The sequence below is a fragment of the Eleutherodactylus coqui genome, chromosome 2, assembly GCF_035609145.1.
Source record: "Eleutherodactylus coqui strain aEleCoq1 chromosome 2, aEleCoq1.hap1, whole genome shotgun sequence".
Taxonomy (NCBI): domain Eukaryota; kingdom Metazoa; phylum Chordata; class Amphibia; order Anura; family Eleutherodactylidae; genus Eleutherodactylus; species Eleutherodactylus coqui.
Genome location: NC_089838.1, coordinates 122,898,389 through 123,038,942, shown reverse-complemented (window position 1 = coordinate 123,038,942; position 140,554 = coordinate 122,898,389). Strand labels below are relative to the sequence as shown.

At 44.6% G+C, this 140,554-nt stretch overlaps 1 protein-coding gene across 1 annotated transcript; it reads left to right on the top strand.

The window, feature by feature from the left end:
* Positions 1-58,425: 58,425 nt before the first annotated feature.
* LIN7A (lin-7 homolog A, crumbs cell polarity complex component) lies at positions 58,426-113,964 on the top strand. The gene is made up of 6 exons (XM_066589858.1): positions 58,426-58,467; positions 93,877-93,995; positions 98,738-98,809; positions 106,902-107,111; positions 109,197-109,415; positions 113,213-113,964. Exons 1-5 carry the CDS (start codon positions 58,431-58,433, stop codon positions 109,413-109,415), a joined length of 657 nt encoding a protein of 218 aa, XP_066445955.1. The 5' UTR covers positions 58,426-58,430; the 3' UTR covers positions 113,213-113,964.
* Positions 113,965-140,554: the final 26,590 nt, after the last annotated feature.

Below are 140,554 nucleotides of genomic sequence, written 5' to 3'. Positions count from 1 at the left end.
CTGTATATTGCCAGCCTCTCTGCTGTCGGAGCCTGTCCAACATGTCACCTCATGCAGTACTGGCTTTAGCCAACATATAGCGCCATTGTATAACAGCAGAAAAAGAGTAAGCCCCCTAGGAAAACCAGGATACAAATTGGATTGGAAAGGGTTAAGGGGGATAAGTGCAAAAACATCCTCCCGAGTAGATAGTCAAATATTACTGCTGATAGTGTATCTGTAGAAATGACGTAATGCAACCGAGTTTACTTAGGAAAGTGATGCAAGTGCTAATGTTTAGCGAAGAGAGTAATGTAAATGATAATGAAGACATATGTATGTTTACTGAAAGAAATACTATTAATTGTGCAAATACTAGTGTTCATTTAGAAGAGGTGTTGGTATCTGGCATGGGGAGTACTGTGCTGTTTATTGCATAGCTGTGTGGGGTGATATGGCTGTGCATATTGTTATGGAGTGAAGTTGTTGTTGATGCTTGTTGGACAGGTATGATGAATGATGACCGATGATGTGTAGTTTATAACCAGACAGTTAAAGGTTTTTTTTACGGGGAATCGGGATATGCCATCAATAGTTGAGCAGGGCAATTACAATGACGGCAGCACTCCAAATGGTATATTAAAAAACAAGGAATATTTTAAGTAATAGATGACAGAAGATAGAAAGTTCTCGCTCTCCGGGAGTACAGTGTAAGCCAATCAATTTATAAAGAGTGGTAACAAAAGAATGGGATTGTCACTTACATTTTGGGGGTTAAATGTCAAAGAACCCACCCAAAAATCCCAGTTGGGCCTTGAAATTATCACAGATGTTGTAGAGAGAAGAGGAAAGTGCAAAGCATTTCGAAGGTAGTATCCCTCTTATCAAGCATAATCTCAGCATAAGGAACATTCTATTTATGCTATACAGATAGTTTAGTGAACTGATTGAAGGGGGAGTGGTTTAATCTCAGAAATAGTGAGAAAATGCCCGTTTTTTTGCCAGAAGAATTAAACCACTCCCATTTCAATTATGGATCTATCCTGCTAGATATTTAAAGGAGCTGTGGTGTTCAGAACAGTACAGCAGGCTTTCATTGGCAAAGAGAGAAAGCAGGGACCTCAAATGTAGGTGTAGTCACTATGAATATTAGATCCACATAAAGTGTAGTTGCACATCACCATCTTAAGCTCTGTTCACATCTATCTTGGAGGCTCCAGTGCAGACCCGGCACAAAATCCTGGACGAAACAGTGAAGCATGCTGCATTACTTTGGTAGAATGCCAGGTACCATTAGGGAAATCTGACAGACACCATTATAGTCAGTAGGGCACTGTTCGTAGTTGTGCATGAATGAGTTATTTTGTTTCTTCTCTCCGGCCATTCAAACTCCGCACTATAGTTAATACTACGTGGGGAACAGATAGGACTTGCCCTATATTTTCTCGCTCATACAATCAATGGGTGAGAATTCTAAAAACGAAACCATTGAATTCAATGGTACTGTTTTGCCCCGTTATGCGGCTGTGATTTTCACGTCCGTATAACGGGAGGAAAACACGCCCATCTGTTTAAGTCCTTAGGCCTCCTTCCCACGAACGGATTTACGCCGCGTAAATCCGCGGCAAAAATCCGCTGCGTTGCACCCTGCTATTAGGTTCTATTGAACCTAATAGCACAATGCACACGATGCGTAATTCCACCGCGGAATTACGCACCGTGAAATCTCCAGTTCTCACCCGCAGCATGTTCTATTTGCCGTGGGTGTACGCGCTGACGGCTTCCATTGCAGTCAATGGAAGCCGTCCGTTCACGCTATCTCCCGCCGCAACCAGCGGAAGATAGCGTGAAAAAACGCTTCCCCGCCTACCGCCGCGCGTCATATGACGCGGCCAGCGCGTCACGTGACACGGCCGGCCGCGTCATGTGACGCGGTGGGCGTGTCACATGACGCGGCGGCGGTGGGCGGGGAAGCGTCTTCACGCTATCTTCCGCTGGTAAGTATGTGGTCTCTGGGGGGCGCCGTGACGGGCTTCACTGCGTAATATTACGCGGCGGAGCCCGTCACGCTCGTGGGAAGGAGGCCTTACAGTTATAGTTGGAAATGATGGGGAGATTTAGAGTATTTTTTTTATAAGGGTGCCCACCCACTAGCGTTTTTTTACTGCGAAATTCGCAGCATTTTTTTTTTCTGCTGGGGTCTTTAGGCTATGGGACATGCAAAGCTAAAATCGCGATCGAGCAAAATCGCGATATCGCGGTAAATCGCGATCGCGATTTTTACATTACAAGTCCCATAGACCCCCTGCAGAAAAAAAAAACCTGCGAATTTCGCAGTGAAAAAAAACGCCAGTGGGTGGGCGCCCTTAGGTTTCAAAAAATCTTGCTCTTCCTATTTGACATCAAGGTCCTGTTTAAACATTCTTAGCAAGAGAGAGTTAATTCTGTTAAAATGCAAATCGTTGTCTGCAGACTGTTTTAACTCAATGAAGAGGATGGTCTGAAAGCCCCCTAGGACCGAACTTAATACCAGTAATTAACACAGAACATAACTCATTAGATAATGCTAAGTCAATGCGTGACATAGTTTTGTGTGTCTTAGAATAGCAGTAGCGGGCCTCTCTCCTCTGATTCCTCTACTGTCACACATCCGCCGAGCCCATCTGATCTATAAATTTACTAAATTATGTTTTATGTAAAGGATTACTTAAAAGGGTTTTCCGGGACACTAAAAAAATTATAAGGGGTTAAAATGAAGTGAAAGTGAATACTCTCCTATCCCGGAGGCTCCCCATCCGCTGCTGCATCCTTGGTGCCTGCCACACAGAACCTGGAAGAAGCAATGGGCCATTACATGCCATTAATTGTGCATGGGACCACTCAGCCCCTCAAAGGCTGCTAAAGCTTGTGAGTAGCTAATTGGTCACATGTACTATGAACAGCATGTGACTGACAACTGCTTCTTCCAAGTTCCTTGCAGCGGGCACCAAGGATTCGACAGCGGACGGGGAGCCAACAGATAGGTGAGTATTGAATTTCTCTTCATTTTAATCTTTTATAATTTTTTGAATGTCCTGGAAAACCCCTTTAACTAATCCTACACCCCAAACAGAATTTTTGACTTGTGATCTTAACTCTTATTCACAACTTTTTTCTTTAAAGTTCCCAATAAAAACAGAGGGCTGGAAGGAAATTTTTAGATTTTTTTTTTTTTTTAATAGCCCAAATCGCTAACAAAGAAACAGGAGGTAGGCACAAACCTACCCAAATCACTTTTGTCGCCTCCAACTGAGGGGTAATATCATGTAACCCCTCTGTGGGTCCAACAAGCATTCCATTTTTTGAAATGCAATATTCTTATTTATCAATATGCTTACCCCCAGGGCATACTGTAGGCAGAATATGTGGCATAATGACATGCACCCACCCAGTGTCTTCACACATAATTTACTGTTGAGGGCTGTAGATGGGTCTCTTACAACAACCCTTCTTTTCAGTCAATCATCTAGGCCTTGGCAATGAAAAACCAAAACTTGACTAGTGGGGAAAAAAAAGACAAACCCAAAAACATTCTTATTCCTGCAACCTTGAGCCCCGACCTCACTGCTGACTGCTACAACAGGAACTTACATGTGAGCAGTTAATCAACAGTCAAATGGGCATATGCACATCACAGAGGGGTGTCTTCTATTCAGGACCTCTCCTATGCACCAGTGGGTAGAGCCAATGCAAGCAGTTCACCTGCTCTGGTGTTCTGTATGCTGCCATGTGTGACATAGTTGTCCCTTCATTCGAAATGGTCCTTTGTGATAGTATACTCACCCTGTACCAGCCTCTGCAGGTAAAATGAGCAGCTTTTTCCCTTTCTAGGAGATAACAACTGATTCCCAGGTGGTAATGGAGTTAAGCTGGCCATACACCTTAGATAGCTGTTCAACTGACAGCTGTTCTTCCCAACTCCATATGCTTGTGCACCCTTAGCGCAGCCAAGGAAGCATGCATTTTCAATGAGGAAAGCTGCTGCCTGACACCTCTAACACTGCTTATCTTCATACAGAACATACAGTTGGAACACCAACATATACATTCAATTGTTGGCTAGTCCCACCAAATTTGGTTGGTTTCGTTACCAATCATCCAATGTGCATGGCCACAGCCAGATGTGTGTTGTTCAGTTGATCAATGGAGCAGCTTTGGGTCAAAGGCATATAAGCTTATAAAGAGTTGTCCGTGTTGCATCTGCAAAAAATGAATATTTGATGTGTGCAGTTCCATATGCTATCCATGTACAGTTAGTTGGTGCCTCTTTCCTTCAGTGTGTCATCCATTTTTCACATCCACAAAAAAAAACTGAAACTGGCTCAATTCTTTGCTATCGGCATTAGTATACAGAGAGTACAGAGACAGCATTTAAGTGCCAAGGCTGCCAACCTTCCAGCAATTCTTGTAAAAATATGGCACTTTTTCCAGCATCTGTGAAAAAAAAATAGATGCATCCGTAGTTTTTTTGAGGCTGTTGTGACTTGAGCAGATAATTATAACTGCAATAATTGCCATTTTACAGCTCTCAGTAAATGCTGGTAATGACTTCATATCTGCCCTGTAGACATGTATCACTTATAATCTTTATCATACATCCTGGTTTTTCAATGTGTCAGTAAAAAAAATTTGGCTGTCCGTAATTTTTGGATAAGGCCTCATGCACACGGATGGATTTTTACTGCAGAATCTGGAGTGGCCGTTCCGCTCCGGGTTCCACAGCAATAACCCTCCATAGCAAGCTATAGAAGAATGATTCTTTATGCACACGAGTGGAAACTAATTGCGGTTTCCGCTCGTGGATGAAAAAATTGCAGCATGCTCCACTTTCCTGCGGTTCCCACACAGACGGCTTTCATTGAACTCAATGGAAGCCGTCCGACCCGTGGCCTGTCTGTAATTGATATTGCGGATGGGGTGCAGATTTCATGGGAAAAGCAGGAGCTTAAAAAAAAAAAAAAAATCTGTACTGCGCATGTCCGACACTAAGCCATGCGGACGATCAGCAGTACAGAGAAGCCGAAAGAAGACAGGTCCGCGCAGACACTGGCAAAGAAGGCTGCCTGCACACACAGGTACGCAGGGTCACCCACCGCAGTTAGGGACAGATTCTGTGCGTGATTCCGCAGGCGGAATCTGGACCTGCTGTGTGCATGAGGCCTAAGATGTTCAGAAAAAAGAACAATTTAGATTGACAACTCTGCCAACTGCTTTTTTTTTTTTTAAAAGCAATCCATGCGCCCATGTGTAAAAATTGCTGTGTGTTTTGGAATATTGACTACAATGGGTCTGTGTGCTGCCTGACATTAGTCCGTTGTAGACTCGGACAACACGAGGAGTGAAAATACACTCGTGTGCCGCCTTTGGCCTTATTCTAGCAAAGAGTTCTTCAGCTGGTATATCCTTTAAGGTCAGAGAAAACTAAAGTCCAATTTCACGTATTTCAGCTGCTGCCTACATGAATAAAATGTTCTAATAATATACAGTAGTTGGTAAACCAATGTAATTATCTCCGAAAATTCTACTTGTACCCTAAAATTAAATTATACAAGAAAAATGTGCTCTTGAACTTCATAAAAGATGAACTTTAATTGAAACCGGCTAAAATGTCAGCGCTGTTTTTATCTGCATTAATGTTTCTATATTAAGTAGGAGAAATAATGGTATTAGAACAGAACCCACAGAATACTAAATGAGGAAGAGTCACATCATTGCTCTGTTAATCTGATTAAAATATGTTTAATGAAATTAGTTGTAAATGCTATGTACATTCGCTTCAGAACTTCCATATACTAATTTATTTAATCTTCCTGTTTTTACTGACTTGATTTAAATGTTATTCTTAGTTAGAAAGGTAATGCCGCATGGACATCATATTAAATTACACTGCATGGAGATGAAATGGCCCTTCTTAGTCATCTTAGTAAATAAGATCTATATTTCAATAACTCTTCATACTGTGGGGTACAAGAGGGAGGGCAGATTAAAGCCTCAGGATGCAAGTGCCCTTAGGTAGATGAAAGCCAGGCTTCTGCTAAAAAAAATAAAGCCAGTAGTCAGCCAAGCCCCAGGACTGTGGAGAACATGTCACACCTGCTGGTCCCTCGGTGGTGAAGAGAATAAACACTATGTAATAATTTATGCATACTGAGTAAGAGCTACATAAGAGGGTCAGCGCATCAGAGCCATATTTGTAACAAGGCATTTGAGGGCATGTGCCTACGGCGTCCAGAAAAGGAGGGGCGGCAGCACTTTACAACTAAAATGAATAGTTCATTATGTTTGTGTAACCTTAGTGCTGCTGACCTGTTAATCAGCAATCCTGCTTTGAAAGCATTTCAACAGCAATACAAATCAGCAAGCAGACAGTGCTGATAAACATTCAGAACTGATGTACAGAGGTCCCGGCACAGAAGAGCTCATGTCCTCTGTACATGTCCTGCTCACTCTCTAGCTTTTCTGTACTTTAGGGGTTAAAGAATGTTCATGTGACACAGGCTTAACATTCGTGCATTTGAATGAGGTATGTAAAAATCCCATAGACATGCTTCAGAAACACGTCCATTGTGATATATAACTTATTTTTCAAAGAAAGTGCTGCAACAGGTCTGCAACGTTTGAACACCTGGTATTAGTGTATCTTGACGCCACCAGGAATTGCTGGTGGAGTCAAGATTGACAGGGGGGTGATGCCCCCTCAACGTGATTGGCTGCAGTGCCTTTTATTCCTCAGGTCCTGCAAGGGCACTAAACTTATTTACAGAATGCATAGAGGGGGTGCAGCCTGCTGCTTCTGCACAGCCCCAGCTCCAAGTGTGTTCCCTGGCGGCCGCCGTCTTCTGAGCTTTCTTCGCTCGAGCGGCCGTCAGGGGTGACAGAGGCGGCCACCCTCACCCACCAGACAACGCGGGGAGTGGTCGTCACCCAGCGAAGAGGCGGCCGCAGCAACAGAGCAGTCTGGCGGCCCCCGGCAGGGAGCACGCAGCCGCTGGCCCGTTAGGAGGCGAGGAGTGAGGGGACGGACGCCACGGAGCCGTGAGGTGCCCGCCGGGGGGGTTTAAGTATGGCTCAAATGACAGCCGGCCTGCAGCACTCACAGGCAGCAGCAGCACACAGTGAATTGATTTGTGTGCACCCTGCACGCAGAAATCAATCCACTGTGTGCTGCTAGGACCTTACAACGTTGACCCTATCAGGAGCTAGGGGTGTGATGGGGGCGCTCCTCCTGTCAAACCCCCAGCTTCTGGTGGCGTCAAGATACACTAATACCTGAACACCTTAGGGACTAAAACAGATGAACGCTTGCGCAAAACCATTTGCTGCCTCGGAGCGTATATGTGTATAAACAAGGTAAAATCTTCTTTTCTTACCATTTAAATTTCGCACTCTTGCATGCAGGTAAAAAAAAAAAGAAGGGGAAATTAGGTCCTGTCCTATCTTTCCCGAACAAAGTATTAATGCACGAGAATCCTGCTAGTCAAATCAAAACCATTGAAATCAATGGTTTCATTTTGTCATGTTTTGCGGCCGTGATTTTCATGCGTATTACTCAGGAACATAGCACAGATACTAATTTAACTTAATTGCCCATTGAAATCATTGGAGCATGCTTGCATGTTTTATTGTGCATGCAAAAGATGCAGTAAAACACGCACAGACGTGCACACAAACACAACGCCTACCGCGCAAATACACAGCACAAATGTGCATGTAAATGCGCCTACACCCATGTGAAGCTGGCCTAAGGCTGCCTTTAACCCTTTCCATTCCGCTATCTGACGTCTGAAGACTTTCTGATTGAAGGCCGTACAGCTCTGATGTCGTAAGACATCCGGCAGGGTATTCTTACTGTATATTACTGGCTGCTCTGTTGTCGGTGGCCTCTCCAGCATGTCACATACCACAGTACTGGCTCTAGCCAGCAGATGGCGCCATTGTATAATGACAGAAAGAGAAAGCCCCCTAGGAAACCGTGAATCTAAAATTGGATTGCAAAGGGTTAAATGGGACCGAATATTCTGCCGTCAAAATCCAAACCAAAATTTGCAGATCGAAATTGGTAATTTTGAGCAAGAATTGCCGGCAAAATTAAGCCAAATTTAATTTCACATCAAATCCTTACATTATGCATGCAGTTTTTCGTGCAGATTTTTCAACAATGTCCTACGGAATATTCCATCCCCTGTGAAAGTGCCCTAAGGGTGCTTTCAAACATACTGGAGTATTACGTGGGATGCTGTGAAATATTTTGCCATGTAGCAAAATGTGCATCAAAATCCTTATATTGAGGGCTTAAACACATGAGTATGTTCTAGACCTGTTATGCGGCAATGAAAATCACGGCTGCATAATGGGACAAAACGACTGATCATAGCCCTCTCCAAACCTCATTCATGCACAAACACACTGCGCTGCGGTGAGCATATTTGCGCAACTAAGGATTTACCCTAAGGATGGATAGTCAGAAACTTGTTGGCCTATCTACCAGTGTGAGCTTGTATGTTTGTACGCGATTTTAAATGCTCCTGAATAAAGGTTTACTTTCATATTGAAAACCTTCAATGCTGGATTTCCATGGATTTCTGCAAGTTACACCAGTTTTTGTAATCTGTTATAGTAAATGTGATGGGTTGTGGCTGGCTATGCACCCTGCTGCTATGCCACACTCACCGTATAAAGAAGTGTTGAGGCTGATGTAAAAATTGCGAACCTTTGCAACTTTTTTATGCCAGGTACCGTGTTTTCCCAGAAATAAGACCCTGTCTTATGTTAATCTTTGCCCCAAAAGAGGCACAGGGTCTTATTTTCAGGGGACGGCTTATTATACTCACCTAGCAGGCTTGGTCCAGGTCCCTTCCACTGCTCTTCGGAGCTCCGACGCACTTCTTGCAGTCTTCGACCACCTACAGAAGATTACTTCCTGGTTATGGGATTCATAAATCCCGCCTCCAGGAAGTGAGGGCTCTGATTGGTTCTCGAACGTTGCTCAGCCAACCAGTGCAGCGCTCAAAGAAGTGATATTCTGTGGACGGCCTAGGACTGCAAGAAGCACGTCGAAACTCCGAAGAGCAGTGTGAGGGACCTGGATCGAACCTGCTAAGTAATGTATTCCTTTTTATGTAATGATGCTAGGGCTTATTTTTGGTATATGGCTTATATTTCAAACCTCCCTAAAAATCCAGAAAAGTCAGGGTAGGGCTTTTTTCAGAATAGGTCTTATTTTCAGGGAAACAGGGTATCTGATGCAATCATATTAAATTACCCCAGTGCTTATTGAGCGATTCCCACAGAGGCGCATGGTACTTGGACCTTGCACACAATGGACAGAAGAACACAAGGTTAAACAGTCTCTTGTACAAGACCATTATTTACATGGTTAGCCATGGTAGCTTACCCTTTACGGTCTCCCTTTCTTAGTTTTACAAATGGCTCATCGGTACATCCAGTACAGACAGATGACCGTTGATGGAATTTTACAGCTTTCGCTCACTACTACTGTAGCTCTTTGGGCCTCTGCCTCTTTGGACTCTCTCTCTCACTTTCTCAGTGGTTTCCTCTCCATTCAGTAAATAGTCCTCAGTGGCTCCTACTTTCCAGGCTCAATATGAAACACATGAGGTCGTGCACCACAACTGTCTCTCCCAACTAAGCTGCATCACAGCTCTATCAACCTGAGGGACCTTCTCCAATCACGGGCCTAGGCTCAACCAACTTGGTGTGAAGGGCAGCTAGTTCTTATTGCCCCATAACTTCGCCCATGTAAGTGCCCAGTGTGCCATTTCCATGCCTCCATGTGTCTTGTACAGCTCTGTACTGCTATGCAGCCTTTGATCAAGCATAACATCTGGGGTCACACTTTCAAACAAGTAAGGTAAAAGAACCACCAATGAGGGAGAGCCATCCTCAGCTAGTACATAACAATCATAATTACAACAATATATGCGGACCAGTTATTGCTATACAAGGACTTAATTCAGCATAACTTACACGCAATAAAAAGGTATGTCCCGAGAAAAAGTTCCACCAAGTTACAACAACACCACGACAAATTATAATACAAAGTTCATATATTTTTTTAATTAGAAAATATAAAATCCACACAAAATATAATACAACGTAACAGTTCATAAACATTGTTGTAAAGTAAGTGCCAACATGACAATCACAATTGTGTGTGCCCATTTTATAAACATATTGCCGTGTGTAAGAAATTGGAGGCACGTGGAGGTGTAGCAGAGACCCCTATAATAGGAGCCTCACTGCGACTGTCTGCCTATGCAACTGTAAGTGACTATATATACAAAAAACAAACAAAAAGACCCAGAAAACAAAAGTATAAAAATGATCAAACAGCATCATAATAGAGTGAAGTCATAACCAGCTTTTTACTGCCAGTGCAATAAAAAAAAGTTAATATGTGATTCCTAGAAGAGTGAATTATCAGCGGATCTGCTGTGACGATGATACTTGAGCGAACAGCAGCACATTGTGGGCACCAAAGTATACAGGATACAAACATTCAATATGTGAATTGTATCCAATGGCATTATTGCTGTATTTACTATACTTATAAAAGGTTGTTAGAGCACATTTTGATTTCATCTGCCATGACAACGTGACCTTGTTTATTTTCAGGTTTTCAGGATTGTTTTTCAACAGTGCAGAAAAAAGTTAGTTTCTACCTATCATAAGTTTTGTACAGTAGGTCTAAGCATAAGGCTGCCTGTCCATGGGCGAGTTTGAATTGCGTTCCCCGCTGCGATAATCCAGCCGCGGGGAACGCAGTGAAAGCTCTCCATAGCAAGGCTATGGAGAGCACAGCCGCCCTGTCCACGAGTGGAGAATCATTGCGATTCTCTGCTCGCGGCCGGCAAATCGCTGCATGCTGTGATTTGCCGCAAATCTCCGTGGTCCTCCGCGGTCAGCCTATCTGTCAGATAGGCTGACGGCAGAGATCCGTCTGCCGGCTCCCGCAACGTCCGTGGACAGGCAGCCTAAGGCTGGTCTCACACGAGCAGTCCACGCACATGATTAACAGTAATACGCTGTCAATGACATGCATGGACTTTTGCCGCTTCGCTCACATGAGCAGATAGGAATTCTGGATTCTGTGAGTGGAAGAAAAATCGTAGCATGCTCTATTTTATTGTGGATTCCTCGAGAAAGAGTTCCATTGATCTCTAAGCATGCATTCGATTTGCAGTGCATACACAATTCCATTGCGGATTCGTACACACGTTGCTAGGGGACCAGATAAAAATGGTATAAAGAAAGCAGGAATTTGAGGGCAGACCATGCAGACAGTCTGGGAAGCAACACCCATCCAGACTGCTGTCTGCAACCTCCGCTTATTCTTCTAGGCTCTTCCTTCTCAGGGCGCCCACCCACTGGCGATTTTTTTTCCCTGCGAAATTCGCAGCATTTTTTTCTCTGCAGGGGTCTATGGGACTTGTAATGTTAAAATCGCGATCGCGCAAAATCGCAATTTACCGCGAAATCGCGATTTTGCGCGATCGCGATTTTAACATTACAAGTCCCATAGACCCCTGCAGAGAAAAAAATGCTGCGAATTTCGCAGGGAAAAAAATCGCCAGTGGGTGGGCGCCCTCAAGAAGAAGGTTTTTTTTTAAAGTGGTTTATACTACTTCTGAAAAAGTAGTATAAACCAGCTGAGCCTGGAGAGAAGTATCCTATTCTGAAGGCTCTCAGAACAGCTCTCACCATAAAAGTACAAGAGAACGTCACCTGAGTGATGGAAGGGTGTTTCTAGAGGGCTGGGCAACTTTCTAATGTCATTCCTTGCCTGTGTTTGTTCTTCTGCGCGAACAATACACTGTCAAACACTGTACATCTACGCAGAAAAATGCATGCGAATAGGCAATTCGCTTCTGTGGTCATACGCAAGTCTTCTGCTGTGGAAACTAGGCTTACATGACCGTGCGTGCCAGCATGCCGTGCACAAATCTCTCATATGTGGCAATCCAGCTAGTACGTAATGAAATCACATACTTGCTGCGTGACGGCAATCCCCATGCACTATCTTGGCATGTATGTGCATATAGTATGTGCCAAGATAGAGCATGCTGTAATTTTTTTGGGGGGTGTTGCGTGTCATGTGTGGAAGATTTGCGCATGTGACACGCAATGCCAATATGCTCGCCTGAGAGCTGCCTGAGTCTCTTGTTGTACAGGTACAACGTGTGGTGAAGGGAGCCATCGGAATGAGGTGGCCTTGTGGTAGGTATGCTCACATTATTTAAAGGGGCTTTTTGAGTAAATGGTGGCAGTGGGGGGATACAGTATACATAAAAAATAAACACATGACTCACCTGGTGTTGCTCCCTAACTGCCGCTCACCGCTGCTCCGGTCTTCTATTTACAGGCACTGCGGCAGTCGAGTGAGTTGTTTAATTGCTGCAGCCAATAGAAGGCCTGACAGGGATGTCGCTGATGACATCACATAAACCTGCTGGAGGCTTAGAAGTCCACTTGATAGTTTTAACCCTTTCCAATCCACTTTCTGATGCCTTAAGACATTATGATTTAAGGCTGTGCAGCTCTGATGTTGGAAGATGTCCTTTGGGGTTTTCTTACTGTATATTGCCAGCCTCTCTGCTGTCGGAGCCTATCCAACGTGTCACCTGATGCAGTACTGGCGTAGCCAGCATATAGCGCCGTTGTATAATGGCAGAAAAGAGTAAGCCCCCTAGGAAAACCAGGATCCAAATTGGATTGGAAAGGGTTAAGGGACGTCACTGGCTATTTCTGCCTGATGATGTCACTTGTCAGATGTGGTAGTGCCAGACTGTTGAAATGGTTGTCTCGCATCACAGTGACTATATGTTATATAGATTTAGGCATGGGGGGCCAAAACTATATAAAAAAAATCACATGCAAAACCCTTCTAGGGAAAATATATGTTAAAAACATCACATTTATAGTATAGAGAGAGAAGCAGCAATTCAACTTGAGGTCATTTAAAATACTCAGTCCTTGCATATTCCTTGACATCAGCATTTCACTGCCTTGTTTTACCATCCAAGTAGAGCATAACTAGTAAATACACATGTAGATTAGTCATTGTGACACACCGGAATCACCATAGTGTGAAGCCCATACACAAATATATACACTACTGTAAGGATATCATAATAGTGTGCAACCTATGGAACACAAATATTGTAACATCATCTCAACAGAATGCGCTGCATACACAGATCCTATTCTGTCATCATCATAAAAGAGTGCAGTTTAGAAATAAACATATATTATTATTATTATTATTGTGTTACATGTGTTAGGCTGGTTTCACATCTGCTTCAGAACCTCCAGCTGGAGGTTCTGTTACAGATGTGGATGGAAATACTGGAAGAAAACCCCGGGCTGCTGGGCGGAAAGCAGGCGGACCCCACTATAGTCAATGGTTCTGTCCAGAGACTGAACCATTCGGCTGCACAGAGCAGGAAAGCGGAATTCGCAGCGCAGGTGTGAAACCACCTTAACGTGGTTAATACGGGTACCAAGTGCAAAGCTGGCCAACTGTCAAGGCAGAGCGACCAAAGCAGTGCAAAAATGAAACCTGATGATGTGATATGTATTTAGTCCGGCTGCTTTCTGCAGCAAAATAAATGTTATTTTGTTTAGATGTCAAGTTTGCAGACTTTCGTATAGTGTATGTGGTCCAACAACGGTGGTAGAGAGGAGGAGAGGCATGTACCCATCCATACCCCCCAGCCTCCCACCTCCTGGGCGAGTTCAGTGTATTCAGTGATGTTCTCAGTGTATGTATTATGGATGTTGTGAGTGTTTGGGATGGAGATGTCTATGATGGATGAGTGTGGGTCTCTGTCGTACTACAATTTATGCGTGTTGTTTTTTATAACTGTCAGGGGAGTGTATTTGTAGTATGGGATATGAGTGTCTGATAGTTTGTGCTTTTCTACAAGCTCTTGGTCAATTATATTTGCTCTTTGATTATGGCTGTGTAGATGATCTGCCTGTACCAAGAGCAACTGGAGGTGATGTGTTGTATTGTTTCTGCCACCATGTAGCATTTTTTGCACGTGTCATCAGTAAGTGTGGTGTCTTATTATTACTTATTACGTATTACTTCATTTGTGCAGAGGTATAACAAGGAACTAGAGATGAGCGAACGTACTCGTCCAAGCTTGATACTCGTTCGAGTATTAGCGTGTTCGAGATGCTCGTTACTCGTAACGAGCACCACGCGATGTTCGGGTTACTTTCACTTTCATCTCTGAGACGTTAGCGCGCTTTTCTGGCCAATTGAAAGACAGGGAAGGCATTCCAACATCCCCCTGCGACGTTCAAGCCCTATACCACCCCCCTGCAGTGAGTGGCTGGAGAGATCAGGTGTCACCGGAGTATATAAATCGGCCCCTCCCGCGGCTCGCCACAGATGCATTCTGACATAGAGGAGGGAAAGTGCTATCTTGTTGGAGCTGCTATAGGGAGAGTGTTAGGAGTATTTTAGGCTTCAAGAACCCCAACGGTCCTTCTTAGGGCCACATCTAACCGTGTGCAGTACTGTGGAGGCTGCTTTTTGCAGTGTTGCACTTTTTTTTTTTTTGGTATATCGGCCGTGCAGAGCATTGCGCCCTGCAGTAATACTCCAGGGCCAGAAGCGCTTAGGCAGGGACAGAAGACATATTATTGATTGAATATAGGCAGTGGGCCTTTGCAAAAAAAATTTGTGGAAAAAAATCTATTTGGGCTGCCTGTGACTGTCCTCAGTGTTCTGGGTCTGTGCTGGGTGTAGTAGTTCTCCAAATTCATACGCAGCCAGCTAAGTGTTACAGCAGGCTTGCGCAAAATTATTTCCTGGCTCTGTCTGGGCTCTGAAATCACCGCTGTATTGCAGTTCACAGTGCAACACTCTGCAGTTCTGTGACATACCCTAGGGCCAGAAGTGCTTAGGCAGGGACAGAAGACATATTATTGATTGAATATAGGCAGTGGGCCTTTGCAAAAAAAATTTGTGGAAAAAAATCTATTTGGGCTGCCTGTGAGTGTCCTCAGTGTTCTGGGTCTGTGCTGGGTGTAGTAGTTCTCCAAATTCATACGCAGCCAGCTAAGTGTTACAGCAGGCTTGCGCAAAATTATTTCCTGGCGTTCCGTAAGCGAAGTCAGCCTCCAACCACAGGCCAATAAGCGGCACATTTAATTACAGCGTTCTCTTTCTGCACTACTGGTAATACACCATGCTGAGGGGTAGGGGTAGGCCTAGAGGACGTGGACGCGGGCGAGGACGCGGAGGCCCAAGTCAGGGTGTGGGCACAGGCCGAGCCAGTGCGGTGGCCAGGGGTAGAGGCAGGGCCAGACCGAATAATCCACCAACTGTTTCCCAAAGCGCCCCCTCGCGCCATGCCACCCTGCAGAGGTCAAGGTGCTCTACGGTGTGGCAGTTTTTCACAGAGACACCTGACGACCGACAAACAGTGGTGTGCAACCTTTGTCGCGCCAAGATCAGCTGGGGAGGCACCACCACCAGCATGCGCAGGCATATGATGGGCAAGCACCCCACAAGGTGGGACGAAGGCCGTTCACCGCCTCCGGTTTGCACCACAGCCTCTCCCCCTGTGCCCCAACCTGCCACTGAGATCCAACCCCCCTCTGAGGACACAGGCACTACCGTCTCCTGGCCTGCACCCACACCCTCACCTCCGCTGTCCTCGGCCCCATCCAGCAATGTCTCTCAGCGCAGCGTCCAGACGTCGCTAGCGCCACTGTTTGAGCGCGAGCGCAAGTACGCCGCCACGCACCCGCACGCTAAAGCGTTAAACGTGCACATTGCCAAATTGATCAGCCTGGAGATGCTGCCGTATAGGCTTGTGGAAACGGAGGCTTTCAAAAGCATGATGGCGGCGGCGGCCCCGCGCTACTCGGTTCCCAGTCGCCACTACTTTTCCCGATGTGCCGTCCCAGCCCTGCACGACCACGTCTCCCGCAACATTGTACGCGCCCTCACCAACGCGGTTACTGCCAAGGTCCACTTAACAACAGACACGTGGACAAGCACAGGCGGGCAGGGCCACTATATCTCCCTGACGGCACATTGGGTGAATTTAGTGCAGGCTGGGACAGAGTCAGAGCCTGGGACCGCTCACGTCCTACCCACCCCCCGAATTGCGTGCCCCAGCTCGGTGGTGGTATCTGCGGCGGTGTATGCTTCCTCCAGTAAACCACCCTCCTCCTCCTCCTCCTCCTCAACCTCTGTCTCACAATCAAGATGTGTCAGCAGCAGCACGTCGCCAGCAGTCGGTGTCGCGCGGCATGGCAGCACAGCGGTGGGCAAGCGTCAGCAGGCCATGCTGAAACTACTCAGCTTAGGAGAGAAGAGGCACACGGCCCACGAACTGCTGCAGGGTCTGACAGAGCAGACCGACCGCTGGCTTGCGCCGCTGAGCCTCCAACCGGGCATGGTCGTGTGTGACAACGGCCGTAACCTGGTGGCGGCTCTGCAGCTCGGCAGCCTCACGCACGTGCCATGCCTGGCCCATGTCTTTAATTTGGTGGTTCAGCGCTTTCGGAAAAGCTACCCACACTTGTCATACCTGCTCGGAAAGGTGCGCCAGCTCTGCGCACATTTCCGCAACTCCAAGACGGACGCTGCCACCCTGTGGACCCTGCAACATCGGTTTCATCTGCCAGTGCACCGATTGCTGTGCGACGTGCCCACACAGTGGAACTCTACGCTCCACATGTTGGCCAGGCTCTATGAGCAGCATACAGCTATTGCGGAATACCAACTCCAACATGGGCGGCGTAGTGGGAGTCAGCCTCCTCAATTATTTACAGAAGAGTGGGCCTGGTTGGCAGCCATCTGCCAGGTCCTTGGAAACTTTGAGGAGTCTACCCAGATGCTGAGCAGGGATGCTGCAATCATTAGCGTCACCATTCCTCTGCTATGCCTCTTGAGAAGTTCCCTGCAAAGCATAAAGGCAGACGCTTTGCAATCGGAAACGGAGGCGGGGGAAGACAGTATGTCGCTGGATAGTCAGAGCACCCTCATGTCTATATCTCAGCGCGTTGAGGAGGAGGGGGAGGAGCATGAGGAGAAGGGGGAAGAGACAGCTTGGCCCAGTGCTGAGGGTACAGATGCTGCTTGCCTGTCATCCTTTCAGCGTGTATGGCCAGAGGAGGAGGAGGAGGAGGAGGAGGGGGAGGAGCATGAGGAGGAGGGGGAAGAGACAGCTTGGCCCACTGCTGAGGGTACAGATGCTGCTTGCCTGTCATCCTTTCAGCGTGTATGGCCAGAGGAGGAGGAGGAGGAGGAGGATCCTGAAAGTGATCTTCCGAGTGAGGACAGCCATGTGTTGCGTACAGGTACCCTGGCACACATGGCTGACTTCATGTTAGGATGCCTTTCTCGTGACCCTCGCATTATACGCATTCTGGCCACTACGGATTACTGGGTGTACACACTGCTCGACCCACGGTATAAGGAGAGCCTTTCCACTCTCATTCCCGAAGAGGAAAGGGGTTCAAGAATGATGCTATACCACAGGGCGCTGGTGGACAAACTGATGGTAAACTTCCCATCCGACAGCGCTAGTGGCCGAAGGCGCATTTCAGAGGCCCAGGTAGCAGGGGAGGCGCAGAGATCAGGCAGCATGTACAGCGCAGGCAGGGGAACATTATCCAAGGCCTTTGCCAGCTTTATGGCTCCCCAGCAAGACTGTGTCACCGGTCCCCAGTCAAGGCTGAGTTGGCGGGAGCACTGTAAAAGGATGGTGAGGGGGGCGGAGCCTGGACGCCGAGCGCAATGGCTGCTTGAGAGCTGCGCTCCTACAAACGGGCACCCACAGCACCTTACAGCAGCGTCCAGCCGAGAGAAATATGGGCAAAACTAACAAGGAGAAAAGCACTGACCTGCAGGGCACCCCTCGCCCGATCAAAATGCAGGCAGACATGAGGGGTTTCTTCAAAGACCGTTCCTCTCGCTCCCCGCGGCCCCCGGCTAAGATGGCGCCGGCACGAGCGCTCGCTCCCGCTCTCAGCCATGGGGAAGATGAGGAACAGACCTCGGAGGAGGAGGATGGTGAGTCCGTATCCAGGGGCTTCATGAAGAACCTGATATCACAAGCCCTGCGCCCCATTAGTGCTGATTTAGCAGAGATAAAAGAAGAATTCAAACAAATGGGGCACAGGGTGGAAGATCTTGAGTCCTCCTCTGCAGCCATTACTTCTCACTCTCTGCAAATTGAGCAAGCCTTAAAGGAACAGCACCTGTATTTAAATAGATCGCTCCTGCTTCAAGAAGACTTAGAAAACAGGAACAGGCGCAATAACCTGCGCTTTAAAGGCATCCCTGAATCTTATGCAAACGAATGCCTTGATAAAGTCGCCAAAGTTATTTTTGCCGCCTTACTGGGGGAGGAGAGATCGTCCACTATTTGCGTTGAAAGGATACATCGTGCCCTCAGACCGCCGGCGGGCCCCTCTGAACAGCCAAGGGATGTTATATGTAAATTATTGTCCTTCCCTGACGCAGTCGCGGTCCTTAGAGCGGCCAGAACCTTTAAGGATCTGAAGTTCGAAGGAGCACCTATTTTGATCTTCCAGGACCTGGCGCCCTCTACCCTAGCAAAGCGCCGTGCCTTGCGTCCACTGCTGGAAGTCCTGAAAGCCCGTGACATCAGATACGCGTGGTTGTTCCCTTTTGGCATCAGTACGACCATCAAGGGCAAGAGGGTCAACATACGCACCCAAGAAGATATGCGGGAGCTGTGGACCCTCCTGGAAATAGATCCGATCGAACTTCCCAATTGGCAACCTCTCCCGGACCTCCCTCAATTCCAGCCATTGGAGAGTCCAGGAGACTGGCTGCTGGCGGGCAGCGCGAAATCCCCTAAAGGGAAAAAGAAAAAGCCCAAGCAGGACTCGTGATTCGCTAAGCCCGGAGAGTGTTCTCTCCTGTTTTGCCTCCAGATGTTGGTCATGCCGTGGGGCTCTCCCCTCTTATAGCCAATCCATGAGCGGCTTGGAGGATAGCCCTACGGCAGACTGATGGTTACAGTTCTCTTCTTTTTCCTGCTAACCCTTTGCTCCTACAGCATGCTACAACATATGGCTGGAGATGTGCGGAACAACGGACCGTTATGGAGCCTCTCAGGGGAACTGGTAGACTGTTCGTTTTCGTGTCAACATGACGCTCCTTTACCGGGACTTGGTATCGTATAACGCACTACCCAGGCCGGTGATTATGAAGAAGGTTATGAGCATGTCTTTGTAGGACGTTTATTATCTGTTATTGATGCAAGTTTCTGGGACTACTTGCTCCTATGTTTGGCTGGTTCTATGTCTCTTGCCACTTGTTAGTGGGCTGTGGGGGCCTGTACCGTCCAGGCCGTAACTAATTCTCTGACCTCCCACCAGAGCCGTTGCTTGGTGGGATCTCAGTAGGCTGCCCCCAGAGTGGGCCCTAAGTAGGGAGTCAACGGACCCCCCCGGGGCACACTCAATTAGGTTTTCTCTGCCAGCAGAAGCCCTGCTGCAGGGATTTATCTTTTCGTTGTTTGTTCTGTTGATTTAGATTTGTGCGTAACCCCACCTACTTGTATCTTTCTTCCCCTCCTGCCTTACGTTCCCCTCCTTCTTCCGTCTCACCCCCTGCCTCCAAGCCGGGTATCGCGAAGGAGAGTGCTAACGGAAGCTTATTTTATTCTTTGCAACTGCTATCTCTGTGTTGTTTTCTCACGTGCACTTTTTCCTATATTTAGTACAGGGATTTCGCCATGAATGGACTACGTCTCACCTCCTTCAACGCCAAGGGTCTTAACTCGCCCTCCAAACGCCACAGCCTCGAGCTGCTACTGAGGACGTACGACACTAAAATTCTCTTCCTCCAGGAGACCCACTACAAAGGTAACAAAACCTTTTCCCTACCAGGGAAGTCATTCCCCAGGGCATTCCATTGCACTCATCCCTCGTCGGCCTCGAAAGGGGTCTCCATTTTTCTTCATAGAACAATTAATTTTGTCGAGGAGGCCCAGTTTAGGGACGACGAGGGCAGAGTCCTGTTCATCAGGGGCACTCTGAACAATACAAAACTAACTTTAGCCAACCTGTACACTCCAAATACAGAGCAGATTCCATGGTTGCTCAAGCAGCGTGAAACTTTAAAACACTTCAGCGAAGGCCAGATTATCTTAGCGGGTGACCTAAACGTCACACTCAATCCCACTGTAGACTCCTCTTCGGGCCGCTCACATATATCCCAAGGTAAACTGAAAAAATTGGGCAAACGGCTTCAGGAATTGGGTTTGGTAGATACCTGGCGCACCTTGCACCCTACCACGAAAGATTTTTCATTTTTCTCCTCTGTGCACTCCACATTTCAGAGGTTGGATTACGTCCTGGTCTCCTCCTCCCTACTTCCGTCCCTGATCGTCTCGAACATTGATACAATGACGATCTCTGATCATGCCCCAGTACATACATCTCTGCGTCTCCCCCAGCCAGTAGCCAGGGAATGGAGATGGTCACTGAATGCCTCCCTCCTGGATCATATAGAGGATAGAGAGTACTTATCAAAACACCTAGAAGAATATTTCTGTCTCAACTCAACAAAAGAGTCGAGATCACCTCTGGTTTGGGAAGCCCATAAGGCTTATATGCGAGGCCTACTTATAGCCCTGGGCTCACGTATCAAGAAAAAAAACCAGAAAGCTATCGATGAGAAGCTTTCGCGGATCGCCAGATTGGAGTTGACTGCGAAACTCTCCCAGGCGAAACAGAACATGGCTGAACTTGCGTCAGCAAGAGCAGACCTGAAACTCCTGCTCAACTCTAAATTTAACAAAAATCAGCTGCATTTCAGACACAAGACATACGCTCAGGGAAATAAAGGCAGCAAGCTCATGTCGTCGCTGATTAAAAAGGCTAGGGCAAAAAACCAAATCAGAGCGATCAAATCCCCCACGGGGGCAACCCTGACTACCTCCAGAGACATCGCAGCGGAGTTTCAGAGGTTCTACTCGAATCTGTACAACCTCCGAGACACCCATAATACCCCTCAGGTAGAGAACCCCGCGGCCCACATAGATAGATTCCTGGAACAACTTAATATGCCGAAACTGAACTCTGCAGAAGCCGCAAGGCTGGTCACACAAGTCTCACAGGAGGAAGTGGAGGCGCTGATCGTCTCGAGCCCCCCCAATAAAAGCCCGGGACCGGACGGCCTACCGATACAATATTATAAAGCCTTCCTCCCTATATTAAAACCAAAACTGACATCTTTGTTTAATGACCTTTTAGGGGGGGCATCCCTGCCGCGGCAATCCCAAGAAGCCCATATTACGTTAATCCTTAAAGATAATAAGGACCCAGAATTGTGCGGCAGTTATCGCCCCATATCTCTGATTAATCTAGATATGAAGCTGTGGGCCAAATTGCTAGCAAAAAGATTGGAGCCGTTTATGCCCGGACTGATTAACTCGGAACAGGCGGGCTTCGTTAGGGGGAGGGAGGGGAGAGACAACTGCATCAAACTCCTCCATGCAGCCAGGTACGCCCAACACCATAGGATACCACTCGCCCTAGTAGGTACAGATGCCGAAAAGGCCTTCGATAGGGTGGACTGGCTGTACATGGAGAGAGTGCTGCTTTCTTTCGGCCTTCCAGTGCAGTTCACACGAGCGATCTTCTCGCTTTACGGTTGCCCATCAAGGGCAAGAGGGTCAACATACGCACCCAAGAAGATATGCGGGAGCTGTGGACCCTCCTGGAAATAGATCCGATCGAACTTCCCAATTGGCAACCTCTCCCGGACCTCCCTCAATTCCAGCCATTGGAGAGTCCAGGAGACTGGCTGCTGGCGGGCAGCGCGAAATCCCCTAAAGGGAAAAAGAAAAAGCCCAAGCAGGACTCGTGATTCGCTAAGCCCGGAGAGTGTTCTCTCCTGTTTTGCCTCCAGATGTTGGACATGCCGTGGGGCTCTCCCCTCTTATAGCCAATCCATGAGCGGCTTGGAGGATAGCCCTACGGCAGACTGATGGTTACAGTTCTCTTCTTTTTCCTGCTAACCCTTTGCTCCTACAGCATGCTACAACATATGGCTGGAGATGTGCGGAACAACGGACCGTTATGGAGCCTCTCAGGGGAACTGGTAGACTGTTCGTTTTCGTGTCAACATGACGCTCCTTTACCGGGACTTGGTATCGTATAACGCACTACCCAGGCCGGTGATTATGAAGAAGGTTATGAGCATGTCTTTGTAGGACGTTTATTATCTGTTATTGATGCAAGTTTCTGGGACTACTTGCTCCTATGTTTGGCTGGTTCTATGTCTCTTGCCACTTGTTAGTGGGCTGTGGGGGCCTGTACCGTCCAGGCCGTAACTAATTCTCTGACCTCCCACCAGAGCCGTTGCTTGGTGGGATCTCAGTAGGCTGCCCCCAGAGTGGGCCCTAAGTAGGGAGTCAACGGACCCCCCCGGGGCACACTCAATTAGGTTTTCTCTGCCAGCAGAAGCCCTGCTGCAGGGATTTATCTTTTCGTTGTTTGTTCTGTTGATTTAGATTTGTGCGTAACCCCACCTACTTGTATCTTTCTTCCCCTCCTGCCTTACGTTCCCCTCCTTCTTCCGTCTCACCCCCTGCCTCCAAGCCGGGTATCGCGAAGGAGAGTGCTAACGGAAGCTTATTTTATTCTTTGCAACTGCTATCTCTGTGTTGTTTTCTCACGTGCACTTTTTCCTATATTTAGTACAGGGATTTCGCCATGAATGGACTACGTCTCACCTCCTTCAACGCCAAGGGTCTTAACTCGCCCTCCAAACGCCACAGCCTCGAGCTGCTACTGAGGACGTACGACACTAAAATTCTCTTCCTCCAGGAGACCCACTACAAAGGTAACAAAACCTTTTCCCTACCAGGGAAGTCATTCCCCAGGGCATTCCATTGCACTCATCCCTCGTCGGCCTCGAAAGGGGTCTCCATTTTTCTTCATAGAACAATTAATTTTGTCGAGGAGGCCCAGTTTAGGGACGACGAGGGCAGAGTCCTGTTCATCAGGGGCACTCTGAACAATACAAAACTAACTTTAGCCAACCTGTACACTCCAAATACAGAGCAGATTCCATGGTTGCTCAAGCAGCGTGAAACTTTAAAACACTTCAGCGAAGGCCAGATTATCTTAGCGGGTGACCTAAACGTCACACTCAATCCCACTGTAGACTCCTCTTCGGGCCGCTCACATATATCCCAAGGTAAACTGAAAAAATTGGGCAAACGGCTTCAGGAATTGGGTTTGGTAGATACCTGGCGCACCTTGCACCCTACCACGAAAGATTTTTCATTTTTCTCCTCTGTGCACTCCACATTTCAGAGGTTGGATTACGTCCTGGTCTCCTCCTCCCTACTTCCGTCCCTGATCGTCTCGAACATTGATACAATGACGATCTCTGATCATGCCCCAGTACATACATCTCTGCGTCTCCCCCAGCCAGTAGCCAGGGAATGGAGATGGTCACTGAATGCCTCCCTCCTGGATCATATAGAGGATAGAGAGTACTTATCAAAACACCTAGAAGAATATTTCTGTCTCAACTCAACAAAAGAGTCGAGATCACCTCTGGTTTGGGAAGCCCATAAGGCTTATATGCGAGGCCTACTTATAGCCCTGGGCTCACGTATCAAGAAAAAAAACCAGAAAGCTATCGATGAGAAGCTTTCGCGGATCGCCAGATTGGAGTTGACTGCGAAACTCTCCCAGGCGAAACAGAACATGGCTGAACTTGCGTCAGCAAGAGCAGACCTGAAACTCCTGCTCAACTCTAAATTTAACAAAAATCAGCTGCATTTCAGACACAAGACATACGCTCAGGGAAATAAAGGCAGCAAGCTCATGTCGTCGCTGATTAAAAAGGCTAGGGCAAAAAACCAAATCAGAGCGATCAAATCCCCCACGGGGGCAACCCTGACTACCTCCAGAGACATCGCAGCGGAGTTTCAGAGGTTCTACTCGAATCTGTACAACCTCCGAGACACCCATAATACCCCTCAGGTAGAGAACCCCGCGGCCCACATAGATAGATTCCTGGAACAACTTAATATGCCGAAACTGAACTCTGCAGAAGCCGCAAGGCTGGTCACACAAGTCTCACAGGAGGAAGTGGAGGCGCTGATCGTCTCGAGCCCCCCCAATAAAAGCCCGGGACCGGACGGCCTACCGATACAATATTATAAAGCCTTCCTCCCTATATTAAAACCAAAACTGACATCTTTGTTTAATGACCTTTTAGGGGGGGCATCCCTGCCGCGGCAATCCCAAGAAGCCCATATTACGTTAATCCTTAAAGATAATAAGGACCCAGAATTGTGCGGCAGTTATCGCCCCATATCTCTGATTAATCTAGATATGAAGCTGTGGGCCAAATTGCTAGCAAAAAGATTGGAGCCGTTTATGCCCGGACTGATTAACTCGGAACAGGCGGGCTTCGTTAGGGGGAGGGAGGGGAGAGACAACTGCATCAAACTCCTCCATGCAGCCAGGTACGCCCAACACCATAGGATACCACTCGCCCTAGTAGGTACAGATGCCGAAAAGGCCTTCGATAGGGTGGACTGGCTGTACATGGAGAGAGTGCTGCTTTCTTTCGGCCTTCCAGTGCAGTTCACACGAGCGATCTTCTCGCTTTACGGTTGCCCGCACGCTAGGCTGAAAATTAACGAGATCCTCTCCCCTCCCTTCCTTATAAGAAATGGCACTCGGCAGGGATGCCCCCTCTCCCCCTCGCTTTTTATTTTATCTCTAGAGCCCCTTCTCCTGAGGGTCAGACAGGACCCAGGGATTAAGGGTCTGCGGGTGGGAGAACAGCAAATCTCGGCGGCCGCATTTGCCGACGACATTGCCTTTGTGGTCGCGGATCCCCAGCAGAGTCTCCCCAGACTCTCTGAGCTGCTCGAAGAATTCGGGTCGTTCTCAAATTTTAAGATTAATTTTACGAAATCAACAGCTCTGAACGTCTCCATTCCACCAAAGCAATATGACAATCTAAGAAGTAACTCCCCTTTTTCTTGGTCATCATCCCATCTGGAATACCTGGGGATTAAATTGACCAAAAAAGCGGAAGACCTATACGTTACTAACTTTATCCCCCTCATCGCGCGGGTCAAACAACTCCTCAAATCATATGACATTCCCTATATTTCCTGGTTGGGGAGAAAGAATATCATAAAGACATATATCCTCCCACTCATACTTTACAAGATCAGAATGCTCCCTATTCACCTCCCCACGAAATTTTTCAAACTAATGCGTGCGGTCTTTTCGGTATTCGTATGGAGACAGAGGAGACCGAGATTGGCACATGGTCTGATGACTAAAAAGAAAAGGGAGGGGGGAGTTGATCTCCCCAACCTTTACGATTATTACTGCGCAGCCCATCTTCACTACTGGTGGGACCTCTCTAGGTTGGAGTACGACGAACTACTCTCAAGGTTGATGGTAGAGCATAGCAACGTACCTCTATCTGAGGCCATATGGCTACCCACAAGCGCTCAATATCGGGCCAAAACTTTTAACCCCCTCCTCAGAGGACCTTGCGAAGTGTGGGATAAGCTCAGAACGGAGCTAGCACCGTCTCCCTCGCCTATCTCTCCCATAGACGTGATTCCCAGAATAATGAACCCGCAAGGAGACCGACCCCGGGCGCCGGTATGGAGCAAATGTAGGTCGATCTCCATAGCCAAATTGCAAGCTCTTTCCCATCTGACCCCCTCGACGATCCCCCAAAAACTACTCCCCACGGAATCCGTCTCCTTCTTGGAGGGGGCCCAATTAGCGGGTCTCTTTAAAGAATTTTTCAGAGAGTACAAGTCGACCAGACCCCTCACTATGTTTGAAAGGTCCTGGTCGGATAACAAAACCTCACATAAAAAGATTTTGTTTATTCGCAGATCCTTTATCTCCCCCTACCAACCCTACAAACCAGCCTTTCTTACATCATGGGAGAAGGAGCTGGGTATCCAGCTCACGGATGAGGAGACCGGGACGATCCTTGATACGTCCTTCGGCCTCACCCCCTGTGTAATAGCACAAGAGGCTCACTATAAGCTACTTGTCAGATGGTATCGGACGCCACAATGGCTATTTGAACATAAGCTCTCTCCACAAGAATCCTGCTGGAGATGTAAAAGGGAGACGGGCTCATACCTACACATCTGGTGGGAATGCCCGGTGTTAGTCCCTTTCTGGAGGGGTGTGGGGAAAATCATTGAAAAAGTTGCGCCTGGTGTCTGCCTCACCCCAGACCTGGTTTTTCTGTGGAGGCCGAATAAACATTTTCATCCGAAAAAGAACAAACTAGTAGCCCTATTAATAGACACAGCCAAATCCTTGATTCCCCGCCTGTGGCTTCAGAGTGCGCCTCCATCGCTGGGTCTCTGGAGGGAGAGAGTTGACAATTTATATTCCTTGGAGGAACTGCACAGCTGGTCAAATAATACCTATGATAAATTCATTGTGACGTGGGCTCCTTGGCGAGAGGTGAGATCCGCGGCGTCATGGGATGTGTGAGACATGGTCCCCCTAAACCCCCGCTATGGTTGGCCCCCTATTCTTCTCCCCCCTCCCCTGCGCTACCCCCCCCCCCCCTTACTGTTAGTGTCAGTGTTTGTCCTTTCTTTTTTTTTTTGTCTAATTTAGTGCAGACAGCAAAAGGTTGAATGTCGAGTTCAGCCCGTTGCGGGACGATAAAGTTCCCCAGTTGGGTCACTCTAATAGTTAATGTTCGCATAGACTTACCAAGCTGAGAATACTATGTATGTAGCGGAGTTATTTTGTTGGAACGTCGTTACGCAGCGGACTATAGTCCTTTGGAATGTCTGCCTTTGTAGAGGTTGATGTCTGATCCCCTGTATATTCTGTGAAAACCTTAATAAAAAATTGGATTTGAAAAAAAAAAAGAATAATAAAAAAAAAAAAAAAGATGGTGAGGAAGTACGTAGCCGATCACACGAACATCCTCGGTGACGCCTCTGCCCCTTACAACTACTGGGTGTCAAAGCTGGACACGTGGCCTGAACTCGCGCTGTATGCCCTGGAGGTGCTTGCTTGTCCTGCGGCTAGCGTCTTGTCAGAGACTGTGTTTAGTGTGGCTGGGGGAATCATCACGGATAAGCGTACCCACCTGTCAACCGACAGTGCCGACAGGCTTACACTCATCAAGATGAACAAAGCCTGGATTTCCCCAGACTTCTCTTCTCCACCAGCGGACAGCAGCGATACCTAAGCAATACGTAGGCTGCACCCGCGGATGGAAGCATCGTTCTCTATCACCATCCAAAACGGAGACCTTTTTGCTTCATCAATCTGTGTATAATATTCCTCCTCCTCCTCCTGCTCCATCCTCCTGAAACCTCACATAATCACGCCGAACGGGCAATTTTTCTTAGGCCCACAAGACTCAGTCATATAATTTTTGTAAACAATTTTTATACGTTTCAATGCTCATTAAAGCGTTGAAACTTTCACCTCAACCAATTTTTATTTTTACTGGGCTGCCTCCAGGCCTAGTTACCAATTAAGCCACATTAACCAAAGCGATTAATGGGTTTCACCTGCCCTCTTGGTTGGGCATGGGCAATTTTTCTCAGGTACATTAGTACTGTTGGTACACCAATTTTTTGGGGCCCTCGCCTACAGTGTAATCCAATTAATTTTTAGCCCACCTGCATTACAGCTGACGTTACATCAGCTGTGTTGGGCACTGCAATGGGATGTATTTATGTACCGCCGGTGGGTTCCAGGGAGCCACTCATGCTGTGGGTCCACATGGAGTTGTAACTACATGTGTCCACTTCTAAAGAACCCCAGTCTGACTGGGGCATGCAGTGTGGGCCGAAGCCCACTTGCATTAAACATGACATTACCTCAGCTGTGATGGGCAATGCAATGGGATATATTTATGTACCGCCGGTGGCTTCCTGGCACCCACCCATGCTGTGGGTCCTCAGGGAGTTGTAACTGCATGTGTCCACTTCTAAAGAACCCCAGTCTGACTGGGGCATGCAGTCTGGGCCGAAGCCCACCTGCATTAAACATGACATTGCCTCAGCTGTGATGGGCAATGCAATGGGATATATTTATGTACCGCCGGTGGCTTCCTGGCACCCACCCATGCTGTGGGTCCACAGGGAGTTGTAACTGCATGTGTCCACTTCTAAAGAACCCCAGTCTGACTGGGGCATGCAGTGTGGGCCGAAGCCCACCTGCATTAAACATGACATTATTACCTCAGCTGTGATGGGCAATGCAATGGGATATATTTATGTACCGCCGGTGGGTTCCAGGGAGCCACCCATGCTGTGGGTCCACAGGGAGTTGTAACTGCATCTGTCCACTTCTAAAGAACCGCAGTCTGACTGGGGCATGCAGTGTGGGCCGAAGCCCACCTGCATTAAACATGACATTATTACCTCAGCTGTGATGGGCAATGCAATGGGATATATTTATGTACCGCCGGTGGCTTCCTGGCACCCACCCATGCTGTGGGTCCACAGGGAGTTGTAACTGCATGTGTCCACTTCTAAAGAACCCCAGTCTGACTGGGGCATGCAGTGTGGGCCGAAGCCCACCTGCATTTAATCTGACGTTAGCTCTGCTGTCCAGGGCACTGCAATGGGATACATTTATGTACAGCCGGTGGGTTCCAGGGAGCCACCCATGCTGTGGGTGCACACGGAATTCCCATTGCGGAGTTGTACCTGCCTGTGACTATTTATAAAAAACCGCGGTCTGACTGGGGCATGCAGACACCTTGACAGAATGAATAGTGTGTGGCACATAGGTTCCCCATTGCTATGCCCACGTGTGCATCTCCAGATGGAGGTGGCACAGGATTGGATTTCTCTTTGCTTATGTACAGCATTGTGGACTATCGCCCGACCCTTTTAAAGAGGGTCGCTGCCTAGCCGTGCCAACCCTCTGCAGTGTGTGCCTGCGGTTCCTCTGGCAGACGCACTTATAAATAGACATGAGGGTGGCGTGGCATGAGGGCAGCTGAAGGCTGGGCAGGGACAGTTTGGTGTGCGCTGTGGACACTGGGTCGTGGGGGGGGGGGGTTGGTCAGCATGTAACCCAGGAGAAGTGGCAGCGGAGTGTCATGCAGGCAGTGATTGTGGTTTGTTGGAGGTAGTGTGGTGCTTAGCTAAGGTATGCATTGCTAATGAGGGCTTTTCAGAAGTAAAAATTGTTGGGGGGGGGGGCCCACTCTTGCCGCTATTGTGGCTTAATAGTGGGACCTGGGAACTTGAGATGCAGCCCAACATGTAGCCCCTCGCCTGCCCTATCTGTTGCTGTGTCGTTCCCATCACTTTCTTGAATTGCCCAGATTTTCACAAACGAAAACCTTAGCGAGCATCGGCGATATACAAAAATGCTCGGGTCGCCCATTGACTTCAATGGGGTTCGTTATTCGAAACGAACCCTCGAGCATCGCGAAAAGTTCGTCTCGAGTAACGAGCACCCGAGCATTTTGGTGCTCGCTCATCTCTACAAGGAACCGATCGACCACACTCAACTTTTCTTTCTTACTTCATGACAATCAGTAACCCTTAGGGCGGATTCAGACGAACCTAGTTTTGTCCCCTTATGTGGCCATTATAATCACCTCCACATAACGGGACAAAACAGAACCACTGATTTCAATAGGATTTCAGTGGTTTTGTTTTCGGGATTCTTGCTCGTTAATTGTACGGGAGAGAAAAGAGAAGACTTGCCCTATCCTTCCCGCACGTAGTGAATACTATGTGCAGGAAAGACTGGGTGGTGCCTATCTTATGTCTGGCACGGAGTTTGAAAGGCCCTTAAAGGAATTGTTTGAGTACAAAAAGGGTTTCCTCTTTCTACTGAAACAGCAGCACTCTTGTCCTGGAGCCGTATTGGATATTGCTGCTAATCTCCATTCAAGTGCTTGCTGAATCAGTGAAAGTGGATTCCCTGAGTTACTCAGATACTCTGTCCGCTACCCTGGTAGTGATGCCCTTACAATGATGCCCACTCATACTTGCCCTTATGCATAAACTAATATACATTCATACATATGCCCTTACATGGGGAGAATGGCTCACATTGTTATATGGGCATTATAGTAGGCATTATTATGGTAGGCATTGAAGTTTGCCTTGGTCGCCAAAAGAACTTCTTCCACCTCTGATACAGTTTATGACCTAGCTGTAGAATAAACGCCGGTTGAAATTTGTCATTATAGTATTACCAATTAATATTGTTTCAGAGAAGACACAGCTGCATCTTTTAACTAAAAATGTTGAAATCAATATCTAATTTTAGGGTATATAATGGTCTTTTGTGTATTTGTAGAGATATTCTGTTTCAATGCCATTGACTCATTTATTAAGCAAAATGAAGCTGATATCACGTTTCTCACTAACATAAGAACATCATGAAAGAACAAATTAGAGTCTTTTCAGATTGTGAGCGCTTACAAAAACTTGCTCATGCTGAGTTCTAAGCAGAGCTTGCCAAATAAATCTCTGTATAATGCACTTGCGAGGATCGCTATGAATGAAATCACTTCCATCCGTGCGTTTCCATAAAGTAGGAACATCTTTTAAAAACAGTTAGCATATTGCCATCATCAAGGTTTTCGCACATATGGCGATAACAATTTCCCCATGTCATACTGAAATAGGTTTATTTCATTTATTTCCTAGTGCTTATATTGCACCAATACAAATAAGTGCACAGGTTGTAATCACTCATCAGTCCATACCCTGTAAGACACAACAGATGGTGCGAGAACTCTAGTCAGGATGGCCGGAGAAGAAGATCCAGCCTGCAGCTGGGGGCATAGAGCTGTTCTGGGGAATACTTGTATATGTCGTTTGTAGCAGTGTAAGGGCTCATTCACACGGGCAAATGCAGTTTCGGTGCCTGAAAATCCCATCGTTTTCACTGCATGTATATGTGTGTATTTGCTGTGTGGGTTTTTTTGCACCCATATTCACTGCGATTTTCATGTTGCTTTCCAAGGGGGAGCAACAAATGTTGGAGAGAATGTGGACAGGAGGGTACGCTGTTTCATATCCTTTGGGGATAACCCGATTACAATCCTTTTCGAAAGAAGTTTTCTAAGTTATCAAAGATGTAACGGGTACCACTATAGCATCCAATCCTCAGCTGGTCCTCCTGCTTATTGAGTGTAACTCCACGGGAACATAGAAAGTGGGTCTGCCACGTGATGCATTAAAGGTGCCATTGAAAGCAATAGGCGATGCGCTCCGGGAAAAGAGAGAGTAAGTCACAGCTTTTTCATTGTTCGTGTATATGACTCCGTTCAAAAGAATAGGGTTCACATTCATGTGAGATTTGTGCGTCTCACAACGCACAAATTTCGGCACAAATTCTCGGCTGTGTGAAAGTAGCCTTAGAGAGGACTCCATTGAACACTTTGAAAATAGCACCAGAACTACTTGTAGAGGGACACATCAACCATACATCAGAGATCTTGGTGGTGGTCAGACCATTGTGAGTTCCTGAGTTATGGAGCGGCTACAGTACCAAACACCTGAAAGGAAATATTACCCTCAGTTCTATCTATCTTCTAGTAAAAGAAGCGGTGTATATGTGTGTTTTCATTTTATATCACCCTAGTACCAGGCATTGTATAACAATGTATGTAACCTTTGTTAGAATTAGCACATACTGTAGAGCAGTAGCCCTGAAACTGTTTCAGCCATGGAGCCCTTTTTGAAGCAAATGTTTCTCGTGGAGCCCCAAAGCATGACAGAGGGTGTGGTCAAGGGAGGGGGTAGGGGTGTGGCTTATCACAACATATGATTTTTACCTCCATAGTTGTTAAATGGACAGGGCCATTTAAAAAAACAAACAAAGAAACAAACAGGGACATTTGAAAAAAAAAACAAACCCAAAAACAGGGATTTTGCTGGAGGACTGGCTGGGCTTTTGATATACATTATATTTAAAATTAACATGCTGTGGAATTAAATCCCACACCACATGTCAGTGTCCACACGGGTTTTGTGCAAATATTTTCCACAGCGTGTGGATGAGATTTTCAAAATCTCATCCACTTTGCTGCTACAGCTACTGTGAATTCCACAGCAAATCCGCCCCGTGTAGTAATAGTGACCCCCTATATTGGTGGCCCCAGTAGTAGTAGCATTTCCTATATTAGCCAAGTGTACTAATAGTGACTACAGTGGCGAGCAGCTGACGGCACGCGTGCCAGTGGAGAGGGCTCGGTGAGCATGCATGCCATAGGTTCGCCACGGAGCCCCTGACCGTCAATCGCAAAGCCCCAAGGGCTCCGGGAGCACAGTTTGGGAACCGCTGCTGTAGAGGGTCCTCTAATTGTTCATTGCGATTTTCCTTTTTGCTTAAAGGATTTGTCTTGTTGTAAACTATTCATGGTCTATCCACAGGAGGGGCAATCAGTAATTGATAGTCAGGGGTCTGCCACCCAGGATCTCCAATGATCAGCTGTATGTCAGGCCAGTGTGCTTGTGCACTCAGCTGATTTCTACAGGAAGCAGACAGCTCCTTTCCCATTGCAGTCGCCATGTTTGGTATAACAGGCCATTTACTTAATCGAAACTATCTGCTTCCGGTAGAAATCAGTTTAGTGGATAAACTTACTAACCCAAAGAACAGCTGATTGACGGAGGTCTGGGGCAGCCAATATACTACTGATAGCCTATCCTAAGGATAGACCATCAATAGTTTACAACTGGAAACCCCTTTAATGACTTCTAAAATATAAAGAGAATTTACAAAAGGCGGATGTGCTTAGGTTCTTTATAGAATGGTGGGCCACAAGTAATTTCTCAAAGTAACTCCCATCCAATACTGTGTGGCAGAGGGACACTAGAAGTGGAGGGAAATCTACATTTTCAAATTTGAACACATTTAGGCATACATTTAAAATTTTGCTCCTGTTGGCTGCAAGAGAGTTTTACAATTTGGTTGAGCTGCAGGAAGAATTTTATACTTCCTGCTATTCAGCTACCCGTAACCAACAATCTATAGTTTGCATTGCAATCACAGAGTATGGAATATACTAAATGGGAAAAATTAGCTTCCACCTCATTGAGGTTGTTTTGCTTTCCTCTGGATCAACATTGGGGAGTAATAGGCTGAACTGGATGGACGTATGTCTTTTTTCGGCCTTACATACTATGATACTAGACGACAGTGCACAGTTTGATGATGGATGTTCATGGAAGAGCCTGAAATTCTCCAGGTAGTCTTGCTACACTACATTGTATTTAAAGTCGTTGTCTGCTTTAGAAAACATATTTTCAAATTCCCCCTTTTTTTGGACAATTGTCACCTATCTGAACTACAGGAGTTTATCATGGAAAAAGCAGCAGCAATTTGATGCTAATCAAACTACTAATGACCACTTGACCGTGAGTATGTATGTTTGTGTGTGGGTGCTTCTCATGCTACACCCCTGGTGATGTCATCGCCCTGCCCCTAGTGATGTCATCACAGGTCCTACTGTAGTGGACATACACAATATCTATACTTTAGTCTTTCAATGACAGTGGACATACACTCTCCTATATCCTTTATATCCTATACATTTTCCTATATACTGCTATAAATATATATCTTTTTATATCTTTATATATCCACTTCCTCATACAAGAAAGTACAGTGAAACTCTCTGTTTCACAATTCCTAGCAGACTTTAGCAGAGCAAGCAAGATACACGAAACCGCAGCCTTAACACCACCGTCTTTAGCGACGCACTTGTCAGCATAAGCAGTTTCAGCCAAACACACGCTAATAACCTCTGGACCAAGTTGTAATCTCTGGGCATATTTGACCATCCACACGTTGGACCCAAGCATCATTTGACAACAACGCGCTCATCCCGCCTGTGCTCCCTCCATCGAGCTCTTCAAGGATGTCTCTTATTTCCTGTCTGATACCACGAGATGGGCAACGCCGAAAACCACCGATGACCGAATGCAGGAAGAACTTTAAAAAGCTTATCCAATTATCTTTCAATACATTTTATCGATGCAATCTTTGACATGCCCATAAAGGGCAGATATGTTTAATGCTATAAAAGAGGCTATGTGCCTACTAATAAAGCAGAAATGAGGAAGTTTTCATATGCTGAACTTGTGTCAGTGGGATTCCTTCTCGTGTGCACAAACCTTTTAAGATTAATTTGGAAGGGTGCAAACATTCTCATTGAGCACCCCATGGACCCCCAAGGGTCATCCACGACACTACAACATATATAAAACACGGAGCCTGACCAACAGAGGAACAACAAAGTTATGGGTCTTGGAAGGGGAGGACAAAAATAAAAAAATGAGAATACAACTAAGCCGTTCATATCTCAGACAAAACTCAGTGGTCGTGACAGAAGACACCGACCTACCGCCACCACAGAGATTTGATGGGCTGAAGGAGTTGCGCTGATATCATTGCTGTGGGAGGAGCCACTGTGCAGTTTGGTAAAAGACATCCAGTGGGCTGCAGAACTCGCGGTGAAGTCACTGCTGTGGGAGGAGCCATTGTGCAGTTTGGTGGAAAGTACTGTATACAGGATAAGCTGACAGAAGCCACTAGGACCTGTGATGATGTCACCATCATGTGATAACCTGTGTGGCTCGAGTCAGGGATCACATGACCAGAGGCTGATCACTGTATCCAGGAGTCTGCTGAGCTGGTAATGTCTGGAAATCAGCATGGATGTACCATAGCTATGTGTATGTGATGTGTGTGAATCAGGATGCATGTAGTAGAGCTGTGTCTGTAATGTGTGGGGATCATAATGGATGTACCATGCAGCACAGCTTTGTGTGTGAATCAGTATGGATGTAGTAGAGCTTTGTGTGTGCTGTGTGGGAATCATAATGGATGTACCATGTAGCACAGCTGTGTGGCACATTGTACCACCAAAAACACTGGTACTATAATTTTCTAATAATTACTAGTATTTTATAGAGGGGGAGGCGGTATCTCAATTTGAAGCCAATCATAAAAACTTCATGGAACTGTAGATCTGCAACAACATTCCATGATTGGGACTACCACTGCCGTTATGTGCAAAAACATTTTGTTTGTACTCTTATACACAACTGTATTTCCTGTTTGTTTGCTGTCCATGTATTTCACGGACAGCACACAGACTGATTATAGCCTAAAAGGCTATGCACATGTGCGTGGGGAAAAAAAAATCACTATTCTCATCGATATCACAGACGAGAATAGGAGATGCGATGTCTACTGTCTGTGGGGATTGGACAGTACACAGACTTGCACATCGAACAGCACATGGATCTGTGTCCGTGTGCTGTCCTATGCGCTTTGCACCTTACATGAAGCTGACCTGACATGAACAACTGCAGCAGTTATAGAGCAGTGACTTATATAGAACTGATGGGGCCTCATAGCAAAGACTTAAATGGGCATCCCCATTATGGCATCCAGTTGTGCCATCCAGGACAGTGGGGCCTGGTGTTTGATTCCTTTTCCATGCCCTTTAAAATGCCCCTTGAGCAAATTCACCACCTTGTTGCTTACTATGTGGTCTTGCTATCCAGGAGAAAAAGGGATGGTGCAATCACAGGTGGGGCCCCCTTTCTCCAAGAACCCCATAGCAGTGGCATGGTCTGCTGCCATGGTATGCCCTTGATATAGAGGTCTATGGTCTGTGACTATGATGCATGGGGCTGGGTTTATAGGATTATATACGAAATTCACTCTTCTCCATATAATAGCAATTAATCTGATTTAATTAAACACATATCCTACAGATGATGAAATGGAGGACATTAGTGCATTTATTTTCATGTTGCAGTTAAACTGATACATTTGTCTATATATATAATATAAATACCTGTGTCTACACATATCTTCGCTACTAACACCTAATTTGTTTTACCGTACATTTACACTTTTGTGATTGTATACACTATGCTTCTTTTATGCTCCTGTTATACTGCTGGTTATGGTGCAGATATACAACAAAGATGAATATGACAATGATGGATTAAGCCAAAGTAGGGCAACCTTAAATCAGATTGTAATACCACAAGACCAAAATTACATCCAAAAGATCAGAGCCGTGTAAGCTTTCCCTAGAGGATGGCTTTTGTGTCAGATTTTTACCACTCCTCAAATCTCATGCCATCTGTTCTCTGTTGCTTTAATACCTTTATTGCATACTTGGACTCGACCCATAAAGGCAGCTTTTATATTTATAGAAATGATCTCACCAATACAGTTTGAAATTCATAAAATAATCTCACTTGCCTATACAATCTTTCATTTTACACTGTTTTTGCATTCATGTAATCACTGGGACAGTAGGTTCCTACTTCACTGAACAGATCACTGTAGGGAACCTAATAGATTTGTACTAGTTTTTATAGCCTAAAACGTAGCTTTTATTATGAATTCAATATAAAATAATGTCCACATACACACACTACTACATAAATTACACATACACAGACTTTACATTTAAGATTCGTATCTCTTGATACTTCTATGTCCTTAGCCAATGGGCCTACGTTTTTTTAGCCGCACTATATATAGATACCTACAGGCAGATATAGACCCTAAATATGGGCTGTAAATAGTAAAGTCCCTATATTTTAGGGTCCTTGACAGAATTTGGTGTAAATAGTGTCCGTTCCTTATACCCCAGGCAAAAGCACGCATCTTGCCGAGCTCCCAAGCACATAGTATAGCCAGCTAGAGTTTAAGCAAACAATACTACAACCAGTCTACCAGTTAGCCTAAAGTAGGATTGTATCTAAAAACTGGGGACAATGGTGATGCAAGTTAACTATAATAGCAGCGGTCAGGCTTGAATTAAATTTGAAGCAGACCTTATTTAGAACTATTGTGCGGTCTTATGGAGATCATAAAACAAGGTTGCTGAATAATTGGGGGACTTTACTATTTACAGCCCATATTTAGGGTCTATATCTGCCTGTAGGTATCTACATATAGTGCGGCTAAAAAACGTAGGCCCATTGGTTAAGGACATAGAAGTATCAAGAGATACGAATCTTAAATGTAAAGTCTGTGTATGTGTAATTTATGTAGTAGTGTGTGTATGTGGACATTATTTTATATTGAATTCATAATAAAAGCTACGTTTTAGGCTATAAAAACTAGTACAAATCTATTAGGTTCCCTACAGTGATCTGTTTTTGCATTCATAGGGCACTTTAGCGTCATGGTTAAAGGGGTATTCAGAGGCCTTTTCAACCTTATACATTCCAACAAAGCAAGGGGAATTAAAAAGTTTTTTAATACACTTACTATACATACACTGTGCTGATCTGCACCCCCAACTGCCCATCACATGACCCAGCTTTTAGGCATTTTCTATGCCTGTGCTGACATCTTGTCCATTGCTGTGGTCTTCCAGTCCTACTTGAATCTTCATTAGATAGGCTGATGGATATGAATGGAAACTGACGTCTATCTGGAGCATGCGGAGTCCCACTATATGAACTTACAACTGTGCATGCTCCCTCTGGAAGTGCCAAAACCGGGTGTCAAGTTTCTAATTCTACTGATGGGAGCAGTAGGAGTAGAGAGATATGTAGAGAGCAGCGGTACCACACTTTCCAACAAGGAGAGAAGTCCCAGTCGGTGCACGTTCAGATTAATAGGTCCAGACTTGAAGACCCTCCAAATGCCATTAAATAGATTTATTTGGGAGCAGTAGGAGTATGACACCCACCAAAAGGAAGTAACCAACGCCTATCACAGAACATATACGGATAATTTGGCAAGTTTTTGAAACCTTCTTTAATGTGATTGATTATGCATGTTTCATATGCCCCAACCGTTCCATTCCAGCAAGGCAGACCTGTTTTCAACTGCTGTTTCGCCATTTCAGTCCAGTATGTTAGGGGTGCCGGAGCACACTCTCAATGCCCTGGTCTCTAGTCATTTCCTCCTCTTCAGCTATGCCCCTAGCTGCCTGAGCCCATGCCATCTGTCCGCTGGCTGTGCCTAGCATGATGACATCACCATGCTCGACGCTGCTCCTTTGGTAGTAGCACTGACTCCTCAAATGTAATTATTAGTTGTCAAAAGTTTCCAATACATTATGGAAACCATTATCTTTGCATTACCAATGGTGCCATAAGTCATTTTCTAGTTTTTTCTTTTATCCTCCCTCACTTATTTCTTATCTCTCCTTATATCTCTCTAAAAAGCAATGACCATGATGTAAATATGTAGATCTATTTAGAGGTATTAATTTTCTAAATTCCTCTCAAGAAACCCTCTTATTTGTTACTCTATATACATTTCTTATCTCCAACTTCAATATATGTGAGGTCCATTACTGGCCTTCTGGCTTATTCCCCTGCAAGAGTCCCCCCACTACCGCCTATTATCCTATGGCCCGGATTCACACAACAGTATTTGCGTGCGTATTTGCGCACACAATATGCAGTAAATAGAACCCATTGTGCAGGGAAATTGAACATATGAAACTAATTAGGCTAATTAGCAATTTCATGCACTTTATGTGCATGCAACTGCGCATGATTCGCGACTGTGAAAAGTACAGTATAAAATGCAGTTGCACGTGAAAATACACAACACCGATGCACTCAAACATGGCGTAAATGCACCCGCAAATACCCATACGCTCATATGAATCTGGCCAAACCTTGGTTACTCTTGGTTCATTATTTTTGTACTGTTTTCACATATCTGCAAACTTGTGTACGATTTCTACCAATGTTGTTTTATTGTGCATTTCTCTATAAAACTCTGAAATGTATAACTCTTTACATCTCATAAATCTCATATTTCAAAAAGAAATTTGACAAAAAATGGTGCCATAAGTACTGTAATTGAAATGTTACAAATATCCGCTTTTTACAGCTGTATGATTGCGTGCAGTGGGATAGCTCATTAGTAGTTTGCAATGTATATGTATGTGGATACATCAACATACATATACAATGGGGTTTGATCTGAGGCTTTATGGGCAAGTTCCAAACACAAAAAGTTGACTGCTGTTATTGGAGAATTATAGACTGCTGGGATTCAGGGAGGCCTCTTATTATATCAGGAGTCATAGTGTCCTATTAAAAAAAAGAAATGCATCCATTTCTGAAGTGGGAAAAACTCTGATGTTGCTGGTCATTTTAGAATAATTTGTTGTCTCCTGTTATATCTTTCCCCACCAATCTCTAGTGTTCTTATTAATAATAGGAAACACTGATTGGGAAAAATATAAAGCAGTAGACTTATTTTTATTTTAAAAATTACATAATTGGTGCCCCCCACCTATAATCCCATAGGTGACTAGCTACTCTGCCTCACCCTGCCTACTCTTGCTCATTTTTGCTTTTCATTTTTAATATGCCAGTGTGATAAAGGCCTAATACATTGTGTCTCAAAGATAAGTATGTATAACTTCTGCTTATGATTCTAAGGATTTTCAAAATGGCCTCCTATATCTTCTTCCGTTTCTTAGGCTATGTTCAAATCTGCATCAGAAGTTCCATTTGGAGCCTCCGGCTTAGATCTGGCACAAAATGCTGGACAAAATGGCATAGCATGATGCCTTACTTTGTCTAGTGAAATATCGGAGGGCTTGACGAAAACCTGATGAATGCCATTGTAGTCAAGGGTGCTGTTGGGCACTGTTTGTTTCCATGATATGATGAATCCAGCATTCAATTTTCCTGCTCCCACGTTGGAATAAGAATACTGAAAGCCTAACGGTTGTATGAAAAGAGCCTATATTTCAGCTGCATATACGGAGGTTTGTCCCAGCCTGACCACAGGTCTCCTGACCTGAACTTCAAGCATAATAGGCATCTCAGGGTTTGGCTTGGCAGATCTATGGCCAGACCCGGACACACGTCTGTAGTGCAGATGCAAAATTGCAGCCAAAATACATGTTAGCAAAGTAACAGTTATAACAGTAGGATGTAGTTGAAACTGAGAAAAACCTTGGGAGACAGGTACTGTTATTGGGAGGAGAGCCAGAGGTCAGTATCAGGTGGTCTCAGGTTCGTAGTACAATGGAGGAGGCGGGAATGTTCGTCAGAAGGAAAGCCAGAGGTCGGTATCAGGTAGTCTCAGTTACTCTTGTTGTGGAGGAGGAAGAGAGGAGCTTCATCACGGCTGAAGCACAATAATCACACAAGGAAGGAGGGAAAAGAGCCAGGTTTACATAGGAGGTTTTATCAGGAGCAGGCCGGAGCTAGAACAGGGACTGCGTAGCAGGATCTAGGAGCTAGCCTAAAGTATGCAGGGGAACTTGTCCAAAATCTGTAACAGGGCCCCCATCTATAATGCTTTATTCATAGTACTGGGCTTCCTATATAGAGAACAAAGGTCTTATGGGCCCTCTAAGGCTCCTGGGCCCGGGTGCAATCGCATCCCCTATAGTTACGCCCCTGTATGGGACCATCTGGGACACCAACTTTGGCAGCCTATGTGTTTCCGCAACCTAGAGGCTTAGTTACAGCAAATGTGGAGCGATATGCTGCAGGTTACGATATAGAAGCAAGAGGCAGCCCTACAGGGTACTAGAGCCTCCAAGCCCACCTGTATCACATCTTGTATCAAAGCTAGAGGTAGTACAAAAGTGCACTTGAGCCACCATGCCCACCCATATCAGATCTTACAACTAAGCTAGAGGCAGTACAACAGGATACTAGAGCCTCCATGCCTGCCCGTATCACATCTTATATCCAAGCTAGAGGCGGCCCAACAGGGTACTAGAGCCTCCGTGCTCACACGTATCATATCTTGTATCCAAGCTAGAGGCGGTACAGCAGGGTACTAGAGTGATCTTCGCCCGTTGAAAACAATGGGCGATATCGCAGAAAGATAGGACATGCTGTGATTTTTTTTTCTTGCAGCATCGCAGCAGTGAAAGCATCACTAATAGAGATGAGCGAGCATACTCGCTGCCCTTAGCGAGTACCTGCCCGCTCGAGAGAAAAGGTTCGGCTGCCGGCGCGGGTGACAGGTGAGTTGCAGGGGGGAGCGGGGGGAAGAGAGGGAGAGAGAGATCTCCCCTCCGTTCCTCCTCGCTCTCCTCCGCTGCTCCCTGCCCGCCGCCGGCAGCCGAACCTTTTCTCTCGAGCGGGCAGGTACTCGCTAAGGGCAATGCTCGATCGAGTAATTGCCCTTAGCGAGTATGCTCGCTCATCTCTAATCACTAATGAGAATGAAACCATTGAAATTCATTGGTTTCATAATCATGCGTTTTCACTGACTCTCGTAGCGCGAGAAAATCGCCAGATTTGTGAAGGCGCCCTTATTTATATGAATGTTACAAATCATAAATAGAAAGTTTCATTCGATTCAGACAACTCTGGAGGACGGATGTTTTCTGACAGGCTTTATTAAAAGTGTAAAGTAATGCTCATGGGGAAATGTTTAATGTAGCGACAGACTAGTATTTTTAGAACAGAAAGTAAGTACAGAATAGTTAAAGTCCTGAAAGGAAAAGAAATGAGGCTTATTAATAGATAGTTCCAGAACACTATGCACATAGAGTGAATTCATGGAACAATAAGTGGTAGAGCTGCTAAGTCTGTGAAAGACAGCACACAGCGCATAGCCCTCAGCTATCCTCCAGCTATTACACTGGGTTGCAAATCATGCTGAGATTTCTATTATATACAGGAGCTTTTAATGTATATAGAATTTCAATAATGAGTCATGAAATATGTAGCAATTTCAGACCATCGTAATCCGCATATTTTTAAAATTGAGCAGGATTCTTGAATATTCTTTCATGTTACTGAGAAGGACTTGCAGTGCATACTTAAAGCTGAGCAAGCTATTTTACATTGGTTGGCAACCATTAAAAAACTCTACATGTAATTCATGCTGCACAGCATACATGTTTGGCACCACCTCATTTTATGTGACCTACCGCCATGCAGCAGGCTAACGGGCACTACACTTGTCTAGCTTGGAGCTCCGACCTTGCGACAGCCATGCAGAGTCTGTGACCTCTTACCCTCAGTGTATCAGCCATCCTATATGCAGCGCAGACGCAGAGGGGAAAGGTCAGTGGTCACAGATTCAGCAGTAGCTGCCGCCAAGGGGCCCGACCTATTGGTGAATAGACTGCCTGTAGGTATACTAGCTGGCCGGAGGCCAATAGGGGAGGATGGTTTTTACTACTGGGACCACTATGGGGGTTACTTATCACTACTGGGGCTAATATATAAACAACTATTACTACTAGATACACCATGGGGGGCACTAATACTACTGGGGCCACCTTGGGGTCACCTATTACTACTGGGGTCACCTTGGGGTCACCTATTACTACTGGGGCCAATATGGGAGACACTATTACTACTGGACCCACTATGGGGGTCATTTTTAATACTGGGGTCACTCTGTGTGTCAATATTACACTGGAGCCACTATTGGGGCACTATTACTACTGCAACCACCATGGGGAACACTACTACTATACATTCTTACAATCAGAATCGGCCCTTTGAAGGCAACCAAACTTATGTACCGAGCTTGATTCTGGTACCAGATTTATGTACTTTGCTTCGTTCTGGCCCACTATTTATGTACTAAACTTAGTTCTGGTACTGAATTTATGTACTGTGTTCGATTCTGGTGCTGTATTTATATTTTAAGCTTTATTCTTGTACTGCATTTATGATATGAGCTTCATTTTGGTACTGTATTTATACAAGGTTAGCTCTGGTGGTGTACTTATGTTATAAGTTGCTGTATTTACGTATTGAGCTTTGTTTTAGTGCTGCATTTAGGATATAAGTTTGTTTCTGGTGATGTATTTATGTTATGATATTAGTTCTGGTGTTTTATTTATGTAGCTAGCTTGCTTCTGGTGCTGTATTCATGTACTCACCTTAGGTCTGGTGCTATAGCTAATACATTGCCAAGTGTAGTTGTGCCTACAGCAGTGTGTTTTTGCCCTTAAGTAAATGTGCACCTATTTGTTTTAATTCCATGTTTTCTGTCCCAACATGCTGGGAACCTGCCTTTAGTACTTTCTTGTGTTAAATCAAATGGAAGCTACAATTAAAGTGTTGCTAAAAGTTGAACTAACTTTATAAACTAACTAGACCGGGTGCCCAATACAGAACGCGTGCAATACAAAACGGGACAGGAAGTAGGAAAAGATGATAACAGAACGTACGCATAAATACGTGGAAGGACACCGATGCTGATTAATGCTATGTGAGTCTATTAACTTAAAATAGACAAATTCAATGATCCTTGCGTTAATTCTCTAGTTGGCCGTTATTTTGCTCCGGCGCTGCAACTATTTAGGCGGCTGCTACTTTAAGTGTGGCTGTTGTCCTTCTGCCCAAACAGGTCCTTTGCTTTCTTGGTATCTTATATCTAAAACACAAAATCTACTTGTTTGTGGCATATACAAATCCCCAGCTCTGGTCTGATTTGAGTAAAATTTGGCATTTTTTGTTGCCAATAGCAACCAATCATAGCTGAGTTTTCATTTGTTATTCTGTTGAGGTAAAATAAAAGTTGCACTGTGATTGGTTGCTATAGGCAACAGCTTTAAATCCCCTTAGTGCTGAGGTAAAATGAAAGCTGCGCTGTTATTGGTTACTATATATTATACTGCTGAGGTAAAATGAAAGCTGTGCTGTTATTGGTTACTATATATTATACTGCTGAGGTAAAATGAAAGCTGTGCTGTGATTGGTTGCTATGGCCAATGGTATTTAATCCTCTTAGTGCTGAGGTAAAATGAAAGCTGCTCTGTGATTGGTTGTTATGGGCTGACAGCAGTGGCGGAGGATCGCGGTATCTCCCCCATTGTTTTCAATGGGAATACCTTGCACCATGTGTATGACCCTTTCAAAAGAATGGGGTTCATATTAGTGCGAGATTTGTGTGTCTCGCAATGCACAAACTTCGCATGATTTTCTTAGCCATTTAAAAATGGCCCTAATAATGAATTATTCTCATAGACTTTTGACATTCATACTTATTATATAATTCTCATAGTCTACTACATTGGTGAAGGTTAGGCATATCATGTCATGTCATGATTTGTGATCACAACATGATAATTAAAAAATTGAATCCACAAGTTTAATTTATCTATTGTGAAACCTAGATAAACCCTGCAGGTAACCTACCAATGACATTTTACATGCATAATACTTTTTTGTGACTTATAGTAGTATATGACTGTAGAGCAAGTGCCTACATGTGTTGATTTCACATTCCCAGATCTACCATCTACTAGTGGAATCCAGTGACATTACCTACAGATACATAGCCCTTACATTTGGGTCACATGTGAGAAGAACGCACTGGTAAAGTTATTTCATACAGCCATCTTTTTTTCTGTAAAAGTACCTAAATCCTTTTGGCACTTCTCTTAGATTTCCTTTATGGAAATTCCCCAAAGTCATACAGTAGTATACAGTTGGCCATAGACATGAAATACAGTACATCCAACAGTCATTCAACTAATATCTTTTTTCAAAATCTATCACAAACATACATGTTGAAATTCAACATGTCTAATCTGTTTCCCTTGACATCTGTGGTTGAGGGAGAATTGGGAGACCTCCATACACACAAGATCAACATCTGATCTTGCCGAAAGATACCTTTACACAAGTGGACCAACTTTTTCTTATGTGTAAAGTCAGCTTAAAGGGGTTTTCCAGGCAGCACCCTCAGTGAGTGCTGGCATATATCAGGGTCGGAGTGGAAGCCGCTGCTCCGGCCCCTATGTAATGGCCAGTACTTGTATCAGCTGGAGTTTAATTGAAATCAATGGGATCTGCACTTGCAATTACAAGCGCCGACCACCACACAGGGGTTGGAGCAGTGGCTTTTGTTCTTATAGCTGGCACTGCTTTGGAAACCCCTTTAAGTAAATTGCCTTTATTTTGAATGGATTTAAGCAGGTTGTTTTCTCAGATTTTTGTCACAGAGACGGAAAAAGTCTATAGACTAAATTATTTGGCCCTTATCACAGTTATAGACTAAAATGTATATACTTTAATGGAAATTTAACTTAAAAACATGAATGGGCTCACACACATGCGTATCGCATGGACGAACAAAACAACCACACAAAAACACAAAGGTCGCCTCTTCCTTATCTCAGGAAACTTATGGAGGCTAGAAAAATCAATATTGATAAAGGACTACTAATGTTATGTCCTCTATTTTTTATTTGTATCACATAGGAGGTAGGAGGAATGCTCTATCTGCTGTAGGGCGCCTGTAAGTATAATGCCCCCCGCAGAGTATTTTAGGTAGGGAACCTCTTCCTAACAAAAATTCGCCCCTCTGTGATTACAATATAGCGCTTAGCGCATGACGAGATGGTTCAAATAGGAGAAACTCCAAGAGAACTAGACCCTTATGCGCAAGAATTACGGCGCAGACCAGGGTTATTCAATTGCAGTATGCTCGGCTCAACGCGTTTCCCCACACGAATGTGGTTCATCAGGAGCACAAATATTTTGAAGAAAGAATGATAAATCAGGATGATAACTGATTCTGCTTTTTGTTGTTTTTTCGTGATAAATAGATATTTTAAAATATTAGAACAGGGTGGCTTGGGAAAGCGCAATTTATGTGCTCGATCATATATAGACTGGATCACAGCATCTGATTTATTCAGGACAATTTCGAGCACTAAATCGCCATGGCGTGTCTCTATAGCCAGGTTCTTGGGAAATCCACACAATGGATAGCTATAGTGACAAATAACAGTACAGCTAGGGCTGAATGCGATTCACCACAAAAAGCCCACAAGTAGATCTTGCCCAGAACTAGGTATTGATTGCCGCAGGCAAAAGAAGTTGTTGCAGAGATAAATGCAACAGCCCCAAAAAGGCTAATAAGCCCTAGAGATTTTTTGACCCTTATTTGGTGTATTAGCTGCAGATGGTGCAGCCAATTTCAAGAGTCAGCAGCTCATGAGCAGCAAATGGTTGTTGCAGAGATAAATGCAATAGCCCCAAAAAGGCTAATAAGCCCTAGAGATTTTTTGACCCTTATTTGGTGTATTAGCTGCAGATGGTGCAGCCAATTTCAAGAGTCAGCAGCTCATGAACAGCAAATAGTTCTATCATAAAACCCAGTGAGGGTATTAGAGGAGCTATCTAATAGAGCCTGCAAGTAGATGTCAGATATCTAATTCGCCAAAGTATCCCTAAAAGCACCCAATAATAGAAAAACAAATAAATAAAAGGATAAAGCCTGTGGCTCTGATGGTGAGCCACATCAGAGCCACAGGCTTTATCCTTTTATTTATTTGTTTTTCTATTATTGGGTGCTTTTAGGGATACTTTGGCGAATTAGATATCTGACATCTACTTGCAGGCTCTATTAGATAGCTCCTCTAATACCCTCACTGGGTTTTATGATAGAACTATTTGCTGTTCATGAGCTGCTGACTCTTGAAATTGGCTGCACCATCTGCAGCTAATACACCAAATAAGGGTCAAAAAATCTCTAGGGCTTATTAGCCTTTTTGGGGCTATTGCATTTATCTCTGCAACAACCATTTGCTGCTCATGAGCTGCTGACTCTTGAAATTGGCTGCACCATCTGCAGCTAATACACCAAATAAGGGTCAAAAAATCTCTAGGGCTTATTAGCCTTTTTGGGGCTGTTGCATTTATCTCTGCAACAACTTCTTTTGCCTGCGGCAATCAATACCTAGTTCTGGGCAAGATCTACTTGTGGGCTTTTTGTGGTGAATCGCATTCAGCCCTAGCTGTACTGTTATTTGTCACTATAGCTATCCATTGTGTGGATTTCCCAAGAACCTGGCTATAGAGACACGCCATGGCGATTTAGTGCTCGAAATTGTCCTGAATAAATCAGATGCTGTGATCCAGTCTATATATGATCGAGCACATAAATTGCGCTTTCCCAAGCCACCCTGTTCTAATATTTTAAAATATCTATTTATCACGAAAAAACAACAAAAAGCAGAATCAGTTATCATCCTGATTTATCATTCTTTCTTCAAAATATTTGTGCTCCTGATGAACCACATTCGTGTGGGGAAACGCGTTGAGCCGAGCATACTGCAATTGAATAACCCTGGTCTGCGCCGTAATTCTTGCGCATAAGGGTCTAGTTCTCTTGGAGTTTCTCCTATTTGAACCATCTCGTCATGCGCTAAGCGCTATATTGTAATCACAGAGGGGCGAATTTTTGTTAGGAAGAGGTTCCCTACCTAAAATACTCTGCGGGGGGCATTATACTTACAGGCGCCCTACAGCAGATAGAGCCTTCCTCCTACCTCCTATGTGATACAAATAAAAAATAGAGGACATAACATTAGTAGTCCTTTATCAATATTGATTTTTCTAGCCTCCATAAGTTTCCTGAGATAAGGAAGAGGCGACCTTTGTGTTTTTGTGTGGTTGTTTTGTTCGTCCATGCGATACGCATGTGTGTGAGCCCATTCATGTTTTTAAGTTAAATTTCCATTAAAGTATATACATTTTAGTCTATAACTGTGATAAGTTTTCTCAGATTTGCAGTAACAGAAATCAACAAGTAGTGCCAAAGGGTTTGAGGTCCCTATAAAGCCTTTTGTACTGCAAAGTAGTCTGATATCACAATCCTCATTAATGTGTTTTTCCCACATGTATCTATGATATATCATAAAATAATTTTGACTGGATTTCCCACAGGCTTACATTCACCTTTCCATTGCTCTTATATACTGTACTTTCCCTGTAGGCAAACTGAACCACTAATCAGCAGATACATGAAAAGCAGTAATGAGAACTTTGACTACAATGTAGGGCAATGGTAGCTTCGCTTTTATATACCCCTCTATATAAAGCACATAAATCCCAGTATGATTATGATTTTTACAAGCTCTTGTATGATTATTTAGCATTTTTAAATACATAAGCTGCAGTTGATATCCTGTCTGTAATGTTGTAGTCTTGGGACCTGTACATCTATGGGTTTCTGGGAGCACACTGCTGCAGATTTGGTGAATTTAGCTGGCTGATGGTGTAGAGTTCTCCAGCCAGCCAATCACCATCAGTCTTCTGCACATAAATACCAGCCACTCTTACGAAACGGCGCTGGCCATTTATCCGTTATGCCTTTCCCACTCAGTACTTGTTGTTTAGGTTATGCATGCTGCTAGTTTGAGTTTTTTCCACAACCTTCCCTGAGGATGGTCCGGACACCTGCTCTCCCTGTTTGCATGTTTTTCAAGCCCCTTCTCCTCCGCCTTTATCAGATGGGGCCTCTAGACATCTGATGTCCTGTGCGTTGTCAGTTGGGTGATATTTGACATGTTCCTTCTACATCAGATTGGCGTTTGACGCTCTTTCCCCATTCTCGGTGTGAACTGTCCTGTTCAGTGTGTATGTTGTATTTCCCTTGTCTAGTGTTCCTTTCTTTTACCCTCTAGGGCGAGCCATGCCCTTAGATTCCAGTGTGGGGCCGTTCCTATTGGGATGATTGCTCTGCTTGTAGGCAAGAATCTCTTTTTGTGGTGTTAGCTGTCTTGTTAGAGTAGGGACTCACAAAACAACAAAGAACCTTGACGTGGGCTTGTGAGCTTACGTATTCTGGTCAAAATACAAACCAATACTTTACACATACTTATAGATGTTTCCACCTGTCTAGTAGTTCAGTACATTTTGGCCACCTGGTGTTGGCATGCACGTCTGTTTTATGTGTGTTGTTGGTTTCTGTGAGTGCAAACCCCTTTCTGTTTCCTGATCAGTCTTCTATTTGGGTTCAGTTTGTGTAGGTTGTTTTTAACACTGTCTGCACAGACGTAACACTGTCAAGTTTGACTTTACCAGTTGTATTTTGGCTCAGTTAGCATATATTTGGCAAATGTTTGGACTGTCTATTTCAACTGAATAGGGTTTAGAGAAATCCATAGACCTGTTGCAGAAACAACCCCATTCAAATGTATGGAACATATTTGTTTGTAACGGAAATGTATGCAGCAAGTTAAAATGTGTGCCAGATATTAACATCAGCAAAGGATTCTGGTACATAGCTACCTTACACGAACTAGTTGACAGTTGTCCAGGATTTAAAAAAAATTGTTTGGGAATGTATTAAAATATAAAATAGTAATTACTTACTTGTTAAATCCCCCACTCTTGACCACAGTCTCATTCATTCGGGACCTTTGGCACTTCCATTCTCGTAATTAGGGTCCGATCTCCACCAATTATATAGTTATCCCTTATCTTGTGGGCAGGGAATAACTCTAATTTATTAGGACATCCCCTGCGAAGTACAGCGGTGCTTTAAAGTTTGTGAACCCTTCAGAATTTTTCATATTTCTGGTAATATTTGACTTAAAAGGGTTGTCCCGCGAAACAAAGTGGGGGTATACACTTCTGTATGGCCATATTAATGCACTTTGTAATGTACATCGTGCATTAATTATGAGCCATACAGAAGTTATTGACTTACCTGTTCCGTTGCTGGCGTCCCCATCTCCATGGTGCCGTCTAATCTTCAGTATCTAATCGCCCGATTAGACGCGCTTGCACAGTCCGGTCTTCTCCCTTCTGAATGGGGCCGCTCGTGCCAGAGAGCGGCTCCTCGTAGCTCCGCCCCGTCACGTGTGCCGATTCCAGCCAATCAGGAGGCTGGAATCGGCAATGGACCGCACAGAAGACCTGCGGTCCACCGAGGGTGAAGATCCCGGCGGCCATCTTCACAAGGTAAGTAAGAAGTCACCGGAGCGCGGGGATTCGGGTAAGTACTACCCAGTTTTTTTTTTTTATCCCTGCATCGGGTTTGTCTCGCGCCGAACGGGGGGGCTATTGAAAAAAAAACAAAAAACGTTTCGGCGCGGGACAACCCCTTTAACTACATCAGATTTTCACATGAGCCCTAAAAGTAGATAAAGAGAACCACATTAAACAAATGGGTAAAAAATATTACACTTGGTCATTTATTTATATAGGAAATTGATCCAATATCACATGCCTGTGAGTGGTAAAAGTATGTGAACCTTTAAGATTAGCAGATAATTTGAAGGGGAAATAAGACTGATGTGCTTTCAAACAATGGGATGACAATCAGGTGTGAATGGAAGATGTGTTTTATTTAAAGAACAGAGATCTATCAGTCTTATCTTTATAACGTGTGTGGAAGTGTATCATGGCACTGTAAGGGAGGTGTGGATAGGACTTCCTTTATTTCTCCCATGTTACAAGGATTATGCATTATGTTCTGTTTGCAGCATTTTATTTTTTAAGTACTTGTGCCTTTAACAGGGACCTGTCCTGGTGAGGATGATGTGTCGTGGGTAGAATCTAAAGGTCCTCATGTTGCAGTAGTCTAGTGGTAGCTGTGTAGTTAGGAAGACCTTAGCAAGTGACAGAGTCACAAGTGCATGTAGGACTGAGGAAATAAAGGAAATTCTAGAGAGTATTTGTTATGGGAGTCTTGAGGATACCGCTACCTAAATCTGTCCTTGAGACAGCAAGTAACTGTGGCAAGAGACAGGAGTTACATTTCTAGAATACCGGTACCGAGCTAGCTGGGCATTTTACCAAGCCACCCACCTCTTGGAGAAAGAGACTGACATGTACCTTGTTAACTGTTCTACAGTTTTCAAGTAAAGACCAGCCATTGTGCAGCACCATGTAGTCCTCCCATTCATTGATCAAAGTGCTGCAGGAATTGAGATTGTATTGTATCCCAGGCCAGATGGCCTATGAACTTGCACCTATCTGCCTGATGCACTGCAGCCCGGGGTGGTTTCTAATGGTCCCTCCCAGCGAATACTTTAGTGATTCTGGCCTGTGCATCAGTATGTTGGATATGACTGAGGAGGTCATCCAGCTGGAAGCCTCCAGGGACCAATCCACTGCCCCTGTGGTGAACCTTATAGCAGGACCAAATGAAATTTTCATAGACCTCAGAAGAGAATTGTTGATGCTCATCCGGCTAGAAAAAGTTACAGAACATCTCTAAAGAGTTTGGAAGACCATTATTACCACGCCCCCAGGAGTTGTCAATCAACAAAGATCATATCAAAAACAAGGCATGTAATAGCATATGAAGTCACAAAGACCCCAAGGCAACATCTAAGCAAATAAAGGCCTTTCTCACATTTACTAGTGTTTATGTTTATGAATCCATTATCAGAGGACCCTGAACAACAATGGTGTGCATGGCAGGATTGCAAGGAGAAAGCCACTGCTCTCTAAAACGAACATTTCCAGACATCCACAGTTTGCTAAAGATCATGTAGATAAGCTAGAAGGCTATTTGAACAATGTTTTGTGGATGGATGAGACCAAAATAGAACTTTTTTACTTAAATGAGAAGTGTTATATTTGCAGAAAGAAAAGCACTGCATTACGGCATTAAAAACCTCACACCATCTGTGAAACACCGTGATGGTAGTATCATGGTTTGGGCCTATTTTTTGCTGCATCTGGGCTAGGAAGGCTTGCCATCATTGACGAACAATGAATTTTGAATTATACCAGCTAATTCTAAAAGAAAATGTCCGGACATCTGTCCTTGAGCTGAATCTCAAGAGAACGTGGGTCATTCATGGATCAAGAATAAAGTTATGGTTTTGGAATGGCCAAGTCAAAGTTCTGACCTTAATCCTATAGGAATGTTGTGTGAGGACCTGAAGCCAGCAGTTCATGGGAGGAAACCAACCAACATAACAGAGCTGAAGCTTTATTGTACGGATGAATGAGCTAAAATACCTCCAAGCCGATGTGCAGAACTAATCGACAATTACTGGAAAAGTTTAGATGCAGTTATTACTGCATAAGAGGATCACACCAGATACTGAAAGCAAAGGTTCACATACTTTGGCTACTCAGATAAGTCTAATATTTTTGACTCATTTGTTTTGATTTGGTTATCTTTATCTATCTTTTTTATCTACTAGAGTGAAAATTTGTTGTAGAGCTAGCTCAGAAATAAGCAGAAATACCGAAAATTCTGAAAGGCTTACAAAATTTCAAGCACCAGTGTATAATGATTTTGTGACATGTTGACTTGTTCTCTATAACATGCATTTTTAATGCCCATCTTGTTGTTTTGTCTTATAACTGTAGACAGCCATGATCTGAAGAGAGGTTTTCGGGCATAAACAATATACACAATGAATTTTGCTGAACAGAGAAGCACAACATTTCCATGGTAAAGCTGGTTGAAGAATCAAATTGGCACATATAGATGAAGTTATATGTGCATCTGTATTATTGTGTGTGAAAATTGTTATTGTTTTTCCGACATAAGACAGTAAGTGGCAGTAACTCAGTAACTTATATGTGTGGGCAAAAACAATTTGTGTTATAAGAAAAACTATATAGATGAGCTTGTGCCTGCAGGTAATGCAGCCCAGTAGGAGCTGTCAATAGCGGATAGCATTGGACCATATTATCAGGCAGTCTGATGGAAGTTTATAATCTCATGTTGGGCCCTTGTCAATGAGCATATACACAAGACAGATTGCCAAGCATCCACTCACATGTATACTGTGGAAAGTATTTATTTGTTGCAAAAGATCATTCAGCTCAGCAAATATATGCAGGTTGCAAAGTGAAGAACATTTTTTCACTGGTATTAATATAGTAACATAGTATGTTAGGCTGAAAAAATACATATGCCCATCCAGTTCAGCCTATCCCCTTCCTCCCTTACAATTTGGATTCAGAGTAAGGAAAAATCCCCAATGAGGTAGAAGCCAATTTTCCTAATTTAAGGGAAAACAATCCTTCCTGACTCCAATCTGGCGATCAGAAAAATCCCTAGATCAACAACCTTTCTGAAGTAATCAGTGATTGCGGTTCAGTCTTTAATGTACCTCCTTGTAGAAGCTGATCAGGTTGGTTTGACAGGAGCGACCCCTCATAAACCCATGCTGATACGAAGTTATACTGCTATTTGCCTTGAAGTCCTCTAGGATAGCATCTCTTAGAAACCCTTCAAACATTTTACCCACAATAGAAGTAAGACTTATCAACCTGTAGTTTCCAGGTTCACTTTTTGAGCCCATTTTGAACCCAAACTGCTTCTTCCTACACCAATTCTTGAGCCACTTGCTTACCCCCCTAATCTCCCTCTGTATTTCTGATGTGGCATGTGGGGTACAGGTAATATTTCAGAAAATACTACTGTGAAGGTCCTTGCCATAAGCTTACATTCTAGTTCCCTAAAATTGTTTTTAAGGACCCTCCATCTACCTCTAACTTTATCACTGGTGCCAATGTGTACCATGGCTGCTGGGTCCTCACCAGCCACGACCAGTAATCTGTCAACCCGATCCGCGATATGTCAAACTCGAGCGCCAGGAAGACAACACACTGTTCTACGATCCTGGTCTTTGTAGCAGATTGCCTGGTCTGTTCCCCCTATAATTGATTATGCCACTACCAGGACCCTGTGCTCCCATTCCCTTCTTGCTGGAGCAGACATCCCTCTGGCGGTCAGAGGCCATGTCCTGCTGCAGCAGTGCTAATCCTTTAATGGCATTCCCCTCATCTGCCAACTTAGTTCAGAACTAGCTTCCCTGGATCTCTTCCCTCTACTTCTCCTTCTAAGTGTGACCCAGCTAGCTGCCTAATCTTCCCCCACTCCTATACTACTATTCACCTTCACATCTACCCTAGCAAGTGCCTGTTCAGTGAGCAGAAAACACCTTTCCCCATGGCCAGTGGATCACATGCTGCTTATTTAGATCTAGGATCTGGGCTTTGAAATGCGTCACACTCTCACATTTCATAAAGCAGTAAGCACCTTCGAACTGACTGTTCAAGTACTGCATACATGGCACAAGATGTACACTGGACGGCATTGTCAATCATAGAACACATTCTAAATGGGGATTGTACAGGTAGATTAGATGAAAGTAATATATGTAAAAGTTAATATAGATAGGCAGTAAATAAATAAAAGTTATTCTTCCAGAGCCAAGCTAAACAGCAGCCAAGGAACAAGATAAGAGGAAAAATAAATAGCAAGTAGTCATGTAGGTAATGACTTGCATATTAATTTTGAGCTCCTGCCTGGATGGTTGCATTATAGCATACTTATATTGTCAGATAACTTTTCAGAATCAATTTTCGTGTCTTTTCAGACTCAATTGTCATATCTGTACATGAGAAATAATAATATAACTTGTAGCTTGTATTTATCTGTGTACATCTGATTCTCAGTTTCCTTAGAACTCGTAGGAGGAACCTGGCTGCTATGCTGTGTTCTATAGACTGACAGAGAACTGCGGGTTCGGGTCTGTAATTGTCTGTAACACACACACAAACATAACATTATCATGTATTTGTGAATAAATAGCTGCAAGTAACACCATTTACTGCAGCAAATTGCTCTCTGTGTGTCTCTCCCTCCTCCCCATCCTCTCTGCTCTCATAGACTTCAATGAGCTCAATGACTCACCCTCCTCTTGTTCTGCTGTGGGCAGTGGACAGCATATTGGGATGAAAGAAGCCCCTAAAGGCCAGCACTTTAGAATGATTTTTCAGCACAAAAACATGATTTTAGGTAAAGTGCAGTTATCACATTAACCATTAAATAAGCACAAATAGCTTGAAAACAAAAGTGACCATTTAAGCTCAGAATCAGCCACATTTAGTGGACAGAGATGTAGTGTGGAAATGGTAAGGGTTAAGTCATACTTCATTTACTTTGGGTTATTTTTTCAATTAAATGCAGATCATTCTTTAATGAGTAACATGTCATGAATACAAACTGATCCATTAGCATGTTTGTACAAAGAGGACAGAAAAAGTCACAGTATGTTCTACTGCCTAGCAATGATATTAACTATGCTAATTATAAGATCATTAAAATAGTACTTATACAGAATACAATAAAGTAAATGAGTGGCTTCAGTGGTGATGCTGCTAGGTACGTCACATGACTGCGGAGGCCAGTGATTGGCTGCAACATTCCTGTTAATGATGAACACCATGTGACCATTGCAGGAGCTGCTGGGACAGGAGTGGCTGAACTGGATTGGTTGGACATTTTCTTTGCGAGTACTGAATAGATTATTATTTTATAATTATACAGAAATGTCCAAATCCTAATTTCATTGTGATCTGATCCTAAACTTCATCATCTCACACAGCAAATAATTCCATCATTCACTTTGAATCTGTGGTGGCTCCTGGCAGGGCTTCTCAAACAAACTGTCTATAAACAGACCACGACATACATAGTTATGGGCTATATACACTGTTTAGTAGTATATATTAATGCGTTACCTACCTACTCTATTCTTGGCTGTCACTGTCGGTACTGGATCTTGGTTGTCCCCTCTAGCTCTTGTCTTTTCTTTTGGTCAGCTCTTGGCAGAAATTTTGATGGCCTCATTCTGTGAAGTTTCATTAGATATTTTTAATCAACAACCACATGGACGATGAGTTTCAGTGAATGACCGGGAATGACAGCGACTACATATTTAGATAGGTAGGAACACCAGACTCTGTTCATTCTGTAAACAAGCAGATTCTACCTTCAAAGGATGTTTGAGTTGTTGTGGAAGATATAATCAGTTCTGTGTTGCCCTCCACACTGATGTCAATGCTTACATCTGTCTCCAAGTTTTCTCCCGTGCATCCCCAATACTCTGGAACGGACTACCTAAAACTATCAGACTCTCTTAGACCTTTGAAACCTTTAAGAACCTGAAGGACCACCTTTTCAGGAAAGCCTATAATAATCCCTCTACACAACCATATGAGCAGATTCTGCCCTGATCTATTTTTTTCTTCCCTCCCCCCTTCTGGAATATAAATTCTCATGGGCAGGGTCCTGTCTCCCTTTGTATCCGTCTGCCACTCATGTGGAAACTGTTTACTGCAGTGTTTTTTCTTATGTACTGTGCATATGTTCATATGCCCTGAAAATGACGTTGCTTTATAATACTAATGTCCTAATTCGTATGGAGAACCCATAGCTCAAGATGAACACATTCCTCCTTTACTGCACCATGACAAGGAGCACTGATGAAGTGCTTTCATCATAACTGATTTAACAGAGGATGGAATATTGAATAGGCTACATGCTAGGTCCTCAACCTGTGGTAGGAGTATCCCAGGGGGTGCACACTATATCTGTAGGGGGTACCTGTCCTCATTGTGTGCATTCATTGTGCAGCACAGCGTATGATTATAGCTTTGGGGGTACTTTGATGTAATTTCTTAGAGAAGCGGGTACATTTATCTAGATGACTAGAAAACTGTACATTGCAGAAACCTGTTCAGAGCTGGGAGCTTATATAAGCTTTCAAAATGCAACTTTCATTATCAGCACAGTGAAAACCTTAGTATATGTAATGTAAGTTCTCAAAACTATTTTGACAGCTGAATAACTACATAGTTTATCTTAGTGCTTGTTCACATCAGCATTGGGGATTTCGTTCAGAACCTCAATTGCTGACTTCCACTGATAAGCCAAAATAGTGCAGCCTCAAAAGGCCAGAAAGTTTGGTACTGTTGGGTTTTGTCATATAACAGTTCAGTTTGGTTGGGGTTTGCTGTTTTCCTGCTCCCTGAACATAGCAGGAAAATAAAAACGCCTAATGCTGATGTGCATGGGCCCTTATAAGTGCTCTTTTTAAAGGGCCCTTACTTAGTACTTATTCACACAAGCATATTTAGCCTGCATAAAATACGCAGTGCTAAAGGCTCATTGATTTACATTGGGCCCTTCAGAACTGCATTTTTTACGCACGTACGTTACGCGTGTGAAAAAATAATGTAGCGTGTCCTTTTTTGGTGTGAAATCCACACTATCGCATGTGTGTCTGTGTTTTAACTGTACTTTCTGCGCTGCCCTGGACCTTTCAAATCGGCCAGGGACACATCTGAATTAAAAAGGCTATGCATCTAATTAGTCTCCGGGGTTATCATTTACCCTGCGAAATTCCACAGTTCATGGCACAATTTCATGGGACTCAGGTGCGCACCCCCATAGACTCCTATGGTGCCTTAGGTGCGCAAATGCGCACAAAAATAAAGCATGCAGCATTTTCATTTTGCGCATGTGAAAGCGCGAATAAACCCACTGAAAACAATGGGCTCTACTCTCTGCACAATGTGCGCAAATATTTTGCACACACAAATGGGCTCATGTGATTAAGCCATAGTCCATGATTAACCCTTTAACAACACAGGGCATACAGTCACGTCCTGTACGTTCGAGGGGTTTGTATGGAGGGGGATCAGGAGCAGATCCCGCTCCATTCAATGTGGATGCTGGATGCTTCATACACTTGACATCCGTGTGAAAGCTGATCGTGGTTATTAACGCTTTAAATGCCGCTGTGAGTTCCAACAGTGGCATTTAAATCCCCTGATGGAAGTTCAGGAGTCCCAAACGGCCCCCACTGCGATGCCATCGCAAGGTTACGTTCGGCATCGTAGCATTTGCATGAAATAGTACAACAAAAATAGGACAAAACAGTTTTTTGTGTCAGTGAAGTAAGCGATTTGGTACCTATAGGCATTCAGATGTATCATACTCACAGGTAGAACTAATATGTTGCTGCATTCTACCTGTTCCGTATAGCATACTTTTATTCCTTGTAGCATCTGCACTGAATCAAGTGACAGTTCTGCGCACAGAGAGTTTACCAGATGCAAGCTGCATGCCTGCAATCGTATGCAGGATGCATCCCAATGAGCTCTCATCACAGCATGCATGTATGTTTTGTATACAGCAACGTTTGCCTATATTAAATCCAAACCTTTTACCATCCATGGACATTGTGTGGTACGTTGCCTTTAAATGATTATGACACAATCAGGTCACATGCAGTGAGACTTTTGAGGATTTTACAGAAATTGCTGCATAAACTGCCGGAATCCATCTATACAAGTGACATCAAATGCAGGCTTCCTAGATTTGAGACATTTTTCCTAAACATTGATACTTGTTAGTGGAAACAATGTAAATATTTACAAAGCACAACTTCTTATTTAGCCAGGAATCAGTGGACAGTAGCGCAATCATTGTGTTACAATGTATGGAGAGGCAAAATTGCAGGTAAGTATATTGCAGAAGATGAAGTCTTCCACATTATGGTTACCAGGGGAACATTAGCAGATTTAAAAATATACTTATCTGGAAAATGTTATCAATCGAGAACATTAACCCACCCCGTACGGTATACTGCGTTAACCAATTAATGACTAGGGACCTCAATTACACTTGTTCTAATATGTTGGAGGACTTTAAAATGTGATGTTGTCATTTTCTGGCACAATTATTGCTGCGAGATGGTCTCATTGAGAAGTTAATAGCGGCTCCTTTGAGCTGATGTCTCTAAGCACAGCTACTGTCTCTCTCGCTCTCTCTCCCCTCCTCCCTCTTTCTCTTCCAGTTCTACTGCTCTGGCTCTAAGCGTCACTCTGCATCCGACCACAGACATGGCGACAGTGGTCCAGCCCCTCACGTTGGACAGAGGTAGGACACAACGATGCTGTGCATGTGTTATCATGATGCCATAAGAAAGCATATTCTGATTTCATATGTTGGAACAGTGCAGAATATTGTGCATCTCCTGTATATTAGGATATTGGAGTGTGTGAAGCTGGAACAGTCACAGGGACTCCATGCTGGCCTGGGAACAGAATGCACTGCACTAGTTGAGATATATTATATAATATTACATTGGCATCGGAAATCCAGAAGAACATCGTTATCTGCAAGGACTCTAGCCTCTTAGGTTCATTGACCTATAACCATCTTTGATGTGCCTGGAGATGACAGCGTAGAGGTGAATGTATATTTGATGGCAGCAGTCACATGGACCAAGAAGTTTTTATGTGCATTATGGTGCCATGCGAAGCATTTTATGATGTAGGGACATAGTAGTGGCATGTTGAGGCAGTTTTGCACAGTAAAGGCAAAGCACCTGCAAGAAGAGATAATGTAAGGACAGAGCAGGCAGACAAGACTGTGTGATGAGAATGGGATGCTCAAGGAAAGGGGAGGAAGTGCAATTGTCTTAATCAGATGGTAAAGGAAACTGGAGCTGAAAGCACTTAATTAAAAGCAGTGTAAACAAGCTGGGAATGGAATATTCAAAGTCAGGATACTGCAAGCGCTTACAAAGATAACACAAATCCACAAGAGTAGAAATTCAGATTTTTTGGTTAAACAAATCATAATTGGGCACAAAGTTTCGTTGCAATAGGAAAATTGGGCAAAATAGCCCAGCATGCCATATCCAGTCAGTGTAGGAGGGGTATATTGCACACAAGACGACGTATAACATTAACCTGCGGCGCTTCCAACACTTTATGGAGCAACAGAATTAGAACACCATCTAAAATGTGCATTAGATACTTAAACCATATGATTATCCCACATATTCCTATTATATTTGTAACTGCACTTACAGTAATTTACAGGATCAAGATTAGACATGAGTCCCTACATGTATATAATAGGTACATAATGAACAATGTGTACATATATGTCAGCCTCTCTAAAAGGGTGTTGTTCAAGAGATTAAGAAAATAACCTACCAGTAGGAAATATGATAAAATTAAACCAAAAACAGCCATTACTAATCTGTTACTCCAGCAGTTGCTCGGGTGGTCCCCATTGGTCTTACTCTCATTGCTCCGGTGTTCCCCTAGCAGTGGTGACATGCCATATATCCATGGAACCGCTTGAGTGGTCTTGCACTGTGCACCTCTGGGGCCAATGACTGACTGTAGTAGTCACATGAATGTATAGTACATCACCACTGTAGGACATTAAGACCAGCGGGGACCGCTGGAGCAGCAGGTGAGCAATGTACTTTTTAAAAATTTTAGCACCCTTTTCTATTGTTTTGTTCATTTCTTAAACTCCTTGACAACCCGTTTAAGGGGGACTTTACACAGGAGAACTGTCTGACACACAAGCACACGACAATCGTCCCAAGACATGATTGTATGGTGAATGGAGAACTACCATGAGCATTCATGCGAGTAGCAGCTTGTTTACTGCTCTTTTTCGTTTTCACACTCATTCACATCGGTGCGGGATGCGTCCACGCCAGGATTGCACCAGCTGAGCAGCCTAATTAGTCCCCGGTGTTATCGATTAACAGTAGAGATGAGCGAGTATACTCGCTAAGGCACATTACTCGAGCGAGTAGTGCCTTAGCCAAGTATCTCCCCCCTCGTCTCTAAAGATTCGGGGGCCGGTGGGTGGCAGGGAGCGGTGGGGGAGAGCGGGGAGGAACGGAGGGGAGATCTCTCTCTCCCCCCCACTCCCCCCTGCTCCCCGCCGCAACTCACCTGTCACCGGCGCCGGCCCCCGGGTGTGCTGGAGATCTGTTCCAGCTGCCTCTATTGACTGTGAACAGGCAGTCGTTAGAGATGAACAGCTGCCTGTTTACACTGAGCGACAACCCACTCACTAGTCGCTTCTTGTCAGTGAGCTGAAACAAAGCAACTAGCAACTACTTAGTGATTCCTCGCTCTGTGCCCTGTCGGTTCTCGTGCTTACACGGGACGCTGTTGCTGAAAATTGTTCGTTGAAGCAATTTTTTGTTCGATAGTTGTCCCGTGTAAAGTTACCCTAAAGTAATTTCAAATATAATACTATCTGTATAATTTTATTATTAACCCCTTAATGACCAGACATTAATCTGATTAAGTGCTTAAATGCCACGATCAGCATTGACTATGTCATCCCAGTGGTTGAACACCTAGGATCAGAGTTACCTCCAATTCAGGATGTTGTAGCTGAATGTCAGCTGTACAGCCAGCACCCACCATGTATGCAAGCCTATGGAAGAGCGCGCACGTCACTCAGAGAAGGGTCATATTATCATGTTCAGTGTGATCTTCACAGGTGGATCAGACGGGGACAGGGGAGCAGGTGAGTATAAAATTACATCACTCGGCTCCCTGTCACCTCCAGGAACAGCACCATCATATAGTTTATGGTGTTGTTCCGAGATGACAGGTTCCCTTTAAGATACTGTTCATGACAGTGTTATTGCCGTTCTGGAAGGGCTTTTGACATTTTTTAAGAATATTGAAGTCTGCAGCACTATTCTTGCCTCCAAAAATTCTGATGAGAACTTGACGGACCCCATTATACAGTAGGTCAATAGGATCCATTGTTGCACAAGTGTATGCGCAAATGTGCACGCTTCAGTGCAATGTATTTGCGCTATGAATGAGGTTGATTTCTGTACATATCGATGCATTATAATCTACTTTTTTGTGCACTCAGGACCTGTTCATATTTACACATAATAACCCCTGCCCTGATATAAAAGGCTATTTAGCCTAATAAGGTCCAGATGTGTTCTTTTCCCTGTGATCTTGCACAGCATATTGCACATTTGGCACCTCCTATAGACTTCCATAGGGACCTTTGCTGCACAGGAAAATAGAGAATGTCCTATTTTTTTGCACGCGTGAGAAATACGCACACAAAATCTGCAAATGAGAACAAACTCATTGAAATCAATGGGTTCTATTCTGTGTGTATTGTGCCCCCAAATTTTACGTGTGCAAATACACTCATTTGAAGGAGCCCTTCTGTGTAACACCTAAGTCCTGTGCATGTTCATGTAACAAAGAATCTATTGATCTAACCACGGCGCATCTGTCTGGCATCTCTATCAGGACTTAAACAGATGGGCGCATGCACGAATATGTCCATCGCTACGGAGCGTGTTAGCGCATCAACCAGTTTTTTTTGACTATTTAAATTCTGCGCTATTTTGACGAGTTTGAACAAAAAAGTGGGGAGCTAGGTCCTGCCCTATCTTTCTCAGGGCGCATTCAGACGACCGTATATCAGCTGGGTTTTCACGCCCAGCCGATATACGACGTCTCTCTCAGCAGGGGGAGGAGGCTGGAAGAGCCTGGAGCAGTGCTCTGAGGTCCCGACCCCTCTCTGCCTCCTCTCCACCCCCTCTCCGCCCCTCTGCACTATTTGCAATGAGAGGAAGCGGGATGGGGGCGGGGCTAAATTCCGGGAATTAGCTGCGCCACGGTCCCGCCTGTCCTCATTGAAAATAGTGCAGGGGGGTGGAGAGGAGGCGGGGACGGGGCGTGAGCTCAGAGCACTGCTCCTGGCTCTTCCAGCCTCCTCTCCCTGCAGAGAGGGACACCATATATCGGCTGGGTGTGAACACCCGGCCAATGCACCCTTACACGTAGGAAAACTGCATGCGAGAAACTAAGGGCAAGCCCTATCTTTTCTCAAGTGTAGTATTAACGCATGAGAATCCAGATAGTAAAAACAAAACCATTGAAATCAATGGTTTCGTTTCATCCTGTTTTGAGACAAAAACACACCGATCTGTTTAAGCCCTTAAATTGAGTGCGCATTGTGTTGGCTTGTGGCGTTTCAGCCTCGGGTTATTCATACCTGCAATATTGCATTTTTCGTATTTGCTCTGTTAAAAGCTTGTCTGCAGTTTTTCATTAAAGCTGAAAACTAACTAATACCTTTCAGAGAAAATCTGTAATATACTTTATTAGATACCTGTTTTTTTTTCATCTTTTCTGCACAAAACTCCCAACAGTCTGCTCCAGCTGCACCTAACTTTAGGTTCAGCTTCTTCCTATAGGGGGCACATTCCCTATACATTTGCTATATGGCTAATTTTTAACAGCTATGTTGCAACTGAAAGGGTTATTCTAACGAGCGTATATACACAGCTATGTAGCCACGTTTCCACACCCGGCCGATATACGCGACCATCTCAGGCATTGGACTCCAATGCATTTATTCACACGGGCGAATTTGCCGCACGTAAAAATGTAGCACCGTAAAAAAATAGAACATGCGCAACCGAAATCCGTGCCTGCTATTATATGCTGGGCAAAAAGATTGTTCTTATTCTATCTTTTGACTGGTTCTATCTTTCGAGCAATGAACGCCGGCGGCTCCCATGGACTCCTATAGGAGCTGGAAAAAAGGGAGGCTAAGGCAGTTTAGTAGCGTACAATGCAGGGAAAAGCTTACAGGTGCCTTTATTTAGGCATTAAAAAGTCATTCCAATGATTTATGCTGAGTGGGGGATTTCCAGACTTCGATGTATTTTTTTTGCTAAAACGTTGCGCCCAGCAGTGTGAATGGGCGAGAAAATGCTAACGAAGATCGAGACTTGATTGTAGAAAATCGTCCATTAATGCGAATTCACAGCGCGTCCGAGTAAGTGTAAAAACGCATATGCTCGTGTGAAGGAGTCCGAATCCAGACAGCACAAGTGGCGCTAGCATTTAAGAAAAAGTGGCTTCAACATGGACGACACCATGACTGCTTGGTGCGAATGATTGCTAACAGGATATGAATAAGGGTTAATGAGGTAATTGCTATAATGGCCACATGCGCACAGGCTGGTTAGAAATTTTTTTTTGTAAACTCCTGCTTTTCCCACGTCATTGCCTAGCGATGACGTGGAATCTGCGTCCGTTCCGCAATGTCAATTGCAGAAGGGCCGCGGATCGGATGGCTTCCATTAACCACAATTGGTTCTCGCTTGTGTGCATGAAGAATCACTTTTCTATAGCATGCTATGGGCGGTATTTGCTGCAAAATCCGGAGGCGGACGCCCGCTCCAGATTCCGCAATGCAAATCCACCCGTGTGCAGGCACCCTATGTTTTAGATTTAGCCATTTTAGACATTGAAAATTGACTCACTATGTCTTTAAGCAGTTTGCTGCCAGTTGTAATGTTGAGTGGTGACACAGTTTTTGTTTGGCACTACATCAAAGTGAAATTTTGTTGATTGGTTCTCGTAGCTTGAAAGAATTGGAATACTTCACTGATCTGAAATGTCACCACACTTATAATCCGGTTTTTGTTTCATAAATCAAAGTGTTTGAAAGGCATCCATAGCAGAATGACTATCTCAGGGTTATTTTTTCCTCTTTTCAAAAAGAGCCGTGGTAAATAAGCACATTACCGCAGACTAGTTCAGTTATTTACGGACATGTGAATTGCGTACCTTTTATCACTGGGAAACTGCTACTCAGGCGCAGTAACCTACTGTAGCTCGGATTGCTGGGCATACAATGCAATGGGATTTATTGTGTGATTGCAACATTTCTGACACATTTTCTCCTAGTTACTTTGTTTCTTTGTTTTAGAGATTCCTAAAGGAAAACTCATAGGGGGATTTGTCAAGCGAAAGTTGCCATAGAAAAATCTCAAATTTTAGTTCAAGCCTTACTTACACCAAAAAAAGTGTGACTTTTTGAATTTACACTAGCATATTCCAGTTTGTGTGTCTTGCCGAGATGGGGCATGGCCATCCCAGCCTGACAGAATTAAAGAGGTTGTCTAAGTTAACTTTTTTTAAAGCTGTCTCCATTCTCCTTGTCTGTGCTTACAAGCTACAGTTAGACTGTGTATGGGATGTGACATACTGCTGCAGCCAATCACAGAGTTCAGAATTCGAGCACTGAGGTTAGTGATTGGCTGCAGCAGCCTGTGAGTCCCATACACATTCTAACTTCAGCTTGTACACACATGTCCAACACAGAGAATGGAGCTACATGGAGAATGGAGCTACTGAAGAACATGCTGGGCTGGGAGAGGTGAGCATAAGGTATTTTATTATTTTTTTCCAGGGGGATGACAGATTTTTTTTTTAATTAACTCAGGCAATTAAGTATAATTTAAGCCAGAAATAGGTGTAAATTATACCAGAAATCTACACCAACTCCTAGCTGGCATAGATTTCTTTTTAGCTAGATGGACTGTCTGAGATGCAGCTAATATATGAAAGCGCATGCACTTCTTTATCTCTTCATACATTAAGTACATTTTGTGTCTGCGGGCATCTTACTGAGACCAGCATGTGAAACACCAGTCGTAATAAAGTCCCTCCATAGTACGGAACATTAGTTGAATGTTGGTGATTTAAACATACATTACAGTACAAGGATAAAGACCTGTCTAGTCTAGAAGAGCGTTATCAAAGTGCTTATACAGTGTATAGAGGCTGCGCACCTGATACTACATATTCTCCAGCGAGATATTCACTTTGTAGAATAAGTGTAGTTTAAAGAAAGCCGAGATATACAGCATGGATTTAAAAGGTTTCGAGAACAAGAAGTGCCTATCAAACAGAATGCAAGGTAAAAAGCTTCACATTGATATCTTCCTGCACAAATTGGACATGATGGCCAACACTTGAGGGGGTATTCCCCACTTGATGTTTTCTATTTTACATCTCAAAACCTACATATTCAGTCCATTACAACCTATTTTTGAAAATGCCACCATCTTCATAAATGTTTTCACCTTGATGGTCATTCTCTTGTTGTTTCCTATTGCTAAGAGTCATGGCCACCAGGAGTGGTAGCCATTTATGTACAGGTCTTCCACCCCATCCCCTCTTTTCCTATGGGAGTTTCTTCTGCATTGCTTGCATATGTGCAGTTGCTGGTTGCACAGCCATCTCAGTGTCAGTAGTTTGTAACTATGCAGCACGTCTCTGCTCACACTAACACCATGTCCAATATAGACTAACAGAATGGTTTCCACGTTACTGTGTATGTTTGGAGCGATCCAATTGATTTATTGTAGTTATACGTTATTTGACATAATCCTGCAAGCTTCACTTTGGGGTAATATGGGGGCAGCCTGTATGCTCACAAATCAGAAAAGGAGAATAGAGCACCCAGAATGTGGGAGGCATCACAGGAACTAAAAACCACTATTATTAATTAACTGTAATTTCATAAAATCAAGCCTCTTCTGACTATGACGCAACTTGGAAAAACACCTTTAACATTAAAAGTAGTTGTCTAGTTTAACTTATCCTCAGAGCTCACTCTATGAGGCTCTACATGCTTAGAACCATTTTTCTGATGAATTAGGCTTTATTGACACGAGCGTATATCAGCCGCACTTTTACACTGCCTATCTGATGCATTGGTTTACAATGCATCAGTTCATATGGGCATATTCCCATGGCGTAAAAGCCAGGAACTATCTTTACCGTCTGGAATACGTCGGCGGCTTCCATAGACTCCTATGGGAGCTGCCGGAGAAGAGAGGTGGGAGGGAGTTTAGCAGCATGGCTGCTAAACTTCCACCCTCTTCCCTCCTCCTCTACGCCCCTTGCCACCTGTTTGTAATGGGAAGGGGCGGGATGGGGCGGGAGCTAGTTGCTAAGCTTCCGCCCCCTCCTATTGCTAGCAGCCAAAAAGAGGCAGAGAGGGGGTGGAGCTTAGCACACTAGCTCCCGCCTCATCCCACCCCTCCCCTTCCCGAGAGCTGTCAAGGGGGCAGAAAGGGGGAGGCAGTTTAGAGGCATTGCAGGCTCACTGTATATGCATCGGACCTGGGCTGTCTGAACGGGCACATAAACGGCAGATTTGTGTGCCCATTCACGCCATTTTTCGGTTGCACTGTGGCTGTAATCTCTACGCCTGTATGAAAGCACCCTCAGGCATAAACCAGAGCCAACAGAGGGGAAAATTGATGCCAATTGAAACCATTTAGCTGATGGATTCTGGGATTTATTTGCAGATTATAAAATGCATTAATCTAACTGATTGCTATATCCCCTACTTTATATGTGCCCTCAGATAAGGCAACATTGAAAATCTCTATGTTATTAGCCATTTTTAGTCCTTGTATGAACTCTTTTCCGTACACAGTGTGAGTGGCATCATATACATAAACAGTGTTATCAGCCTGGGCCTTGTATGCAATCCGCACAGTATTGTTCTCTCTATGTAGAGTTAGTTTGCGCAGTTTGGTTAATACGGTATGTCACATACAATTAGTTTGAAGTCCTCCTATTTCCCAGTTTTGGAAACCCCAGTGGAATACTTTCTCTTATTAGGGAGACTAAGTAGAAAGTTATGGAAATTTTAAGCAATGCTTCTTGGGAAATAATAGCATTTTGCACTTTGCTGTATAATTCTCCATGGCTCACTTTCAGGTAAATCTTTCATGAACATTTGCAAGAAAGAGAAACAGAATACTTTTTGCATGAAACCAACTCTAACATTGCTAATTATTTAAGCTACAAATACCACAAGCCCTATGGGAATAGGATATTTAGCTACACCAGTAAACTTGCTGAAAAGCATCACAGTTCATGGTCTTAATTAGTAAGAAAACTTCTTACCATGGGAAAAAAACCCATCAAGCCCTACGTTTCATTTCACACATCATCTGTAGTTTACAGTCGTTCTACTATGCATACAACAGATTGAATATAATGCTGAACCACTTTTTATTAATGCTTCATATTTAAGGTATGAATGTCTTGTTTTGAAAGTGAAATGTGTAATTTTTCAGCATGATGTGTCACTTAAAATGCTTTTTAAGAAATGCTGTGCATCTGCTGCATAATACAGAAATAGGAATTTTGTTTTATGCCAAGTCGAAGGGTGAAACATAAATACAATCTGCTCATATCAGAAGAAAATATACCTAGGGTAGTAAGTTTGTGAAGTCTTAAAGGGGTTATCTGGGTGCGAGGCAGTTTTTTTTTAAATTGATCCAAACGTGTTAAAACAATAAAGAGCATCAATACTTATCTGTCCTTTTCCCCTGTGATCCAGCACTGCAGCCCCGCAGACCTCATAGTCTTTGTTTAGAAACAGCTACCACCTGCTGTAGACAATCAAAAGCGACAGGGGTTGTGTGCCATTCTGCTAGCATCACCGCTCAGATACTGGGAGCCATGTCTTGCCCCTGGGCAACCCCTTCAATGTTAGTGCGTTTTTGTACACCAAAATCTTGTAGTAGATATAGAAGATGTAGAAGATGTTGAATTCATGAGTTGTGTGGCTTTAATGATACTGTAATACATATGATTTATTCCAGTAGTTTGGTTATGTACCAAGCTTGGCAGATCTCTGTATAAGAAAAGTCACTGTTAAAGTTGTGTAAGTGGGGTGAGCAGTGCTCTGCTTCCCTCTTACTTATGATCATGGTTTGGTCACTCTGTGGCATTCTGCATGGAGCTCTAGATTTAAGTTACAGACTGTACTATCAAAGATGGCCACACGAGTATTATATAGTATTGATATAGAAGTCAATAGAGCTGTTAAAAAATACATTGGGAAGCTTCCAGAAAAGGGCTTTGATTGGCTGTGTAGCCCTCTATGATGAAGGACCAGTGACTATTGTTAGTGCAAAAATCAATAATTGTTATATAATATGCTTTGTGGGGTTCAAATTCTTGGAGGTAAGCTGAGTTCAGGAGATTAATGTCAAACCACACAGCATGGGATGTGATTCAAAGTAATCTGTTTATTAATTGACAGACAACAGCTTTTATAGAGGCACATGCTTTGATTACAAGAATTCAAATCTATTATAATTCATATATTATCATTGGTCGATGAGACAAACAATATGAATATGCAAGATAAGGAATTTAACATCTAAATTGCTGAAGGAAAAGCAGCACAGACGCAGTAGAATTCTCCATAATTAATTTCTCTGAACACAAAAGTACTTTAATTACAAACAATTAGTTGTTTAAATAGAGACAGAAGATCAGAGCGCAATGACCTGAGACATTCAATCTAGGGCCTTGGAATGTTCTAATAATCGAGGTCCCTTCTTATTCTTCAATACATTTTATCAAATCTTGTTAAAGGAAAAGTACAAAGCATTGGCACAGACTATATCATACAAAATGGAAGGAGCATACTATAAGATATACAAGGGAAGATGGAGTCATATTCATTTCACTAACACCATCTTGGGGCTGCAACAGTCTTGCTTAGTGTGATGAAGTAAAAAGCAGTGCCCATTGAAGTGGCAGAGGCTGCATATTAAGGAAAGCGGCACAGGTCGCATTGCCCTGCAGGCGGCTGGGAGAGGCATTCATGACCCCAGCAGTTGAGTGGCCAGCTGCAGTGGTGACTGAGAGCACCCAGATGGGCCAAGTTACTAGAGGCTAAAAAGAGGGCCCCAATTACCCGGGGGCTAAAGGAGAGGACTTCACACCATGTGAAAAGATAGGGAGACTCCATTCCCACATGGAACTTGGAAGCAGAGGACAACACTATATACCAGAGGAAAGGATAAGCTGCATAATGCATAAGGAACTGGTCTCCAACATGGCGTTGTAGTATCTACGGTACACTGTGACGGATTGCAAAAGACTGGAGAAGTGTCTCCCCATAAGGGACTGTGGTGATCTAGGGATATGATCACACACTTCTTTAATTGGTCAACTGGTTATGAAGAAGCTAAATATTACCGTAGTAATTGAAAAATTATGTGACGTGTGGAATACCATGTGACAGAAAGACAAAGCACTTTGTAATAATGAAAATGTATGGTTACAGGACTGATGTTCTGCATTTTTGTTCAGACTCTTGTACCTATGGTTCATTAACCTGCAGTGTTTGGGTTATGCAGCAGACCTACGTAAGTACGATGGTGATGATAGTTATTTATGAATGAAGACATTTACCTCCCTGTTCTGGAAAGAGCACAGATGTAAGTGTGAATTCTGTTAAAATCGAAACACTTAAATAACTCATGCTCTTTTATGAAGTCAATCCAGACTACGTTTCCTTTAAAGTAAACTTTATTTGGTTGCAAGAAATATTGCCTCTGTCTCCGTCTGTCAGCTGCTCCGCCATCTCTTAACCTGCAAGTCGGGCACCCCCCCGTGACCCATTTCAATTGCGCCACAACTTTTTATATTTGTCAGATTCCTAGTGAGCAACCATAGCCACGGTGAATTTATGTTATATCTAATAAATGTGTGACTTAAATTGCATGACCTCTTCTGTGTCTGGTCTAGTGTAACGGTCTGGTAACCGCGCAGTGAAGCTCAGATCCCGACTGATGGGGGAAGAGTGTGAAGACTGGGGTTCCTCAAGCGTCACCTCTAGATTTGGCCCAAAGCCAAACCAGTTTGTGGCATAGCAGATCCACTTCTGTCGACTGACAATATCCTTGTTACTTTATGATAAACTTCAAACATAAGGCTCAAAAGTGCAATTTTCACAAAAACGTACAACATGTTTAGACATTTTGGACAGTAGAAAACAGCATTGGTTTCAAATCCTCAGAGTCTTGTGCAGGAGGCTATACATGCCATGATATGATATTCTGTGCAGGGCTGAATGTCAGATGCTTTTCCATAGAGGTAATGTTTTCAGGACATAATATCTGCCTGATAAAAAAAAAATGCAATGATTTCCAAACCCATAATACATTAGATCTTACCCTAAATGCCTTTCTGAATGCAGACCCAGGGGCGTTACTATAGAGGATGCAGGGGATGCGGTTGCACCCGGGCCCAGGAGCCTTAGGGGCCCATAAGGCCTCTCTTCTCCATATAGGGAGCCCAGTACTATGAATAAAGCATTATAGTTGGGGGCCCCGTTCCAGGTTTTGCATTGCGGCCGAGGAGCTTTAAGTTACGCCTCTGTGCAGACCCATAGCTATTTTGCTGTAATGGCTGTAAAGTGCAATGAGGCCAACTTTCTGAACGTCGCCGTGTGGCCACTTTCACATGGCAGTATTTGGATCAGAATTTTGCAGCACAATTTGGAAGTCTGAAATCAAGAGTGGAAACTACAGAGAGAACTAATAGTGAAAAGATTTTGATCTCTTTTGTAAACTGGACCTCTTTTAGTTTTGACTCACAAATAATGAAGCAAAATACTGTCCAAACACCACTGTGTGAAATTGGCCTTAAAGTGCTTTACTAGCACCTCTCCCCTGTGCAGCATGTGCCACATGGATCATTAAATAGGTAGTAAAACAACACCAGGTGAGATGTGCGAATCTTGGAGCTCATCCTCTTTTTCTGTCTTTATTCAATACATGCTACTATGTGCATTCTTTACAGAGTAATCGGTTATAGAACAACTTCAGTTTTGTGTACCTGCTCAATATACTGGGTTTTTACTAATTATCTTTCTGATTTGAAACCCTCATATCTTACATTAAATGACACTTAGATACATAAATTTGATATTAACCCTTTCCAATCCAATTTGTATCCTGGTTTTCCTAGGGGGCTTACTCTTTTTCAGCTGTTATACAACGGCACTATATGCTGGCTAAAGCCAGTACTGCATGAGGAGACACGTTGGATAGGCTCCGACAGCAGAAAGGCCGGCAATATACAGTAAGAGAACCCGGACGGACGTCTTCCAACATCGGAGTTGTACGGCCTTAAATCATAATGTATTCAGAGGTCAAACAGTGGATTGGAAAGGGTTAATGATAGGGATCCACTGCAACACCCCTTTACAACCATACCTTACAAAGACAGTTTTGCAACAAAGTGTAGATCACTGACTCTAACAGCTGTTAGGAGGCAATTTGGAACAGTCTTGACTACATAAGTAGACTACTTATCAAGTTCTGTCCAGAAAGAAAATTCAAAGAGTGCTTGCACACATACCAGAATCTGCAGCAAAATCCACATGTCTAAAATGGCTTTTGAAGAGGATTTGAAATTAGCTAAATTCTGATGGTTTTGTTTACCAGCTGCACTACTGATGTTTTATAACCACATGTGACCACTGTAGCCAGTCACAGGCCTCATCAGTGTAAGGGAATTGGCTGCAGAAGTTCCATATTTATATGGAATGTCACTACTGCAGCTTTTAAACATAGCACAGTGAGGAGAACTGGAAGAGTGTGAGTATGGAACCAGGGAGTATAGCTTATTTTATTATGTTGGACCATTGGCTGCCCTTAAAAAATTAACTTGGAAACCCATTAAAGTTGTTTTTATGAGAACATGCCATCCAATGTAAAGGCAGCATATTATAGATAGTGACAGGTGAGCTTGGCTTCTTTACCACACCACATTGAAAAATATTATTGCTATCATGTGTTATTTCAATTGACAGCATGTAATACTGTATTTCCCCTGTAGTGGCCACTGCAGGGAAAATTAGATGGAGTGTTTCCTGGCAAGAGCAGTTGATGACTAAGGACTAAAGAAGCTGGAGACAAGTAAAAATGGAAAAGCATTAATAAATTCCCAGACAATATTATCAGTTAATTTCTAAATATTCAGTAACCCGTATGCATTAAAACTAATGCCTTCTATCCAAAGAGAGACGCTATAGGCTGGATAGATCTTGTTTGGCTGTGTCTTTAGCGTTATTATACGTGTTAGAAATCAATGTCCTTGTTTTCATGTATTGTTAATGTAAGCCATCACAATATTACATGCATGCAATATATAGTAGTATGCAATCAGACCTATTGAGAACATTTATTTTTATGAAGACATTGTAACCTTTCAGACATTATGCGCTATTCTTGTGTATATCTGTAACAGCCATTTATTGTGTAATAGACACTTTTATAATACACAGATTTCATTTATAATAGTTCAGACTGTATCCAAACACAGATACACTCTATCCAGTCTTCTTTATATTGTGCATATGCCTGTGTGTCTCTTCCCCTGTGGGATTTAAAATTGCAGAGTGGCTTAGAAACAATCAAGTTCATCCAGTGCATTTGAGATTGATTCTCCATCTGCCTATAAATAGGTCACTGACGACTGTAAAGGGTGAAACCCTATTTAGGCTGCAGAGCCCTTCAGGCAGGAAACCGTATATCAGATTGCATGTATTAAATACATATGGTATATGGTCAAACCATTCAGGGAGGCATAATCTTTATATTATATGGTTGTATATTTAGAGTCCATGTGAAATATTTAAATAGAATTCCCCATTGTTCTTTAGAACAATATGGTAAGTATGTTAAAATGGGCTTTGTCATTTAATTTACCTGTTACAGTCTACAGCCCAAAAGAAAAACTAAATCCATGCCATTGCTCGTGGTGTTTCACTCATTAGTCATAGAAATATGGCACTAGTACACTCTTTCCAAAAAAAAAATAAAAATCAAGCACCTAGAAGTTATCATTTTGCAGCAAAACTCAGCATGCAGTTACATCTCAGGCAGATATGCAAATAGGTAGAGTTGTGGTGTAATTAGATGAACAATACAAGTTCCACCCTTGACCTATAAAGGCTCTCAGAGACTACTTGTGTGTCGTGACCCACTTGTGTAGAACTTGTTGACCGCTAGACGCCTCTATGATGCAATCCAAGATATTTCACCCAGTTAACAGAGTTTAAGAGGGGAAGCATTATTGGAATGTGAAAAGCTGGATGGTCGTATTGAGGAATTGCCTGCCATTCGGGCCAGACTGATAGAAGGTGTTGGGACTAGTGGATGTGTGAGGGCGCATACACAAGTGGACGGGGCTAAGGATGCCCTCAACAGACCACAAGTGGAGAGGATCATCTGATTGTCCGACAAGCACAATTAGCTCCAACTGTTTATTTGTCTGCCATTCAGAGACAGCTGGCACCATTGTTACAGGTTCCTGTGTCCATCATAACTATTTCCAAGTGCTTAGCTAAAGGACATTGCAGTGCTGTTGTGAACAATGAAAATGAACTGCTATGGAATGGAACCAGGGTGTCTTCAGTGACGAATCTAGGTTTACTTTGGGCACTGACAACGGCTGTGTTTGTCTCTGGAGACCTAGGGATGGGTGTCTCAATCCTGCTTTTGCGGCACACTACCCCCACTGCTGGTCTGATGTTGTTGCAGGCCATCGCATATGACAGGACATCCTGCAGCCACATGTGTTCCTCTCATAGCAGCTTCCAAGCAGTATTTTCTAGCAGGATAATGCTCAGCCGCACACACAAGAGGGTCACAAGAATATCTACACAATATTGCCTCACTTCCGTTTGGAATCGCTCTTTTTTGGTCACCCTGTCTCCAAGAAAAAAAATGTAATAAAGAAAGCGATCAAAAAGCTGTATGTGCTCTAAAATAGTGCCAATAGAAACAACAGGTCATCCAGCAAAAAAGGGCCATCGCATATCACTATTGACTCAAAGATAAAAAAAAGCTAATTTATATTTTAAAAGAATCATAGCAAAAAAGCACAAGTTTGGAATCATTGTAATCGTACTTCCCCTATAGACTAAAGTTAGCATGTCATTTTTTCCACCATAAGTATGCCATAAAGCAAGACCCCCTACAAAGATGGCGCAATTGCTTTATTTCCCCATTTCCCTCCTTTTACAATTTCAGTACTTAATATGGTACATTTAATAGTGCCATTGAAAAATACAACTCATCCCACTAAAAGAACCCCTTAGACATCTACGTCAATAGAAAAAGTAAGAGTTATGATTTTTTGACCGTGGGGAGGAAAAAACAAAAATTTTTTAAAAAATGACTGCATTATTAAAAAGGTTAAACTCATAACTGGCTAACTCATTTTTGCATTTTCTTCAAAACGCTGTGTGGTTTCAGACTATAAAAGGCTCCAAAGCTACAATACAGGTTACACAGACAGTTTTTGAGGGCAAAAGAGCCAGAAATGCAATTGTCACAGGTTGACATTTGTAGGCGTTCTAGCGGCAGCCATGTAACTATCACTTTTTGAAGAGGAACAAGAGACCAATATAAATAAGAAATGATTGAATGCTGTGCATTTTTTGTCAATGTGATTGCAAAGGGAAACTCAAAGAAGGAGATTTGTCAAAAACAATGTAAGGGAAAACAAATGAGAGCAGTTCTTTTGGAGCTCTCATTTTTTAGAGGCACTTCTGAAAATTAAAGCTGCACACTAGTTGGTTCCCATTGGCAGTCTTTCCAATTATTCTCTAGTTTTGATACGGCTCCTTCAATGACATCTTATAGACAGTTGTTTTGTCTCTTTTCTTTGTTACATTAATATAAGGAATACTCTTTATTTTCCCAACCATTAAAAGATAACAGCATGTATTCTTCTGTAACAGCCTTGGGGATGACAAGCTAACCTTTATCTATTTCTTCTCAATTATTGGGAGGGTAAAACCAATAAGAAGAAAAAGGTGAAGTTACGTTCACACTTCTATGCCATGGTTGGCTTCTGAATATTATTTGTTACTGTTATCGACAGGCACTCATTGTGTTGCATGTATCGTCTATCAATAATGATCAAAGCGCAGAATAACTTCTGAATGCAGCTATTATAGCTCTCTGGATGTGATTTGCACTAAGAGTCAAGGCTGTGTTAAATCTGCACTTGTTTTTACCAACATTTATATGCTGATTTTATCGTTACAGTGTTGACTTTAAATTGTGACGCACGGAATACAGAAGTTGGGATTTATTTACAGAAGAGTGTTTTCATGATTTGACCTCTGTTATATTCCTTTACGATTTCACTCAAACCCTCAGGGAGTGTGAAACGCTGATTTCTCATATCAAAGAGCCGTTGCCATGTTTATAGCAGTAATGTGAAATATACACTGCTTATGCCCTGTTTTGCTTTTACATAAATGTGGCAAGCCAAAGTAGAATTTATTTTTCATCAAAAGTTACAGTTAACAGCTTAAAGGGGTAGTCTCATCAAAAGGAACCCTTTCTACACACAAAATGGAAAACCACTGGGCAAAACTGATATGGGAAAGGACTTGGGGATTTTAGTAAACTTAACTGGAGCAACCAGTGTCAGGCAGCTGCTGCCAAGGCAAAAAGGATCATGGGGTGAATCAAAAATGTTGTAGGGACACATGGCGATAACATTGTTCTACCTCTTTATAAGTCACTGGTCAGACCACACATGGAATATTGTGTACAGTTTTGGGGACCGGTACTCAAGAAGAACATATCAGAGCTTGAGCGAGTTCAAAGGTGGGCAACTAAAGTGATAAATGGAATGGATGGCCTATGATACCCAGAGAGGTTATCAAAATGGGGGTTATTTAGTTTTAAAAAAAAATGGCGAAGGGCAACTTAATAACTATGTATAAATATATCAGGGGACAATACAGAGATTTCTCTCATGTATTTATACCCAGGACTGTGACAGTAACAATGGGGCATCCTCTACATCTAGAGGAAAGAAGGTTTCATCACCAATATAGAAGGAGGTTCTTTACTGTAAGAGCAGTGAGACTATAGAACTGTGAGGACGTGGTGTTGGCAAACTCGATAAAAGAGATCAAGAGAGGCCTGGATGCCTTTCTTGAGCGATACAATATTATATGTTCTAATCATTAATAACTTCAAAAGGGTTGCTTATCCAGGGATTATTCTGATTGGCAGATTGGAGTCAGGGACGAATTTTTCTCTTAAATGGGGAAAATTGTCTTCTAGCTCATTGGGTTTTTTTTTGCCTTCCTCTGGATCAACATGGGGGGGGGGGGGGGGTAGGCTGATCTGGAATGACATGTCTTTTTTTGGCCTAACATATTATGTTACTATATGGCTTGTAAGGGCTCATGGCTCTTGTAGAGGAGAGACCCTTTGTGTTAGAGTTGAGAGCCACTCATGAGATAACCAGTTTAATGCTCCATTATTTATGATTAGAGATCAGCGAGCACCCAAATGCTTGGGTTGGCATTATTCGAGTCGAGCTTTTTGTAAAATTCGAGAGCTCTACTTGAGTAACAAACCCAATCGACTACAATGGGAGACTCGAGCATTTTTGTATGTGGGACGCCGGGTGCCGAGCTTTTTTTTTTCTAGGTTCGTTTCTCTCTCTCTCTCCCCTCTGCCTGCCAGACAAAAAATTTGCCATTGACGCGTGCTGTGTCGGGGAGGAGCCAAAATAGGGATGTCACAGCGGGGAGGAGCCAAAAACTGGGGCGGGGTCCAGTAACGAGCACCATCGAGTACACTAATACTCGAACGAGCATCACGCTCGACAGAGTATGTTCGCTCAACTCTATTTATGATGTATGTTTATCAGCAATGCAACATAATTACTTTCTGACTATTTCTTGAATATACTTTCTAATCAGATATGACCGATTCATATTTAGTTAAACCCAATTTCTGGTTTTAAGAGAAAGTATTTATTTAGTTTTAATCTGCTTATCCAAATCAATCATTGTAAAGTCGAATAAATCAAATATCTTTCCAGTAAACAGTTTTGGCTCTGTGACTATTTTGTCTGACCTTGTCCTCAGATATCAGATATCTAAGCATAAGAAACTGCCATTACCCATGCAAACGTGTTATCCTAATGTGACCCGGCTTTTCATAACATATCCTTTACAAGCCTTGACAAGAGATATATTGAACTGACAGGGAGGAGTGTTTTGCGTATTTCAACAGTAATAAAGTAATAGTGCCAAGTGGTGTGATGAAAAATGTGTGGTAGAGGGCATTGTCACTTGAAATGCAGAATTGCTTTTGAGTCTGGCTTGTTTATATTATCTATCTATCTATCTATCTATCTATCTATCTATCTATCTATCTATCTCATATCTATCTATCTCATATCTATCTCATATCTATCTCATATCTATCTCATATCTATCTCATATCTATCTCATATCTATCTATCTATCTATCTATCTATCTATCTATCTATCTATCTATCTATCTATCTATCTATCTATCCATCCATCCATCCATCCTCTAACAATACAAAAAACATGAGCCAAACCAATTATTCTAATAACAAAGTAGAGAACATATATCTGCAAGTGCAGTGCACCCATTATAAAAATATAGACACCATATACAAGGGTGAGTCAACATTATCTGCAAAAAAGCTGTAAATCGTACTTCAATACAATTGGAAAACATATAATATAATTTCTAACGTAGCCTCCCTTGCTTATCAACGCACTTTTTCCACGTTGCACGAGCTTTTTTATGCTCTCAGAAAAAAGTTTTTGCTGAGCAGCGAGCCACACTTGCTTCTTTCAATTCTTGGTCCAAGTTGAATCCACAAACCCTTAGGCCTATGCCCAGGGCCGTGACGGGCTCTGCAAGTGGAATACCGCAGCGGAGTCCGTCACGGTGCCCCCCCCCCAAAGACCCCATACTCACCTCCGGATCTGCTGCGTAGCTCCCGCATGACACTGCCGGTGCGCATGCTCAGTACAGCGCATGACGTGCCGGCGGTGTCACATGACGCGCCAGCAGCGCCACATGACGCAGCTGGCAGTGGGCAGGGCGCGTATTCACGCTATACTTCCGCTGTGCTACAATGGAAGTATAGAGTGACGGCCAGCTTCTATTGACTACAATGGAAGCTGTCCACACGTATGCCCGCGGAAAATAGGACATGCCGCGGGGAATTTCATGCTGCCGAATTCCGCGGTGGAATTCTGCAGCATGTACATTGAGAAAGTAGGTACAATAGAACCTAATAGCTGCAGTGAAATCTGGCTGTGGGCATTAGCCCTTATGGTTTCCTTTAGTGGATGAACAGGTGATAATCTGAAGAGGTGAGATGAGCACTATACAGAGGTTCAGCCAATAACTCAAACTTGAGTTTCTGGAGGGTTTCTGCAGTATGGGCAGCAGTATGTGGAAGGACATTGTCATGCAACAACACAATGCTTCTCAACAGCTGTCCTCGGCCACCTTAAAGCTTTCGACCTGAACAGTATAGTTAATGAACAGTAGCATCTAGATTTTTCAGTCTTCGACAGAGGGAGTACGCAACTGAATGTGAGAGAATCAGCAACATTGATGCAATGGCTTAGCATTTGTATCATCTGGCTACTTTTAATGTTGTCTAGTGTGAGGATATACTGGTATGTGTCACTAAAAATGTTATTGACAAAGCAGGTTAGGATGGCCCTCCAGACTCTCTTACCTCTGGCTTAGTACATAAATGCTGGAGGGAAAGTGAAGACAAAACTGATTTAATGGTTTTCTATGAGTTTCATTTTGTGTCCAGTGGCATCAGTCTTACCGCCAAATGTCTCCCTGATCTGAGATAGAAATGTTGCAATGACATACTCTCCTCCACCCATTGAAATAAACATGTATGCTGGATTTAGCATGTCTATGAGGGGAGTCACGAGAGATAGCTGTCAGCTGAACAAGCATATGGCTGATAGCATTAAAATGTATTATATCTATAAGGGCTCATGCATAACTACACATTTTCCAGCCATATGTGCTGCCGGCAGAGAGTGTGTATGGCTGCGTATGGTACTGCGCATCCCCGCGAATCACACATTCCCGGACATGTGCAGTGCGATTTTTTTTTTTAATTCCCTGGTCTGTTTCAGAGCGGAGGTGCGTGTAAAAACGCTGCCCATACGCAATATATTGTGTATGGCAGCATATCTTACACAGCCCATACAAATGTATAGGGCTTACACTATATACCTAGGCAGAGAGATACAGCATGCTGCGATTTATTACTCTTGCATATTGATACGCAGTGTGTACATGCCGGTGTGCATGGATCAATAGTCTATTGACTTTTATTGATTCCACTCACCGCGTGTTTTGCGTTCTTGCAACACATGTGTGATACGCGGTGAACACACGGTTGTGGACATGAGCCTTAAGCCTTGCCTGACATGCATCGGTAAAGTATTTCTTTAGGGATAGTTGGGGGATGACTTCCGGGCAGTGCTCTTTGTATGGACATGTAGATAAGCTGCAGTAGAGCTGGAAATTACTTGGATATTTGATTTTCAAATGTTATCCAGAAATCCCATAGGTATCCATCTACGATTGCGAATTTCATCCTGATACCCTGCAAGAATTCATAATATAACCTCAAAATATCATATAGTTCAGTATAAGGGAAATAGCAGATGTTAATGCATGCAGCATACTGACAATATGTGTGCCTTTGTAGATGCCAGAAGGGCCGCAGTATTAAACAGTATGTGGGCAGGCCTTAAAACTGCTGTTTAATTTCAGAGACCAAAAAAATAATGTCTGGACGCAAAAGCCACTTATATACACACACATTGTTGCCTTAGAGGGGCCAGCCAGGAAATCTGTATTTAGCACAGAACCCCAGATAAAGAAGAGCTGTTAATGAAAAAAAATATATATTAAAAAAAATATTTATTTACATACATATATACACACACACACACTTTGATTTCATTGATCTTCTGCTTTGTCAGATTACAAACATTATTATATGGTCATAGATAATAAGAACTTCCCCTTAGCATGCTCTATTCAATGTGACATCACTGCGAGTGTGAGAAGCATCCCTGCCATGACACGAAGAGGGGACCCGCAGGGGCGTAGCTAAAGGCTCATGGGCCCGGGTGCAAAAGTTTATCTTGAGGCCCCCCAACTTCTCTTAACCCCTTAATGCAGAGGTGTAACTTGAAGCTCGTAGGCCCCAACGCAAAACCTGTAACAGGGCCCCCAACTATAATGCTTTATTCATAATACTAGGCTCCCCATATGGAGAAGAGAGGCCTTATGGGGCCCCCTAAGGGTCCTGGGCCTGGGTGCAACTGCACCCCTGCATCCCTATAGTTACACCAGTAGGGGCACGGGTCCCATCTTCCCGGTAGTGGTGGAGCTCTCAGAGATGAGACCCCCACCTATCAGACTTATCTATCCTAGGTGATAAAACTTAATTTTGGTACAACTGCTTTACAGGGAACATGTCGTGATCTCTGAGCCGCATAAACAACGTTATTAGCCTCAACGCTCAGGGAACAGGAGTCTTGGGAAGAGTGTTTTATACTCATTGGGCATCCTGTTCCTGCACTGTGTTCCCCTGAAGTCCAAGCAGGCCAGCAGCGTGACTCCTCTCGGCCAGCTCTGTGTGCGCTCTTTCACTTCTCTCCATAGGAGGGCTTAGAATGAGCTGAGAAGAGTCACGCTGCTGGCGCACACAGAATTCGGGGCAACATAGCGACCTGTCAGTATAAAACACCGCTGTCCAGAAACCCAGTTCCCTGGCCTTTGAGCTCCATAATGTATTTTATGGGGCTGAAAGGTCACAATAGGTTTTCTATAAGGGCTCTTTCAAATGAACGTCATTTTGATGCTCCAATAGCTGTGCTAAAAAAAAAATGGAAGGAGCAACTCCATATAAGTCTATGGGAGCTTGCGTAAATACAGTCTTCAGAATAAGTCCATAAAGATGTATAAAGCCATAATAGGTCACCCATAGACTTCTGTGGAATCTTATTGTACTTCTATATGCCTGCAAATTCATACAGAGACATATGGAATATTTCTGTATGAATCTGAGAGAGAAATTATATTAGAATGCTCCACTGTATTTCCTGTATTAAAAATAGCTTATTATACTGCTTTGGGGTCTAGAGACTCTAATTAGCAGACACTAAAATCCATGGGTAGTATATAATATTTCATAGTTAGAGATGAGCGAACGCGTTCGTCCGAGCTTGATATTCGTGCGAATATTAGGGTGTTCGGGATGTTCGTTATTCGTAACGAACACCATGCGGTGTTCTGGTTACTTTCACTTCCTTCCCTGAGACGTTAGCGCGCTTTTCTGGCCAATTGAAAGACAGGGAAGGCATTACAACTTCCCCCTGCAACGTTTAAGCCCTATACCACCCCCCTGCTGTGAGTGGCTGGCGAGATCAGGTGTTCGCCTAATATAAAAGTCGGCCCCTCCCGCGGCTCGCCTCAGATGCGGTGTGAGTTAGATGAGGGACAGTGCTGTTTATACCGGAGCTGCTGTAGGGAAAGAATTGGTAGTTAGTGTAGGCTTCAAGACCCCCCAAAGGTCCTTATTAGGGCCACTGATAGCTGTGTGTTGGCTGCTGTTAGCAGTGGGATTTTTTTTTTTCTCAAAATCGCCTCTGCAGACCGTTGCACCTGGCATTAGGGACAGAAGTGCTGCATAGGCAGGGAGAGTGTTAGGAGTGAGTGTAGCCTTCAAGAACCTCAACGGTCCTTTCTAGGGCCATATTTATCCGTGTGCAGTACTGTCCAGGCTGCTGTTAGCTGTGCTGCATTTTTTTTGGGCTTCTCAAAATCGCCTCTGCAGAGCATTCCACCCTCCATTGATACTGCAGGGAAAGAATTGTATAGGCAGGGCCACAACACAGTTATTATTCATAGAATATACGCAGTGCTGCCTTTTGGTGGGAAAAAACTGAAAACAAATCTATTTGTCCAGCCTCTGTCCGTCCTTACGGGCGGTGGAGACGTGTGAGCTGCGTGAAGAACAGTGCTAAATCATACGCACCCAGCTACGCTTTACTGCTGGCTTCGCCATTTGCTTTCCTTAATTGGGAAAAAAAATACCTGCTCTGCCAGAGTTATAATAACTCTGCTACCCTCACGTTCTGTGACACATAAGCAGGGACACAGCACAGTTATTAAACTTCTCATGTTCATAGAATATACGCAGTGCTGCCTTTTGGTGGGAAAAAACTGAAAACAAATCTATTTGTCCAGCCTCTGTCCGTCCTTACGGGCGGTGGAGACGTGTGAGCTGCGTGAAGAACAGTGCTAAATCATACGCACCCAGCTACGCTTTACTGCTGGCTTCGCCATTTGCTTTCCTTAATTGGGAAAAAAAATACCTGCTCTGCCAGAGTTATAATAACTCTGCTACCCTCACGTTCTGTGACACATAAGCAGGGACACAGCACAGTTATTAAACTTCTCATGTTCATAGAATATACGCAGTGCTGCCTTTTGGTGGGAAAAAACTGAAAACAAATCTATTTGTCCAGCCTCTGTCCGTCCTTACGGGCGGTGGAGACGTGTGAGCTGCGTGAAGAACAGTGCTAAATCATACGCACCCAGCTACGCTTTACTGCTGGCTTCGCCATTTGCTTTCCTTAATTGGGAAAAAAAATACCTGCTCTGCCAGAGTTATAATAACTCTGCTACCCTCACGTTCTGTGACACATAAGCAGGGACACAGCACAGTTATTAAACTTAGATAATTCATTCACTAGAGGCAGTGGGGCCTTTCGTTTTCCAAAAAGGGCAAAAATTATATTTGGCCTGCAGTCTTGCGCCAATTTATTTCCTGCCTGTGAAATCAAATCACTGGTAATACAGCATGCTGAGGGGTAGGGGTAGGCCTAGAGGACGTGGACGCGGCCGAGGACGCGGAGGGCCAAGTCAGGGTGTGGGCACAGGCCAAGCTCCTGATCCAGGTGTGTCGCAGCCGACTGCTGCGCGATTAGGAGAGAGGCACGTTTCTGGCGTCCCCACATTCATCGCCCAATTAATGGGTCCACGCGGGAGACTGTTATTAGAAAATGAGCAGTGTGAGCAGGTCCTGTCCTGGATGGCAGAAAGTGCTTCGAGCAACCTATCGTCTACCCGCAGTTCTGCGCCGTCCACTGCTGCCAATCCGAATCCTCTGTCTGCTGCTCCTCCTTCCTCCCAGCCTCCTCACTCCACTACAATAACACCTGCTCAGGAGCGGGAGCACTCCCAGGAACTGTTCTCGGGCCCCTGCTTAGATTGGGCAGCAGCGGTTCCTCTCCCACCAGAGGAGTTTATCGTCACTGATGCCCAACCATTCGAAAGTTCCCGGGGTCCGGGGGAAGAGGCTGGGGACTTCCGCCAACTGTCTCAACAACTTTCTGTGGGTGAGGAGGACGATGACGATCAGACACAGTTGTCTTGCAGTGAGGTAGTAGTAAGGGCAGTAAGTCCCAGGGAGCAGCGCACAGAGGATTCGGAGGAAGAGCAGCAGGACGATGAGGTGACTGACCCCACCTGGTGTGCAACGCTTACTCAGGAGGACAGGTCTTCAGAGGGGGAGTCAAGGGCATCAGCAGGGCAGGTTGCAAGAGGCAGTGCAGTGGCCAGGGGTAGAGGCAGGGCCAGACCGAATAATCCACCAAGTGTTTCCCAAAGCGCCCCCTCGCGCCATGCCACCCTGCGGAGGCCGAGGTGCTCTAAGGTCTGGCAGTTTTTCACAGAGACGCCTGACGACCGACGAACAGTGGTGTGCAACCTTTGTCGCGCAAAGCTCAGCCGGGGAGCCAACACCAACAGCCTCACCACCACCACCATGCGCAGACATATGATGGCCAAGCACCCCGCAAGGTGGGACAAAGGCCGTTCACCGCCTCCGGTTTGCACCCCTGCCTCTCCCCCTGTGCCCCAACCTGCCACTGAGATGCAACCCCCCTCTCAGGACACAGGCACTACCGCCTCATGGCCTGCACCCACACCCTCATCTCCGCTGTCCTCGGCCCCATCCAGCAGTGTAGTTCAGCGCACCGTTCAGCCGTCGCTTGCGCAAGTGTTCGAGCGCAAGCGCAAGTACGCCGCCACGCACCCGCACGCTCAAACGTTAACCGTCCGCATCGCAAAATTCATCAGCCTTGAGATGCTGCCGTATAGGGTTGTGGAAACGGAGTCCTTCAAAAGTATCATGGAGGCGGCGGCCCCGCGCTACTCAGTTCCCAGTCGCCACTACTTTTCCCGATGTGCCGTCCCAGCCCTGCACGACCACGTCTCCCGCAACATTGTGCGCGCCCTCACCAACGCGGTTACTGCCACGGTCCACTTAACTACGGACACGTGGACAAGCACAGGCGGGCAGGGCCACTACATCTCCCTGACGGCACATTGGGTGAATTTAGTGGAGGCTGGGACAGAGTCAGAGCCTGGGACCGCTCACGTCCTACCCACCCCCAGAATTGCGGGCCCCAGCTCGGTGCTGGTATCTGCGGAGGTGTATGCTTCCTCCACTAAAGCACCCTCCTCCTCCTCCTCCTCCTCCTCTGTCTCACAATCAAGATGTGTTAGCAGCAGCATGTCGCCAGCAGTCGGTGTCGCGCGGTGTGGCAGCACAGCGGTGGGCAAGCGTCAGCAGGCCGTGCTGAAACTACTCAGCTTAGGCGATAAGAGGCACACGGCCCACGAACTGCTGCAGGGTCTGACACAGCAGACCGACCGCTGGCTTGCGCCGCTGAGCCTCCAACCGGGCATGGTCGTGTGTGACAACGGCCGTAACCTGGTGGCGGCTCTGCAGCTCGGCAGCCTCACGCACGTGCCATGCCTGGCCCACGTCTTTAATTTGGTGGTTCAGCGCTTTCTGAAAAGCTACCCACGCTTGTCAGACCTGCTCGTAAAGGCGCGCCGGCTCTGCGCACATTTCCGCAAGTCCCACACGGACGCTGCCACCCTGCGCACCCTGCAACATCACTTGAAGCTGCCAGTGCACCGACTGCTGTGCGACGTGCCCACACGGTGGAACTGTACGCTCCACATGTTGGCCAGGCTCTATGAACAACGGAGAGCTATAGTCGAATACCAACTCCAACATGGGCGGCGCAGTGGGAGTCAGCCTCCTCAATTCCTTTCAGAAGAGTGGGCCTGGTTGGCAGACATCTGCCATGTCCTTGGTAATTTTGAGGAGTCTACCCAGGTGGTGAGCGGCGATGCTACAATCATTAGCGTCACCATTCCTCTGCTATGCATCTTGAGAAATTCCCTGCAAACCATAAAGGCAGCTGCTTTGCGCTCGGAAACGGGGGCGGGGGAAGACAGTATGCCGCTGGATAGTCAGGGCACCCTCCTGTCTATTTCTCAGCGCGTACAGGAGGAGGAGGAGGAGCATGAGGAGGATGAGGAGGAGGGGGAAGAGACAGCTTGGGCCGCTGCTGACGGTACACCGGCTGATTGCCTGTCATCCTTTCAGCGTGTATGGCCTGAGGAGGAGGAGGAGGAGGAGGAGGATCCTGAAAGTGATCTTCCTAGTGAGGACAGCCATGTGTTGCGTACTGGTACCCTGGCACACATGGCTGACTTCATGTTAGGATGCCTTTCTCGTGACCCTCGCGTTGCACGCATTCTGGCCACGACGGATTACTGGGTGTACACACTGCTCGATCCACGGTATAAGGAGAACCTGCCCACTCTGATTCCCGAAGAGGAAAGGGGTTCGAGAGTGTTGCTATACCACAGGACCCTTGCGGACAAGCTGATGGTAAAATTCCCAGCCAACAGCGCTAGTGGCAGAAGGCGCAGTACCGAGGGCAAGGTAGCAGGGGATGTGCGTAGATCGAGCAGCATGTACATCCCAGGCAGTGCAACAGTCTTTAAGGGCCTGGCCAGCTTTATGGCTCCCCACCAAGACTGTGTCACCGCTCCCCAGTCACGGCTGAGTCGGCGGGAGCACTGTAAAAGGATGGTGAGGGAGTACGTAGCGGATCGCACGACCATCCTTGGTGACGCCTCTGCCCCCTACAACTACTGGGTGTCGAAGCTGGACACGTGGCCTGAACTCGCGCTGTATGCCCTGGAGGTGCTTGCTTGTCCTGCGGCTAGCGTCTTGTCGGAAAGGGTGTTTAGTGCGGCTGGGGGAATCATCACAGATAAGCGTAGCCGCTTGTCAACCGACAGTGCCGACAGGCTAACACTCATCAAGATGAACAAAGGCTGGATTTCCCCAGACTTCTGTTCTCCACCAGCGGACAGCAGCGATACGTAAGCAATACGTAGGCTGCACCCGCGGATGGAAGCTACGTTCTCTCTCACCATCCAAAACGGGGACATTTCTGCTTCATCAATCTGTGTCTAATATTCCTCCTCCTCCTCCTCCTGCTCCTCCTCCTGAAACCTCACGTAATCACGCTGAACGGGCAATTTTTCTTAGGGCCACAAGGCTCAGTCAAATAATTTTTCAGAACAATTTTTAAAAGTTTCAATGCGCTTAAAAGCATTGGAACTTTAACTTGAACCAATTTTTCGTTACACTGGGCTGCCTCCAGGCCTAGTTACCACTTAAGCCACATTAACCAAAGCGATTAATGTGTTTCACCTGCCCTCTTGGCTGGCCATGGCCAATTTTTGGGATGTACATTAGTACTGTTGATACAGCAATTTTTGTGGGCCCTCGCCTACAGTGTAATCAAATTAATTTTTAGCCCACCTGCATTACAGCTGACGTAACCTCAGCTGTGTTGGGCAATGCAATGGGATATTTTTGTGTACCGCCGGTGGGTTCCAGGGAGCCACCCATGCTGTAGGTGCACACGGAGTTTTTAATACATCTGTACACTTCTAAAGAACCCCAGTCTGACTGGGGCATGCAGTGTGGGCCGAAGCCCACCTGTATTACGCACAACATTACTACCTCAGCTGTGTTGGGCAATGCAATGGGATATTTCTATGTACCGCCGGTGGCTTCCTGGCACCCACCCAGGCAGTGGGTCCACAGGGAGTTTAACCTACATGTGTCCACTTGTAAAGAACCCCAGTCTGACTGGGGTATGCAGTGTGGGCCGAAGCCCACCTGCATTAAGCACGACATTACTACCTCAGCTGTGTTGGGCAATGCAATGGGATATTTTTGTGTACCGCCGGTGGGTTCCAGGGAGCCACCCATGCTGTAGGTGCACACGGAGTTTTTAATACATCTGTACACTTCTAAAGAACCCCAGTCTGACTGGGGCATGCAGTGTGGGCCGAAGCCCACCTGTATTACGCACAACATTACTACCTCAGCTGTGTTGGGCAATGCAATGGGATATTTCTATGTACCGCCGGTGGCTTCCTGGCACCCACCCAGGCAGTGGGTCCACAGGGAATTATAAATGCATCTGTTTCCACTTATAAAGAAACCCAGTCTGACTGGGGCATGCAGTGTGGGCCGAAACCCACCTGCATTAACCCTTTCCAGTCCACTGTGTGACCTGTGAAGACATTAGGGTTTAAGGCTGTACAGCTCCGTTGTTGGTAGACGTCCGTCGGGGTTCTCTTACTGTATATTGCCAGCCTCTCTGCTGTCGGAGCCTATCCTACGTGTCAGCTCATGCAGTACTGGCTTTAGCCAGCATATAGCGCCGTTGTATAACGGCAGAAAAAGAGTAAGCCCCCTAGGAAAACCATATACAAATTGGATTGGAAAGGGTTAAGCACAACATTACTACCTCAGCTGTGTTGGGCAATGCAATGGGATATTTCTATGTACCGCCGGTGGCTTCCTGGCACCCACCCATGCTGTAGGTGCACACGGAGTTTTTACTACATCTGTACACTTATAAAGAACCCCAGTCAGACTGGGGCATGCAGTGTGGGCCGAAGCCCACCTGCATTAAGCACGACATTACTACCTCAGCTGTGTTGGGCAATGCAATGGGATATTTCTGTGTACCACCGGTGGGTTCCAGGGAGCCACCCATGCTGTGGGTCGACAGGGACTTCACAATAGGGAGTTGTACCTGCCTGTGTCTATGAATTAAAAAGCCCGGTCTGACTGGGGCATGCAGACACCTTGACAGAATGAATAGTGTGTGGCACATAGGTTCCCCATTGCTATGCCCACGTGTGCAGCTCCTGATGGCGGTGGCACAGGATTCTATTTCTCATTGCTTCTGTACAGCATTGTGGGCTATCGCTCCGCCACTTTTAAAGAGGGTCGCTGCCTAGCCGTGCCAACCTCTGCAGTGTGTGCCTGCGGTCCCTCGTCATGGCAGACGCAATTCTAAATAGACATGAGCGTGGTGTGGCATGAGGGCAGCTGAAGGCTGCCCAGGGACACTTTGGTGTGCGCTGTGGGGGGGAGGGGGGGCGGTTGGTCAGCATGTAACCCAGGAGAAGTGTCAGTGGAGTGTCATGCAGGCAGTGATTGTGCTTTGTTGGAGGTAGTGTGGTGCTTAGCAAAGGTATGCCATGCTAATGAGCGCTTTTCAGAAGTAAAAGTTGTTGGGAGGGGGGGGGGGGCCCACTCTTGCCGCTATTGTGGCTTAATAGTGGGACCTGTGAACTTAGGATGCAGCCCAACATGTAGCCCCTCGCCTGCCCTATCCGTCACTGTGTCATTCCCATCACTTTCCTGAATTGCCCAGATTTTCACACATGAAAACCTTAGCGAGCATCGGCGAAATACAAAAATGTTCTGGTCGCCCATTGACTTCAATGGGGTTTGTTGTTGTTCGAAACGAACCCTCGAGCATCACGGGAAGTTCGTTACGAATAACGAACACCCGAACATTTTGGTGTTCGCTCATCTCTATTCATAGTCTATTTACCATTGTACAATATGTAACATTGTACCACCCCATAGACATCTGGAAAAATCCATTTGCATTGCTGGTGAAAGTATATTAACACTTAAAGAGGTTGTCTCATGAAAACAACCCCTGTCTATATGACTCATTAAGGCCTTATTCACATGAGTGATGTGCTTTTACAGAAAACGCATGAACGAGAAAAGGCCACAATCAGGTCGTGGCTAAAACTCATCTTTTCCTGTCCCTTGACATGGTCGAGTGCGGCGTATATATACACCGCAGCCTGGAATTCCTTCGGTCGGGAGAAATGCTCAGCATGGCTTCCATTATTTAAATAGAGCCAGCTGACATGTTTCAGCAGCACTAGCTGCTACTAAACTCCCTCCCTTTGCCGGCAGCTCCCATAGAAGCCTATGGGAGCCACCAGCTGATCGCGGCCAAAAGATAGGGCAAGACCTATCTTTTCCGGCCACGTCAAAACATCGCCGGCTGGACGTTTTGACGTGGTTAATAATCTGCCATGTAACTGAATACATTGGAATCCAATGCTTCTGATGTTTGTGATTCTTTAGCACGGCTAAATAAGCCACGTAAAAACGCTCATGTGAGATAGGCCTAAGGGAAATGGATACAATAGAGATGGGTCACCTGCTTAGGACCCACCTGTATGAACCAGAATGGAAAACCACTCATGTGGGTTTGAGCCATCCTTAGGGTATGTTCAGATGGTGGAAATTTGCCATAAATGTGACAGAGTCCGCATGGAATCTGTATTGATTCCGCATCACATCCACCTCCTTGAATTGCATTACTGTCAATGGAAATGCATGCCGAAGACTCTACAGTACCGATTTTTTTCCACCTGTGGATTTCAGATGCCTGTGCAAAAAAAGTGACCATTTCTTGATACAGATTCCATGCCAAAGTCCCGTTGGGAATTCCACATGTGGATTTGCCTATTGAAAAGAGTGAAATCCGTGTGCAGATCTGTGTGCATAGAAGTACATTGCCACCGCTAAGAACCTGCCACGGTTTTTGAGACAAAATCTACATGAAAAAAATCTAAGACCTGTGTGAACACACTCTTATATTGCAAGAACGGTCATTCATCTATAAGGTAAATGCCTGGCTGGCTGCAACTTTTCCGACACAATCACCTGTTTGCCGGGCTTGCCAGAAGCAGAATGCGTTTTGAAAAGGGATATCTCTGATGAGACAACCTCTTTAAAAAAAAATGACTCTCTTTGGAGTGTCTCTTTAAGTGTTCTTCCCGTTAATAAGGCAATTCATATTCTTCGCAATGAATTCTTCCAGGTTTCTAGGCACTCAGCAAGGCTCTGTACTAAAAATAGCTGTATCGGAGCTATTTCTTGAGGAAGAACGACGTTCCAGACCTTCTGACAGAAGAGGGTAGTAACTGTGAGAAATGTACAGTATATGAAGATGATACTGCTCATACTTTAGCCAACACTAATGTCATTCAAAGCCTTTGGATCTATCCCAGCTCCAGGATTTGCGGAGTGCTAGTTATTAACAATGCTGGCAATGGCCTAGGATTTGCGTGAACTTACAAATATGTAAATCGGTTCACAAACCTTGAAGCATTAAAACGGGCTTCTCTTTACTTGGCTCAAATGACCGCAATGTAAATCTATTTGTATATTCCAAACATGAACATACAGGTTATTCCACCGACTGTGATAATGGCGTTTAAAGCTACTTTGATTATATTCTTCTATGCGAGCATTGTATAATAACAAGAAAGAGCAATGAAATCCTTGTCTGACCTGAACGAGCAGTAGGAATGTTCTTTATTCTAAGCTGTTGTTTCCTTCATTGTATTAGATGATGTATATGCAGTATGAGAAGATACAATTATCCCAGACAAATCAATTTTGTAGCACAAAATACCTTACTGTGATGATTGCTTTCTATAAACAGATAACGAGTTGGAACCAGGTATATATGAAATATGGCTCTAATTGGCAACACTGTGTGGTCTGCTCATTATATATCAGACTGGGCAGTCTTAAACAAACTAACTGGATTTGAACTGCGGATTCTGCAAACGTCGTCCGTGTGGATGATGCGCGGTAAAATGTGGGCGTTGAAAAGCATGCATTTACGAATTTTCCTTCACACTTGTGCGTATTCCGTGAGCAGAAGAAAAATCGCAGCTTGCTCTACTGCGGAATCCACGCGGATGGCCTCCATTGATGTTAATGAAGGCATCCTACTCGAAGCACATACGCAATTAATAAACAAAAAGAAACTGTAGTACGCATGACCATCTGCATGCCTCCGCAGTCATACGCAATACAGTGAAGTGTCATACACAGGGTCACTGGCCTTAGATTATTTGCCAGGCGCACAATTTGGCGGTTACTGTTGGATTTTCATCACGTTTTTAGGAACTTTTAATAATAAGACTATAGGGCTACTATTGCCATAAAAAATTCTGGAACCCAATCTTACCAAAAGTAACTGGACACCTGAGCAAGAATCAAAAGTAGTAATTATTTACATATGTTAATACTCAATGGGGCCTTCTTTGGCTCTAATTACATTGGATACTCTTTGCGACATGCTTTCATCTGATACCAGGGGCGTAGCTAAAGGCTCATGGACCCAGGTGCAAATGTTTATCTTGGGCCCCCAACTTCTCTTAATTCCTTAACGCTAAGGCATAACTTAAAGCTCCTGGGGCCCAATGCAAATCCTGAAACAAGGCCCCCAACTATAATGCTGTATTCATACTACTAGGCTTACTATATGGAGAAGAGAGGCCTTATGTCCCCCTAAAGCTCCTGGGTCCGGGTGCATCCCCTATAGTTATGCCAGTGTCTAATACACTTCAGCTGGTATTTCCCGCAATTCATCATGAAAACATTTGGCAAGTTCTCTCACAGAGGATGCATTGACCTGTCTGCAGTGTTGTAAGGAGTGCTGTCATTCGACAGTTAAGAAATGAAAGAGTGTTGTATGAAGAGATGAATCACACTACTTCATCTTTATATCAGATGGACCTATCTGGATGTTGAGGATGTCTGAGGAACACCTTTTGCCTGACTGTTTTGTTCCAACAGGTAAGTATGGCAGACGTTCCATTATGGTCTGGGGATGGGTTACATGGCATGGTCTTGGTCCATTGGTTGTAGTGGTGAGAACCACAAACACAGGGTGTGCCTTGACATTCCAAACAATAATGTGCTGCTGACAATGTGGCAATACTTTGGAAATGGTCAGGCATACTTCCAACAAGACAATGCGTCTTATCACAAATCCAACACTTTTTCACGTTGGTTTGAGGATATGGATGTTCCATGATTGGACTGGCTGCACAGAGTCCTGACCTGAACCCTACTGAATATCAGGTCAGGAAATATGAACAGCGTCCATCTTCTTAGAGAGAACTTGCCAGATGTCTGCAGAATAAATTGAGGGAAATACCAGCTGAAGTGTATCAGATGTTAGTAGAAAGCATGCCATGGAGAATATCTGATGTCATTAGGGCCAAAGGAGACCCCACTAAATGTTACCTTATGTAAATAAATACTACTTTTGGTAGGATAGCGTATAAAGGTTTCTTGAGTAAACATTACAGACCTATCGCCTATGACTACACTTCTAAGAAATTCTGATCACAGCAAATTCTCCCATGATTTCCACCGATTATATAACCGTTCACACATTGTGTTTTTTGTACCATGGAAAAATGCATCGATCTCTTGATATGACTGCAGCATACAGAAACGTAACTCTAAATGCCTGACCCACAAAAAAAGATCTTTATTAGGGTCACCCACCTACTGTATGCCATTCATAGTACTGGTGTGCTCTTATACAAGAGAAGGGCCTTTGGGTCCCCTGAAGCCCCAGTGCCCAGGCACAGCTGATATCTCTGCATCCTTTATAGCCGTGCCCCTGGCAATATCTAAACATACTATAGAAGTGTCTGTAAAAAAAAAGTGGTAGACGTTTTGGTGAGACCAAATAACTCTGGGATGCCAGAGAGCAGTCTCACAAATCACTTTATTCCATGCCTCGCACCATAGCTCCAGGTAGCACCTCCAAATCAACAGTAAATGGGAGAGATTGTTTGTTTATAGCCATCATAACAATACAAGCTTATTTGCCCAAACTCTGTTTACTTATATGGAACATCTGATATAACTGCAAATAGCCATATTGCGCACCAACACTATGTTCAATCCTATAAATATTTAATAAGATGCATTAAATTTGAATGAGAGGTACACTTATATGCACACTTAAAAATGTTGTTCTGAAATCTATTACATTAAAAGGGTTGTTCCATAAACAAACAACATTTATCACCATCCAGAGGATAGATAATAAATATATGAATACTGAGTGTCTGACCACTGGGACCGCCACCAGCCTCAACAACGGGGAGTCCTAAGTCTCCAGTGTGAATGAAGTGGTGGTCAAGCATGTGCCTTACTGTTTCATTCACTGTTTATAGGACTAACAGAGATAGCCACGAAAAACAAAGCCAGTACCACCAACAAATGAATCAAATAAAGCAAATGCGTGTACTTTGATCAAAACATATGGCCCCATCCACCACCTTTCTTTATCTATCCAACTCTCTCAAGCCTTGTAATTAGTCTATATAGCTAAAGAGAGGTGTCTTTTAGAGTTAAGAACCTGTCTGAAAGCAATAGTTGCCTGGACATGGCAGATGGGCCCACATATTTTGATCAAATTATGCACTAAAACCCCTCTTGTATATTTATATGGTTATTTATAATAGTTATGCATCTTTATCCCCATATAAATGTGTATGAGTGCTGAGGGACAAGTTTCTGTGAGCGAGATAGCTGATCACATGTTTATGGGCTTTAAAGAGCTTCATTGTGAGTGTTGGACTTGGCTCCAAATCTTACCCCCACCCCCACGCTTTACCCTCATTCTTCTATATAGACTCTAATATAGTTGAAATGTTACCAAACTGTAGGCTAAAAAGCTGAACTCTTTGTGCTGATGCCATTTCTGCTCTTGGTGTACGGCCCCTTAAACTTAAAAAGCAAAGTGACAATCTACATTTCTTGCCTTAAACTCATTGCTTATAATCCTGGAATCATTGTCAGTGGTAAGCGCCTTTTCCTCTGAGCCAGTCTCCTGTGAAAGGTTTTATATTTGCTTGCCTATGCATAATAATTGTTTTTTCGTTTTCTTATTCAGATGTTGCCCGGGCTATAGAATTGCTGGAGAAATTAGAGAATTCAGGAGAGGTGCCAGTTCACAAGATACAGTCTCTGAAGAAAGTACTGCAAAGTGAATTCTGCACGGCTATAAGGGAGGTATGACAAGGGCCATGTATGTGGCAAAAGTGCTTATGGGAGAATCCATACCTTTACAGTATATTTGTCATATTTTATAACTTTTTCCTCTGTGTGCTGAAAAAGTAATTGTCTATTTTGAATAATTTCTCAGCAACTGAACATCCATTCCATTCATGTGAACGAGGTTGTTTCTGCAACATCTGCATAGGCGTTTGCATACTCTATTCTTATGTATGGAACAGTTTCTGAGACAAATCTGCTACGTGTGAACATACCTCAGGGCTGGTTCACATCAAACTGCATAAAAAATGCATTAAAAACACCCCTAGTTTGTGTAAATCTGAGGGTGGCGTCACCCAAGCATATTGCAAAGTACGTTCACTTCTGCGCAACTTTTTTGCACAGAAAATGAGTGTAGATTGTGCATGCCTGTGCACACTAGTAGTTCACATGGGCAAGGGAATCCCCCTGCCCTGATTAATATGGCTATTAAGCCAAACAAGGTGCAGCATTTGGTGCAGACCCATGTGTACATATGTGTGCCTTTGTGTACCTCCCATAGCCATCTCTGGGCCTCTCTGGTGCCCAAATGAGCATAACATAGAGGAAAACCTATTTTTTTTTTTTGCGCCCGCAAGAACCACACATGTGAAAAAAGGAAATGGCAATGAACCCATTGAAATCAATGGATTCTATTCTTCGCGTCTTGCAAGCAAGAGTTTTCTGCACACAAAACCACGGAAAAGTATGATGCAGCCCTAAGGCCACTTGCACACATGTGCTTCTTACCGCAGCGTTTTGAATGCCGCGGTACAATACTGTCATTGAGTTCAATTGGGTCTCGCGGACATGTGCTTGGATGCGGCGTTTTCTAGCACCACGATTTTCAAGCACTGCCTGCTCTATCTTGGCGCACCTCATCCCCCATCACAACGATGAGGTACGTTAAAAAGTTCTGTGAACTGCGTTTGAAAACGACAGTGAAAATTGCAGTTTGGGGTTGACTTAATAACTATGTATAAATATATCAGGGGATATCTGCCATCATCTATTTATTCCCACGACTGTGACAAGGGGGCACTCTATGTCTAGAGGAAAAAAGGTTTCTACACCAACATAGAAGGGGGTTCTTTACTGTAAGAGCAGTGAGACTATGGAACTCTCTGCCTGAGGATGTGGTGATGGCAAAGTTCAAGAGGGTTCTGGATGCCTTTCTTGAGAGATACAATATTATATGTTATAGTCATTGATTACTTCAGAAGGGTTATTGATCTAGGGATTATTTCGATTGCCATATTAGAGTCAGGAAGGAATTCTTTTCCCTTTAGGCCACATGTCCACTGGGAAATTCGGGCCTGCGCGGATTCTCCATGCAGAATCCCACAGCGGGTCCCTCCTTTCCCACAGACATTAGACCTAAAAATAAGACTTACTTACCTATCCAGACGCTGCGGATCTGCCCTCTGTCACGGCCGGATCTTCTTTCTTCAGCCCGGTGGATGTGCTCGGCATGCCGGCACAGCAGAAATACAGCTGTGGGAGTGCCACGGAAGCGGACGGCTCCCATAGGCTTCAATGGAAGCTGCGAGAGCTGTCTGCGCGGGAAACGCGCAGAAAATGGAGCATGCTGCAATCCGTGTGGCAGGGAAAAATGACATCCACAGGTATTTCATTACCTGCGGGTGTCCAATGCATCCCTATGGGCGCAGATCATGCGTGCAGGACACCCGCGCGGATTTGCTAAATCCATTTTCATAGTGGACATGAGGCCTCACTGGGGAAAATTGTCTTCTACCTCATTGCAGTTGTCTTGCCTTCCTCTGGATCAACACTGGGGGTTAATAGGCTTAACTGGATGAACATGTGTCTTTTTTCGGCCTTACATACTAAGGTGCTATGAAAATGCAGCAATCAAATTCGCAGCATTTGCTGGAGCCATGTGTTACATTGGCCTAAGTGTTTTCTGTTTACTTACATGCCCTAGTATTAAATCCTAAGACATCACTTGTAATCAATGTACATTTACAGTATTAATTAAAGATAATATTTTGACAGAAATAAACCGCACGGAAACTATTAATGACACAGTCAATACTAAGTAAACAGCCAAAGATTGTTTTTGGGCAGGTTTAAGCTCATTTGCCATCAGAGCCAAACAGACTCTGTCCAACTGGATAACTGCCTTTGAAATCGCCTGAATTGAAGCACATTTCCAAACATGATATTCATTAAATCACTGAGATGCCTTATGTTTCCTTGGTCAACAAGCTGAATTAGTCCTGTCATATTGTGAGAATCCTAATTATCTTTTTTTTAAGAAACCTAGTCAACCAAGTCCACATATTCTCTAAATTCTTCTTATGATACAGTGCATAATATGGTTTTTATATCAATGATTATTCTAAATGGTTATAAGAAAACCCTTAGAGTATAACCGTCAATTATATTTTTCCTTTTTTTAAGCAAAAGTAGAGGCGATTGTCAGCATTCTCTCGGTGAGAGCGATACAGGATATTTCAAAAATGACAGTGTATATTTATATATGTATAATTAGTAGGGATGAGCGAGTATACTCGCTAAGGCACTACTCGCTCGAGTCATGTGCCTTAGCCGAGTATCTCCCTGCTCGTCCCTAAAGATTCGGGAGCCGCCGCAGCTGACAGGTGAGTTGCGGCGGGGAGCAGGGGAGAGAGGGAGAGAGAGTTCTCCCCTCCGTTCCTCCCTGCTCTCCCCCGCAGCTCCCCGCCCCGCGCCGGCCCCCGAATGGCATGAAGCTTACTAATTATTAGGGACGAGCGGGGAGATACTCGGCTAAGGCACATTACTCGAGCGAGTAGTGCCTTAGCGAGTATACTCGCTCATCCCTAATAATTAGTAAGCTTCATGCCATTCATACACTTTTAATAGTAAATCTGTCCTATTCAGCCATGCAGCTGTGGATTGCTGCTAAGGAACATTCATCTTCAGCTGCATAGCTGAATAGGACTGCTGAGTACAGAGGACAACTCATCGCCTCTGTCTGCAGTCTGCTCTTTACATTCCGACACTATTCTTGGCAAAGTTATGGGAGGATTCCAACCCTGAATCCCAAAAAGTTGGGATGCTGTGTAAAACATAAAGAAATAAAGAATGCAATGATTTGGAAATCTCATATAACCATATTATATTCACAAAATAACATAAAACACATATCAGAACTTAAAAGTGAGACATTTTTCCATTTCATTGAAAAAATTAACAATGAAACAAGACACTAGGGACTCCATTGATTACAAGGTTCTTGCTGGTTTTCCGCACAGTGGTGCTCCCTAACTTTTGCAGCGCAGGGAAATAGAGTGGGTGGCTGGAGTGGCACTGTGCAGGGGAATACTATAAGGTAGCGGTTCCCAAACTGTGCTCTGCGGAGCCCTTGGGGCTCTGCGAGTGACAGTCAGGGCTCCGACTGAGGGTCTCTGTGGTGGCAAATCTATAGCACGCATGCCGCTAGCTGCTCCCCATGGTAGTGATTACTGGCTGGGGTGCCGCAGCTCCCCGCCGGTAATCACACAGAAACGTTGATCCCAGTGCACACTCTGACATCAGTGTGCACCCGGAATCCTCCTTCCCTGAGTCCTCTCCTCCTTGGTTCTGCAGGAGAGGACAAGGGAGGAAACATTTTGGGCTTACACACTGATGTCAGTGTGCACTTGGGATCAGTGCCGAGAGGAGTGATGCTGACTGCAAGGAGGAGGTAAGTATATGGGTTGGGGGACTATTACTACTGGGGCTACTGTGGGGTTAATATTACTGAGAGGGTTAATATTACTGTGGGGTTAATACTGTGGCTACTGTGGGGTTTATAATACTGAGGGGGTTAATATTACCGGGGCTACTGGGGTTAATATTACTACTGGGGCTTATGTGGAGTTATTATTATTACTGGGGCCACTGTGGGAGTCACTATTACTACTGGGGCCACTGTAGGGGGTCACTATTACTACTGAGGCCACTGTGGGGATCACTATTACTACTGAGGCCTCTGTGGGGGGTCATTATTACTACTGAGGCCACTGTGGGGGATGCTATTAGTACTGAGGCTACTGTGGGGAACACTATTACTACTGGGGCCACCAATATGGGGGTCACTATTACTACCGGGGCCACCAATATAAGGGGGGGGGGGGTAACGATTACTATGGGATGGATTTGCTTGGAATTTATAGTAGCTGTAGCAGCAAAGTAGATGAGATTTTCAAAATCTGACATATGGTGCAGGATTTAATTCTGCAGCATTTTAATTTTAAATATAATGTATATCAATAGCCCATCCAGTGCTTTAGCATTCCTCCCTGCTTGTTTTTTAAACGGCTCTGTCCTTTTTACAACGACGGAGGTAAAAATCATATGTTTTGATAAGCAACACCCCTAACTCCTCCCTTGACCACACCCTCTGTCCCGCTTTGGGGCTCCATGAGAAACTTTTGCTTCAAAAAGGGCTCCATTGCTGAAAAAGTTTGGAAACCACTGGTATAAGGGATCACAGCGCTTAGCCAGCACTACGTCTCCTCTATTCTGAAGATTTGTGGAGGTTCCAGTAGTCAGACCCTCACATTCGATAAGTGATAGTTTAGCCGAATAACATGCCATCATTAAGATAGTAGTAATAGCCTTTTTAATAGGGCAATAAAAAAAAACTATGTAGAATGTGATTCCCCATATACACAGTATATGGAATATAGTTTATATTACTGCTAATTTTTGTGTCCTATGCACTTTTTCAGGTTTATCAATACATGCATGAAACAATTCCTATTAATGGCTGCCCAGAATTTCGTGCTCGTGCCACTGCCAAGGTGAGGTCCTAATGTTTTGTTCCATAGTCATTTACTTGGTAGATAGTAGTATTAATTTATTTAAAGTGCTATTCTGTTCAACATATTGTTATATGTAATAGAAAGGCAATACTAGAAAAAGACAGTGTTAGACCGGCTACCCATGTCTTCCGCCCTCTTGCTATTCCGGGCAGACATGGGTAGCGCTCTGCTGCTCCTGTATGAATGGACTCTCAGCTTTTACTTTCCATCAGCACTGCAAAAGTTAATCCTTCTCAGTGTTCACAGCCCAGCTGCAGGGTATTAGGCTATTACCTTCCTATTTAGTTGAGCTGGGGATCCTCCTCCTTTGCCCGAGTATTGGTGTGTCTTTGCCTCAGCCACCCAGTATAGGTCTCCTGTTTCTGACATCTGTGTCTGCTATGATTCCTTGGCTTTTACTTGGATACGCATGTTCTCTGCCTGCTTCAACTTTGACTGGGTTCTGTTCATAGTTTGGCCTGTTTCATTTTGCTTTGCACCGCTGCCTCTGACCCCCGTGGCTCTGCTGCCAACCACATCGGGACTATTCCAGGAGATAGCGGCCTGCTCAGTTTCCTGCAGTGAAGTCCGGATCCTCATACAGAAGTTAAAGGATGAATACTAGGAAACCATCAGGATAACGCCCTTAGAATTAGCCAAAGCCAAAAACGATTAGTTGGCACAATGGGTCCGGACTAGAGATGAGCGAGTATACTCGCTAAGGGCAATTGCTCGCTCGAGCATTGCCCTTAGCGAGTACCTGCCCAATCGGGAGCAAAGATTCGGCTGCCGGCGAACCTTTAAAATCCCCACCTGCTGGTACCTCTAATTGTGATTGGCTGAGCAGTTCACCCAATCACAATCAGAACTACCAGCAGGTGGGGATTTTAAATCCCCGGCTGCTGGTTACTGAGAGCCACAGAGCCGGGGACAGCGGCAGAAGTCGCCGCTGAGCCTCGGCAGCTGTCAATGGCTTTTCAGGGAAGGGCTTCATAAGAAAATTTTTTAAAAACGCAAAACGCAGAAAGATAGGACATGCTGCAATTTTTTTTCTCGTCCCATCGCATGAGTGAAAACATTGCATATGTGAAGGAAACCATTGAAAATCATTGGTTTCATAGTTCGGCGTTTTTACTCACTCTCTTACCACCCTAACACTCGTAGATATCCACCAGTTTACAACTTTCATAAAAGCACATTTGCATGGAGACTAGTAAACAGTATATTTGTATATAGGCAGAAAAGGCGGGAGAATGTGGGAGATTTAGTATTAAACCACCGGCTGAACTGACCGTGAGCCCAATTGGATTTTTCGAATAGGGGAGAATAGTGTTAAAACTGCAGAAATGGCTTACGCCTGCGGGGCTGCCTGTGAGGGGCTCTCCGGGCCTGTTATCTTAGTAAGGAGACTGACCCCACTTTCCTAGACTCGGCCTCACGTTCTCAGTAGCACGTTTACTCATGGTTCCGGATTTGGTTGCTTCAGGTCGCGAGGACTCACTAATAATAAGATGGCTTATTGGATCTTCTGTCGCCGCTCACACTCTGGCAGCAGCGGCGTCTCCACAATCACCTGCTTGTATTTTAGGCAGCTCGCAGGTTTCATTTTAAGTCTCTCTGCTCGTCTGCTGTGGCGGACTCCTCACACACGTCCTACCCATGCCATTCTCTCTCGACAGGCCCTTCCGTCACTTAGGCAACCAATCCTCCAATCCCTGGCTCTGTATCGTTCTCACATCGTTGTCTTCTGACTAGCCCTGTTATTTCTCCCATTTGGCAGACTGGCCAATTAGAAAAATCACTGCCTGCAACCAATAGCAAGACTCTATCATACCCTGTTGCTAGGGAGACTTCTTTACTCATCTGGGGCACTGCTTTAACCCCTTTCCTAGACCTGGAGTAAGTGTCAAAACTACCTCAGTTTCTCTTTAAAGATTTATTTGTATGGTGGTGTGCAAGCCCCACTGGGGCACATGATGTCTGAGATCTCTCTCCCAGTCACTAGTAGTGCACCACAATTACTCTCTCCCAATTGGTAGGAGACACTATTCTGCTGTGGCATGAAAATTGGCAGCAAACCCTAAAACACATGCTGATTTTTTCCATAATGTGTGAATGGATTAAAAAAAAACTACTTAGTTGCTTTGCCATCGGCTCAGGTAATTCATACCCAGGAATTGCAGATGCCAGTGGCACGTACCCCAGATACTGGAGGTTTTTCTCAAAGGCTATGGTTACCAGCTGGAAAGTGTATAAAATCATATATATTGTTCCATATATCTTGAAGTGCCAGACAGTAGGAAGACTAACAACCCATTTACACGGGACGATTCGTTCAGATTCCTCGCTCCCGCGGGTGTTTGAGGGATCGTTGTCCCGTGTAAATGCATGCAGAGACTGAACGACTGGATGAGAGTTGTTCAGTCGTTCAGTTTCAGCATGCAGTAACAGCGCGGCAGCGAGCTTCACTGGGATGAGTGTTGGACATTGTTAGACAGACAGTTTGTCCCGTGTAAATGGGGCTTAAGGCAGCATTCTTGCTCAAATAAAACTTACTGAACATGACCCGCTATTAGCGGGCCGCTAACACTCAACAAGGTAAATCTCCACAATGCGGCTGCATTGTCACCACACTCGTCATGCTCTTACAGTATCATGGTGTGCTGCAGATTTCTAGTGCATTATGCTGGCCTGTGTGAACATAGTCTTAAAGGGGTTTTCCACGCAAAATACATATCCACAGGATAAGTCATCAATAGTCAATCAGCCGGGGACTCAGGATCCTGGCCGATCAATTGCTTTCAATGGAGAAACCTCACATCGCATCGCACAGTGTGCACCTAGCACGTGCTGCGATACTAATGCTAGTCGCATTGCTAAAGTCCCTCTCCATCCCCTTACCGGCAGCTCCCATAGGCTGGGAAGAGAGCGGGAAGAAATTAGCATGGCAAGTGCTACTAAAGTACCTTCCCCTCCCTTTGCCGGCAGCTCTCATAGGCTTCTATGGGAGCTTCTATTGCTACAATAAGCTGGCAAAGGAGGGGGAGTGAGGGGGAGATACTTTAGCAGTGGTAAAGTTCTTTCCCCCGACTGATGGAATTCCAGGCTGCTGTAGCCTGGTCAACTAAATGGGCGAGAAAATGGGAGATATAGCTGCAACTTGGTCGGGGCTTTCTCTCGCTCATGCATTTTTTAAAATTTTTTTGGCCACCATGCAGGTGATTGGTCAAAAATTTCAATGCCCGTGTTAAAGAGCCCTAAGGTTTTGATTCAATAAATCTACAAATCTCCATACAAAGGTAATACCAACACATATAAAGCAATCAAAGTTTTATGATGTCACACTAGTGGAACTATACTAAAGGACACATTGTGTCAGGAGTTCCCCCTACCCAAGTGACATAAAAACCACAACCCAAAGAGGCCATTGTCTCCATACCAGTAGTGTAGTGCTGTTACATAAGACACAAATGTCTTCAAGTAAGGCAACACACCCAAAATATATACACGGCGCTAATGAAACCTTCATAAGTCAAGAAATTGCCCTTGTTCAGGCGCAACTACGCTCTGTGCCACCGAGCATAGTTGCGCTTATGCTCATCTGAAACAGCATGGGCGATTTTGCACGCACAAAAACGGAGACAAAAGAACCCTTTGATTTCAATGGATTTCTTCACATTCTGCGTTTTTGCGCACCGATTTCCTTCGGGGGAAAAATACACAGCATGCTCAATAGGAGTCTATGGGGAGCGCAAATTGCGGTGTCAATTGCTAATACCAGCAACTAATTAGTCTCCTGAGTTGGTTCAAAAGATGTACAACAATGGACCGCCCGGCGCACACTGACCTTTAATAACGAGTAGGACAGTTCTAGTGTGAATATGGTAGTGCAAAAGTCCTGTAGGGGCACTTTCACACAGGCGTATTTGCGCGCACCGTGCGCAGAGAATAGGACCCATTATTTTCAATTGGTTCATTTTTGCTTTTGCACAAGCAAAAAAACAAAACGTAGCATGCTCTACTTTATTACACATCTGCTCATAGGAGTGTATGAAGGATGCGCAAATGTGCAACCGAGACCCACATGATTGCGCTGCACACTGCACAATTTTGCGGGAAAAAGAACACACCAGCGACTAATTAGGTTAAATAACCTTTTAACTCAAGGCTGCATCCTGCTGCCATGGCAACAGTCCCGGCAGTACGAAAAGCACTGTAAAATGTGCAGAGCGGCATGTGATAGTGCAACTTTTTTGCGCCGTTAATGCTGCACATGTGTTGTGCCATATACTTGTGGGAGGCCTCCTACACACGACCAGGTTTGAATTGCTTCATCCGCGATTGTCTCCCACGCAGACAATCCGCGTCATTCTGCACCAATTCAAACCCATGGAGCATCTGCATGTCCGCTCACGGATAGTGACTGTGATTTTCCACTAGTGGAAGAAAAATTGCAGCATGCTCTATTTTAATGCGGGCCCCTAACGGACGGCTTCCATTGAAGTCAATGGAAGCCGTCCGACCTGCAGCCATTTGGGCCCACGTCATTGCTCTGCGACAGCGCAAGGAAGTTAATCATTTAAAAATCTGTACTGCACATATTCGACAGACGGATCATCAGCAGTACAGAAGAAGACAAGAACTGACAGGTACGTGCGGACGCCAGCCGGGCACAGGGATGGATCCGAAATCCAACCCGTTCGTGTGCAGCCGGCTGAATGCAAATCTGCTTTTTCCATAGTTTTTGTCAGGTAGCCAAGCGGCATTCGCTGCAAACATTTCTATTTGTACAAGTTGAATGCGCCTAGCCCGAGTGTGAGCCCAGTGGTAGGTATAAAGTAATATGACCTATGGGACGATATATAACTGACTACAAGCAACTAGTTCTCTTTCAGGGTTAATAGTCAATGCTTATTCTCTGATCGCGCCCCGGTTCCATCTGGATTATTAGAATTAATATCTCTGGGCAGTAATCATTAGCCAAGTGTTACCTTACTTAAACCTTAATAATAGACCCTAACAGCCCTTTGGATTTACATTCTATTACAGTCTGCAGCGCCCCCTGCTGGGCCCACTCACAGTTTTTTCCTTTTCAGATTAAAAAGCAACAAATCATTTCTCTAAAAAGATGTCTAGTTAGGATAAGAAGATTTTTCTGGCCCATTAGGCAATGCTTGTTTGCTTTGATGTTGAGAGCCATGTAAATTAGAATGTGGATTACTGGATGAAGCAGAGCGCTCTCGTTCACGTTTTTACATCTAATCAGATAAAATGCATGAATGTGAATGTTGGAGTTTTCCCTGCTATGAAAATACATTTTACTCCTGTTGCATGTAGAGTGGATATAAAAGTCTACACGCCCTGTGAAAATGGAAGGTTTGTGGTATGTTAAAAAATCCACCAAAGATGAATGATTTCAGATTTATTCCCACCTTCCATGTGACCCGTTTTCTGTATAATTCCACTGAAAAAGAAGCAACTCATTTAGGGTGGAAAAAACAAAATAACAAAACTAAAATAATGTGGTGCATAAGTGTGAACACGTCTTATATTTAGGGATGTGGTTGTGTTCAGCATTAGCCAATCACATTTACACTCATGATAACTAGTAGTCAGCGCTCCGCAGGGATTCTCATTCACCCCATATAAAGTTCAGCTCTTCCAGTAGGATTTTCATGGTCTTAGTTGCATTTTTCAGCAAAAGCCGTAAAGCGCTTACAGCACATCACAGGGATCTGATTGTTGGAAGGTCTCAGTCAGGAGAAGGGGACCAAAGCATTTCCAAGGCATTAAATATGCTATGGGACACAGTGAAGACGGTCAAGAAGTGGATTAAATCTAGCACAACAGTGACATTACCGAGAACTGGATAACCCTCAAAATTTTTTTGAAAAGACCAGATTAAAGTTGGTCAGAGAGGCTGCCAAGAGGCTGCCAGCAACATTAAAGGAGCTGCAGGAATTTCTGGCAAGTCCTGGTTGTGTAGTACATGTAACAACCATCTCCTGTATTCTTCGTAACTCTGGGCTGTGGGGTAGAGGGGCAAGACGGAAGCCTTTTCTAATAAAGAAAAACATCTAAGCTCCACTATGTTTTGCCAAAACCTATATCAACTCAACCCATAGTATGTTGGGGAACGTAGTATAGAATAGACAAAAAAAAACCAGTGCTCCAGTAAGCGGATAAGCGGAATAAAGCAAGAAGTAAGACTTACTTAGCAGGGGTGCCAATGGGAATGACACCCCTGAAGATCCTGGTCGGCTTGTAGAAATATAATCGTGTCCGTGTAGTAACGAAGAAGTAACGTTTATTTAAAGTACACATTAGCCTTTATCAAGCATACCAAACCAATTAAGATCTGTGGGTTGACCTGAAGAGGGCGCTATACACGAGATGCCCTCGCAATCTGACAGATTTGGAGCACTTTTGTACGGAAGAGTGGGCGAAGATTGCCAAGTTAACCCTTTCCAATCCACTGTCTGACGTCTGAAGACATTATGATTTTAGGCTGTACAGCTCCGATGTTGGAAGACATCCGTCAGGGTTCTCTTACTGTATATTGCCAGCCTCTCTGCTGTCGGAGCCTATCCAACGTGTCACCTCATGCAGTACTGGCTTTAGCGAGCATATAGCGCCATTGTATAATGGCAGAAAAAGAGTAAGCCCCCTAGGAAAATCAGGATACAAATTGGATTGGAAAGGGTTAAGATGTGCCATGCTGCTTGACACTTAAAGGGGATGTCTCGCGAAAGCAAGTGGGGTTATACACTTCTGTATGGCCATATTAATGCACTTTGTAATATACATCGTGCATTAAATATGAGCCATACAGAAGTTATTCCACTTACCTGCTCCGTTGCTAGCGTCCTCGTCTCCATGGTTCCGTCTAAATTCGCTGGCAGCTTGCTTTTTTAGACGTGCTTGCGCAGTCCGGTCTTCTCCTTTCAGCACAAGCCGCTTCAGTGTGCTCCCCGCTACAGCTCTTCTGCGCATGCGCAGACGAGCTGTCACTGCTCGGGAGCGCGCTGGAGCGGCCATTCTGTACCATCCTCTGTTAGAGGAAGGTGCAGAAACTGGAGCTGCCGTCCCGAGAAGCCGCCCAGCCGTCCAGCTGTCCCGAGAAGCCGCCCAGGTAAGTGATGGGTCGGGGGTGATGTTCACTAACAGGTGAAGGTCCCGGGCCACAGCGGTAGGCCCCGGAGCCCAGCGCTAGGTTCCGGAGCGGGGCCTACCGCTGGGCTCCGGGGCCTGCCGAGGGGCCTTCGTCTGTTAGGGTCTAGCGCTGGGGAGCCGGGGCGTAGCGCTGGGGAGCCGGGGCGTAGCGCGGGGGAGCCGGGGCGTAGCGCGGGGGAGCCGGGGCGTAGCGCCGGTTACCTGCTGCCTGGCGGTGGGTGACTGGTCGGCGGCGTTCAATCCAGGGGTCCGGTCGGCGGCTGCGGGGCGTCTGGTTGCCAGGGAGACACAGCTGGTAGCGTCTCGGGAGCGCGCACGTCGGGCTACAGCAAGCGATGGGAAAAGAGCTGGCGGCCATCTTGGGAAAACTTTTATAAGTTGCTGAAACGCTGGAACGGTAAGTAGAAACCAGCTAGAAAAGTCATTTACAGGGGGGCTTAGTAATGTATGCTTAATTAGGGGGACTGGGCAAAAAAAAAAATTCACTGCTTCCTCGAGACATCTCCTTTAACCAAAAACATTGACTGCTGTCATAAAGTCAAAGGGTGTATCAACAAATGATCAGTTTTAGAGTGGACATATTTATGCAACAACATTATTTTGGGACTTTTTTCCACCCTAAAGGATTTCAGTTTGTTTTTCAGTGGAATTGTACAGATAACGGGTCACATCAAAAGTGGAAATAAATCTGAAATGTTTCATCTTTGTTGTAGTTTTTTAACATGACAAAAACATGTCCTTTTAACAGGGGTGTGTAGACTTTTTATTTCCAGTGGGGAACATCATTTGTTTCTCATGATAATCCTGTTTATGTCCACTGTCTGTGTTATCTATTAAGGTGACATGATAACAAGCTCAGCCTATGGCTTATATTATACCCTTTATATCTTTTAATTAGACTTCTGAACCTTTATTTCAGGCAACAGTTGCTGCATTTGCTGCTAGTGAAGGCCACTCTCATCCTCGTGTTGTGGAGCTGCCAAAAACTGATGAAGGCCTTGGTTTTAATGTCATGGGAGGAAAAGAGCAGAATTCACCAATTTACATTAGTCGCATAATTCCAGGTGGTGTGGCCGAGCGACATGGAGGACTAAAAAGGGGAGATCAGCTGCTATCAGTAAATGGAGTGGTATGGTTAACGTGTTCCTATCTAACCGACGACCTCAAGAAAGGATCCATAATGATAATTATTTATTTATAGAGCGCATACATATTACTACTTACACGTTGATCCAGGGATTATTCTGACTGCCATTATGGAGTCTGGAAGGAATTTTTTCCTCCAAATGGGCTAAATTGGCTTCTGCCTCATTGGGTTTTTTTTTTTGCCTTCCTCTGGATTAACAAGGGGGGGGGGGGGTGGAAACAGGCTGAACATACTATGTTACTTTACATCCCTTGATATTATGGGTTTTGTCCCTATTGGGGCTCAACATTTTTAAATTCATCTATTACGGTAGAATATTTTTGAAGTGTGGGATGAAACAAGCCTACAAACGCCATGGGGCCTCAGTGCTGCAAGGCAACAGTGCTAAACACTGAGCCACCATTTTCTATGGGCAGTCAAGATTATATGTATGCCCATTGTGCCAACAATGATCTTCACGTGGTGTAGCACTGGTTCAACAGGGAGCAGCAGCATTATCCCATAGCTGCAACATTGCACCTTTAAGGCTGGTGTCACACAGGTGTAAGCATATATTTGTGAGTACGATGTGATTTTTTAAGTCGTCCATAGGAAATAGTTGACGAGTTTTCTACAAATTTGCTGCGATATTTCTTCTCATAGCATCCCTGTGAGAAAAAAAATCGCACATGTAAATAGACATATTGAAAACAATGGGGTTTATTTCTGCAAGTCTCACAATGCACTAAACTGACATGGGAAACTCACCTGTATTAATGCAGTCTAAGGATGGTTCCACAAAGTTTTTTCTTTTGCAGTTTTTGTTGCAGTTTTTCATTCAGTTTTTTTGAGCCAAAGCCAGACAGGAATCCAGCCCGAAGAAGTATAAGTCATTTTTTTTTATATTTTCCACCCCTTTGAATCCCTTTCTGGTTTTGGCTCAAAAAATTGCATGACAGATTGTTCCAAAAGCCTTTGTGAAACCACCCTAAGACTAGTTTTACACAGCCAAGTGCGATATCGGGCCAATGAAACTCATCCCGATATTGCGCTCGTGCACATACAATGTACCAGCGGATGCGAGGTGTTTTTGTGTCAAACGCCTTTTTATCACTGCAGTGGCCCTTTAAGTGGTAACTTCCTGTGTTTTGTTTATTGCCTAGAACTGCGTGGTCATTAACAAAGAACAGGGAGTCACCACTTAAATCGTTAGTGAGCCACAGTGGGTTAGAGATTTTGGCCGCATAGCAGTCGCATCTCAGATGCCACTTAAGGAAAGGAAACACTGTGCAGTGGTTTCAGGCACTAGGGTGGAGTCTCAGGTGTAATAGCTGCATGCCTGGAGAGTAGTCAAGGAAGAGCCAGAAGTCAGCCATAGGAGGTCTCAGTTCACAGTATGGTTGAAGGAGGTGGGTAGCATAGTTAGAAGTAAAGCCAGCAGTCAGCAACAGGAGGTCTCAGTTCACAGTATGGATGGAGGAGGCAGGAAGAGCAGTCAGAAGGGGAGCCAGGGGTCAGAAACGGGAGGTCTCAGTTCACGATACAGATGAAGGAAGTGGGTAGCATAGTAAGAAGTGAAGCCAGGAGTCAGCAACGGGAGGTCTCAGTTCACAGTATGGATGGAGTAGGCAGGTAGTGTAATCAGAAGGGAAGCAACAGCAGGTCTCTGTTGAATAGCAGAAAAGCAGGCAGATGGAGAGCTTGCTCATGGCTGTGGAGCACAATAATCGCATGCTGGTGCTGCGGCGGGGTCAGGCTTTTATAGTGAGCCTGATTAGAAGCAGGGTGGGGCCAGGACAATGAGACAGGCAGTGGATTTAACAGGAACAAGGACATTGCTAGGATCAGCAGAGGAGCTTGTCCAGCAAGCTAGATAGCTGAGAGAAACCGCCTGGAGCACAGGAGGTCCCAGGTTCGGGTCCTGACCCACTGCATGGAACCTCATACTTACTGCAGTAATGTTCTATGCCCATCTATTAATCACCAGTTTATATTCTATTGCGATGAAGAGTTTATTTCTCACACAGTAGATTATGTGGTAATTGGGTGGTTGTAATGATATTACATTTTCTATTTCCATAAATGCAGAGTGTGGAAGGTGAACATCATGAGAAGGCAGTAGAATTGTTGAAAGCTGCAAAAGACACTGTTAAGCTTGTAGTGCGATACACACCCAAGGTGTTGGATGAAATGGAGGCTCGCTTTGAGAAGCTGAGGACTGCAAGGCGCAGGCAGCAACAACAGTTACTAATTCAGCAGCAGCAGCAACAACAGCAGCAACAGGCACAACAAAACCATATGTCGTAGGTGAGAGTTTTCATTGCTTTCACTTCTTAGCTGTGAATGTTACAATGCATTAGTATTCGGGATTAGAGGCTTAGCTGCTACATCATCTGTCCCTCCAATGGATTATATATATCATATGCAATTGCAGGAAAAAAGTAAGTGAACCCTTTGAAATTACCTGGATTTCTGCATTGATTGCCAATAGATTGCAGTCTGAATATTAACTAAACTAATACCTTAAAAACAATTGTACCATATATGTATTCTATTGAGCACATTGAGAAGAACTACAATGCAGTGAGAAAAACTTATTGAACTCATAAATTTAGTAACTGTAGGTCCTCTTTTTTGTACCAATCACCTTAAGGAAATGTTTTCTGCAACTGCAAATAGTATTTGCACAATGTTGAGGAAAAATTTTGGACCATTCCTCCCTGCAGATATATTTCAGCTCATCAATATTTCTGGGATGCTTTGCATACATTGCCCTTTTCAGTACATGCCATAGCATTTCAGTAGGTTTAAGGTCTGGACCCTCACTCAGCCATTCCAAAAACAAATCTTTTTTTAACCATTTTTTAGTTGATTCACTTGTGTGCTTTGGATTATTATTTTGTATCACCCAATGTCTGTTCAGCTTGAGGTCATGGAGTGATGCCCTTACATTCTCCTATAATATATTTTGATACACCCTAGAATTTATTGTTCCCTCAATGATCACAAAGCATCCCGGCCCTGAGGCACAGAAGCAGCCCCAAACCGTGATGCTCTCTCCACCGTGCTTTACACTTAGGATAAGGTATTGATGTTGATGTGCAGTGTTCTCTTACCTTCAAATATAGCATAGTACGTTTGTGATAAAAAGTTATACTTTGCTTAATTTAATCTATTCATGCAACATCTTCCCAGAAGCACCGTGGAACATCTAGGTAGTGTCAGGTGTAGTGGCCCGGCGGGTCCTCTAAAACAGTCACCTCAACACCTGTCCTGTCATACCTGTCTATTCACTTGCCTTGGGCATAGAAGGTCCCGTGCATCAGAGAAACTCTGTTTCCCCCCCTCTTCTAAGTCTGGGGCTTGGTTCTGGCATTAGCTGGTTGCCTATTGGCTAATTGCCAAGTTCACAAGGGTTGAAGCAGAGTCCCGAGTAGGAAGGATTCAAAGAGAGCCCCTATGCAGGATGGGAGGAGAGAAGAAAAGTGTGGGAACTGAAAGGAATAGGGGGAAGAGAGAGTGTGTGCTGGGAGGCAGTTGGAGTTAAGCGTTGGAGAAGAGAGGTCATGAGAGAGTTGGTTGCAGCAAGTCGTGTTGGAGAAGGAGGAGGTGTTCGTACAGAAAAGCAGTATCTTTACAAGTCTTCCCGAGGGTTAGTGAGGTCCCTTTCCACTCCTGTGGTGTTCCACAGCAAAGAGGGGGTAAATCTTCCACTAAAACAGTGAGTCTAAAGCTATTCCGGTGAACTCAAAGCCAGGATTATTGTAGCTACCATCTTTCCCTCAATTACACCTACACTCTGTTTAAATCTTACTCATCCTGTCAGCTAGAGAAACTAGTGAGCAATTGTCTTAAATTCAGCTTCAGTGAAAGTGAAAGTAAAGGAGAGAGCCTTGAAGTCAATGGTCATTTATCATATTCAATTCACTGCATATTGCTGTATCTACTTGTACCATCACCAAGTGCTGTATTGAAAGTTTCTGTATTCAATTGTTACAAATACCAATGTAGTAAATCTGCGTGCTCCCAGATTACTACACAAGCTACTGGACTCATCTCAATCCTTTTTATCGGCTCTTGATCACCAGAGTCCAGGTTGGAGTAGTGGCGTCACCCGTGACAAAACAGGCCTTCCTGTTAAGTGTACCACGGTACGTTATTTTGGCCACTGTGCAACAGTTAAGCAGGGCATTGTTATCGCCACTGTCGGGAGACGTTACAGAGCCACCTGTGACAGCTGTTCTACAAACCCTGTGGTCTCCCCCACTTTGGCGCGCTCAGCTCGGCCATTGCATCAGACAAACTTGAGATGGGTCACAATGTCTTTTATGGACAGCAGTGTCTTCTTCCGTGGTGTTCCTACAGGAGCATCATTCTAAAATGTTTTTCTAACAGACACATGAATAGACGTTCTGCCGTCTGTAGAGTCCTTTACTGCTCTCCTTGGATTCTTTCTCATCTCTTTGAGGATGCAAATATATATAAAATATTGGGTTCTGTCACTTGAACTATCTACAGATGTATTAATAGCTGATACTTATTATTCATAATAAGCTGCTAATAAAAAGAAAGTGCACAATAATATGCTTCACTGAAATTGACAATTTTTCTTGATTTGAATAGGATTACATTGCCATAGAACTGCTCCATAAATATGTATATTAATATATTATTATACTATATTCCCCTCCAGGATTGGAGGAATATTTCTTAAACAGGAATGAATAAGGAAAGGGCTATTTATTTCATATCTATCTCATATCTATTTCATATCTATTTCATATCTCTCTCATATCTCTTTTATCTCTCTCTTCTATCTCTCTCTCTTTTATTTATCTGTCTGTCTCTCCATCTCTCTGTCTGCCTCAGTGTCTATAGCCTCCTGCACACGGGTGGAAATTCTGCGGCTGGATTTTCCGCAGAATTTTTCCCCATGCACGTTGCCATCGAATTGCATTAGATAATGCAATCCTATGCAGACAGCCGCAATTTGACCACATGAAAACTCGCACGGTAAACAAATCGTGGCATGTCCCATTTCTGTGTAAGCCTCGCAGAGGCCCGCACAGAAACTTCGCGGCTGATGCGCCGACTCTGCACAAGAGCCGGCTGGGCGGCAGCCGGCACATAGCAGAGCGGAGGAGACGCCAAAGCAGGTGAGCTGTGGTGGTCACTGCAGGGGCATGGCTTGCATCCTGATGTGGGATCTGACCCGGCCGTCTGCAGGAGGCCTATTGCTTATATCTATTTGGAAAAAGTATCTTTTTTATTTATCCCCTCGTTCACACGAGCGACAAAGTGATTTTCGTGTGGCGCGATGCAACTTTGACAGTAGGAAATCCTACTGTCAAAGCCTTAAACTAAGCCCTGGCTGCAGAAAAAGAAAAAAATACACATACATCACCTGTCCCGCGCTGTCAGCCTAGCCGCATCTTGTCCACGGGTCCCCGGCAGTGATCTTCCCCTCTTCTGGCCGGGGATTCAAAAATCCCCGTCTCCTGGAACAGCTGGCTGTGATTGGCCAGCGCTTGACGAATGGCAGTGACTGAACCAATCACAGCCATTCATTGAGTGCTGGCTGTGATTGGCTAAGCGTCAGCCAATCACAGCCAGTGCTTCCAGAAGGTGGGGATTTTTGAATCTCCGGCCAGAAAAGGAGAAGATTACTGCCGGGGACCCAGGGAGCAGATGCGGCCGGGCTGACAGCGCGGGACAGGTGATGTATGTGCATTTTTTTTTCTTATTCAGCTACAGCTTATTTTTGGGGCAGGACTTATATTTCAAGCCTCCCCCCAAAAACCTTGCATGTGGTGCTACAAGGCCGTGCGACTTTGTAGCACCACATGCGACTTTGTAGCGCTACAAAGTTGCTGTATCACCGCGATAAGTCGCAGTGATATCGCACAGACCAGTGATGCCGTGTCGCCTGTGTGAATGAGGCCTCATGATCACCAAAAACTAGATTTTCCAACTTATAGTACATGCTTTCTCCATGTGCCTTTCCATTATGTATCTCTATCCCGTGTCCGGCACATCTTACACAGCTATTTCACTAAGAATGTATTTGTTTGCTCTCAGTTGTTTGCTCTTTGCTTTCACTGCAGGCTTTTCTCCAGGAAGAAGCACAGATAGATGAGCGGCATTGTTGCTATTCCTCCAGGAGTCCATTTTCCAAAGGATCACAAGAGAATTTGTTCTCATTATCCAGCGAAGAGATGGGTCGATGTTCCTTTGGCTGAGCTATTTAAAAGCTTTTACTGTAAAGGTGATATGTTTGATAGTTAGGAGAACCTCTTTGTTTTGGACTTCCTCTCCGATATTTATTGTAACCATATAATTCAGTATTGTGTAAAGAGGATGAAGCAGTCTGTATTGATGAGTTTATTTCTATAGTTGGGTCTGAGTGCCTGAGATTGTGTCTAGAAATCGTCATTGTTCACTGGACACCAAACTGCATCAGTTTAGTGCACTAACCGATCAGCACTTGTATACACTCAAGAATAATATCCTGTACTGTATATTGTATAATCTAACACTCGTTGTTTGTAAGAAAATTCAATATTTTTTCCTTACAATAGTAAGTTATTACATTTATACGGTTTTACGTTGTTAGGCAGAGCAGCACTTCGTTTTGTGTTTTGTATGTTTAAGCAATGTTAGATTCTGTAGCTGCCGCAAATTTAGAAGAAAAGAACTGTATTTTACATATAACTATTGTATGTAGCATCTACCACCATATTGTACGAGGCAAATATTATTTGGCTCCCCTAACCCGCGTTGTACATGTTTTGTTGTTTTTTTCCTTATGTTACTGTTTTATATACTTTGTTATATTTATGTCTGCCCAGTGTTTATATTAATCATCATCAGAAATAAATATTTTTTAACTAAATTAACCCTGAAAGCTCGTTTTTTTTTTACACGCATTAAGCTGTCTTAACACGGGCAAGAAAATTGCTCAAGATTTGGGCCGTTTAGAGTTACCTTTAGGAAAGGAGGAATAAGGCCTCATGCTCATGGCAGTGTCAGACTCTGCTAGCGGAATATGGCAGCAGAGTCCGACACAGCGCCCCCCAAAGGCCGCATACTAATTTCTCCGTATCCGCCGCGTGAGTCCCGTCTGACGAGCCGGCAGTGGGCGATGACGCGTAATCATGCGATACTTCCTCTGTGCTCACAGCGGAAGTATTGCGTGACAGACGGCTTCCATTGACTGCAATAGAAGCCGGCCGCACGTTTTCCCTCTGCAATTAGACCATGCCGCGTTTTTTTTCACTCTGCGTGAACATTGAGCTATTAGGTTCAATGGAACCTAATATTTGTGGGATAACGCCACGGATTTCCGCCGCGTGATATGCAGAAATATGTCCGCGGACATTACAGTACTAACTAGATAAGCACTCCAGACGCTGCATCTCAGACTGCGGGCTTAAACAGATGGGCACATGCACTAAAACGCTTGCTGCTATTGGAGCGTATTAGTGTATAAGTGCATGAGCCAGTGAAATTTTTTTACTATTTGCTATTATTCATGAGTTTTGTTTTTTTTTTTAAAGTGGGAAGATGGGTTGAAATCAATGGTTTCATTTCGTCCCGCAAAATGGGACAAAATCACAGTCGTCTGAAGAAGCTCTGATGCTAGGTGTCATCCTCATTTGTAGTCAGGCCAATTAGTGTCATATCGTCTGCATATTCTATAGGATAGTATCACTGTGACATGTCAGACACTTTCAGACTGTTTTCACAAAGCTGAGAAAATCGCACAAGATCTGTGCATTGTGAGACGCACAAATCTCGTATTAATATGAACCCTATTCGTTTGAATGGTGTCATACACATGAGCAATTTTCTTTTTCCTGCATTGCATGCAATGCGAGGTCTCCCCGTTTAAAACAACTGCGGCGAAGAATCCCTACTTCCCCGAAGTGATGCAAGGCACTTTTAATATAACAACGCCTCGCATCCTCGAGGAAATCGCATGTTGTCGAGCGCGATATTGGGCCATGAAGTTAGCCCAAGGCCTCTTTCACGTGAGCGTGATTTTGACGCTAAGTTGGCTTATCAAAAAATCGCACCCCTTACAACCAATGTTTTTCTATGGATTCCTTCAGACGAACGATTTTTTAAAGCGCCACAAAATAAAAAGCACCATTAAAAGATAGAACCTCAGTGCGTTATTTCAACGCCGAAATTTCTTATAGCATCAAAAAATAGGTCTCGTCCTATCCTCTGATGGCACAATGCAGTAGACTCCATAGACTAAGGCTTGGTCCAGGTCCCTCCCGCTTCTCTTTAGAGGTTCAGCATGGTTTTCGCAGTCCTCAGCCGCTCGTACAACCTCACTTCCTGGTTTACGGGATTCACAAATCTGACCTCCAGGAAGCGATGGCTGTGATTGGTTCTTCGACAGCTGATTAGTTAATCAATGCAGTGCTGGATGAACCAATTACAGCCATTGCATTGGTTCATCCAGCGATGCATTGATTGGCTGAGCAGCGGTCGAAGAACCAATCACAGCCATTGCTTTCCGGAGGCGGTATGTATGAATCATATAACCACGAAGTGGTGTTGTATGAGCGGCTGAGGACTGCGGGAAGCGCTTTGAAGCTGCGAAGTATAATAAGACATCCCCACAAAATAAGACCTAGTGCCTCTTTTAGGGCAAAAATTAATATAAGACAGTGTCTTCTTTTTGGGGAAACACTGTATAACTTGCATATACTGTAACTATTCTCAACATGCATGATTTAAATATTCTGTGTAAAGCCAAACTTACAGTATCCTCTGTTCTCCCAGTGGTCAAATTGGCCCTCCTAACCCAGCAATACCTCATTAACGCAGGTATGTTTCTCAAAATAGTTCATCACTTCTTTATTTTAGTAAGAACATGGAAACCAACATAAATGGTTCAATGCCTACATGTTTTTAAGCTCTTAGTCATTGCCACAGTGTTTGAACATCTATGCCAGATGTATTTATCCATGTTCTTACTGAATAAAGAAATCTTATGCTGCTCGAGTTACAGGAAGTTTTCTGGCTTGGTTTCCTATTCCCAATCATTGTTTTGAAGACTTATTTAAAGGGTCTGACATTGACTTACAGGAATGCTGCCATCCAATAGGTGGCGCTGCAGAGGTATTGTTCCATCTTCCTTATTTGCAGGAAAACTTTCTTCTTGTTCTATGCTTATCAGCAGTGGCTCTCTGCTTCTGTGCACTGGGTAGAGTGGAATAGCAAGGCTGGGTAAGCTGACAGTTTCTCCAGAGCATTCATCAACATAGGTGCTAATGCTATTGGACAATATACATTAAGAGAGACAGCGGATGCCTTTTTAAGCATGGTACAATAACCTGCCTTGAGGACGTGTCAGCTCTCCTGACATGTCTGCTTTAGAGAACACTTGTATTCTCCATGAATTAATAATACTGATACATTTTTTCCTATTCTAAGGAGAGGTCATCAATAGTATTTGCCCGGAAAATGCCTTTAACCACAGATGATGGCCATTTCAGTTTTTGCTTACATGCACTGAAACATAAGAACCAAAACGGTGATTCGTCTTTCCAAGTCCTGGCTGTCTGACACTGCAAAAAGCATTCTTAATAACGGAGTAGCGATAATCTAAAGTTCTTTTTCACTTTGCTGGTTTCGTGATATGACAGTAATATTTAGACAGAACAGTCCTGAAATTACAGTAATTGAAGTAACTGAAGTATACATGCAGTGCCTCAGACTATACATGCTCTAGACCCCGCAGATGCTAGTGGATGGATATAAATGGCTCTAATAGTAGCCATGCTAAATTCACATGCCAACTAATGTTAATGACCTCTCATCTGGCCAACCCGAACTCTACTGATGAGGGGCAAGAACCCCAAACAGTAATATGTACATGGGTATTTTCGTATGACTTATGTTTAGTCAGACTGCAAGGCTTGTTAGAAAGTCAGATATTGACTCATAGGGTACCTACCTGCCAATAGGTGGCACTACAGAGGCATTATTTCATCACTCATTTCCATAGCTATTCCCAGGGAACATTGCAGGCCTATAAGACCCCCTACTAGAGATGAGCGAGCATACTCGCTAAGGACAATTACTCGATCGAGCATTATCCTTAGCGAGTACCTCCCCGCTCGGAAGAAAAGGTTCGGCTGCCGGCGCGGGTGAGAGGTGAGTTGCGGCAGTGAGCAGGGGGGAGCGGGCGGGAGAGAGGGAGAGAGAGATCTCCCCTTCGTTCCTCCCCGCTCTCCGCCGCCGCTCCCCGCCCGCCACCGGCAGCCGAACCTTTTCTTCCGAGCGGGCAGGTACTCGCTAAGGGCAATGCTTGATCGAGTAATTGCCCTTAGCGAGTATGCTCGCTCATCTCTACTCCCTGCACCACATTTGTGCACTTTCCTGTGATGCTCTCCGCAAGGAAAAATATTACGCCCTTAAGTCTATGTAAGACACAGAGCTTGTAATGGTATAGGTCTTGACAGTTCAAAAAATGGCATACAGCCTGGTGGTTTAATATAAAAAAACTGCACAAGAAAAATACTGGGTGCCAGGTGAGAGTAATGAAGCCATTACTCCAAATCCAGCATATGATATCAATAACTGACACCAAATGTGTTTTGTTTGCTCTTTTATAAGATATCTGGAAAATTTGCATCACAGCGTTATTATATTTTACCAAAGTCTATGAGGTCCTTTATGGAAGGCCTGGAATCATTACAGAGTGAAACGCACCATTGCCAAAGGCATGCACCATTTGTGTCCACCACCACCACTATAGCCAAATCAGTCATATAATCTGATAAAAACAATTAAAAACATTAAATAACCACATTACTTTTCTTATATTTCCATATCATATAAAATAGCCTCTAGAATCCGCTGATAATACGTCTTCAGATCACATACAGCAAATCACATTTCCAACCTATAAGTAAATTTTCAGATTACAAACTTCATTTAATCCCCTAGAGACTACTGTATCCAAATTAAAGCATTCAGGATTTATTTTTTCTCAGTTCGTTATCCCTTCCACTAATTTCTTTGAAGATAGTTTTTTTAAGATCATACACCTTGTGACCGGCTTCAACAAAATGGCCTGCAGTTTCACATCCAACCAAATTGCTAATTTTGGTCTCTCCCTAGTTCCTCTTGTCCATCCTGTGTATATAATCTAATAGCCGATCCATGTTCCTAAACCTTACAAACCTACTGCAGATGTGTGTTCAACATATACTTTGCCATATAGGCAGCGAAGCATATATACTACCCATTAGCTATTGCACGTAAAATACCCTTTGATGTTCATTTTCTCCCCTTTCATTGGATGGTAAATAAAACCGCTTTTTAGAATGCAAGAACAATTCTGACAGGACAAGCAAGGGAATGTTCCGTCTTTTTCGAAAACCTCTGTTTTGATATTTTGCTGGTAAGAACATCTGCGCAAATTAGTTAATTAGTGAAAGCGCTACCTTTTTTCATAGACAAACCAAGGCTTATCTAAACTAAGAAAAACATGTTTCGGGTCAGATTTCAAAATTCCCCAATATTTACAAATTGCATGTTTAATCAAGGATGTGTAGCGTGTTACAGTATACTACCCTTGATACGCCAGCCCGGGTGCCCTAGATCTCACCCACAACCCCTGTCCCTACCTGCTTGCCTCCACTCCTGGCTAACCCCAGGCAGGCAACTGAGCGGTGGTCCCTACTCTCACTAGGGACTGAAAAGGGACGCTGGCGTACCTGGATGGAAAAGGTAGAATACCGACAGAAAAGGCAGATGTAATAACCAACACGAACAATACTGAGCAGAATTGAGGCAGATCGAAAAACCTGGCGGACAATAGCAGAGTATAGCAGACAAGATGTCAGAGGCAGGGACCAACAGGGGCAGACTAGGTAGCACACTGAGGGAAACCAATAATTGGTAGTGAATGCAAGTCTCTGCCCGACCTTTAAACAAAAGCCTCCGCCCAGGGGCGGAAAGAGGGAGACAGCCAACTCCCAACAGAAAATAATAAAAGAGAGCTCGTGCACGGCAGCTGCACTCACAGATGCGGGCGTGCATGGCGCCGCGCGCCACCAGCACCACGCCGCCCACGCTGGCCAGACACCCGCGCCCCCGGCAGCTGAACAGCAAGCCGGGGGAACGCACCCGACCGCGGGACTCCGCACACCACCACCCTGGGAGTACCAGCAAGCGCCGCATGATAACATCGTGGCCCAGAACAACGGGGCCCCTTCATAATGAATAAATGAAATTATCTTGTGCCGACGTGTTGTCAGTGTCTTTTATGTTGCCTGAATATGATGTGCATTGCATAGCTGCAGCACTGAATGGGTTAAGTGTCTAGGTTATGTCTGGAAATGTATCTTGTTTTGTTACGTGTTGGTTATATAAATGGGAGTGAGTGGAGTAGAGAGAGAGACCCCCGCGGACACCTTCAGTCCATGAGGGAGCCGTTATGGAAGAGAAAGAGAGGTGACCCTAGCTTTCCCTGGGCCCATTTACACCCAGGAGTTGCCGGTGGTTTTCTACCCACTGAGGTACTAAAGAAATGGAAGACCGTGACCCGCAGTGGCAGAGTGGAGTGTGTGCTTAACGTGAGTGCCGACTGGTAGAGATTTGTTGAGAGAGAAGAGAAGTTGTGACGGTTCCGGAGCCATATAGATAACTGAGACTGTAGACTACTTGGTGTGCAGATGATTTTCCTCCCTGTTGTACCACTTTGTGAAGTTGTACTGAATATCCTGTTGGCGTGGATTGTTTTCTTGTTTGGACTGTAAATACGTTTATTCAAGTAAAGTGGTACTGCTGAACATTCTCAGCTTGGCTAATTTAAGTTACCCTGTGAGTGTGAACCAGTTCTTTCATCACCCGGATTCACCATGAAGGAAGGAACGGTGGCATAACCCATGACAACCTAAAGTCCAGATAAATTGCACTGTGGGTTCCCTGTGTGTTGGCTGTCCCACAGCTACTTGGATGGGTCCCGAGCTACCCTTAGGGTGGGAGACTATAGAGCCCTGTGACAAGGCCCAAACTCTACCCCACTGTCCCCTAGACAGAGGACCCGCTCCTCGGATGTTGCAGATGCATGGTTATCATTTGTAGAAATTAAAGCTGTACCCGAATCATCTTCTTCTGACTCACACTTCCCAATAACTGAGACCTCCTTATATTTCCAACTTCTTTCCTTACTGTCCTAATCACATCTTCTATATATCTCCAACAAATTTCTGCACCATTTCTTTCAGTTGAACTTCATATTCCTCCTCGTTGTTACAGATACACCTTAGGCCTCTTTTACATGAATGATTTTCTGCAGCTAAGTTACATGCATCAAAAAAATCGCGACTAATAGAAGCAATGGTTTCCTATGGAAATGTTCAGATGAACGATTTATAACCGCGCAAAAAAACATTGCACCAAAAAAGATAAGACATCAGCGACTGAAATTCCCTGCTGTGTGATAAAACAGGTCTGACTCTTGACCTATCTTTTAGCAGAAAATCGCAGTAGCCACCATAGACTCCTATTAAAGACTATGCGAGCTGACCGGCAAAGGTAGATGAAGAAATTCCCCTGCAGCAGGGATGGAGTGGTTCCCCTGCAGGGAAGATGGAGGAATTTCCCGGACGGCCGAAAACATGCGTCTGACGCTTGCAACTAGTGCTGCAGAAAATCATCTGCTGCGTTAGGTGCGATTTTTTTGTGCAGATAGCTTCTGCGTGCTTTTGACGCCCATGTGAACGAGCCCTTAATCTTGTGAATTTAAGTATACCTTTAAAAATCTGTGGGGTTTGGTCAATCTCGTATCTCTGCAGATTATTTCTATCAATCTCTTTTTTACAAAAAGAAGTTGAATTATGACTCATTTTGTTCTTTTTTTTACCATAACATCCAAAAAGTGGATATATTGTTCTGATTATTTTCAAGAGAAAATTCAATCAACTTATGGCAGCTATTAAGATATGTTACAGACTGTGCTATCACAACTGTAGCGTCCCCTTATCAGCATTTTTATAATTGACTGATCATTGTTTAACTCCTTAAAAGCTAAAGGTCCCTTTACACGGGACAACTGTTAGGCAAACAGTCTCCCGTACTCCTGCACAGGAGCTAGCAGAGCTGGCTGGTTCATGGAGTGGCCAGCAGGGGGGTGGGGGAGTGCAGGAGATTTCTCTCCTCTCGCTCCCCCTACTCCCCTCCAGTCACATAACACAGCTGCCGTTCACTACTGAACAGCCGCTGTTTAAACTGAACGATGAGTGATGAGCTTCATCGCTCATCTTTTATGCTGCTCATTGTTCAGCTTAAACAGCGGCCGTTCAGTAGTGAACAGCCACTGTGTAATCTCAATGGAGAGGGGTGGGGGAGGGAGAGGAGAGAAATCTCCTGCACTGTCCTGCCCCCCTGCTGGCCACTCCGTGAGCCAGACAGCTCTGCTAGCTCCTGTGTAGGGAGCTCTTACTACAGGAGCACGGGAGCGCGTAGACGCAGGGACGACTGTCTGGCAACGTTTGTCCAACAGTCGTCCCATATAAAAGGACTTTTAGAATTCTTGTTTAGATAAATTATTATGACTTTTATGAACATTAATATCCCAATTAGACAACACCTCTCTCAAAAGTTGTGTGGAACCAAGAGTTCTATTGTGAGCAAGTATATTCCCAGTGGTGTCCCCAATAGTAATAGTGTCCCTATAGTGGCCCTAGTAGTGGCCTTAGTAGTGATAGAACCCCCTCTTTGTGTCCTCCCCATCCTGAATCTCCAACCAGGCCTCAACTCCACATTATCAATTATTTCACCCGCTGTCTCCGTCTAGCTCCTGTTTGCTGTAATCATAGGCTGTGACCCCTGACCTCTCCCCTTGGCATGCAGTACACAGACAAAGGGGGTAGAGATCATGGGTCACAGCTTTTGATTACAGTTGGGAGCTAGACAAACAGAGTGAGTGAATTACTTAATAATGTCTTGCTGCCCGGAGGGACGTGCTCTCAGCCGGCAGTTATTTTTTTACCAGCCAATAATATGGGTAGTAAAATATAAATACCGCCACGGGCCTTTTGAGTGAATTATCGGCCATGCTGGTGAGTTACCTACCCATTAGTAAGTTACCGGCTGACAGCAATCCTAAGTGCAAAACGCCATATTATTGATAACAGCCATTCTGGGTAGCCATTCCTTGAAATAAATGGGACAAGCCTCTAGTACTCAGTATGGCCGCTATTAACCCTTTCCAATACACTGTCTGACGTCTGAAGACATTCTGATTTAAGCCTATACAGCTCTGATGTCGGAAGACGTCCGACAGGGTATTCTTACTGTATATTACTGGCCGCTATGTTGTCAGGGGGCCTCTCCAGCATGTCCCATGCCCCAGTACTGGCTCTAGCCAGCAGATGGCGCCATTGTATAATGCCAAGGGTTATTAATATGGTGTTCTGTAGTACAAGCATCAGTGTGTTCAGATGTAAACATTAAAAAGACTGCAGTGCTCACAGTAGTGCCATGGCCCCTTCAAACAGCTGTTTGCCGAGGATCCTTAGTGGCTCACTCAGACCAATCATGTAAAAGGTTGGATATCCCCTTTAAACTGTATAAACTTATATACAATGAGTTCTATGCAGTGAAGTCTGTAAGTAACCTCTATGATGCAATAACAAACAGGCTCCATCCAAACATGAGCCCATAGCAGTTCCCACCTCTGTAGTAAGTACGACACTGGTCTCCAACTTTGTATCCCATTTCTGCAAGAATCAGCATCTTAACATCCCCAAAGCCTTCCATGGCACTTGATAGTACCTGAGGATTAAATGGCTATGGACACCTTTTCATATTTTTTCATTGCATTGTATGTATTTTATTAATTAATACATATTTGTAATTGGCTTTAATTAAAAAAAAGTGTACCCTTTATTCTTATGCAGCTTGCATGTATTACAGAACACAAAAGTTGATCAATGCTTTTTAGTGTCCATCCTGACACTCGGGCTCCTTGCTGGCTCAGTCTACACCTTCAAACTAGAGATGAGCGAGCGTACTCGGAAAAGCACTACTCGCTCGAGTAATTTGCTTTATCCGAGTATCGCTGTGCTCGGGTCTGAAGATTCGGGTGCCGCTGCGGCTGACAGGTGAGTCGCAGCGGGAAGCAGGGGAGAGCGGGCGGGAGAGAAGGAGAGAAAGATCTCCCCTCCGTTCCTCCCCGCTCTCCCCTGCAGCTCCCCGCTCCGTGCCGGCACCCGAATCTTCAGGGACGAGCACAGCGATACTCGGATAAAGCAAATTACTCGAGCGAGTAGTGCTTTTCCGAGTACGCTCGCTCATCTCTACTTCAAACTCAAATCTGGTTTGAGTTGAGTGAATTTTATTTTTATTGGATATGGGCTTAGATCAGTGATTAAGTGAGGAGAGAGAGGGGCTGCAGACAGAGCCATCGGGGAATCTGACAGATTTGGCACAGAGCAGAATCAAGCACTTGCAATACATTGTAACACACAGAAGCTGCAGAGGACAAACAGTGCACCGTTTTTAAGTAAAACCAATTGCAAATGAAATACATATAATGCAATTTTAACAATGTATACAGAGGTGTCCATAACCCTTAAGACATAGCTTGGACTGTTTTTACTTATGCTGGTTACTTAGACTATTATGATATCATACTTTGACCCATAAATAATTATTTTTGCTTACTATTTGTAACAATAGTTTCAGACCTGCACTTGGGCTCCATGCAGGGAACAGGAAAGGGGGATCCCCATGGCCAAACGGCCCTGTCTCAGAACGGAACCAAAAAGTGCCAAATGGACCCCGTTGACTATAATGTGGTCCATTCGGTTTCTGGTTAGGTTCCAGACTTTTAGAGGGAATACAGCACTTTTTCTTGAGCTGGATCTGCTGCAGAACCTCCAATGCAGATGTGAAACTCGCATAACTGTATTCTCTAGAAGAAGAAATTACTTTTATGTGGAAGTTAATCGCAGTTACTGTATAGTAAGCCTGAATAAAAAATCACTTTTAGGGTATATTTTTCAATTATTTACTATTCCTACAGCAGCTAATCTCAAAGGCTTTAGACCATCACTTTATCTCTGTATATATGGAAACCGTATAGGACTTAGGCAGAAAAACAAAATACCGGAAGAATAAAATCACTGTATAAAGCACCATCTGCATTGTCAGTGGGAAACACTATAGTTATGTCCAGATTCCTGATAAATAATTATGCGATTAGGCTAAAGAATATTAAGAGGAAATAGGAATATCATGTTTAAGTATAACAAGAGATGTTCTAAAAAGGTAATTCGGGAGGTTAATAAGTCCTCATGTACAGATAATGAGTCAGAACAGGGACACAAGCTGGTCTAATGAAAAGCTTCCCTATGAAGCCTGTCAAGTACCACAATAGAATGCTTTTCACCTTTGTTCCGTGTTCCACAATTGATATAATCTGCATGGAAGAAGGCCTTGCGAAAACCATCATGACACTCCCACCAGCTCTGGCGTGTATTGTTTTGTAATTACTGTTATTATTTTTAACTACTTTTCATATTATGCCTTCCATTTTTGCATAATATCAGTGTTAGCAATGTGACGGAGGGTGGGCTTTGTACAGTGAGAGTCTTGCTCCACTGGAAAAGCAAAGGGCAAATGAGAGAGTATCTGTTCCAGAGCTCATATATCCTGCTAATAGCTAATGTCTATTCTTTTTTACAGTATAGTGCTCCTATTCACCACTATTAACAAATATATCTCTTGCTGAAAATCTACAACATTTTATGTAAAGTGTCCCTCAAATCCGTGTCAGTGGGCTTCAAATACTGCTTTATAGTTTAGGAAATCTTTGAGTAATAGCAAAGAGGACAGAGCACTTGATGACCTTCTCACATCAAGCTATGATACATTGGACGATCATATGCAACAAGCCGAAGTAAAGAGACGTAGCTCAAGTGTTTTTTTTATACTTCAGGCCATGTCATGGTGGTGGCTACTCTGCATCGCACGGTGGCCCCCGTAGTAGGCAGATTTCATGCGGGTAATTGATAACAACAATGGTGACAGTTAGATGTGACGCCAGTGCCTCTGAACATAGTGTAGTAAAAGAATAAAGAGTCCAAGCCAAATAGTGTTTGTAAAACCAAAGGCACACGGTTTTACTATCTCTTGCAGGTTGACAACTTAAGCATGCAGTAGAAACTTCAGCAGTACTTTGCACAGTCATGTAACAACAGCTTTTGATTACTTAACTCTTTCCTTCTCTCTCTCTCTTTAGGTAGCTGGTTAGTTCGTAGTTATCTGGTTGTTGCCCTAAGTAGTAATTTGTGGAGGAAAGTAGGAAATTATGGGGGTTTGCCTGAGAGCACACCGACTTCTGGCTAAGCAGGATTGTAGATCACTCATGGTTACAAGGCCCATTTTTCTTCCAGTTGCGCAGGGTCTGCCCTGACTTAGATATCTTCTGGTAGGGTGGAACAAGACATTCCTGCAGCCGGTTCCACAACTTGCTTTCCCCCAGGCGCTGCTTGACAAGATCCAGCCTCAGTTAGGCTGGACATGAGCTCAGGCTCTCTTTGAGCTCAGTCTTAACTGGATTCCTTTGAGGTCTGACTTTCCTCTTGGCTCCCCTAGACTCTCTCCTTGACTCCTTCTCTCTATCTCCTCTTTTTCTCGACCTCTCTTGACTCTTTCCCCACACGCAATATCTGGCCTTTTATATTATTCCTCCTACACCAATCCTGAGCTGAAGGAGGTCCCCAGTACCCAATCCCAGGGTTAGTTAAGAGGTGATTGACAGGAAACAGAGTGGGTTAAGGCGCATTTACACGCAACGATTATCGCTTAAAAGTCTATCAAATGACCGCAGATGAGTGATCATCGTTACGTGTAAACGCTGCCATCGTTTACTATTCAGCTAAACAATGATTTTAAGGTGAGCTTAAAATCCATTGTTCAGTCGGAGAGAAGATAACAGGGACTGTACGCTGTGTTCTGCACGGAGATTACATTGCATTCTCCCGACAGCCCATGCGAAAACAAAGTAGCTGTGTTCAGAGCTCAGACAACATGTTGTGCTTCGCAAACAGCTCCCGAAGGCCCTTCTACAGGCAAATGAAGCTAATAAAGTGTTAATAGACATTAGTGTCCAAATGCAAAATGATTGCTAAAACTGACAATCTTTTAATTGTTTGAAAGATTGTATTTGCATGTAAATAGGCCATAAGGGAGAGTCGTGCTGGATCACACTTAGGCCCCCTGCCCACGGCCGTTGCGGTATCCCGAGCCACCGCCCGGGAGCAGGAGCTGCAGACGAATCTCTACCAGTCAGCCTAATCTGATAGATAGGCTGACCGCAGAGAATCGGGGCAATTCGCAGCATGCAGTGAATTGCCGGTCGCGAGTGGAGAATCGCAATGATTCTCCACTCGTGGACAGGGGGACGGCCTTTCCATAGCAATGCTATGGAAACCTTCAGCCTGCATGATTCACCGGCGGATTACCGTGAAATCACTGCCGCGGACAGGCTTGACAGAGACGACACTAGTCATGAACCCCGGGATGACCCAGACAAGGCCAATACATACAGTTTAACACACTTAACAATACACACAGACATACATATACACACCACATGGGATAGTTAAGCAAGTGCTGTGGGGGCCCCTGATATAGGCCACAACACATAAACTCAATGAACATGTAAGAAATTATCCGCAATCACTGCCTAGAATTACTTCTTTAGGCCTCCTGCAGATGAGTATATTTCTAAAAGTTCCATTATATATGCCAGATGAAATTACATTACTATGTTATCAGTATTTGATGTGTATTTGATTCCATATTTGCTTTTGGTGGTTTTCTTTCTACTGAGCAAACATAGATCCATTTTTGGTCGAATAGAAATTATTAACAATTGGTACAAATACAGATGACATACTGATGCATCTATATTTTACTGACTCAGTGGGCATATTATATCCCTAAAAATGGATGGATGTAGTGCATGCTGCGTTTTTCAAATATGTGCTCATTTTATACACCCATACAAACAGATTCAGAGATTTTCATTCACCGCCTATTACAATCTGCAAAATATGTTTTAAATACAGATTTGTCTGGAAGTAATCACAGCAAAACCGTGAGAGATATGCATGTATTAATATACAGTTTTTTGCTGCAGTTTTTATGGTTCAGTAGTGGATTTTAAGGTTACAAATTGAAACCTCCTATTTACCATATAAACAGTTACACCCTGATCAAACACACTGCGCCACTTCTCTGACTACCTGATATACACTGTGGATTAGTATGTGCAATGTCCCGAAGCGACCGAGACACGAGGCACACGCTGAGGAGCTGGCGGGGCAGAGGTGGCACTTGTCACAGTGGCTCTACCAAACTCCTCCCTGGAGGGACGCGTGTAGCCTCAGCCAAGGTACCGCTAGGCTTCTTCCAGGCAATGCTGGGGCAGCAGTTACCTGAATAATGGTGTAGAGGACGTGAAGAATTGTCACACGTGATGCCACCATTCCTTTAGTCCGTTTTATGTCCGACGGGCAAATAAGAGAGACCACAAACAGTTAAATTAGAAACCCCAATCACTGGGAACGGGCAGTGACTGGAACTTTACTTTTCAACCTGAAAACTTCACACACCAGTGCAGGAAGAACAGTTCAAAGAGGTCAGGGAGAAGAACACAGGAGGACATCGGGCCTACAGTCCTAGTTGTCTGTATGACTCCGCTCCTGGACACACACACCGGAGGAGGACACAACACTCAACTGACACTCACTTGCAGGTGGATACTTGGACACTGCACTGTGGGCTCCTTCGCTCTCATAGGGTAGGGCTCCTGGAGATGGAACATCAGGGTATCTCTCCTCTGTTTGCATTCTTCACTACATGAGGGTTGAAAGTACCCCCATGTGGCCAGTACTCTCCCTCCGCACTCTACCATTGAAGAAATGGCTCCCTGAACACCTTCTTGCACACACTGCACTCCTATTTATATTTTACTTACCCACGTGACATGTTCCAGACATATCTCAGACATTCATAGACATTAACCTATTACATGCTGCAGCTGTGCGATACACATAACTAGAGACAAGAGAATTTTCACAGCGCATCCATACTGAAGACATAACGTATGACAGTTATGGAGGGGTCAGATATATGTACTTCGGGCCACTACTCATGCATTGGTAGTCTAAGGGCTTAAACAAATGGGTGTGTGCACAGCTCCGCTTGGCACTACAGAGCATAATTGCTTATGTACGGTTTCTTTGTTTTGTTTGACCGTTCAAATTCAGCGTTAGTGTGTGTGAGTTTGAAGAAAAAAAAAGCAGTGGGAAGATAGGTTCTGCCTAGAGATGAGCGAACGTACTCGTCCGAGCTTGATACTCGTTCGAGTATTAGCGTGTTCGAGATGCTCGTTACTAGAGGCGAGTACCACGCGATGTTCGGGTTACTTTCACTTTCATCTCTGAGACGTTAGCGCGCTTTTCTGGCAAATAGAAAGACAGGGAAGGCATTACAACTTCCCCCTGCGACGTTCAAGCCCTATACCACCCCCCTGCAGTGAGTGGCTGGCGAGATCAGGCGTCACCCGAGTATATAAATCGGCCCCTCCCGCGGCTCGGCTCAGATGCGTTCTGACAGAGATCAGGGACAGTGCTGCTGGTGCCGGAGCTGCTATAGGGAGAGCGTTAGGAGTTATTTTAGGCTTCAAGAACCCCAACGGTCCTTCTTAGGGCCACATCTAACCGTGTGCAGTAGTGTGGAGGCTGATTTTTGCAGTGTTGCACATTATTTTTTTTTTGTATATCGGCCGTGCAGAGCATTGCGTCCTGCAGTAATTTTACATTGTCCAGGGCCAGTAGTGGTGAGGCAGGGACAGAAGACATATTTAGTGTATATAGGCAGTGGGCCTTTCCAAAAACATTTGGGAAAAACAATCTATTTGGGCTGCCTGTGACCGTCCTCAGTGTACTGGGTCTCTGCTGGGGGTAGTTATCCTAATTCATACGCAGCCAGCTAAGTGTTACAGCAGGCTTGCGCAAAATTCTTTCTTGTCTCTGTGTTGCCTCTTACATCACCGCTGTATTCCTGTCCACAAGTGTACTGGGTCTCTGCTGGGGGTAGTTGTCCTAATTCATATGCAGTCAGCTAAGTGTTACAGCAGGCTTGCGCAAAATTCATTCCTGCCTCTGTGTTGCCTCTTACATCACCGCTGTATTCCTGTCCACAAGTGTACTGGGTCTCTGCTGGGGGTAGTTGTCCTAATTCATATGCAGCCAGCTAAGTGTTACAGCAGGCTTGCGCAAAATTCTTTCCTGCCTTTGTGTTGCCTCTTACATCACCGCTGTATTCCTGTCCACAAGTGTACTGGGTCTCTGCTGGGGGTAGTTGTCCTAATTCATACGCAGCCAGCTAAGTGTTACAGCAGGCTTGCGCAAAATTCTTTCCTGCCTTTGTGTTGCCTCTTACATCACCGCTGTATTCCTGTCCACAAGTGTACTGGGTCTTTGCTGGGGGTAGTTGTCCTAATTCATATGCAGCCAGCTAAGTGTTACAGCAGGCTTGCGCAAAATTCTTTCCTGCCTCTGCTGTGCGTTCCGTAAGCGAAGTCAACCTCCAACCACAGGCCAATAAGCGGCACATTTAATTACAGCGTTCTGTTTCTGCACTACTGGTAATACACCATGCTGAGGGGTAGGGGTAGGCCTAGATGACGTGGACGCGGCCGAGGACGCGGAGGCCCAAGTCAGGGTGTGGGCACAGGCCGAGCTCCTGATCCAGGTGTATCGCAGCTGACTGCTGCAGGATTAGGGGAGAGGCACGTTTCTGGCGTCCCCACATTCATCTCACAATTAATGGGTCCACACGGTAGACCTTTATTAGAAAATGAGCAGTGTGAGCAGGTCCTGTCGTGGATGGCAGAAAGTGCATCCAGCAATCTATCGACCACCCAGAGTTCTGCGCCGTCCACTGCTGCAACTCTGAATCCTCTGGATGCTGCTCCTTCTTCCTCCCAGCCTCCTCACTCCATTACAATGACACATTCTGAGGAGCAGGCAGACTCCCAGGAACTGTTCCCGGGCCCCTGCCCAGAATGGCCAGAAATGGTTCCTCTCCCACCGGAGGAGTTTGTCGTGACCGATGCCCAACCTTTGGAAAGTTCTCGGGGTCCAGGGGATGAGGCTGGGGACTTCCGGCAACTGTCTCAAGAGCTTTCAGTGGGTGAGGAGGACGATGACGATGAGACACAGTTGTCTATCACTCAGGTAGTAGTAATTGGAGTAAGTCCGAGGGAGGAGCGCACAGAGGATTCGGAGGAAGAGCAGCAGGACGATGAGGTGACTGACCCCACCTGGTTTGCTACGCCTACTGAGGACAGGTCTTCAGAGGGGGAGGCAAGTGCAGCAGCAGGGCAGGTTGGAAGAGGCAGGGCCAGACCGAATAATCCACCAACTGTTTCCCAAAGCGCCCCCTCGCGCCATGCCACCCTGCAGAGGCCGAGGTACTCAAAGGTCTGGCAGTTTTTCACTGAGAGTGCAGACGACCGACGGACAGTGGTGTGCAACCTTTGTCGCGCCAAGATCAGCCGGGGAGCCACCACCACCAGCCTCACCACCACCAGCATGCGCAGACATATGATGGCCAAGCACCCCACAAGGTGGGACGAAGGCCGTTCACCGCCTCCGGTTTGCACCGCTGCCTCTCCCCCTGTGCCCCAACCTGCCACTGAGATCCAACCCCCCTCTCAGGACACAGGCACTACCGTCTCCTGGCCTGCACCCACACCCTCACCTCCGCTGTGCTCGGCCCCATCCACCAATGTCTCTCAGCGCACCGTCCAGCCGTCGCTAGCGCAAGTGTTGGAGCGCAAGCGCAAGTACGCCGCCACGCACCTGCACGCTCAAGCGTTAAACGTGCCTGGAGATGCTGCCGTATAGGGTTGTGGAAACGGAGGCTTTCAAAGGTATGATGGCGGCGGCAGCCCCGCGCTACTCAGTTCCCAGTCGCCACTACTTTTCCCGATGTGCCGTCCCAGCCGTGCACGACCACGTCTCCCGCAACATTGTATGCGCCCTCACCAACGCGGTTACTGCCAAGGTCCACTTAACAACGGACACGTGGACAAGCACAGGCGGGCAGGGCCACTATATCTCCCTGACGGCACATTGGGTGAATTTAGTGGAGGCTGGGACAGAGTCAGAGCCTGGGACCGCTCACGTCCTACCCACCCCCAGAATTGCGGGCCCCAGCTCGGTGGTGGTATCTGCGGCAGTGTATGCTTCCTCCACTAAACCACCCTCCTCCTCCTCCTACGCAACCTCTGTCTCGCAATCAAGATGTGTCAGCAGCAGCACGTCGCCAGCAGTCGGTGTCGTGCGGCACGGCAGCAAAGCAGTGGGCAAGCGTCAGCAGGCCGTGCTGAAACTACTCAGCTTAGGAGAGAAGAGGCACACGGCCCACGAACTGCTGCAGGGTCTGACAGAGCAGACCGACCGCTGGCTTTCGCCGCTGAGCCTCCAACCGGGCATGGTCGTGTGTGACAACGGCCGTAACCTGGTGGCGGCTCTGCAGCTCGGCAGCCTCACGCACGTGCCATGCCTGGCCCACGTCTTTAATTTGGTGGTTCAGCGCTTTCTGAAAAGCTACCCACGCTTGTCAGACCTGCTCGGAAAGGTGCGCCAGCTCTGCGCACATTTCCGCAAGTCCCACACGGACGCTGCCACCCTGCGCACCCTGCAACATCGGTTTCATCTGCCAGTGCACCGACTGCTGTGCGACGTGCCCACGCGGTGGAACTCTACGCTCCACATGTTGGCCAGGCTCTATGAGCAGCGTAGAGCTATAGTGGAATACCAACTCCAACATGGGCGGCGCAGTGGGAGTCAGCCTCCTCAATTCTTTACAGAAGAGTGGGCCTGGTTGGCAGACATCTGCCAGGTCCTTGGAAACTTTGAGGAGTCTACCCAGATGGTGAGCGGTGATGCTGCAATCATTAGCGTCACCATTCCTCTGCTATGCCTCTTGAGAAGTTCCCTGCAAAGCATAAAGGCTTCAATGGGGTTCGTTACTCGAAACGAACCCTCGAGCATCGCGATAATTTCGTCCCGAGTAACGAGCACCCGAGCATTTTGGTGCTCGCTCATCTCAAGTTCTGCCCTGTCTTTCTCGCATGTAGTATTAACACGTGAGAATATCGCTAGTGAAAACGAAACCATAGAAATTGATGGTTTTGTTTCGTCCCGTTATGCGGTCGTGATTTTCACAGCCGCATTACAGGATAAATTTAAGGCCATTCGTTTAAGCCTTAAGAAGACACTATACCAGCTTTTATTGGGTGCTATCATGTGAGCAGCAAAAGCTAGTCAAAGCAGTGTGTAGTGTCTTAGACTAATGATGCATACTATGTACAGCTTGCATCAGGTAGTCAGAGACGCCAGCTGTGATTGTCCAAGCCGGAGGGTAAATTTAAAGCATCTGTTCCATGTGGCAATCACTTTAGAAATGATATTGAGATTAAATAATATATTCTGCCATGGCATCCATTCTTCAATAGGATTCTGTTAGTAATCATTGGGACTTTAAGATCAGTGCATTTCTCCTTTGGCAATATGGAGGAAAGCAAGAATCTGCGACTGCCATAAAATTAGACCTCACCCCATTAGGCTGCTTTTACACCTGCGTTAGGGTCAGTTCAGGGTTTCTGTCTCTCTGCTCCGTTTTTGGAGGACAGAAACTAAAATCAAATAAAAAAAACTGATCCCCATTGATTTCAATGGGGTTTCAAGAAAGAGAGAGGAAAGCAAGCGGAGAGACTTCAGTATGCTTCGATTTTGTTGATTTCCATTTTTCTGGATGGAAAAAAACACTGCAGACTATGCTATTTTTCTGTCCAAAAAAACCTAAAACCTGACGAAATGAAAGCAAACGGGAAGTTTTCCATTTGCTTTCCGTTTTTTTAAACCCCATTGAAATCAGTGGGGAACAAAACTGGTCCTTTTTTTAGTTTTATTTCAGCTTCTCTCCTCCAAAAACGGAACAGAGAGATGGAAACCCTGAAGCGAGACCTAACACAGGTGTGAAAGCAGCCTTAGTGGCCCACAGTGATTGTCTTGTTGGGGGACTCAGTCTCAGCACTCCCCGTTCTATTTTGGTCTATATGCCTGTGCTTTTACAGTGCCGGGTTATCTTTGCCAATTTTTAAAGTTCTAATTCATACTGGTGATACATTGATATATTACAGCATTATGTTATTTTATTATATTTCATATATGCTTATATATGGCCACATTTTCATGTAAAGGATTCTTACCACGCGTTTTGCCCCCAGTATAGAGCACATTTTCTAAAGCTTTAGTTTTCGAAGTATTGACATTGTATTATACATAAGTCACAGCTTACTGTTGTCAAGGTAACCACACGTATGCTGCATCTACAGCGTGGAAAGGAAGAAATGTCAGAAAAATGAAAGAGGGATTCTGTATTGTCTGCATGCATGCAGCCCACTAGCACAGAGCAAGAATGGTTTCCTACAGCCTTGGGCTGAAGGCTAAAAGTCACAAATAGAGTAGAGGTCACTTTGGGTCCATATTTCGTTTTTGCGAACTAATTGCATCCACTGTAGTGACTCTCGTTGTTTATATAACCTGAGCTGCAGGACATTAGTAGAGTCCTATGAGCCCCAGGGCAAATTTTGGAGCCCCCCCCCCCAGTGTAAAAGATATATATATATATATATATATATATATATATATATATATATATATATATATATATATATTTACCTTATACATAATTACAGTACTTTTAAATGGAGTGGCGACTTAGACTCACAGGTGATGCCCTCTTTGTTTGCCAGGTTGGAGTAATTTGGTTTTTCTTTCGTTTTCTATCCAGCCCACGCCTCCATGATGAATTCTTTTTTATTTTAGCCACATCTCACTTCTGCAGAATTTAAGACACGTTTGTCTCCTTGCTTTTCCAATCCACCTTTCCCAAACACTATACAAACACCCCTTCCCTTGTTCCTTAGATGGTAATAATGCCCCTTACCTTAGATGGTAAGATGGTAATAATTCCCCCTTGGTGCCCAGCACAGTAATAGTATCTCCTTTTAGTGTGCCACAAAGAATTAGTGCCTCATAAACAGTGACAGTGCCACTTTTAGGTTCCACACAGTAATAATGCATTCATATAATAATAGTGTACTATCTGCCCTCATACAGTATTTGTGTTTGTTTTATGCCCCCATAAAGTAATTGTGCCACATACATTGGTAATGCTCCTTTTGTGCCCTAATGCAGTAATAGTGCCTCCATATAGTAATAGGGCCCCTATTATGACCTATATAATAATTTTGCTCCCATATCGCCCCAGTATAGCAACAGTTCCCGCATTGTGCCCCTATATGGTAATAATGCCCCAATGTGCCTTCATATAGTATTAACACCCCATTCTTCCACCATATAGTAATAGCGCTCCCATATAGTAGTAGTGCTCCTTGTGCCAATTTAAATTTGAAAAAATTGAAAATTACCTAGCCCAATAACTACAACCAGTCGCTGCAGATGGAAAGGTGCAGTAATATCATAATGTGGCCTGCACCCCCAGGAAGCCCGACAACTCTCAAGTCCTGGCCTTGTAAGTGGTCAGGCAAGAAGTAGGCACTCTCCATCACCTGAATTTTCATCTGGATTGCAGCTCATTTACTGCCCCTACAACTGCGATCACTTCGCCCCTGTTGAAATCTTGTTAAAGGGAATTTGTCACTTTTTCACCCAATAAACAAATCCTAACCATAGGTGGAGAATATGAAGAATACATCTATAATCTTATCTTTAGGAAATTATAGTAGCGGTGTTTCTGGTGGCACATCACACACACATTAGCTTGATTACCACTCAAGACAAACAAAGCTTGGCTCCTCCCACAGCAGTGACATCACCACAGGTTCCTCAGCCCACCAAATCTCTGTGGTGGAGGTAGATCAGTGTGTTCTGTCAGGACCGCTGAGTTGTGTCTGAGATAATAATGGCTTAGTTGTATTTTCATTTCATTATTTTTGTCCTCCCCTTTTCAAGAGCCCTAACTGTGTTGTTCTTCTGTCGGTCAGACTCTGTGTTTTATATATGTTGTAGGACCTTCAATGATGTCACCAGGGGGCGGAGCGATGAAATCAATAGGGGTGGAGCATAGGAATAACACACACACACACACACATACATACATACTCACAGACAAGTGGTCATTAGTAGTTTGACTAGTAATTATTAGAAAATTATAGTACAAGTGTTTCTGGTGGCGCAATGTGCCACACAGCTTTGCTACATGCACGTCACACACATAGTTATGGTACATGGGCGTGTGACAGACACACAGCTGTGCTACATGCCATGCATCTGACAGACACAGCTTTGGTACATGACATGCGCCTGACAGACATGACATGCGCATGGTACAAACACAGGTCTGATACATTATATGCACGTGACAGACACAGCTGTGCTACAGTACATTCACGTTACAAACTCAGCTCTGCTACATAACATGTGTGTCACAGACAGCTTTGGTACATGACAGGCACCTGACAGACATGACATGCGCATGTTACAAACACAGCTCTGCTACATTATATGCACGTGACAGACACAGCTGTGCCACAGTAAATGCGCATGTTACAAACTCAGCTCTGCTACATGACATGTGCATCACTGACACAGCTTTGGTACATGACATACACCTGACAGACATGACATGCGCATGGTAGAAACACAGCTCTGCTACATTATATGCGCATGACAGACACCGCTCTACTTCATCATATGCACGTGACAGACACAGCTGTGCCACAGTACATGTGTGTGTTACAAACTCAGTTCTGCTACATGACATATACGTCACAGACACAGCTTTGGTACATGACATGCACCTGACTGATATGACATGTGCATGGTACAAACACAGCTCTGCTACATTATATGCACGTGACAGACACAGCTGTGCCACAGTACATGTACATGTTACAAACTCAGCTCTGCTACATGACATACGCATCACTGACACAGCTTTGGTACATGACATGCGCCTAACAGACATGACATGCACATGGTACAACTACAGCTCTGCAACATAATATGAGCGTGACAGGCACAGCTTTGCTACATGACATGCGTGTGACAGACACAGCTGTGCCACAGTACATGCGCATGTTACAAACTCAGCTCTGCTACATGACATAAGCGTCACTGACACAGCTTTGGTACATGATATGTGCCTGACAGACATGACATGCGCGCGGTACAAATACAGCTCTGCAACATTATATGCGCGTGACAGGCACAGCTTTGCTACATGACATGCGCGTCACAAACACAACCATGACATACATCAATGCTGACTATACACATTACACGCACAGCACATTAGTCGAACAGCCACTCACAGCTCTAGTAAATTTAGGCTGACTGCACACATGACACACACAGCTGCTGGATACAGCGATGAGCCCCTGGTCATGTGATCCCTAACTCCACCCACACAGGTCGGTGACATCATCACAGGTCCTGTACTTTGTCAGCTTATCCAGTTTACAGAACTACCAAACTCAAGAATGGCTCCTCCCACAGCAGCGACATCACAACAGGTCCTTCAGCCCGCCGGATCTCTGTGGTGACGATAGGTCAGTGTCTCCTGTCAAGACCGCTAAGTTGTGTCTGACATAATAACGGCCTAGTTGTATTCGAAGTGTGTTAGGATCTGCCATAACGGGGCCAGTGGGCAAAGCTATGAGAGGCCAGGGGGCAGGGCTATGACATCACCAGGGCTGGGCTATGACGTTGCCAGGGGGTGGTGCTATGAGAATCACTCACATACATACGTACATACAAACAGACAAGTGGTCATTAGTAGTTTGATTCTGGAGGCCTGGTACAGTGTCTAGAATGCATGGTGTCTCCAACCATCAGATGCTTCACACTCAATTCACTCATTGTGTAGAAAACCATGATTTGGGGTATTGGTAGCGCTGTGAAGAGAACTAACGGTATGGTTAGAGTTTTCTTCATATTCCTCACCTAGGACTACTTAATGAGGGAGGGATTTAGTGGAGGCTTCCTGTAACCCATACTGCAATACTAATTGACAATAGAAGCTCCGTGGTTTCAATTGCTGCAGGATTAGAGGATTTCATATTCCCATCTCAAAGAGCCATGGCATATCAGTAGACTATCAGTGGAGATATCACCTATTGGTGGAGGTGTGACCTCAATGACCTTGAATGAAGGCTCACATGACTGATTTAGCACTACACCCCTTCTATGTTTTTCCTGCACAGCAGCGCTCCCGGCCATCTGGCTGTGCAGGGAACTGAATGGAGCTACATGGCAATTCCCCTGTTCAGAGAAAGACTGCGAAGGGGACACAATGTTGCAACCCCTGCATTTTCAGGCTCGTGGGGGTGGACCATTAGGTGATCATACAGTGATGGCTAATTCTAGTGATATACCACCACTAGAGATGAGCGAACGTACTTGGTAAGGGCGATTTCGCAATTGAACACCGCGATTTTCGAGTACTTCACTACTCGGGTGAAAAGTACTCGGGTGCGCTGTGGGGCGGGGGTTGCAGAGGGGAGTGGGGGGTAGCAGCGGGGAACAGGGGGGAGCCCTCTCTCTCTCCCTCTCCCCCCCACTCCCCGCTGCAACCCCCCGCTCACCCGCAGCGCACCCGAGTACTTTTCACCTGAGTAGTGAAGTACTCGAAAATCGCGGTGCTCGATTGCGAAATCGCCCTTACCGAGTACGTTCGCTCATCTCTTAACACCACCTTATCAGATGGGAGTACAGGACCTATTAATGATTAATTACACAAACTTTAAAGCGATTATACCAAGATTTCAAATTGCCCCCTATTGTCCACAGAATAGAGGTTAACTTACTGATTGGTGGCGGTTTCACTGCTGACATCCCAGACAATCTTCAGAACAGGGGTCCCATGTCCCCCATTCTCCTTGCTGCAAGGTTACTGCCCCTCCTTCCCCTTCCCGAAGTGAGAAGGAGACTTCAAATCTCCTGGGCACCAATGCATAATCTGCAACAGGTCCTCTACCTGCCATGTGCCATTCATATTACCTACTTTTCTACCGCATTATGATTATTCAGACACATATCAGCTATCAGTACATACAGAATACAAGAATACAGGCGAAATTATGCGACAGTGTAAACTTTATTAGGAGGGGTTGGGGGGGGGGGGTTCTGCACAGAATATGTTGTAGCCGTGTTTACAGCTTTTGCAGTGTGCGATTCTACAAATTAATTGGGTAATTTTAATCAGTGTATATTTATGTGACTGGTCTTTCTAACAAGTCCTAGTGAACAATCTCCTAAGTTAGCTGACTTTATTGTAGTAGCAAAAAGCAGATGGCTGCGTCTGACCTGTCTCAGTAACGTGATCTGGGCAGCAACCAGAAGAGGGCGATAAAATACTATATATATAGTACAGTGGAATGTGAAAACTACATTGTACTGCAATACCCATCAGGAAATGATGCCGTTTGTTGAGCCAAAGTGGATCCAGAAGGATGTAAATATAAAGGAAAGACTTATTTGTACTTCTCTAATTTGTTTCCACTCCTGTTTGGCCCAAAGTGCTACAACAGTAACAAAAATTGCATGTGTGGATTCAACCCAAGGCCAGATTCAGACAAGTGTATTACAGGCGTATTACTGAACCTGTGTAATGGGCAAGTGTCTCTGATCTACCACAGGTCTACTCACCTGAACCCACAGTATCTGAAATGATACATAGAGGATACGTGATGCCGTGATTTCGGGTCACTAGAGCTGCGGTTAGGCTCAGACACTCGTTTGTAATACTGGTGAAAAAATGTGCCTGTAATATATTTTTCTGTAACTGGCTTAACATTATGGCTGAGACAACTATATATATGTTATCTTGAAGAAAATGTCTGCTTCCATAGTGTCCTCCTCATTTTCCCAGACTCTTTGTGAATATGGCAGCGAAGGGGTTCAGACAGTGCAATCAGAGCACCTTAACAAAACAGAGAGGTGCAGTAAAGTTACTCAGGATTGCCCCAAATTACATTATATTTGGAGACTTTTTAACAAAACTTTTATGATATGCATATCCATGGACTAATTCCTTTACATGTAGGTAAAGATAAAGTCCCCTGGTGCGAGCACCAAGTCATGACTAATTCCTAGTTTTCTTGGCAGACTGTTTTTGCCATTGTCTTCCCCAGTCATCTTTTACTCCCCCACCAAGTTGGGTACTCATTTTACTGACCTTGGAAGGATAAGTCAACCTTGAGCCAGCTACCTGAACCAATCAGGTATTGAATGTGCAACCTTCAGGTTGTGAGCAAGAGCATTTCTGCTGCCTTAACACTCTGCGCCACATGAGGCTCACTTTTTTTGCATTTATCTATGTATTTATGTGTCCAAAGTATCGGATCCATGAAGATGTCTTCAACACCCAGGGAGAGCGTCGTAGGGGAAATCCCAGGGTATGGGGAACACCTCGATAGTATAAAACAGAACAGAAGGAAATAAAATCCCTATGCTCCAAGGGAATGGAAAATGAGGGGAAAATGAAGTTAACTTACTTCGTAGAGAAGTCCGCTGTGGGGTGAGACTTCTCTAGAATCCAGAGCAGCCTGTAGTAAATCCAAGTAAATGGTGCAAAAATCCAATTTTTTTCATGTATTATTTCAAGTCAGACAGGAAAATTAAACTTGATAAAGGAGGCACTCTGAGGACCTCCTGCACTGCTCACATACACTTGCTGTGACTGTCCATCTGCCCAGTTTCTTATTTTATTTCTTGTTTTGTTCCTGTCTGACTTGAAATAATAAAGGAAAAAATTGGATTTCTGCACCATTTACTTGAATTTACTACAGACTGCTCTGGATTTTAGAGGAGTCTCACCCCACAGTGGACTCCTCTACAAAGTAAGCTAACTTCATTTCTCATTCATTATTATCCATTCACCTAGGGCGCAGGGATTTTATTTCCTTTTATTCTAAAATTTGTCTTGATTTCTTTTACTTAGATTTTTTATTATGAATATGGGAAAAAGTTTTTTAGTCCCCATAGGGGACATGAAGTTTTGATGGTTTGGTTGCTCCTGCAGTAAGATGTAATACCCTGATCTGACAGGCAATTTATCAAACCACGTGCACAGGCATGACTTGATAGGCAATCTGTAATGGTAGCCCTGGGTGTTTTTTAGAAGGCCCCCAACTGCCATAGCAACTGAGTGGCACCCCACAATCTCTTCAGGGGGGGGGGGGGGGCTGTTGAGGACCCCCAAACACTGATCGGGGGATTTAAATGACGTCAGAATTGATGGCTGCATTTAAAGCGTTAAGAGCTGTGATCAAGAGGAGGGCTGGTCGCAGCTGTTGC

What these genes read in the sequence shown, in the direction of transcription:
- LIN7A (XM_066589858.1), top strand. Translation starts at nt 58,431, where the DNA reads ATGGCGACAGTGGTCCAGCCCCTCACGTTGGACAGAG. An exon ending in GCCCCTCACGTTGGACAGAG is followed by an intron (nt 58,468 to 93,876) that starts GTAGGACACAAC and finishes TTTCTTATTCAG; the next exon opens with ATGTTGCCCGGGCTATAGAA. An exon ending in TCTGCACGGCTATAAGGGAG is followed by an intron (nt 93,996 to 98,737) that starts GTATGACAAGGG and finishes GCACTTTTTCAG; the next exon opens with GTTTATCAATACATGCATGA.